Below are 121,896 nucleotides of genomic sequence, written 5' to 3'. Positions count from 1 at the left end.
ATGATGATGCAGTGTGGGATGAGAGTGGATTGTAAACGGTAAGAGCAGTGTTTTCTGCTTACTCACCAAGCTTCATTCATAAATCCTACAATTTTGTTTCCTATTGATGTACAAAGGCACTCACATAGTGAACTTGCTTATTATCTCCACCAGGCAAAGCCTGGAAGGGATCATGTGTTTGGTTGTCTGTGTGTGGATTTGTGTGCAGCTAATCTTGCATATTACTGGATCGATCAGCCTAATATTTTTTGTGCACATTTAAGATTTAATGCTCAAGGTTCTTCTGTGGTTGCAGTGATTTACAAGTGCAAAACCTATTTTATTGACTGAGCTTATGGTAAAGCTTAGACTTTCATCTTTTCAGCAGCATTTGCGATTTTACAATATGCGTTACAACATAGCAAAAGGCAGTCTGCTGCAGGCCACATTTTGGACTTTGTTGTAGCTTAAAAACTGACATCCGCAAAAATTTGATCTTGCCTTGAACTGGAGCATCTGCAGATTAATTCCATACCTGATTAGCTATTTACACTAAAGTTAGACATGATAAGAGATGGACAAATCGCCGTTTTGTTTTTTTTCCGCCCTCATCTTCAATGTAAGGGAGCTGGGATGGACAATTGAGCCAGGTCAACTCTTATTGGTTTGTGTGTTCTGAATAAATGTGTTGTGTGAAATGTTAAAATTCAGAAGTTCAGACTTATTGTCCCATTTATTGTTTCCTTATTAAGTTTATCTAGTTAGGCGAACCTAGGGAGAAAAAACTCTCCCCTTTATTTCACTTCCTTCATGCATTCACGTTGGACACACAGCTTGCCCTGCACTCCCTGTTCCCCACCCATATGCCCCCAGACACACCTGATAGAGATCTGCATTCTACTGATAACTCTTCGAGTTTTAGATGTTTTTTAATCAAGAGACTCTTAAAGTCAATTCAGCATGGATGGTGGCCATCACAACAATGAGGTTGATGAAAGGTCAATCTATTGTAGAGGTAAAGACAGAAGCGAGACAGGGAAGTGAAGGGCCTGTCAATGAGGGAGACGCAAACAGCTGTTTCTACACGCCTCCCCTTACTTCTCTGTTTGGGTAGTGGAACATAATATGACAGACAGGTTGAGAGATAACAAAGAAGGAGGGTTTCCTTCTATCTCATACAAATCACCCCGTCTTATTAGCCTAACCTGTAATATGTCTATCCCATAGACTTGCAGTAAATTGATTCTCAAAAATATGGAACAAAATCACGTCCTGAATCAGTTCTATACAAAACACATCTTTTAGTTTCCAATTACAGGACAATCCCATAATTAATGGGACAGTTGGCAACCCTTGTATGGAGTTGTAATTAGCTATAGGTTGGTGACCTTGGGCTTCATTTATAATACGGACTTACGATCAATTTTGATCCTAGGTATGGCTTATGAGGAAAGTATAATAATACTATAAAACCTTACTTTGACATGGAAATTATTTATCTCTCAGGATGGTCTAGACTGGACATACGTGATTTCCCTCAGTTTAGGATGCATATGCACTCAAGCTGAACTTTGCATTAGCTTTATGAACAATTTGATAGAAATAATCACTCCCAAGCTACAACCACCGAATAACACGTTGACTGGCTTCAATCTCCTCTACCATCACCGTGATCTCATCTTCCAAAAAGTTTGTTTTTCTCTTGTGGGCTATTCCTGACTATAACCCAATTTTTGCCCCGGGCAACAGCTGCAACAACGGCTGCAACTGTGGTGAGGTTTGAACTTGACTTTCATTGTTATATCCTTTCATCAGCACAGGCAAAAGTAACAGAAAAAAGAACACATTAAAGTAGTGACAAAGAGATTGGTTCATTCATTTATTTATTTAAAAGGGACAGCGTACAGTGAAACATAAACAAATCCATTTGATGCACTGTCCCTTGGTAGACTATAGTGAAAAACAACACAATAATCAATGAGCTAAGGCTGACCAGTTCATTGAAATGCCACCAAGATCACAACATGGCACAAATAAGCATCCCAATCATATCGCGACCTCCACCAAAGCAATCCCAACATGACTTTGAGCCAGCACAAAAACACAAAAGGACACACAAGACATACAATGAGAACTGCTCACAATGGCACATCACAAAAGTTTGCCAGTGAACTAAAATGAGGTCATAAAACTCATAGATAAAATATCTGAGTCAGTGATTACAGGGCTGAGCAGCTTAACCATCATTTCAGCTTTGCTTTGAACATTCAGATGATACATTTAATAAATTGAAGTCTTGTTTTATTAAAATAAGAAAATCAGATGTTGTCAAAGTGTCATTTCATTGATTTAGAGGCTTCATTTATTTAATTAGTACAATTAGTTGCGGCAGTGTACTCAAGTTGCAAGAAGAAATAGGGAATGAAAAGATGGAAGATATTTTCAGTAGCGCATCCAACACCTCTTTCTTTTTGGTCATCAGTTTTATAACTAAAATAAGCAGTTAAATATTTGGTATTCTGGGGGCGTGTGAGTGTGAGTCTAAGTTTGATATAATGTGTCACAGTGCCTTTGCAATCTGCTTCAGTGTGCCAAAGGAATTTGTAGTGGCTTTATGAATGTCATATGGTTATCTCTGAGCTCAAGGACAAAAGAAAGCAAACAATGTTCCATAAACACTTCTCAGTACACTGTGGTTTGTTTTCAAGACAATGAGTTAGAAACCTTTTGACTGACTTTTATTGGGACTTAGGAGTCTGTAAACTGAGGAAACATAGATGCAGAACAGTGGCTGTGGGTACTGTGGGCATGTATTTCAGTGTTTCTAATATAATGCCAGGAGAATAAGATCTGAAGAGATGCAATGTCCTTAACTATAATTAGTAGATTTTCTTTCTTGTACTTGAGAATAGCTTGAGAAGAAAATATACATAATTAACAATTAATGTTTGGGGACAAAAAACATATACTTTTTTGTTATTTGGAACAGGCCTCTCATTTGCAGGAAGACCCTGACGACATTCACACCTGGAAAGTGCCCATTACAACCACAGCCTGATCTGCTGGCCCCTGAGTAGCTACAATGGAGCAGTTTGGGTTATGACCCTTACTCAAATGAAGGAGGGTAAGCACTGCTTGCTCACTTTCCACACCCAGATTTATCCTGCCAGTCTGGGAATTGAACCGGCGACCTCTCAGTCACAAGCTTGCTTCTCTAACCTTTAGGACATCACTGCCAAACACCCTTTAAACACCCTTACACCCTATAAACACAGCCTTTTGTAAAATATTTGACTTATTACTATTAGTCCAAGCTGAGATACAGTACTAGAAAGCTCCTATCTATGTAGGGTCAGTGGAGGTGAAAGGGAAAAAGAAAACATTATACAACTGTTTTCACAGACCTTCACTCTGTATTCGCATCGTAACAAACAATTATCTTCAATCTTCATGTATAGAATTGTATATAGTAATTTATATTTATAATAGAGTGTGGTGCTAACCAAAATTCTTCATTAATTATGAAAAAAATATTGACATCTAATATGTAACATAGCTTTTCAAACTCTGCAAAGATGATTAACCTACAAAACAAAACAAAAACCAAAACAACACAAATATGACCCAGAAAATGACATCTGCCATATCTGTCTAAGTACCAACTTGTAAAACAAGGGCCCCCCTGCTGCATGTAGGAAGGCTCATGACGTCCATCATAAGTGTTGACTGCAGAAGGACAAAAGACAGCTGGGAATGACAACCTCAGCTTTGCCCATAATGCGTTAAGGAATGGTACACTGAGTGTAGACATCCAACTGTCAAGACCGACCAGGTCATAGTGTCACCTGAAGTGTGAAGTTTTCAAAGTCTAAAGGGCTCATGTGCTTCTTGAGGAGGTCTTCAGGTTGTCCACTCAATAAACACATGATTTAAAGATCTCTTCTGTTAACGCGACAGTTATTACAAGCATTGGCCCATTGTCATTGTGTTCTGTATGACCCGAATGTAATTATGGACAGTATGGTCAACAAGCAGGCACCTGTTAGACCCAATCTGTTATTATAGATGGATGAAGGTCAGCCGAGGTCCACTGGAAGGCAAACAATGACCAAGAGAAGGAATCCAAGTCAAAAGTTTCACAAGTTTATCTTTGTCCTCCAGGATAATAGAAAACAGACAATACTGTAGTCTGTAGACACCCACACAGTCCTCCATTGTAGTAGTGACAGACCAACAGGTGCAGCTGTCTTTAGTTGAAATTTTTTTTTCAAAATTTCTAATGAAGCGCATATATTTTATATTACCACAAAAAAACATTGTTTTCCTTTAAGGAACAGGCAAGAATAGATCCACATTTCTGATGATGATATATGTTAGAAAGTGGTTTAATATAATGAAAATAACACCAGATATGTTCAAATATCAGCTTATATACTGTATTTATAATTTTTTACAAGTACAGGCTTTTCAGTAACTTGAAGGACAAAACAAAAATAGATGCTAATCTAAGACCAGCTCATAAGTTGATTTTCACTGACCAATGGTTACATGAGAGGGATTGTTGCCCACTCCTTTATTTCCAAATACAGATCTTCCTTTTTTGATGTGTGCTCTTTGTTTTCTTGCTCTTCTCTCATAGGGTGGCTGGGTGTCAAAGCTCTGCCTCCTGGATGCATATAAAGAGGGGTTCAGAAAGAGGAGTAAAGACAAGACCACATCACCTGCAGGTAAGTATGCATGCCTTTTACATATGAATCAACTATCGTACAACATATTGATAATTCAATTTTACTTTATTATTATTTATTTCTAGAGACCCACCACACCAGATCTATCAAGGGGGAGAGGAAGAGAAAGCAAGTAAGTAGGCTGTTTGTTTTTCAAATTATGATTAATAGGCCTACATGAAAATGATTCTATATACAAATGCATTAAACCATAAACTTACAACATGTTATCAAAGTGCTTCTCCAGGGACCATGTAATCAAATTGCTTTCAACCCATGTTCTTGATTCACAGCTTTCAAGATGTCATGCGACGCCCTCATGGCGGAGTTTGGCCCTGCTGCTACCTTCCTGAGAAAGTCAGATATGGAGCGCCTGGAGGCCCAGACTCGACAATTTGACATAAAGAGGCAGTGTTTTGTGCCCGACCCTGAAGTGGAGTACATTAAAGCCAAAGTCACCACCAGAGATGGCGACAAAGTCACAGTTGAAACTGAGTTTGGAAAAGTAAGTGGGTCAGATATTTACACTGACTAATGAGTGGGAAAGCGGTTGTGACAGTCAAACAATCTAAATTAAGATATTCCCTGTGTTAAATTATTTCAGACTGTAGTCCATAAGGAGGCGGATATCCACCCTCAGAACCCGCCAAAGTTCGATAAAATTGAAGACATGGCAATGTTCACCTTCCTCCATGAGCCTGCTGTACTGTTTAACCTCAAAGAGCGTTATGCAGCATGGATGATCTACGTGAGTAATGACCACAAATGTACTGATCTTTCCACTGTATGAAATCTTGAGACTTATTTTATGTGTTTGTCCATAGACCTACTCAGGACTGTTCTGTGTGACTGTCAACCCCTACAAGTGGCTGCCAGTGTACGATCAGGCAGTGGTCAACGCCTACAGAGGAAAGAAGAGAAGTGAAGCTCCTCCTCACATCTACTCCATTTCTGATAATGCCTACCAGTACATGCTGTCAGGTATGTTCAGCTCTTTGTTTGCATCATCACAGCGTTTTGTAATCTCTCCCCAACTGAGGCAAATCTGTGATTTATGGTATTCAGGAATGTGCAAAAATGCATCAAAATGTAGTTTAAAATAATATACCAAATACCCCAATTTTATGTGTGTCAAAATAAACTACTGTATTTTTGTATTTCAGAAATAATAAAAATACTTTTCAGAGGTATCATGAAGTCACTTCGGAAACCTTAAATCTTTCGTTTGATCTATCCCTTCACCAGTACACTGACTCAGTTGATTAAGTGGACAACAACAGCTTTTCTCTGCCTAATGAGTCATGCAATAAAACTGATATAATCAACCAGTTAACAGATCAGATATTTACATCTCCCTGTGATCATCCAGATTTAGCATAGTTTTCAAGAAGGATTGCTCAACTCTGAAAAGCTTTAAAATATTTTTTCTTACCCAACCAACATAAACTTAACATAGGCTGGAAGTAGCAAACTATTTGTTAGCTGTGAGGGCTGCTACTCAGGGCAATATTTAGCTAGAACATTACATAAACATGATTTAGCCTAGGCTACTAAAATCAACACCAAAAGTTAATGAATTATAGCAATTTATGCTAAAAATGGATAGAAAACAATGGAAACCTACATGTTTCTCACCTTGACCTTCTTCTTTTGGTCTGGATCAATTTACTGTTCTGATTTCAATAAGTCTGGGCAAATTACTGAGTAGGCACCAATCAGAGGCAGCATTTTACTATGATGTCAACACAAAGTATTTCACAGTATTTTTAAACTTTTTAAACTACAAAATACAAAACATGTTGATACAAAATATGAAGCCATTTTCTTTAACCATATCAAATACAAATACAAAATCCTATTTTGTATTTCAAATATGTATTTTTGATACATGTATCATAAATATTGCCCCTTCCTTATGATATTGAGCTATATAAATAAATTGACTTGACCTGACTTCCGTCCACCATCCAGACATTTAAAGAAAGATTTCCTAACACTGAACTTAAATCTTACAGACAGAGAAAACCAGTCTGTCCTTATCACGTAAGTACTTCACAAATAGTATCTGATTCCTATTTGAAGAACTACGTTTTTGTTTTGTCTTCATGACATGTTCATTTCACATGTTTGTTTTCATTCTCAGCGGAGAATCTGGTGCAGGAAAGACTGTGAACACCAAGAGAGTCATCCAGTACTTTGCCAGCATCGCAGCTGTTTCTGGCAAGAAGGATGCTGCTCAGGAGAAAAAGGTTGGTTTAAAACAGTGTCATCATTTGTACACTGTGATTTATATAATAAATTAGGTTTTGACTTTGAAGGACTAAATTTTGGCACCAATTAATTCTGCAGGGTACCCTGGAGGATCAAATCATCCAGGCCAATCCTGCCCTGGAGGCCTTTGGAAACGCCAAGACCATCAGAAATGACAACTCCTCCAGATTTGTAAGTTTGGTCACTTCAGAGAGTACTAGCGTAGATATGTCTTTGTTATGTTGACAACTTCTAAATTACATGTTCTCATTACAGGGTAAATTCATTCGAATCCATTTTGGAGTCAGTGGTAAACTGGCTTCAGCAGATATTGAAACTTGTAAGTACACAGTACATTAAAGTTAGGAAAAGAGTTCTCATAGGTCAGGAATATACCTTAATCTAAATATTTTATATGTTGTCAGATCTGCTGGAGAAATCCCGTGTCACCTATCAACTTAAGGCTGAAAGAGACTACCACATCTTCTACCAGATTCTGTCCCAAAAGAAACCAGAACTGCTGGGTAAGGGTTTGATAAAACATAGAATATATCTGTCCCTAAAGAAATATCACATTCACACAGACTGAAACCTTTTTTTTTGACAGAAATGCTGCTAATCACCAACAACCCCTATGACTACGCCTTTATCTCTCAGGGAGAGACAACTGTAGGCTCCATCGATGATGCAGATGAACTGATGGCTACTGATGTAAGTGTAACAGAATGCTTGATAAAAAATTCCACACATAAAGTTTTACAACTAACTCAAATTTAATTTGTAAATGTAAATTTAAGGAAGCTTTTGATGTCCTGGGGTTCACCCAAGAGGAGAAGAATGGAATTTACAAGCTGACTGGTGCCATTATGCATTATGGAAACATGAAGTTCAAGCAGAAACAGAGAGAGGAGCAGGCAGAGCCTGATGGCACAGAGGGTAAATGATCATCATGACAATAAAGAACAGATTACTTCTATTCTCTTAAAACAAGACTATACATACCACTAATATGTGCCTTTATTTTACACAAATAATGTAGTAAATGCTTCTCTTACACAAAATCCATTCACAGATCTCGACAAAACTGCATATCTGATGGGTTTGAACTCTGCTGACGTCATCAAAGGCCTGTGTCACCCAAGAGTAAAAGTAGGCAATGAGTGGGTCACCAAAGGTCAGAATGTGCAGCAAGTAAGTTTAAAATGCAGGCACTGTACAGACATCCATTGGGGGTTTAAAGAATAAAGTTGGTTTCAATTATAATGTCATTGATTTTATGCAATTATCTAGGTGAATTACTCAATTGGAGCACTGGCCAAGTCAGTGTATGAGAAAATGTTCTTGTGGATGGTGATAAGAATCAACCAATCCCTGGATACCAAGCAACCTCGTCAGCATTTCATCGGTGTGCTGGACATTGCTGGCTTTGAAATCTTTGATGTGAGTATAAAAGCTTTATGGACATGTGACTATAAACTATACTTTCTCTAACTCCTTTCTTTGAATGTTCTTCCTAGTCCAACACCTTTGAGCAACTGTGCATCAACTACACTAATGAGAAGCTGCAGCAGTTCTTCAACCATCACATGTTTGTGCTGGAACAAGAAGAGTACAAGAAAGAGGGCATCGTATGGGAGTTCATTGACTTTGGCATGGACTTGGCGGCCTGCATTGAACTAATTGAGAAGGTTGGTGTAGAGTTAAATTGGATTTCAGAATTCATGTTACAAACATGAACTATTATTTGTTTACATTCAGTTAATTCTAATCAATTCTTTCCTTCAGCCCATGGGCATCATGTCCATCCTTGAAGAGGAGTGCATGTTCCCCAAAGCTAGCGATGCAACATTTAAAGCCAAATTGTATGACAACCATCTGGGTAAAAGTCCCAACTTCCAGAAGCCCAGAGTTGTTAAGGGGAAACCAGAGGCTCATTTCTCCCTGGCTCATTATGCTGGTATTGTTGATTATAACATCTGTAACTGGCTTGTGAAGAACAAGGACCCACTGAATGAAACTGTGGTGGGACTGTATCAGAAGTCTACCTTGAAGTTACTGGCTGTCCTGTTTGCTGGCTATGCTTCTGCAGATTCAGGTAAGGGATCTTTGACTAAACTGGTTAATACTGGTCCTTGAATTATACAGGATATCAACAATGACAAAAATGACAATTACACTTATTTCCATTCAACCCAAGATGCAGGGAAGGGTGGAAAGGGTGGAAAGAAGAAAGGTTCTTCCTTCCAGACTGTGTCTGCACTTCACAGGGTAAAAGAAATCTATAGTTTTGTACATGTCCTTAGTTTGATATATGGAACCTGTTAAAATGTATAGTCTTCATTTACAGGAGAATTTGAACAAACTGATGACCAACCTAAGGTCAACTCACCCCCACTTTGTACGCTGCATCATCCCCAATGAGACCAAGACTCCCGGGGCGATGGAGAATCCTCTGGTCATGCACCAGCTACGCTGTAATGGTGTGCTGGAAGGCATCAGGATTTGCAGGAAGGGATTCCCCAACAGGATCCAGTATGGAGACTTCAAACAAAGGCAAGAAAAGCAGTGTTTGTTTTTTGTGATCCACCTGGACACAATATCAATGATATAACCTGGTGACGTTGTGCCTTTGGGTGTTTGACCGTCAAACAACTTTGCCTAGGCATCATGGTCGGGATTGCTCAGGCCCCAACTTGTGTTTACTTGTAGTTTAAGTGTTCCACAGTTCCGCTTTATTCATCCACAGCCATCTCGTCCCTTTTCTGTGGCATCAGTTCTGTTACTGATGGCTCCATTCCTGTGTCATCCTGTGTGCCAGAGCCAGAGGATGTTGTGCGTAATGTGCGGCAATCAAGGTTGGCTTTAGAGGCTTTGAGGAAGAACAACTTCCCAACTCGGGAAATGGGGCCATCCAAGGAGCATGCAAATGCACTGTGAACCGCTGATTGCAATTCGCAACCCTCACCACTAGATGCCACTAAAACTTACACACTGAACCTTTTAAACTGTTTGTTACTTTAAAATTAACCTTCATCTGGGTGATCAGAAATATATCAACATTTGATTGGGTAACTGGTTGCATATATCAGATTTATCGCTTGACTCATTAGTCAGAGAAACACTGTACACTTAATCAACTGAATCAGTGTACTGCTGAAGGGATAGATCAAACAGGCTAAAAGATTTTTTAGTATTTTTTGTATTTTTGAAATACAAATATATAGTAGTTTGTTTTGATACAGGGAGTGGCTGCTGCATTTTGTAGTTTATTTTGGTACACTTGAATTTAGGGTTCTAGGATTCACATTTTAAAATACATTCTGATGTATCTTTGCCCATCCCTGAAGATGTTATGGTTGTATCATTTCAGATATCGCATCCTGAACCCTAATGCTATCCCTGAGGGACAGTTCATGGACAACAAGAAAGCAGCAGAAAAACTTTTGGGCTCTTTGGATATTGACCATGAGCAGTATAAACTAGGACACACAAAGGTTGCTTCTGTCTCTACAACAATTACAAACAGCAGGGTTTAATAAGTAATTTTGCCGGGGAGAAATTACAAAAAACTTTGTTAATTGCAGGTGTTCTTCAAAGCTGGTCTGCTGGGTGTTCTAGAGGAGATGAGAGATGATCGTCTCGCTCTCATCATCACTGGAATCCAAGCGAGATCCAGAGGACTACTTGCCAGGATTGAGTTCCAGAAAATAGTTGAGCGCAGGTTGGTGTATTACTTTAAACATTTACAGTAAATTAAAGAAAGGGTACAGAAAAATAGATCTAAGCTTACTGATGTTTTTCAACAGGGACTCCTTACTGGTGATCCAGTGGAATGTGCGTGCCTTCATGGGTGTCAAGAATTGGCCCTGGATGAAGATGTACTTCAAAATAAAACCTCTGCTGAAATCAGCTGAGACTGAGAAGGAGATGGCAAACATGAAGGAGGAGTTTGTGAAGCTCAAAGAGGCTTATGCTAAGTCTGAGGCTCGCAGGAAAGAGCTGGAGGAAAAAACGGTCACTCTTCTCCAAGAGAAGAACGACCTGCAGCTCCAAGTCCAATCTGTACGATCAGTCATTCAGTTTACGTAAAACTTACAGCGATATACTTCAAAAAATGTGATGAGTAAAAATATTTGTTAAATCTACTGTAGGAACAAGACAATCTTACAGATGCTGAGGAGCGCTGTGAGGGTCTGATCAAGTGTAAGATCCAGTTTGAAGCCAAAACCAAAGAGCTGACAGAGAGGCTGGAAGATGAAGAGGAGATGAATGCAGAGCTGACTGCCAAGAAGAGGAAGCTAGAGGATGAGTGTTCAGAACTCAAGAAGGACATCGATGATCTGGAGCTGACTCTGGCTAAAGTAGAAAAGGAAAAGCATGCCACTGAGAACAAGGTAATTAAAGCAGCTACAGTCTGTATTTTGTTAATAACAATTAATCAGATTACGTATAATGTGAAATAGTTTGTTTGTGGTGCCAAACCCACAGATTATCACCTGGCTTTGCAGTTCCTCTCAGCTGTAAGGAGTGTTTTAACATCTTTCAGCACCTTCTTTTAGCTTCATAGCCCAAAACTACACTGAACTGTTGATTCACTCTCACCGCTCTCATAACTTCACTTTCAGGCCCAGCAGAGCATAAGCTCTAAAAGCACACTTCAGGCCACCTGACCAGCACTAAATGGCAGTCAAAATTAGTGGAGCAATTAGCAGGTAAAGAGTAGAGAGGTAAACTAGAGCTAAAAGCAGAGTGAATCTGCTTTCACGGGTGGCCAGAGACACAGCTCTAAATGTTGCTCTGTGTCTGCTAGCCATATATACTTCAAAGGTAATACTGTGTCAGTGTTGTGTTGACAGATGCCCATAAGTTGTTAAAAAACAAGTTACTGTGTGCTTAAATACTTATTTATACTATATTATTAAAGAAGAGTCTTTCAACAACTGTAATCTGTTTTCTAAGGTTAAAAACCTGACCGAAGAGATGGCAGCTTTGGATGAAATCATTGCTAAGCTCACCAAAGAGAAGAAAGCTCTTCAGGAGGCTCATCAGCAAACGCTGGACGACCTGCAGAGTGAGGAGGACAAAGTCAACACTCTGACCAAGGCCAAAGCCAAGCTGGAGCAGCAAGTCGATGATGTGAGTACAATGGTATTTGCGACTAAATCTCAAGTTCTGAAGACACAACTTATAGAGTAAATGTTTGAATTGTTTGGTCTGTTAGCTTGAAGGATCATTGGAGCAAGAGAAGAAAGTGAGGATGGATCTGGAAAGAGCCAAGAGAAAATTGGAGGGGGACTTAAAGTTATCCCAAGAAAGTGTGATGGATCTGGAGAATGACAAGCAGCAGCTGGAGGAAAAGCTCAAAAAGTAAAACACATCTTTGACAATCACAAACACGATGCACATCATACTACATCTGATTACTACCGTAAACCGTTTTGTCATTCAATGTAGGAAAGACTTTGAAATCAGCCAGCAACTAAGTAAGATTGAGGATGAACAAGCTATGGGTGCCCAACTTCAAAAGAAACTGAAGGAGTTACAGGTAACAGCACAAACAGGTCTTATCTCTTGCGTTATTATGTGAATTCCAATTAAAAATGTATTATCATATGATGAATTTCATCAAGGCTCGCATTGAAGAGCTGGAGGAAGAGCTGGAAGCAGAGCGAGCTGCCCGAGCCAAGGTGGAGAAACAGAGGGCTGATTTGGCCAGGGAACTGGAGGAGATCAGTGAGAGGCTGGAGGAGGCCGGAGGAGCCACTGCGGCCCAGATAGAGATGAACAAGAAGAGAGAGGCCGAGTTTCAGAAGATGCGCAGAGACCTTGAAGAGGCCACTCTGCAGCACGAAGCCACTACTGCTACACTGAGAAAGAAGAATGCAGACAGTGTGGCCGACCTGGGAGAGCAGATTGACAATCTACAAAGAGTCAAACAGAAGCTGGAGAAAGAGAAATGCGAATTCAGACTGGAGCTGGATGATGTGGTATCCAACATGGAGCAGATTGTCAAAGTTAAAGTAAGACAAACAAAACCAGTCAACTCATCTTTAACAAATAATTTGACATGTTGTGAAATTTGCTGTATTCACTTTCTTGCCAAGAGTTAAATGAGAAGATTGCTACCAATCGTTAAATATGAAGCTACTACCAGCACCTGGTAGCTGTTACCTTTGGGCACAGCTAGTTGTTTCCCCCTGTGCAAAGCTAAGCTAAGCTAAATGGTTGCTCGCATATTCATATTTACAGTATAGACATGAGAGCAGGAACAGTCTGAAATATGTTTATCCACTTTCTTACAGAGAGTTGCCACTGTTATGTTTGTTTGGTAGCCTAAGTACGGAGGTAGAGAGGGCAACCTCAGAGATGATAAGAAGCAGAAGTGACAGGAAGTCACTGCCCCACTGCTTTTGGCCAAGAAAGTGTTACAACATGTAACCCTTTGATAATCACAAACTGTTATTCTTACAATTGTTTGAGTACAGATTTAACAAACAAGATACATTTATAAAAACTGAGCTTTAGAGGTGCTGGCAGACAGGTTCTAAATTTGAACAGAGCCTAGCTGTGTCCAGCTAGTATTTTGTTTTCATGCTTTTACTCTTTACACTAAGCCTGGCTGATGGCCTGCTGGAGCTACCTCTATAGTTAACACAGATATGAAAGTGGTACTCTCAAATTATACTATACAGAAAATAATGCTTGGGTTGGATACATTCTATGATTTACATATTAATGAAAACATCATTTAACTCAGGCCAACCTGGAGAAAATGTGCCGCACTTTGGAGGATCAAATGACTGAATACAAGACGAAATCGGAGGAAGGCCAGCGTACCATCAATGACTTTGCAATGCAAAAAGCAAAGCTTCAAACTGAAAATGGTAATCAGTTTAACAAGTGTCGGCTAAAGAAGGAGTTATTTCAGATATTTGCAGGGTACAAACTGACATATAACTAAACACCAATTGCAGCTAGATATGTGGCCTTTCAAATATTTATTTTTCAGGTGAGATTAGCAGACAGCTGGAGGAGAAGGACTCCTTGGTCTCCCAGCTGACCAGAGGGAAGCAGTCTTACACTCAGCAGATTGAAGACCTCAAGAGACAACTAGAGGAGGAAGTCAAGGTATTACTTACAGTATTACAAGGTACTACTGCTTTTAAAACACAGAGCCTGATGTCTACTGGCAAAATGACTTGACCTCATTTTTCTTTATCAAAGGCCAAGAATGCACTTGCCCATGCAGTGCAGTCTTCTCGCCACGACTGTGACCTGTTGAGGGAGCAGTATGAGGAGGAGCAGGAGGCCAAAGCTGAGCTGCAACGCTGCATGTCCAAGGCAAACTCTGAGGTGGCTCAGTGGAGAACCAAGTACGAAACTGATGCCATCCAGAGAACGGAGGAGCTGGAAGACGCAAAGTAAGGATTCAGTAAATCATAGAACAATACAGGATTGCCCTCTCTCTAAAGCTTCATAATTTAGGCAATATATACTGTATAACGACTGACAATAAAACCCATCTTGTCGTGATATTCCCATTTTACCTGTGATGTCACGATTTGATACTTTTCATTTTTGCTGCTAGGAAAAAATTAGCTCAACGCTTACAGGATGCAGAAGAAGCTGTTGAAGCTGCTAATGCAAAATGTTCCTCCCTGGAGAAGACCAAACACAGACTTCAGGGTGAGATTGAGGATCTCATGGTGGATGTGGAGAGATCAAATGCTGCTGCAGCAGCTCTGGACAAGAAACAAAGAAACTTTGACAAGGTAATGAAATATGTAGTGAAAGGGACTGCTTCCAGTTAAGCATATTTTAGTTTAAAATAAAATTCAGGATCTATAAATTAACATTGTCTTCTGAATATTTCTAAATTGTATAATATAATTTAATATACAATTTAATTAGGTCCTTGCTGAGTGGAAACAGAAGTATGAGGAGTCCCAGGCAGAGCTGGAAAGTTTCCAGAAAGAGACTCGTTCTCTCAGCACTGAGCTCTTCAAACTGAAGAACTCTTATGAAGAATCCCTGGACCATCTGGAGACCATGAAACGAGAAAACAAGAATCTCCAAGGTAGGAAGATATAATTAAAACATGATTTACCTTTAAACATACACTGAATAGAGTGGGGAGGTAGGGCCGATGATAAAATAAAAATGTGCACAAAACAGAGGAAATTTCTGACCTGACTGAGCAACTTGGTGAGGGAGGAAAGAGCATCCACGAGCTGGAGAAGATCCGTAAACAGCTGGAGCAGGAGAAGGCTGAGATACAAGCTGCTCTGGAGGAAGTGGAGGTGAAATAAATTTTTCATTGATCAATTCATTATAATTACCTCTCTGATGCTTTGAAAGATATGATTTGCTGTTTTTAACAGGGTACCCTCGAGCATGAGGAGAGTAAGATTCTCCGAGCCCAGCTTGAGTTTAACCAGGTGAAGGCTGAAATTGAGCGGAAGCTGGCTGAGAAGGACGAAGAGATGGAGCAGGCCAAGCGTAACCATCAGAGAGTGGTGGACACGCTGCAGAGCTCCTTGGAGGCCGAGACTCGCAGCAGAAACGAGGCTCTCAGGGTGAAAAAGAAGATGGAGGGAGATCTCAATGAGATGGAGATCCAGCTGAGCCAGGCCAACAGGCAGGCAGCAGAGGCTCAGAAGCAGCTCAAGGGAGTCCATGCTCATCTGAAGGTAAGTCCGTACGTCGTACCAATGATGGGAGCTTGCTTGGAGATTGTTTCCTTTCCATTTAAGGATAGAAAGAATGTTATTATTGTTCCCGACAGGACTTGCAGCTGCAGCTGGATGATGCTCTTCGTGCCAATGAGGATCTGAAGGAGAACATTGCCATTGTGGAGAGACGTAACAACTTGCTGCAGGCTGAACTTGATGAGCTGAGGTCTGTGGTGGAGCAGACTGAGAGAGGTCGTAAACTGGCAGAGCAGGAACTGCTTGATGTCAGTGAGAGAGTTCAGCTGCTGCACTCTCAGGTATGTCCAAATCGGTAATCACTTTACAGTGTAATAATATGCTAATATGTCCACGTTCTTTCTACAAGCGTTTACTGTAAAACTATTCTGTGCAGAACACCAGCCTGCTGAACCAGAAGAAGAAGCTGGAGGGAGACACCACCCAGCTTCAGAGTGAGGTGGAGGAGGCGGTGCAGGAGTGCCGAAATGCTGAGGAGAAGGCGAAGAAGGCCATAACTGATGCTGCCATGATGGCAGAGGAGCTGAAGAAGGAGCAGGACACCAGCTCTCACCTGGAGCGTATGAAGAAAAACATGGAACAAACCATCAAAGACCTGCAGCACCGTCTGGATGAAGCTGAGCAAATAGCCATGAAAGGTGGCAAGAAGCAGATCCAGAAGCTGGAGGCCAGGGTGAGTTTTTCTAACTTCCACTATATTGCCTTTAAGTACTAATCTACAACACAGGATATCTGGCTTCAACAAATTTATAAATCTGCATCCATAACGGTTCTTTTCAAGGTGAGAGAACTGGAAAATGAGGTGGATATGGAGCAAAGGAAAAGCAGTGAATCAGTGAAAGGTATCCGCAAGTACGAGCGGCGCATCAAAGAGCTCACCTACCAGGTATACACTACAAACACAATGACAATGTGATAAACATTCACCAAAAGATAAAAGCTCATGCTTAAACAAGTAATATGTGTGGTGTAATTATTAAACAGACAGAGGAGGACAAAAAGAATATAAACCGTCTGCAAGACCTGGTGGATAAGCTGCAAATGAAAGTTAAATCCTACAAGCGAACTGCAGAGGAGGCTGTAAGTGAAAATATGACAGGACACTTCATTAAAATTCACTAAGTAATTTTTATGGGTCAGCTTGTGTTATAGCCTTACTTTAACAATCCACCATTAATTATGTTTTTTTAGGAGGAACAGTCCAATTCAAATGTGGGCAAATTGCGCAAGCTACAGCATGAGCTTGAGGAAGCAGAGGAGAGGGCTGACATCGCAGAGTCTCAGGTCAACAAATTGAGAGCAAAGAGCCGTGATTCTGGTGCCAAGGTCAGCAATCAGTCCAAATAATGAAACTTTTATTTAGTAACTATATCTTGGAATCCTGGAATCATAAAATGCACAGTGAGTAACTTTAATTAACTGAGTAACTGATATGGCAGGAATAAAAAATTAAAGATGATCTAACTTTTTTCTTTCTTTGTATAGAAAGCACACGATGAAGAGTGAAGCCTTAAATGGGATCTTCAAGGATATATTTTAATTGTAGTATTTTAGTTCCTTTATTCTTCATGCAACATGAGTGGAATACTGATTAAATGCATTTGAATGCAAAACTGTTCATGTTTCTTGTATTTTATACCTGCATACCTGGAGGAAAATTATTTAAAGAAAAGACTAAGAACTACACCACCACACTACAAATAACTGCACTGAGGTAGCAACTGTATTAAAAACTAATGCAGCACCCCCTAGCAACAGTATCCTAATGACAAAATGAAAACTGAGTTTCTCTTCATGTTTAGACATGAGAACAGTGGAAGAGTTCAAATATTTGCTCCTTTTGTAAGACAATATCCTGCACAGCTGAGACTGAGCCCCAACAAAGCCAAGCTCAAAACAGCTGCAGCAGTCTTTGAGACCACTCACGAGACTTATTAAGCATCATGAGTGGGTAAAGATTAGATGAAGGTCAGAAAAAGTCAAACTGATTAGAAAGAGTTGTGCATGATAGGTGTCTTTTATCTCCTCTAATCATGACTGCAAAAAGCTGCTCACGGCATTTCACTTTATAATCAAGATATTGGAGGTAGGTCACATGACCTTAAACCATGAACCTTTAAGTCAGTTCAGTTAATACTGTTTCTCATACTGCAAACATAGCGGCAAATGTGATATGCCCCTATGCTGTACATGATTATTCTACCTAAAAAAGTAAATATGTAAACCAGGTGACCAATAGCTTACAGACATAAACAGCTGAAGTGAACTACGCTCAGCCACCACTAGATGGTCAAAGAGCTCCACTCACAATAATTTATTTCTCCCTGATAATGAGGATAGGATAATAGTAAATTAAGGAAAATCAATAAAATCCAGTTTCAGTTTCCAGTGTTAAACATTTGTTATGAGATTCATGGTAATTTTATAATATACTTATGACCACAATTGTCACAATGAAACATTCATAAATTCTTGAATGCATATCTTATTAAATCATGAAGTCATATATAAGGAGTCACTCATGTCTAGTGCAGTGGTTAATGTGCAATAATAATGACAAACATCATTCAGAGGAGCAAAATCACTTTTGTTAATTACATTTAAAATAGATTTCTTACTGTGTAACAAATTCAATACTTGGATTTGGTTTAGAGCTATCACCAAGTATTACGGTGCAATTACACCGTAATACAGTGGAATAAGGCTGGAGAGAAGTTACTGTGCTGTAACATATTCATTGATTACATGTTGAAATTATATTACATCTCTGTGTTTAACTAAATAGGATTATCAACCAAACAAACAAAAAAGAAGGGAGCAGTTATTTGCTTTTTGTATCTTAAAAAAATAAATCACACTACATCATTTCATAAGAATATGTATGATAAGTATGATAATATTGTTATAATAGAGCATTAAATTAGTGTTCAAAGCAGTTCCCCTTGTTTGGTAACCTATTTTGTTTACTTTGAACAACTGTACCTGCTATATGGTCTGCACAGCCCGAATATACATGGATGTACCCTGGTTGTTTGATGCCACACCATGACCATGCCCTGTGCTGCAATCCCTCATGTGAAAATAAACCTGTTTATTGTTAATTGAAGCAAGCTGATACTGCTGCCGTGTACATTTTGTAGCTTTCATACACAGCCTGCAGCGTAACAGCTTTATGTAATGAGATCTCAAATCTTACTTTTTCTTCAAAGCATTTGATAAAATGGTTTCTTTCTTATTAGGATCAACTTAATTTAATTTGGGTTGTTGATTTGTTTAAAGTAAGAATTAAGTTAAGACGTTTTTACATGCAAAAAAAACAAATAAATGTCACACATTCAGTTAACAAGCCAAGTAAATCCCACTACATTCCTAAAGACCAAATCAGTAGCCTATTGCAGCCCATAAATACTGTTTCTTGTGGTCTTTATTACTGTACAAAACACAAGATAAACTCTGTGTTGTACCACCCATAAACTCAGCAACAAGTCTTTACTCAAGAGAACCCAGGGTTGGATGTAACCAGTACTGCACTTTTCTTACGATGACATAACATGGAAAAACAGATTCATCTTTGCTCTGAAGAACATGACGTATGATGTGAAGGACCCAGGCCTTTCCCAGCTTATGTCATGGCTAATAATACGAAGCAAATTGTGTTGTCTCAGTGTGAATGTCTCTCTGGTGAAAATCATACAGAGAAGAGAACATACAGCATACAAAGTACACTGCCAGCAAACATCCACATGCAATAAAGATTAAACTCAGTACACCCAGTCTAATGGACGTTTTATCTAACCATCACCATAACAGTTTGTGTTGCCACAGCTAAGAACAAAAGGGAACACCCACTTGAATAATGTGAACAGCCCCACCTATAGCAGACACAATATAAAGTAGATAGCATCCAGCAAAGCACTGTGAATAATATAGTTCGTTAGTTTATTAAAAAACTCCCTGCAGACAGGAATGTAGCCTCGGGCAGCAAGTCTTCTGTTTGTCATGCCAATCCTCAGCAAACCTTTTAACTTATTATGGCATGCAAATAAGCGATGGGAAACACAAATTTGTTAAGCAGAAACACAAATTTAACACAAACATAAATCCAAAAGCATTATTTCTTGTTGGAAATATAACATTTATTTATAAAACAGATATATTAAGACTTTAGATTGTCAATGTGCAAATAGGAACAAGCACTGTGTATAGCACTTTACAATGTTTGAAAACAGATGTTAATGCTAACACACATTATGATTAGATTTGATCCCAGAATACAAAACACTTGGACTTAAACTGCCCTTTAAACAATGCAGCAAAGAAAATAAATTGTACCTGCTTTATGCCTACAACATTTACCATTATTAATTTCAATCTTAGAAAAAAACATATAATGAAATATCATTTGTCCGTATTACCTCAGCACTACTTATTAAGTAGCAGGATGAAATGCAAACCAAAAGATAAGCCTTATGTTAAAATCCAGACCGTATACAGTAGTTTGATCAATTTAACAACTGAACAGATGTACATCCCTCACTGATGCCATGCAACTGTAACTGTTAAATGTTTGCTATCCCTAGATTGTATATCTGCAGTCCACTGTACATACGTTATCATCATTAAACCTATGCAGATAATCATGCTTGCTCATTTAATGTCTTTTTTACATGAAAACAACCACCACTTTTAAAAGTAAATCATGCAGGCAACAAACTGTCCCTACTGACCTCACATCTTCTTTGTGACAATGACAGTAAACTAAAATAAAGGTGACAAGCAGAAATCACTTTACATAATAGATTTTTCTTCTTGTGGATGTTTCTCCACTTTTTCTAGATACTGAAGACCAGGATTACTGAGACTAGACAGCAGGGAGGACTTTCAGCAATGTTGCTTTTACAATTCTGTCTCTTTTTCTTCATCTTCACCTGTTTCTAAGTAATATTCATCATCTGTTGTCGTGTCTGAGCTGCTGTCTGAAGACTCCTCAAAGGTGCTAAGGCTGGATACATAACCTCTGGAGGGCAAATGCCCTCTGGAGGACTGGTTGTCCACTTGTTGTGGTTCTCCTGATGAGCTGGGAAAGGTAGGGGAGGAAAGGCTGGGAGGTTTAGACATGCGTCTGGACACTGGTGACAGGGGAGGTGTTGGAGGTGGGGTCGGAGGACTTTCTGTATCCCATGCAAAGTGACAAGTGTTCATGTTAGGGCTCCAAAGGCGGGCTGGCTTTGAGGTTGTGGTAGTTACAGGTAAAGAAGCAGAGTCTTCAGAGCTCCAATTTGCCAACCGCCTGGTTAGTGATCGTGGAAGAGATCTCGACCTCATTTTACCAGGTTCACTGGGGAAATATGACATTCGACAATCCTTAGTGGGGTGGAAATCATATTCTGTGGTCCAATCAGGAGTAATAGACCACTGATCCAAGTCCTTGCCAGTGACTCCACAAGTCAAAGCAGATTCAGAGAGATCACCCACACTCATGAACCTGGATCCAGTGGAGATGCGACCAGGCCCTGAAGGTCGACTGGACAGTACCGAACTCACAGAAAATGACCTCCCAGGCTCAATGCCATACTTTAAGTCTGCATAGGAGGATGCCAGGCTTTCCTTGTCCTGTCCTTGTCCTGCACTTGGAGGACCAGTGGATGCCCGGCTTCTCCTTGACCTACCCAAACTGATTCCCTCTACTGGCTCACATGGTGACGAGGATTCTCTGCGACGCTGTAGCTTTGGGCTGTAGAAGACACTGTCGTCTGTAACATCAGGTGAGGGAAATGGGGAGAGAGGGGAAAGAGAGGAGAATGGGGAGAAGGGGCTTCTGGGACTGGATGTGGACTTCATGAACTGAGAAGCAGAGGGGTTAGGGCTCCTACCAGGACTGGGATCTTTACAAGAAAGGATCTGGTTTGTTGGTTTAGAATCTGTCCTGTTGTCTTTGTAAAAGTCAAACTGCTGTGTTGTTGGGCTGAGGACTGTTAAATAAGGTTGGTTTTTATTTTCAGACATGTGTTCTGCACATGCATTTTGCTCGTCTAGGTCAGTTTCTGGAGTAGATATGTCTGACCAAATGCAAAACTTATCTACTGCCACTGTGCTCACAGAAGCTGAGGGTGGTATAAGAGTGTACCTGTTTTGTGTCCATTTATTCGTACCCTCTGTTTCCTTTTCATTGTCCTTCAGCACCATCCCTTTCTCCTGCTCACTCTCCTCTGGTGTTTTGGTACTCTCAACAGTGATATCACCGACACTGCTGATGTCACTTGATCCACTAATAGAAGGTGTTTGGGAGGCTCGCTTCCATTTCCATGGAAACAATACATCATCATCAGACCGTCTAGTGCTGAACGTTTGTCTCAGTCTGTTAAGGACCTGGTCCATTTTGTTATTAGTCTTGTTGGTCCTCTCTGACTCTGACCTTGATAAACTGGAGTTTGGTGTGCTGACACTTTTTTTCAGTGCAAACCGGCTTCTCTTTGGGCTTTGTTCATTGTTACTCTCCACTGAAAAAAATCTGCTTTTACCCAGAAGACTTTCCTTCATTCTTCTGGAAGAGCTTTCATCATCAGGGGGCTCTGTTGAGCTGCTAGCACTGGAGCTGTGTTCTGAATGATTGTGTGGTCCACCTGTGGTTTCCTTACCCTGTGCCATGTGTGGCTCTTGACTTAACTTGGTCTCCACAGAAACTGGTGTCTTTGCGGTATGTTGCAATGGTTTAGGTGTAGCTGTAGATGTATTTACTTTCGATTTTATGCTGTAAACCAGTGTCTCAGTTACACACGTTGAGGAGGAGTTGTGGGCCTTATCACCCTGCAGAGACTGTGGGCTGATCTGAACTCTGTTGTCAACAAGTAAAATCTGGCCATTCCGGTAATCTTGGTTGTTGTTCTTGCTGTGATTATTGTTGACTTGATCAATTTCTGAAACCCCACACTTTGAACTTTCTCGGGTGACAGTTTTGTTTTGGAAAGGCAAAGTCAGGGGCTGTGGTAGGCTCATAGGTGAAAGAGGGGATTTGAACGTGGGTATGGTCATGGCTGCAAGTGGGTCAGTATGTCTGGGAAGATGTGGGTTATAATTTGACTGTGAGTTTTGTTGGAAGAGGGGTGATCTGGGTGTTATAGTCTTAGTGTCTCCCTGTGTTGACCGAGTAGACATGAGAGTGGAGTAAGGTGGGGAGCTATATCGAAGCTTATAACCACTTGAAAAGTCAGGAGGGAGAGAGGGAGGAGCAGAAGAACGGCACTGAACAGAGCCAGACTCCACTGATAGTGTCCTCTCCTGTCTGGTTGTGGTCAAGTCCCGTCTTCCCTGATCAAAGATCATATGGTCATTAGATCTGTTCTTAGATCTCTCTCGTTCTCTGGATGCTAAATCAGCAGAGTCAGATGATAAGGATCGATACTTCCCTCCTTTCACCACCTGTATGCTGGAAGTCTTAGGCGAAGGGGAGCAAAAAGAAGACGTATTTGTGGCAGGACTGCTTGACCTTAGAAAGGAAAAGATGGATGGAGCTTTAACACTTCGTGGACATCCGGAGGGTGATTGGGGGCTCACTGGGACTGCAGAGGTCTCTGGCTCCTCAACTGCCATGGGCTCAGAATGCTGTATATCCACCGAGTCATCCCATGTTACTCGTCTCACTCTCTTACCCTTTACACAGGGAAGCAGTTTCTTTGATGTTTTTTCTGGGCTGTTTGAGAATGTCTTCCCTTCCTTAGGGCTGGAAGTCTCTGAATAGCTGGGGCTGGTAATGCTAGGGGTGGCAGGGGGGGTTAAGAGAGGGGAAATGGTGATGGTTGGAGAAGATGCAATAGCAGGAGTATACGGAGGCATGCGAAGGGATAGGCTAGGGGCAACTGAGGCTGGGGCATAGCTGCCAGCGGTAGCAGAAGAGGTGGTGGAAGCAGTGGATACAGGACTGTACTTTGTTTTAGAGAAAGCACTGACTGGGGGATTCAGACTGGGCACAGTTTTAGGATGGAATGGCCTGGGAACAGAAGCATAGCTTCTTTCAAAGCCAAGAGGTGTGGCGTTGGATGTGTAGGTGAATTTGGGTGTTTGGGAAGAAGAGCCAGTGTATGATGGAGCATGAATATTGGTCTGTGAAGCAACTGGATGAGAGTCAAAGGAGGAACTAGTGTTTGGGGTTAGGGGAAGAATAAAGGAAGTCTGACTACTGTGAGTGCTGGTGGTAGCAAGACAGATAGATGGTTTGGTAAACTTTTGAGAGTCTTTGATGTGAGGAGATATGGGGGTGCTGTTGGTTTTAGATGTACAATGATTATTGTGTTTGCTGCTGCTCTCAGTGGGTGTATTTGAGGCCTTGGAATGTAGAGAAGTAGGTGGTAATTCAGTTACATTTGCTGTAAATGAACTATTACTTACATCATGCTTGCTGAGATCTTTAGGGTGACTCAGTGTTGCTTTGCTAATTTTAGAACTAGACAAAACATCGGGCAAACTATGAGGCTTTTGTGGTTCTCTGTTTAAATTGAAGCCATAATGCTGCTTGACAAGCCTGTCTGATTCGTCAGGTAAAACCTCAACGTTTCTTTGTTTGAGGTTGTGAGTTCCTCCTTGTGTTTTCATAACAAGGTTCATGTTACTTTTGCGAACTGACTCTGTTGTGTTATTGTTGTCTCTGTTATTGGGGATTTGACTACCAAATCTTTTGTTGTCGGTCAGACTTATGGAGGCCAAGTCACTATTATCATTACAGGGTGGAACTAAGTGTGTGTTTGGCTTGTCTTTGATGTTCGTTGTATCATTAAGTGTTAGAGGGGAACTGCCCTCGTGGGTAACTTGTTTCCACCAGGAAGTGGATGCCAGTGTTGTCCTTCTAGGGAGGGCAGATTGATCATATGGGGAATGTCTCGGTGAAGTGACAGTGCTCTCTGAGAGTAGGTTTGTACTTTTGTCTAAACCCCTGGAGTTCTGTTGCCTCTCTGATGCTCTACTTAGAAATGCCTGTTTGGAACATGATAGACTAGGCTGTGTCCTATTTATTGTTTGAGGTTGTTGGGTGAAGGGCGTGTCTTCTGCGTCTTTGTTTCTGGGTGAAGTTGAAAAGATGCGTGTTTCAAATATATTCCTTTCTCTGTGATTGGAGGATGACTGGGAAAGGAAAGGCCCAGTTTCAGTTCTATAAGAAATGGATGATGGAGAGAGGAGGGGCTTTGACCTCTCTTGCTCATTATTATTGTTAAAAGTTTGAGAAAGGTGTGTTGTAAATAATTTTCCCTCTCGATCACTTGGCAAATTGCTCAGAAGCGAAGGATTTATCTCAGAGAGGTTGGAGGCTGGATTAGAGTTCCTGCCATTTGAGTTTAATCTTCTTAGCGACAGAAGTAGACTGCTGGTGGTTGGTTTTGAGCTTAAAGATGACAGTGCTCCTTGATGACCAGTTGTTTGTGGATTCCTTCTTTGTTCATTTGGACCATGGGAGAGGGGGGACAGGGGGGATGCAGTTATGGCTACATGGTTTAAAGCACCTGCATCTATGTTTCTATTGTTCATCCTTCCAGAGTTTACATCCAAAGAGACAGTCTGAATCATTTTCCTCTTAGATTCATAGTCCAAGCTTGCTGGACCACTTTTAGTTGACCAGCCAACTGTATTCCTCCTGGTCCCCAAAAATGGCACCCTTGTTTGGGCTTGAGACCCATCTGTCAAGGACCTGTCCACAGTGTCTTGAAAGAGGTCATGTGTGCGGTTTGAAGCAATGTTCGTCACATCTCGTAAATTCCCCACGGTTTCTGAAGTGCTATTTCCCTCAAATCTTTTGGTCCGTCTTAGTCTGCCACTCCAGTGTGGGGCAAGAACTGTTACCACAGTTGAAGACAACATGGTTTGAGTAGGGTTGTATAGTTCCACAAGATCAGTTTGTTTCTCAATCTTTGTATGGTCTTGTATATGTTCTAACTCAAATGATCTAGTGCTAGTCCTTGGTTGTGACCCACATGAAAGTATAGGCACGCCATTGCGCTCATGTGTGCCAGACTTCCCATTTGAGAAACTGTGAGTTATACTCAAGTCCGTGGTAGTCTTTAGTTCATTGCAAACCCCTTCCTTCTTTGCTGGAAATGGTATCCTTTCAGATAATGGAGAGTCACTGGTTACCTTTATAGAGGTGTCTGTTGGTGATGTTTGTCCATTAACCTGTTAAGAGAAGAAGAATTACTCCAAGTGTCCAGATTGTATACAATTTTTTTATTTGCCAAACATCTGGACTGTGCATTAGAATAAAGGTTTGTATTTTCTACTTTCTAACAATTCATATGACTGCACTGTAACCACAGACCATTTCTAGCTGTATCATTAAAGCCCAACTCTTTTCATATGTCAACTTGAGCTTATCATTTCATACCAATGCAAATTATGTGCACACTAAAGTAAATTATTTTCTGCATTTACATGAAGTACGCAACAGTGGCCTGTTATCTATACTGCAAATTGTGTGTTCGTAGAAGCCAGAACTTTGCTAAAGCTTCTGTTCCCATGGTGTAGCTATTTAAGAGATTCAGGCCTTGACAAACAGGTTATTTTGAAAGACATGAGAGATTTCCAAGGACACACACACACAAAAGCACACACACCCTGTCCCTTTTAACTCTTACAATAATAATGAATCTCAGATGTTTTCCAGAGTACTCAGTGTCACTTACTGTGATGTTTTCACAGGTAACTACATCATGTCAAAAACGTTCAGTGGCTTTAAACTTGTTGCCTTATATTAGGCAATGTAAGTAGTAATATATTATGAATATTTTGAATTAACTGGGAATGAAAGGTACAATTTATCATTTGTTTTAGATGGTGTTTTACATTATAATGATTTCAGCACAAGCCCTAAAACATTGTGATTTTAATGATCAAGATTACGGCTAATTCTTACCTGACAGCTGCTGTTCTCAGTCTCAGCCTTCTGTGTTTCAGTTAATCTGGCAGAACAGAAGAGAGAGAAGACGTAAAAACCATTAGGCATACTAGTTTGGTTTACACCTGTCGCTTAACTGTAGACATCTGTAGGCAGTTGTTGGATTTCCTTAAAAAAAAAAAGGACAGTCACACATCTCTGACATGATGAATATGACTGCTGTGGGGCTTTTTTATAGTTGCTGCACAAAAAAGGGTTACAGGAATATGTTTTATTATTGTTATTGCTGGGCGTGTCATGCATTAAAAAAACAAAGGCAGCAAGGAATAAATGTGACAAACTAGTTAATCATCTAGGTGACATATAGAGGACATGTAAGTTTTGATACATGTAAGTAATTTAAGTCATAGACACTTTACTTGTTTCAGACTCATGTCTGAGATAGGGGATTGGCAAGACTTCACTGGCATTAGGGGACCATCGAGCTAATTATATTATAAACATGATAATTATGGTGTTCATAATTTTTCTGCTGAGAAAATAATAATAATAATAATCTATATCCATAATCTATTTATTAAACTTACAAAAAAAGATGTGTAATTCATACACACACCTGTATTCTGCACTAAAATATTTGGAGGAGTAGACATTCGCCACAGCAATGCTGATCAACGGGATGGTCAGCATTCCTCTCTCCGTCCCTGTCTCTTACTAACAGTTTTCTCACGTTCGCATGTGCACTTAACACCTCATGAGCATTTATCAAAACACTTACATTGGTATTTTTATGTTGGACATGGATCACACATGTGCATGCTGTAGACACACTCAGTTCACACACTCAGCACAAGATGTCTATATAAGGTCATGTTGGATGGTATGAAAAGACTGTAGGTGGCCAGCAGACAGTTAAAGAGGTGCGTTCTCTCTTGAACCAGCCAGCTTGATCAATGACCTCTATTGACAAGGCTATTGTAATCTCTGGCACACATTGCATCACACTTAAGCATGCAAATATGCTCCAGGAAAATGTGCAGCACATAGTTTTACAAACCACTTCCACCACACACAAGCTCAAATCAATCATCTGATATTAGGTAGGTAGGTATTATTATTATTATTATATTAGATTATATCTGAAGAAAAAGTTTATTTCCCCCAGAAAAAAGTCTAACATAAAATGCCCTCTAATTCTCTTGTATCTCTGACTTGAGGAAGTACGGTCATGCAAAAAATGAGTCCACAGGTGGATGATTTATAACAAAGAAGGTAAGGACAATAAAATCAGGCATCCTGAAAGGGTGGTAGAAGCTTCTTATCTTCCTCTGCCTCGATACCAAGGCATGGACTGTGAAGTTAAAATGCAAACATATATCTAACACTCACAGACAAACACACATGTCTAACCTACTCTCAGGGGTTACATAATTGGATGCACTTCCTTGTTTATCGAAAGAGACGACCCTTCCAGATAATGTGTAGCAGGCTCATGTATGCAGACAGGGTTAAGCCGTTCAGTTACTGTTTGACAAAATGTTGGTGACGACTTAAGATTTCATTGCCTCTGAGCATGGTCCAACCATTAGTGCCAGGTGTACCTATTTCAGACCTCAGAAACAGCTCCTGGGGCGTTGGTCTGTACTTGCTAATTATGATGCGACAGACATAAAGAGCCCCATTGGTGGGAAAGTTGGGGAATAGCAAGAACCATTTAAGATAAGAAAAAATGGCAAATAAATACATCAGGTCAGCAGTGATGTGTAGACGGATACCTTGGGAGACACAGCTGGTCAAACCTTGAAGACGACAAACAGCAACAGTAACAGCTTCTAATCCATTTTTCTTACAACACAGTGAGCTGATGAGCTACAGAGAATACTGTACATGAAAAGAAAACTTGACCACTAGATGAAAACACTGCCAGACCTGATTAATCCTGAATTCTGCTGCACTATAATGATTGCACCACAAAAAAAACAACGTAAATAACATAGACCTAACATTGCAACGTGCTTTGTGTCAACAGTACAGAATGACTGTGTGCAATTAAATGTTTTAGTGGCACACATTAAGATCTATTTGTACCGAGAAGCCTATGAATCATTTGAATGTGATATTGACACTTATGGCCCTTATGGGCTTAAATATCTCAGCAAAATATTATTTCGTTCACTATACACAGACACATAGATCACGCCATAATGACACAATGTCCTGCATGCCAAAGCAGAACAAGACTAACAGAGTACCCTGTTATTCCTTAACTATGGAGCAGGAAAAAGAATATATTAATGAGTGATAAGGGTTAGTAACACTTGTCTCAGGGCAAATGTATTCCTTTTTAATTGCTTACCTGTGTAGACAGGGATCTGAATTCTTCTTGGGTCTTTGCTGTGGGTTGTCAAGGCTTTGTTTGCTGGAGAGTCTAAGGAAGAAGCTGGAGGTGAATCTGGGTCCAATTTGCTTCTGGTTCTGGACCTTTGTATCACCACAATGAGCAGCCTCTTCCTTTCTTAGTCTGCCTGCTCTTGGTGCTGTAGTAGATTCAGAATAAGACATTATATATTGGTCATTAAAATAATTGAGGCTAAATAGACTATTGAAGTGCTCCTAATTCCTGTGTCTTAAATATTGGGCGCCATGTGTGTTTGATGTGCATGTCACCTTTGTGTGCTTCTTCCTGTCGGTAGGCTGATGGGTGAGACTGCTGTACGGTTATGGTTTCATCATCATGATGATTCTCCTGCTTGAACCTTTCACCGAATGTTTCATCCCGCTGTTCTCTGGAAAAAACAAAGAAAACCCCCCCAAGAAAGTCAAAAATCGAGGACAAAGACTTTCACTCATGCAGAAATGCTAAATATTTTCTGGCTCCAACCCATCAATAAGGCAGCTGGGGCAGTGAGTGCCTTGCTGAAAAGCATTTATAGTTAACACAAGGAGAAAATGTGAATCATACTGTATGGCACGTTCTGATTCCTAGGTCAGCGTCAGATTTCTTGGGTTGATAGCACCATCATAACACTAGACAGATGTATCATAAGTTATCGGCCACGTTGTGCCTCAGTTATCAGAGGTGGGTAGTTAGAGTTACATTTACTCCGTTACATGTACTCAAGCAAATTTTTTGAGTAAATTGTGCTTGTCAGAGTAGTTTTAATGCATCATACTTTTACACTTATTTGAGTAATTTTTTTAGAGAAAAATCATTACTTTTACTCCACTACATTTGGATACATGCATGCTTGCTACTTCGCTACTTATTTATTTATTTACCGCAGTCAAGCATCCACAAGACCCTGTTAGAACAGTATGCATTTAACTAGTTATGCTCGTTGCTATAGCCTGATGAAGACAAACCAAACACAAAAGACAAACTACTCGTTTATTTAGTGTTTATTTCGAATATATGTAAAACAAGAAAAAATGAAATATGATTAAATTACACAATAATAAATAAATGAATAACAATAGTTAATAGTTACAGCCAAAGAAATTTTTTGAAACTCTTGTGGGAATAAGACAAAAAATGTATTTAATCCCATTATTGTGGATGTGACTGATGTAATGTTTCAACCACTTCCTCGGGTAAACCTGAAGAGGTGAACACACCTTTATCTGATAGGCCATGAATTATGAAACACAAATTATCTCCTAATTTGATTTGTTTGCCAAATCATAATTTAATATCAGGGACAACAAGTAATTAGATATTTTTAAACAATCTTTACTTATTGAAGTACTAACAAACTGGAATCCTAATGCAATATTTTGTGATCACACTTGATCGATACACACTAGGAATATTGTCCTGGTGTAAATGTGGTTATCTAATCAGGAGATGATGAGTTGTCATTTCATCACAAATAAATACAAATGTATGTTCACTTCTTTACCTTTACCTGAGGAAGACCATCTGAAATAACTCTAGTCACATCCACATCAAATAAAAGACTTGGGGAAAATTACCCAAAGTTACTCACTCAAGTAATATTTTTAGTAGTAGTAGTTATTTTGATGACCACTTTTACTTGAGTACTTGTTTTTGCAATGTAACAGTACTATTACTTGAGTACAGGTTTGGGCTACACTACACACCTCTGTTAATTATAATCCCCACAGTAACAATATGTACCTGTATCAGAAACCTAAAGATTAAAACACAAGCAGCTCATTCTGACAAATCACACTTTTTGTGGTCCCCACATGGGCCATAGCTCCGAGAAGCACTTACACTTTTGAGGAGCTGCATAGGCTACGTGCATTGGCTCCATAGATAGACTGTACAAACACAAAGCATCAAACATATAGTATCTTGCCCCATTAAAATCATGGCTTTCCAGTCCCAGATAAGGTTGCAACTTTTGCTTTTATTATCGATTCATGCTTTTTTTCTTGATTAATCATTTTAAAGAATGCCAGAAAATTGTGAAAAATGTCCATTATATATTGCTTGAGCCCAGGTCTCATCTTGTGTTGTCCAACAAACAGTCCAAAACCCAAAGACATTCAGTTTACTATCATATGACAAAGAATCCTCACATTTGAAAACATATAGGCTAACCAGTAATGGTTTAATCAATTAATCATATCATATCCTAATGTTCAATGCAGAATTACATACACTATGCTCTTTCTCCTGCAATGTAATTTGTAACCCGGCAGATGTTTTAAATTAGTGCTAAAGGTATACTGAAGGAAAATCAAACAGCCATGCTCCCCTTATCTTATATCAGATCAGCAGCGCTGGAATGATAAGCTGTGCTTATAAGCTGTGGTTATATAACAATTCGACTCTGCTCACTCCACACTTTCTCTTACAACCAGAGCACAGAGCTAACACACCCACTCACACAGTCACTAAAGCATGCATATGCACATTTACTGCTGCAACCCAACGCTGAACCCACGCTAGTGTGCCATCTGCAGAGCCCGATGACACAAGAACAAATATGAGGCGGTTATCTGAACATGAATGTATTGAGTCACTGCAGCCTTTGTTCATTATCATATTAAATGACACCAATTATCTGTCACAGGACATTCCAGGATAACTTTCTCCCCTTTAATCAGATTCAGCAGTTCATCAGCGGATGGAAATTGCTGCTTAGCTGCTTTATCCCTATGGTGCTTTGTGTGATCACAAAGTAAAGCACGACCTTTCTTAATAAAATGGACCACCTCTACCTATCTCTATCCACCTTGCCTTCAGGGGCGACTCATTGTCTTGATTACAGCTTAATCTCTGTCAGGCCTGAGACATAAAAGCCTGACATGACACAACATGAGAGAAAAGCAGAGAGAGATATGAGGAGGGAGGGAGATCTTCAGGCTCTTCAGCTGCTACTTCAGTGCCAAAGACAACACTCCTTCCATGTGGATGGTACTGAGTGGTTTAATCCTACCTCTCCCGGAGGCAACAGAACAAAATCATATCACATCAAACCAATATGAGTGCTTGTAAACGAGTAAGAAACCATGTTTGGATAGCTGAACTAGTAAGTGATAGGCCTGTAACGATGGAGCATGAGTTGTTTAGACAGCACAAACTGAAACCTCAGAGTTTACACTACAGTGGACATGTGTTCACCATTTGTTCTGTCAACCTATACACACACAGGCATTGTTTTGTGTGACCACCCTTTGCCTTCAAAACAGCGTCAATTTTTCATGTCACAAGAACAAAGTCAGATCCTTGCTAGTTTGGGCTGCATTTCTGCAAACAGAGTTGGGGATCTGGTCAGAAATAATGGTCTCCTAAATGCTGAGACGTACAGGAAGTTAGTTATTCATCATACAATACCATCAGGGAGGCATCTGATTGGCCCCAAATTTGTTCTGCAGCATGACAATGATGACAAACTTACAACAAAAAGTCGTTCAGAACTATCTTCAGCATAAAGAAGAACAAGGAGTCCAAGAAGTGAGCCTTGATCTCAACATCATCCAGTCTGTCTGGGATTTCATGAAAAGAGAGAAGCAACTGAGGCTGCCTAAATCCACAGAAGGACGTAGTGCGTAGTTCTCCAAGATCTTTACGCCAACTTACCTGCCAAGGTCCTTCAAAAACTATGTGAAAGTCCACGAAGAATTAATGCTGTTTGAAGGCAAATGGCAGTCACACCAAATATTGATTTGATTTAGATTTTTCTTCTGTTTACTCACTTTTACTCACATTTGTTATTGATAAATATAATCTACTTACATGTTTGAAAGCATTCTTACTTTACAGCATTTTTCCAATTATAATTCTGTTTGTGTGCTGATTTTCCTCCTAAACATGTTTATATGTTTTTAAATATTTTATCGGGCTGCATCTGAGGGCTGTTCTCATTATAGATTAATCAGATGATTATTTTTTGCCATAAATTGATTAATTATTGTCTGTCACAATTTCTCAGAATCCAAGAGCTTCTCCACAATACTTCCAGGTACCATCTAATGACTGTTGAAGAAACTGCAGTACAAGTATCCCCAGTTGAGAATCAACAAATCAATTGATATGCATAAAATGAACTTACAAGTTTGATAATCCATTAATGGTTTAATTAAGTCACGCAAAACATGCCAAACATGTCAAACATGTCAAACATGTTCTAGTTCCAATTTACTCAAATGTGAGGATTTCTCCATTTAATGTCCATTTTTTTTATTTTCTAGCATGACATGATGATTATTTGAGAAAAATAACTGCATGTTATTTAGACTGTGTGAACAGTGGCTGTTTGTTTTGATGGTTTAGCGAGCGGGTGACTAATTGTTATCTTTGAAAGCCTCTTTGGGCTGCTTCATTATGTGCAGTCTGCCTTGTACAAGTATGCTGGTGTATTCTTCACTTGAGGTCAGCCTCACTGTGGGTGTGTGCCCATTTCTGCCAGCTAACACTTATATAACCACAAGGATCTAGCCTGAACTACAGTGTGGGTGTGTACTCAACACTGACAGATGCATTTTGTTCCAAATACTGCCAAAGAAACACCCTAAAGAAACACCCTCAATTTCTTTTGAAGATTCATCCAAAGAAATCTTAATGACTTTGAAATAACTACATCAGTGACAACAAAAGGTGGCCAGGACAATGTGAGACTTGTTCTATTTGCTGCCACACCTTCGGTGTCTGTCAGACTTCCAGAAGAGCTGTAATCTTTGAACCTATAGATGGGTATAGGCTACAGTAGTTTAGAGGGTATTAGCAGGAGGATGTGCAGATAATCACTAGAGAGCTCTGGACATGCACAGGCAGCAGCACAGTGTATCTATCCATGGCAGATCTGTTAATCTGCAGGCATGGGTGTGCATGTATGAGCTTGCCTGCTAAGCCACTGAAGCTCAACTGCTCCAAAATACATCTACCTAATGATGCTGGTTTACAGTGTTAGTTAAGCCTACAACTATGTACTAACCTACATTTGTAAATGTTGGCTCAGGTATGCATGTTAGGGTAAAAAACTGGATACATAATGAATCCATGATACATAATATTACAGCACTGAGTCCATAAACCTACGTTCAGAACGTGCTTGGATATTTCCTATATTCAACCTCTGGAAAGTTAACAGGATCCCATTCAGGCCTACGTCAAGTTTTATTTAGATGACCATGTCACATCAAACCTTAAACATTTGGCAACTTGCTTAAACCAAGGCCACTGTTCATCGCCGTGACACCTAAGTAACCTTTATCCCAAAAAAGCATAATAAAACGTACTTCCACTTTCTTTAAAAGTTATTCCCGACTCCTTCTGCTACTGTCAAAGACAGTATGGTGGGCAGTGTCGAGCAGTGAACCAAGTGTACAATGTTAAACTGATGGAATAACTTAATGCCGAATTTACTAAAAGCAGGTCAAGAATCGTGAGGTGTTTTTGTTTGGCTCTGAGAGACATATATGTTTCCAGACACGCGGTGCAACATTAAACATCCACATGTATGCACGCAGTTCGGCGTGTTTCTCTCTCCCTTCAAAACTACAGCTCGCGTCGCGGCTAAAAAGACTCCAGCAAGCAAACGGATATGAAAAAGTGCGAAGCAACATTAAACAGCTCGACAAGAAGCACAACAAATACAGGATTTAAACACAGTTTAACCTACCGTGCAGTTGTATTCCGTGTTGCTCGTGCTGTCCTGTACAGAGGCGTAGCTGTATCTCCTCCTACAACTCTGAGCTCCAGCTCTCCTGCGTCACTTGTTGACATCCTATTTTAACCGGTTCGGTAAGCCTTCAGGATTCAGACGGACGGGACAATGCATCTTAAAAATGTTGTGTGGAATTTACATCAAACGTACCCGTTCACGTCAGTGTCACTGACAGGTGAGCGGCGGGACAAGTGCCACCATGAAAATACTGGCTGCGTCCCTTTCCAGAAAGTCCCCACCCGGTCATTTCCTTCTTAGGACACAAGACAAAGACTCAAGACACCCAAACCTTTCGATCAGCTACAAAGAGACTAATATCCCTAAACTATAATCAGAAATTATCGTGTTTTTGCAAATTTGTTTTTATGTACAACCTTTAACACAAGCTCCTTTATAAATCACAAGATACACATGTGCAACTGTAATTCAGAAAACACAACACCACTCAAGTCATTATAACATTGTATTGCACTGAGGTGTGCACAGATTGGTTAGATAGGTGGTGCTTTATTCCAAGGAAGGAGTATATGTTTCTCAGAAATGAAACCATGTGACTTGTCTGATAAGTAGCCTAATCTAAAAGATCAATAAACAAGATGCATTCGGGAAGAATGACTCAGGACGTTTAATTCAATCACCAACTGGGAGAAAGAAGTGAATTTAATCAAATCACCAGAATTATGGAATCACATGGCAATACATGGAAAACTACAAGATCATTAATTTAGAGAGAGTACTTTTGGAAAATTCAACTACATAATTTCTTTATAACATTGTTTTCCAAGTAAAGTATTCCAAGGATGCAACACCATGTTGCTGTGTGGGGAGATAGAAACCACACATGTGTTATTTGTTCCTGTCCAGTTTTGCAGCAATATTGGACTTAAAATGAAGCTAGACACACTTTTTAACTGGACACTCTTTATGGGGCCCGAGCCATTATTATTTGGTAGAACACCACAGCTGATCTCACAACAAATTGTATATCTTTAGAGTTTTAACAACAGCAGCACTAAGGCTGACTGAAACCAGAGGTGCAACAACGAAACAAATGGAATGACACAATTAACAAAATCTATAAAATGGCGATAAGAAATCACAAGATTACCTAAACTGATTGAAACAAAATGGGGGAGAATACAGAAAACAAAAAAAGCGATATACAGAACTTTAAGATAGGCTATTTATTTTTAGATGTTGATACTATGGGCTGGGGTGTACAGGTCATATTATAAATGGGTTTTCTTTTAGAAATCACTACTGTAAGGGATCACAATTTAACAAATAAAGAGTACAAAAAGAGACTCTGTGGCAATAGATTTCTCTTTTGCGTTACAAAACAAGACAAACATGTTGGATGTTTTTTCTCTGTCAGACTTCCACACCCCTGCACATCACCTGCCAGAAACTCTTGACAGCTTTGGCTCAGTTTCTGCAAAACAGTGCCCTCTTCCTGTTCTGACCTACCTTCATATTTGCAGACGTAAAGAAGGCATTTTCTCCTTGTGTACAACGCAGGAAGTCTTGTTAATGCTAAAATATAACAATCATTTAGGTTTCAAGCAGCAAAACAATGAGTATCTGCAAATCTGTGTTCGGTCCTACTTAATGCAGCCCTGGCCTAAAACCTCACAAAAAATGAAGACTATGAATTTTGCAAGAAATTGTACCGCTTGTGGCTCCTCTATGTGGCAGTGGACCAAATAACTAACAGTAGAGGAAGGAACATTTTAGAGTGAGACTCAGCCTGAGCTGGACAACATTCTCCTGTCTTGGCTGTTGCATGCTCCTCAGCATTAACAAGTGTCTCTCAATAACACACTGACACTGGATGGAAATGTAGGATATATAATAGCTGACTGTCTAAAACAGCAAGGCTACAGGGCAAAGCCAATATTCATAGTAACATTTAATGAATACACATGAATTAATTATTCATTCTAAAAAAAAAAAACAGTCTTGAAAAATACATTAACACAAACTGCAAATTTATAATCTAAATCCTGCAAAATGATCCACTTGAATTGCCATACCCTGATCCACTCAGTACACAATAAGAGAGTTTCCCCATACAGCTTAAAGAAGTTCACAGTCTGTATTCCTGTTCATCTCAGCTTATTAGCTTCAGATATACTGTGGAACAGAATGTCTGTGGATTTTCTCCCCCTGAACACTGGAAGCACGTTAGGAGGGGATCTTTTAATGGCCAGTATGACCAGGAGAAATAATTACAGTAACTCTTCTTTTAAGTCAGACTTTTAGTGAGCCTATCCTTTTATTGAATTCGTCTGGAATTTTAACAATGAAATTGATCCTGTTCCACAAATCCAGACAATAACTTACATTTTTAATTATTGTTACTTACAAACTGATATTGATATGTACTAAAAAGAGGCTGATACAATGATAAAATAGATTGAGGAGATGCTTGGTTTAGGTGACTGAACTAGTCTGTTGTCTGATCGAGGTGCAATTTAAAAGGCAACCAGGGGAGGTCAGTGTTGCTTTACAGGAAAAAACCCACAACGTTGGATGACAGACATGGCAGCGGTTCAGTGATGCAACTTGACAAAATAATTTAATCTAGTTGATCATAATTATATAATTATATATTATAGTTATGACGTTTTATTACAGTATAATTACATTAAAATAGTTGTAGGCAAAATCTGACAACTTCATTAATATTAGTTGTGTATGGGTTCAGATATCAGAATCAGGATAAGATTCTGCTTTATTGCCAGGTATGTGTACACATACGCGGAATTCGACTCAGGATTGTACATTGCTCACGATGTGCTTACTCGTACAAAAATACCATAAACCAATTATAAAATAATAATAAAATAAAATCAGACACAAACTACAGTATAGACAACACTAACATACACACCATGAACAAAACAATACAGACATGTCTGTTATAATAAAAAATTTCATGAAAATTTCATGCAGTAAAACATGGTTTCAGCCTGCGCAGTAATTCGGTAAACATAATCCATTCACAGTGGTTTGGAGAAACTCTATCACCCCCCACCCCACCCCTCCTCCCACAGAGGATGCAGGACAGTGCGAGTGGTCCTGAGCTCTGACTCCTGATGGCATAGACAAGTGGCCGCGATCATCACGTGGACAGTCAGAAATCACGCTGCGGGATCCGATTTCTGTTCCTTTTTTAATCCCTGGCGTTTCCCTCCAAATCCTTCGCACATTTTGTCTCATAAGACCATGACGGAACTCGGACTTGCACGTTTGGGATAATTTTAATAATGGTTCGCTTCAAATGTACACTTCCACGGAGCTGCAGCTGAGGTTATATTCAAAGTCCGACTGGATTCTCACAGCGTGATGGATACAAATGAGTTCGCAGTACTGAAACTTTTTGTTGTTGGGATTTTGGGTGAGTATGATTGATTTTCCTTTTTTTTATTTTTATTTTCAGAACACGTTAACGTCTTAAAACCTTCCCCCACAACGCTAAACTCCATCAATAGGTTGACATGTCATAGTATCACACTAAAGCCCTGCGTGTTAAGTAGCTTTTGCACACTTTCCCACTATAGTCAGATGTCTAATGCAGCAGTAAATTATTTCGTGCTCTTCTACAAATGCTCAAGCTGATCACTGTTTATTCACAGCTGCAAATTGCATGCCATGCTTCTATATATAAGGCACTATATGCCGCTCAACACTGCCTGAGTGTGTTAGGCTGCAAAGTGCACATAATTAGGATTACTAAGAAGTATCAGGAACATCAATCACATCCCACAGCACTGAATGGGGAATATACAGTGCTGTACCAGGGCATCACGCCCCAGTGGATAGACCTGACCTATATCGTGGCCAATGGGAATTTCTGGATCTGGCTCATTAACTGGTGGTGCAAGGATGAAATCATGTATGAAATTATGTTTCATGTGGTTGTGGCTGATGAATCCACTGCTGAAAGGCATACACCAGTTTAACAGTTGTTGTGATTAAGATGTTTACAGTTTGTACTGTGTCCTGCTCCATATCAATGCCAGAGTGATGCTGGGCATTGATTGAGATGAGTCAAAGAGGAATTTAGATAATCTGCTGTTGTTACTAGAAGCCCTATGATGTCCTACTACCTACTGTAGTAGTAGTAGCAGTATCAACAGAGCTGAAGCAGTGCTATGACTCAGTGATGAAGAGGAGTTCATATATTGAGCTGGTTTTCGGCACAGTGACTCTTTGCAAGATCTAGTTAAACAGGCTCCTAAGAGAGCAGTTGTCAAGCTGATATTTGGTCTTGTTGCCATCTGGTCTAAAGTTGAGTGAAATTCCCTGCCTTCCTCCCATGTGGACACACAAGCCAGGTGATACAGGATTTCAATTTCAAGGTCTATGTGGTTCAGTAAAGACCTGAGTACGTAAACCTGAAGGGAGATAAATGACAAATGCATGGATCCACCATGCTTTAGGGAGTCCTTTTACTAGATTTTATGGGTACAGTAGACAGGAGGATGTGGTCTATGTCTGGCCAAGACCTTCAGCCTGAACTCCACTGGATCTATGCAACATAACAGCACTGTATGGCAAGCAGAAAAAAAGCTTAGACTGAGGATTTATGCTCAGTCTCTCAAAATGCTGATTCTAGTGTGACGGCAAACAGGTGAAAAAAAGATTTATGTGCAATCAAACTGTCTCTCATATGTGTTTTGGGTGTCCAAAAATGACAAGTGGGGTGATTTCACTGCAGCTGCTTTGATCAAAGCAATGAAAAGGTTATATCCCAATGCTGGAAAAACATGCAGCAGTGGTTTCCTGTGATAGCTCTTGTCTAGACGGAAAGAGTTTCCCATTAAGATCCCCACTGGGAAGAAGAAAGATGCAGACCTAATTAAAATCAAACCAAGTCGTTCGGATTTGTTACATTCAGGCTAAGACCACTGTGGTTTATGCAGTACAAGGTCCCCATCTACATGGCGGAAAAAAGAGCGATTCCCACTGACTGAAGCATCTGCTTACCCCAATAAACAGCTATTTATACACTCTCACAGCAAGGGATAATGCCTTGAGGTTCTTCTGTTCCACTGCCATCTGAAAAAAAAAAAACATTGTTGTGAAAACATGATTTTGTGCTTTTTGTAAAATGATATTCAAAGACCTGTGGTGAGATTTCAGTGGGTTGAGTTCATTTCGGTGCATGTGGCTGATGTTGGATGTTGTTATACACGGTGGTGTTTATCACCTGCACGTTCCAGGAATGAAATGCTTTCAAGTTTAGTAATCAAGGCAAATCATTTGCAAAGTGAAAAAAAGTGAGATGTTACTTTTGGTTAGACATCAGGAACAGGGATTTTACACTATTCTGGTTTTGCCAAAGTGCAACATCAATTAACAAAGTGATCAGTTTACATTTGTATTTTCATATTTTCATTTGTTCAGCCAAAAGGAGAAATCTGCTATTTTTCTAATTGTCACCAAATCCAACAATGAATTTATGATATAAACAAGTATTGTCTGTGTATCCAAAGCCTGATATATCTTGTTCCTCTGAGACATAGATCTCCATTGTTATTAAAAAACTATAAACAACACATCAATCAACCACACTGGGCGACATGTTTCTTCATCACCATGAACACCCACACTGTTTTTATTTTTAACTCAGTCCCACATACACCGTCCAGCTATTGTAAATAAATCCAACACTGAAAGTAGTCCCCACCACATGCGCTATTTAATCCCATTTGAGTAACATTTTAATACATTACATTCTTTACACGTTTACAATCTATAACTTTGTCATCCTGATTGTCCATACTGTAATGTTATTATGTTGGTCTATTCTGTATACACAACATCTTATTGCAAGTTTGTCCATCCTGGGAGAAGGATTCCTCGTTTGTTGATCTTTTTGAGGATTCAGACATCAGAACCATGAATCTTCAAATTTGTAAAATTTGTCATGTGTAATTGAAGTTCCTTTATGGGTTGAGCTTTTTTTTCGTTGCTTGTGAAAATTGGATGTTTTGGAGATTGGTTTTCACAGGAGAGTGACAATTTGATATTTCTCCAGCTGTTTTAAAAAATATTTTGAAAGAAAGGATGTATTCATGACATTTACGACTAGGCTTGGGTCTGAGTGTAACAGACAGGGGAAGTACGGAGAGACAAAAAATAATGAAATATTGCAAGCCTTATTCTTTAAACTATACTCAGTTACAATAACACCCAGATGTGTGATCAAAAGATACATGGAGTCAGAGGAGTGATGTCTAGTCAGAATTGAGAAAATCTGCCACCTACCACCAGGTTAGAAATTTTAATAAAAGTTGCAAAAAGGTCTCTGGTATTCACTATACTTACTTACAAATGAGGAAATAGCTAAATATCATAAGAATATCTGTGATTTTGTCCAGACTATAGATTGTACTTGGTTTATTCTGCCATTCGGATGTGCACTTTATACATATATAGTTAAACAGGTAAAGCATGACGCTGACTCACAGACACTGTTACATTCGAGCTTCCACCATTACTCAACTGCAGTGCAAGCATGTTAAGAACATTATAAATAATTCAGTTTCCTGTTAAAGATTCATGCATCAGAAGGGGCTTGAACTTTGTCTCTTCACTTGTCCCACTCATATCAATGTCTAATGCTGAGTTCTTGCTGACTCCAAATCACAGAGTGTTACTAAGCACCATATGGTCAACAGATTGCAGAGGAGTATTACAATTTATATAGTAAATGGTAATGGTCTGTATTTGCATATTACCTTTCGATTCTTTGAGACCACTCAAAGTGGTCTCACCACGTCACATTCAGCCATTCACACACACATATGTGGCAACCACTGGAAGTTTTTGGGTTCAGTATCTTGAAATGGGGGGATCGAACCACCAACCATCGGGTTAGTGGATGACCGCTCTCCCGCCTGAGCCATAGACGCCCCAGATGCGCCTACTTGCTTATTGCCTTTCTGTTATGACTAGTAATCCAGCTGACCTTTCCTTATATAAAGGTTTGAGGAAAAAGTTATTTGAAGCTGCTGTCTGCTTCCATCAGTTTAGATTAGAGCTTATCTCACACACCGCAAATAATGTTGTTACATTACAAATATACTTTCTATTTGTATAAACTGTGAAATAATTAACTAAACATGGGGCTCAAGGAATACCTACACAAAGATTCAGTATTCTGATATGAATTGTATTAATGCAGCAAACTAGAGATGTAATATAAAATTCAGTCGTAACTATTTTGATGGTTGATGAATCGTTTATGTCATTTTTATTAAGCAAAAATGCCAGACATTCATTGGTGTCAACAGAGTTGGAACATGACGGTAGTTAGTTGACTCCTTATATCAGACTATAGGAGATCTCGACAGAGGGCAAGTGGGTTTTCTGCCGAAGACCAGTAAGATTTCCAGAGAATAGTATAGATGGTAATGAGCACCATTAGACCAAGCGCTGAACTGAATGTATAACTCAACACTGAGTCTGAAGACTGAAATTAATAGATGATAGACTGAAAATAGTTAAGTTGATGACAGGCGAGGGACACTTAATGATCGGAAGTCACATTATTCACAGAAGACAAAATTGTTTTGGTCATGCAGCCAAAAAGTAATTTTCCACTTAAGTTAGTTTAAATGACAGCATCAGAGACATAATGTAATGAGTTGAAGCCGTCGGATGAATTAAATGAGGATCATACCCAACACTTTCATATCTATCTCGGTTTATCAGTCTGTTAAACAGTTATCCACTGCACCCTGAGTGCGTCTGCATCAGATACAACAAGTTGTCAAAACATCACAGGAATCATTTACAAAGCTTTTTGATGCTTTTTGTTTGAAACTGTCCTTTGTGAGTCCAACAGTGTTATAGGAGAGCATGCTTAATCAATGAAGTCCTGTTTTAATATGTTAGGGTTTTAAGTAGAGTACACACATTGTAAAGAGGATGGTCCAAAAACCTTTATTTTTAAAAAGTGAACGTTCAATCACCCACCCTAAGAGATTACAATTTGAAAGATCAGTCATTAGATACCAGTTACTAATCACAGCTAGGGCTGCAGCTAACGATGATTTTAGTATTCGAAGCTTCCATGGATTCTTTCAACGATTCATCGATGCGTCGTTTAAAAAGTACTTTTGCTTGGTGGCGGCGCCCCCCCTACCACGTTTTGCCAAGAAAACACATGTGAATTGCGAAACAGGAAATGAGCGATCCTGCACACGAAACAGCTGTTTGTTATTATAAAGATGGCAATTATAAAGACAAAGAATATGGGTGAAAGGACGGATTAGCATACACAGGTAGCAGGGATTGTCTGAGCTACAGAGAGAGCTGGAGGTGAGTTAAAAGGTGCAGCTCCCCGACACCCAGTTAACAAATGACTGTGATGTTACAACTCACGTCCCAAAAAAGGAGAACAGCAAACGCACTTGTGTACATTTTCAGCTGAGGTCTGCGGCTTACTTTGGCTTCAACTCAACAATCAATCATGATTTCAGTTAAATGCTAAAGTTGCTGTTATCTTGTCTGTGGTCCGCTGGCAGAACACGGGGTGCTTTCTGATCAGATGCCGGCGTGCTGTTGCCGAGGTAACATAAATTTCGTTTTACGGTGGACGGACGGTAAGATTACAGAGTTGTTGTTTTCTTTAGCTTGAAATAATCCCATACTTTGGACACTTTCTTCTTTGCCGCTCGCTATTTTCTCTCTCTTCCTCCACTTTGCAAACAGCGCAATTATAATCACGTCATGTTCACAGCATAAGCGCAATGTGCGACAGAAATAAATGTCCGTGCGAAACAGTGTGCTGTATAGTTATATGGATTAAACGAAGAGTCGATGCAAAGAATTTGCATTAGAAATCGATTTAATCGATGAATTGTTTCAGCCCTAATCACAGCAATGCTCTGTTACATGACATGAGTTTAAAGAGAGTTTGAAAGATGGTTGATATTAGTTTGGTCTCTGTGTTCTGTGGATAGATTGCTCTGGTATATGCTAGCTTGGCTATATGCTTTGAGATCTTGCTAACATCACTGATAACCCTACATTTAGGTAGAGCAGTTATTTCCAATTCGGAGGGTTGGTAAACAGCTTCATTGTGATGGCGGCACATCTGGAGAGCTAACAAAGCTAACATTAAGCTAGCTGTTTATAGTTTGCTGTTTATAGTTAGTAAGTACATTTAAACTGGAGGCTGGCTGCTTGTTAAACTATAAAGTCATGTTTTGTGTTTCTAAATAAATACAGAAGATGGATGTGTGGGTGTCAACGCTTTAGAGTTGTTTATAGACACCTGCAAGCAATGTAACTAATTACTCTTACTGTTAAATCATCAAGTACAATGTAATATGTAATGAGTAATTGATGACATTTTTCAAGTAATTGTCAGTTTAATGATTCTGATTGATGATTGTGTTTTAGAACTAATTCAGCCATCAGACAGTGTATTTATTCATGCATAGACTTTACTTTATTAAATGCAACCACATAACTTGGTAATTACAAGGTGAGCGATCAGCCAAATTAATACTGTGGAAAGCAAAATGTTCAAGTGTTGTTGCAGTTCTCTGTGGTATTGGACCGTAACGAAGATGTCAATTAAGGTCTTTGTTCATTAACGCCCTTCTGTCCTCACAGTCTCTGATGCAGTGTTGCTATTTAAATTTGTGATTCTGTCACAGTGTGTCAGGGTTTCTGCATACCAAACTGTCTCTCTGTGTGTCTGTCTCCCTCTTTTCCTCCTCTACTGTCCTTTCTCTTTCGCCTTTTTGTCTCTCAGACAGGCAGATGAACAGCTTGTTGGCACTGTCACTGTCTCCAAGGCAGAGGTCTCTGGCACTGCTGGTAAAACCACTGACAGAAATAAAGTAAATTGCTTGCTTAGCTCTGTTTGTCAAAACAGAGCTAACCATTGATTGAATTGTTTGCTTGTATGTGATTAGATACTATATGTACCAGTTCCAATCCTAAATTATTTTGACAGAAACTGGGAGGATGATACATCTCATCACTGAATCACTGCATTTTCTAAATTACACTGAATTTTACCATCCCTGTATACATACAACTTTCTGTAAGTTGTATCAGACTTTGTGGTCTATCTACAGCATCTGTATATCTTTCCATTTGCAGATCCATCACATCCTTGATGAGATTGTGGCCAAAGTTGGAGTGATAATGCATTCCTCTGCTGTGCTATGACTTTAATCACACAGATCGTGCCAAGGGACTGTAATGAACGGCCAGAACAAGTTGACATATTTATTACAGATCAGCTGTGCGGGGGACAGCATCACTCACAGTGTTTACTGCTGCTGTGTTTCATCAACTTCGTACATTTAAGGAAAAGTGTATCAATTTTATCTGTCATTTTGACGAAAGTTGGCAGAAAATTGAGGTAGAATGAGTGTTTGTCGAAAACTTATATCATGGTAGCAGGTGTCCTGCAATTGCACTGAGCCAAGCCTGAATTTAAACACCTTACCGTATTCATGTGAGAAGAAAATGTAACCCATTTCAATTGAACCTTTAAATTTACAGAGTTGTCTTTTTCTGCGTAGCCATGCAACCGTTACTCCTGTCAGAGGCATGTGGTGTTTTTCTAAAAGACTAAATAAAGTGGATAAGCCTGCCATGGTGTTATTCCAAACAACAAATGTTTGCTTTTTGTTGGATGCAAGAAATCAAGTGGAGGTTGTTTTTGCGGTTTGTCAAAGAGGGGATGAAACAGAGTGGCTTTAGGACGTTTTTGGCTTTTATATTTTGGAATCAAACACTTGTCTGGAGCATGCAGGAATACTGATGAAAGCCTGAATTGCATTGCCTCTCTAATGTTTCTTTTCCAGTTGATTATCTTTGCGAACAAAGAACAATTGGGAATTTATAAAGTGGGTTGATTCTGCTAATTCACTGTGCTGTAATCACATCCGGACTCCTTATCTATTGCCAACAGCTTGCACTGTGCATGAGTGTGAGAAATGTTTATGCTCATATGAATACACATATTCACAAAAACAAGAGCAAAAAAACATTTTTAATGACTATTTCATTGAAATGCTCCACCACAGCCAAAATGATCATGAAATGCTCGGCGCAGCAGATTCAGCAATCCCCACAAACAAGCCATGATACCTCATAGACAGATGGATTCGCTCCACAGGGGCCTATTCAGCTTGGCTGTAATTTTCTTCTCCACATGGTAAATGGGCTGCATTTAAATAGAGCCACTATCCCAAAAGCCCTTCACGGAACTTCTCATTCACCCACAACGTGCTGTCAAATCAACAATCTGACAAGCTGATCTGCTCCATCACCTGAGCTGCTGTCGCCCTACATGCATATAAACAGTGTAGCAGGTTAACAAAGGAGCATTTCTCTTGGGAATGTCCCCCATTATGGATTCACTCTTCTCCGCCACAGGCCTCCTGTCTATCTTCTTCATGGTCATCCATTACTCCACCTCTTCGCCTTCCCCTCTTCCTGCTTTTGTTCAACAAGTACCCAGAGTTCCCCTCTGTCTTGCACATCTGTGTCATTCTCCAGTCTCCTCTTCCGCTCCCCCCTCCTTGACCTCTAGATCCGCCACCATGGAAGACTCGACTCTGACAGGAACAGCCTGGACACTTACACTCAAGCCTGAGAGAAGGGAAAGTCCTCCTGGGTTACGGGAAGCAAAGAAGTGACACTGTTCTTCATTGTGGTTTAATTTTATATTTGACAGAGAATCAGAGGCTACATGCACTAAACAATAAGAATGAAGTATTTGCCTTTACTGCACAACATTCACCCTCTAGGTTTACCCCCTCTGTCCTTTTTCCAACTTCAGACTTTTTCTCTCCACGTACTTCAGTTTCCATCACAGAGTTTCTGAATTATTTCTGTTCGCATCACCTGGCACATCAGCTGGTAGGTGAATAATAATCACTCAGCAGTCAATCACTGTGGCCTTTCCTCACTATGAATTCCACAGGCTCGTCTTTATGAGGACTGTGTGAGAATAGAAGCTGATCACGTAGTTTCCACTCTCAGTTTTCTCATGTATAATGGCAAGTAGTTGCTTTTGTCTGTGAGCAAAACAACTCAAACTAAAGACATTTTTTAAAAAAGAAGTCACATTGTGTGTCTGGAAGGGCCGTCTCTCCGGTGGCTGTGTGCATTTACAGAAATGTGATAGACATCCAAAGCTTTTCATCATGGCTTCAGAGCAGCAGCAGCAGACTGCTGGTAGTGACGGTTGACTGAGGAGAAATTAAAATTTAAATGTCTCTTCTTAGCATCGGTCCTCTCATCCAATGGCAGATGTCTCACCTGTCATCAATATCCAGTTTAAAAAGGATGTTCCTAATCTGTAAACTTGTAATATTTGTTGGATATAAGCAGTTAAAAAAGTTGTCAAAGCAGAGCTATCCAGATTGCTTTCACATGCAGAAAAAAAACATTAGTGCTGCCCTTCATACAGGGTACCAGCAGGGTCTTACAAGTATTTAAAAAGTCTTAAATTTCATATTCCAAAAATAGGCCAATGTATTAAATGTCATTTACCAAGATCTTAAATTTGTTCTTGTCCTTCCGTAGGATTAATTAAATGCCATAATGTCATAATTAAAAACTTTTTATGTGTGTGACTTTATAATTTCTTCATTTGGTGGGACTCTGATGTTGTAGGGCAGTACAGTGTTCAGCTTTATGCTCTGGACTGTGGAGTGTTCGTGGTGGAGCTGGAAGAGCCGCCTGCAGGTTCCAGTGAGTGTTACAACAGCAACGGAGAGACAGTTGTGTATGAGACGAGGACGGTGTGTGTCGGCGTTGCGCCAATGTTGTAGGGTAACGTTATGTGAATGGAAACATCCGACATGCTAACGCACATTAAACTTACATCATCCAGATGCGCCGATCACTGGGATGAGGAAAAAACAAACCGGAGCCCAGCTCCTTATTCCCCGCTGCTTTCAAGCCAATACTATATAATACTATATTTCAAACAGCCTTAAGATGCACAAACCGAACAGGATGAATAATCACTGAAGCAATTGGCATATTATATTATATTATCTGGCTAAGGTGTAACTAATTGTAACAACTCATACTGCACAATTTGTTAGTATTTTTGATTTCACCCCTTAAGAGTTCTTAGTGCACAAATATTAAATTCATTTCATAGGTGTAATTTACGCTGGGGACATGTCTCCATTACTTTTTTAAAGCATTTATTAAATATGTTTGGAATAATGGCTTGAAACAAAAAATGTTTAAAAAAAACCCAAATGAAGAAAGATTTATTTGCACAAGAAGATAACATGCAATGCCATTTAAATATAGAAGAAACAAATGTGCATTGTCCAAAAAAGGTTTCTTAAGCAAAGAAAACAAGCTGCTGAATAATGCATTATATTCTGTTTGAATTGTCATCTGAATCACTTTATATAAATGAAGACAATTGTACCATAAATTGGTGCAGAAAATGTCTCCCGAATGCAGGAAATTAAGTGTTTAGTGCTCAGACCCCCAGACCCCCATTTATATATTTCAGCATTGAATATTTAATCAAAATAGTGTTAAAATATCTTCTTGTCTTGTTCTCGTGAACCTAATATTGTAAATTGTGCATGTGAGCTAAGTGTATCGTCACACCCCTAATTTGAACCCCTATGTCCCCACCACTTTTCAACACAAAGTGACATCCTTGATTCATATCAAAGTACAAACACACCCCAAAAAGCTATAGTGTGTTAAATATTAATGTATTATAATGAAATGCAACTTTCTAAATAACTTTCTCTGGCATTAAAATTCATACAGATTTTGCAGTGAAGTTGGTATTAAATTTTATCCAAGGTGCTATTAAAAAGGTCTTAAATTTAACTTTGAGAATCCTGGGGGTACCCTGTCATACCACCCACTGGAAAGGTTTTTTTTTTTAATTAGTAGTAGATGAAGATTTAATCCTGACTGTTATCCTGTTTCAGCGTTGACTCTGAAACTGCATTGAAAAAGAAACTTACATACAGGATCTACAGGTGCTGGTCATATAATTAGAATATCATCAAAAAGTTGATTTATTTCAGGAATTCCATTCAAAAAGTGAAACTTGTATAATGTATACATTCATTCCACACAGACTGATATATTTCAAATGTTCATTCCTTTTAATTCTGATGATTATAACTGACAACTAATGATAACCCCAAAATCAGTATCTCAGAAAATTTGAATATTGTGAAAAGGTTCAATATGGACACCTGGTACCACACTCTAATCAGCTAATTAACTCAAAACACCTACAAAGGCCTTTAAATGGTCTCTCAGTCTAGTTCTGTAGGCAACACAATCATGGGGAAGACTGCTGACTTGACAGCTGTCCAAAAGACGACCATTGACACCTTGCACAAGGAGGGCAAGACACAAAAGGTCATTGCTAAAGAGGCTGGCTGTTCACAGAGCTCTGTGTCCAAGCACATTAATAGAGAGGCGAAGGGAAGGAAAAGATGTGGTAGAAAAAAAGTGTACAAGCAATAGGGATAACTGCACCCTGGAGAGGATTGTGAAACAAAAGCCATTCAAAAATGTGGGGGAGATTCACAAAGAGTGGACTGCAGCTGGAGTCAGTGCTTCAAGAACCACCACGCACAGACGTATGCAAGACATGGGTTTCAGCTGTCGCATTTCTTGTGTCAAGCCATTCTTGAACAAGACACAGTGTCAGAAGCGTCTCGCCTGGGTTAAAGACAAAAAGGACTGGACTGCTGCTGAGTGGTCCAAAGTTATGTTCTCTGATGAAAGTAAATTTTGCATTTCCTTTGGAAATCAAGGTCCCAGAGTCTGGAGGAAGAGGAGAGGCACAGAATCCACGTTGCTTGAAGTCCAGTGTAAAGTTTCCACAGTCAGTGATGGTTTGGGGTGCCATGTCATCTGCTGGTAATTACTCAGGATGATACACAATGAGGTTGACCATTTAATTTGGAAGATGTTGAAAGTTAAAATGAAGGTGTCCCTTCAATATTTGATATGAGCCAGTCGGAATCATTAGAGGGTCTTTCATGACTACAGCTACAGAAGAAACTGTATTTCTCTCTTGTAAATGTTTATTGGTCTGTGCCAGTGAAGAGTTTTGTTCCCCATGATAGCCTAAATGCTGGGTCAGAGGATTTTCAACCCTGAGAAGAAAATGTATTTTGGGGGATAACAATGGACCATTCCAATTTTTGGATAACAATAGAAAGAATCCAAGCTATTGAAGTGGTATAAAATTTAATCAGCAGTTTCATTACAAAAATATTGGTACTTCCAAAACTTTTACCAGTCAAACTCTAATAAGTATAAATGAGTTAGTTCAGGCACCATAAACACAATATGTCTACTCTAATAGCTTATTATTAGTTTAAATATGGACAATTTCTCATATTGAGCAAGACTTTGACTCAAGTCACATACAAGATTTAATTTTACTTGCTGTTGTACAAAGATATGATTAACAACTGGAACTTCAAATAAATCTCGTAAATACTGTCACCCAACAGTTTTGTTCTTTTATAACATTCAACGAGCAGAGATCTGCTCTCATAAACTAACAACAATTTGTAGTGCTGCTCTGCAACCTAACATGAACCGGGCAGGTCAGTGTTTCTATCACGACAACATCCTCTCCTTGTTTTGTCAGCTGAGAACCTCACAGTGGCCACTTATGTTTGCCATTTTCCTGTCAAAGAGCTGATTTTGATACATTATCAGTTTCATAAATAAATAAGATCAGAGTAAACTTTTAAGCCAAAGAAAAAATAAACTACCTCAAGCAGGAGGGGAGATAAGTTGCAACAACCTCTGCATGACAGGAAGAATTTTTTAAATTACATTTGTTACTTTATTTAATTAAAGTAATGATATGAAGGTCACACAACTAATTTAACAGTGGTACTGATGGATACATGTGTTGAAGCATTTTTCAGATGTAAAATTATGTTACATCTGCTTGCTCCCTGTGGGCCAACATCACTCTCTTTAGCACCTGACACTCACTTTAACTCTGCTTCTGATTGCTAAAAGGCTTTCTATTCATTTGTGTGGGAGTGACAATATTCTTTAAAAGCATTCTCCCTTTTAACAATCGGACTCAGTGACCTCAGTCATATAGGGTCAGTCATTGTCTTAGGAGCTATGAGTTCCCCTGTATCTGAGAGGAGAAAGAACAACAAAGAAAGGAGTAATTTTACCCTTGTAAAAGCAGACATGATTTTTTATTTTGGATCCTCTTGCTTGCCTCTGGAGTATTTACATATATTGAAGTTGTTTTATTATTGTCAAATTCTTGCCTATACTGATAATGATTTCTGCAAAAAATCATCTCGCCTCACAAATATCTCATTTGACCTCTACTCTAAAATAAGGTATCCATTCTAGTCCTTTGCTTCCTTCTGGCTTGCTGAGATGCCATCTGCAATGCAAAAAAAATAAACATTTCCTTCAGAGGTCAGTGTTCTTATTGATCTAGCTTGCTTGCTATTTCTGCAGCTGGTGAACATAGTGGGGTGGCTCAAAAGCCAAGACCTCAGTGATCTTCAAAGTATCTCCAATGAACGGAAAGGGAGGTTCAGTTATTATTCATGAATGCTGAGTGGTGCTTGCAGATGAAAATGAGTTTCAAATTTATTCAGATATGCAGAGTTTTTCCTCCATTCACCTCACATGTCCTCAGTTTGTTCCAAAATTATTGCTAGTGTATGTACAACAACATAACTGCTGCTCATGAATGACATAACCGAGGTACTGAACTGTAAGAAATACTGTGCGGCTCTAATTTGTCCAAAGCTTTGTACGGAAGCCCTGAGAGGCAAGTGAGAAAAAAACTAATCTGGTGATAAATTTATTGAGTCTAAAAGTTTTCTGTCCTGTGTTTATGATTTAAGAACAGATTTTGGTGATCTGCTCTTGATGAATGCATGTACCAGCTTTCTATGTGTGTTGACTTTGGAAATTTTTTACTTTGTTCAGGCGCTATGTGCCACTGTTAACAGGCAAACTGCTGCTCTGTCTTTTGGGTGTTGCTGAGGTGATGAGGGTAATGATTGAGATGCGGTCTGACTAATGTTTGCGTTAGTCATACAATGATTTTTTCACACTTTAGTTACTGTGTTACCTTGTGGTCGCAGGCAGGTATAGGTGTGACTAAACATTTGGGAAGATTATACAACTCTGCCCTAAAAATATTAAACAAAAGGTGAATTACATCACATCATTGTCATGTCCTGAGAGATCTGAACATGCTAGGTTTTGACAACTACATTGCATTTGCAAACACAAACCTTATTAGGAAGTGTCTGCATGGACAGACTTCTCAGGCTCTCTGTGACATGGTACAGCTATTAAAGGCCGTTGGATTGTCAACTAGGAATTAAACTGCAGGGAATTGTAAAATATCTTACTGTATGATAAGGCAATGCAATGCAAAAAGGCACACCATGATAGCAACTGTCGAAAGAAAAAGCCGAATCTCAGACATTTTGTGTGATTTAGAAATCCTGGCCAGACACATCTTTTAGATGCCAAAAAGAGGACATGTTCGGGAAAAAGAGGATGTGTGGTCACTAGGGTTGGATATGGTTTAAAATTGTACGATACCAGTACCAAAACCAGTACCCTTGAAGTGATACACATATGCAATATGCAATAGAGTACTTCATTCGATACCTTGAGCAAAATGCCACCTGTTGAAGCCATAGTAGTTTGATTGGTATTATTATTATTGTTGCTGTTATAGACACTCACACTGATCTATTTACTTTTCTTTTTTTTATTATTTTAAATAAGTTATAAATATAAAAATATTGGATACTTGTATCAAAACGCGCCACATCCTATTCAGATCATCTACACCTATATAATTAGAGGACAGCTTGGCAGGTGTTTATGTAGATATGATAGAGAGGAGGAGTAAAATAGTTTATTGACCACTGTCAGTTGTGGAAAAGGAATATTTTAAGTTAAGTTTTTGATCCTTTGTTGAAAGTCAACCATGAACAATAATTGTATTAACTCTGGATCAATAAATCTTGAAGAACTGAACTGAAATATCTCTGCAAGTGCTTTTTTCTTTAATGGGGAGTCGCAAACCTCCTCTAAAAACTAAAGAAGCAAGCAAAGGAATAGAAAGCCTGCACATCCAGCTGATCACACCGACTGCATCTGACAACAGCTGATGCAATGCTGCGCCACAAAAGCGTTAAATTGGTATGATGGAAGGGTGTGATCAATCGGTGACAAGTGATGTGAAGCAAAAATAAAATTTACAGAGTAGTGTTATAAGATATCAGGAAATAAAACAAACAAAAAGCTAAGTTTGTGGTGAGAAACTTGCAGCAGTGACAAACATGCATAAGACCACAGCTGGTGCTGGTGCTAACAAGCGCCATGTGGGCACATAGTGGGCATAAAGTTTTTTTCCCTCGATATGGTTACAGAAATGATTGATTGCAGTACACGTTTGACGGGAGACGTTTCCATCCCTAATTGTCATCCTATTGTTGTGTGACAGTTGTCTTAACCTGTCTAAAGTGAAACTAGACTAACTGTTACAGCCACATTAGCTGTGAGGCTGAACTTTGGCACAGTGTTGCTTGGAGCTAAATTCTAACATCAACATGCTAACACGTTCACAATGACAATGCTAACATATTGATGTTTAGCAGGTATATTTTTGTTCACCATGTTCACTAGTTTAAAGTCTTAGCATACAATCCATCCAGTAGATGTTGAGATATTTCACTCTGAACCTCAAATGTCACTAGGTTTGCCACCTTCAATACAGAAAAATAAGGGACGCCTGCCGCAGTGGGGGCCACATCCCTCAGGGGCTTGGCAACGACAGCCCCAATGGTGTGCCAGTGGTGGTATATCATAACTTAAAACATGTTTTCAGGAAACTATTAAGATTGGTACTAATGGACATTATAATAAACTATCTGCTATTGAAATCAGTGTGATCAGATGCACTCAGTCTCTCTCTATCACAACTCAACTGACTAGTGGTCATATTGTCATAGCTGAACACACAGCTATGACAATAATAAACATAGGCCAACAACGTGTGACTGTGAGACCAGAAAAAAGGTGTTATTGTTATTTCTATAGCATTGAAGGATACAATTATATAGCTTGGTTAAGCATAACACATAGTTGTTCACTTGGACACTATATTTTGATAAATAAATTAGTATTATATAGCTTTTATCTCTTATTAAATTAATGTGTCTGACTGTATATCTCTACCTTAAAAAACAAATCATATCATGTGAGTCATTTACATTGTAACAATATTTCTTAACAAATAGGCCACACAGAACATTGACAAACTTTGCACTTTGGCTATTTGATAATGAATCCAACAATGGCAGCAAATATTACCCAATCAGGGGTAATATGATTGTCTTCACAGAATGTGGATAGAATGATTTGCATGGGAGGCTGCATTAAAGACAACTTGGAAATACAGTCCCGCATTGATTCAAAACGGGACGTGCTATTTAGTTCTCAAATACGGGACGATTCCGTATTTTAAGGGACGGGTGGCAACCCTAAATGTCACTCTCATGGTGGCTCTAGAGAAAAGTTCAGAGGATCATCCTCTGCGGACAATAAATTGGTGTCATGGCAGCCCATGCGATAATTTCTTTAGAGCCATGTCACTAGCACGTGTAAAAACAAACAATGTTGAATGGAGCATTAGATTGTTGCCATTTCTTGTTGTTCCTAAAGGAAAGCGCAAAAGCAACATCAATCAGTTATAGATAGATAGATAGATAGATAGATAGATAGATGTTTTTTGATGTTCAGGAAGCCAATCTACATTTCTCTCCCCCTTTCCTCCTCTCTTCCTCGCTCTTCCTCAACCTTTAAATGTCCCTCTCTTTTTTGGGAGTAAAAGACAGATGGTGCAGCAGGAAGAGAAAGAGGCAAAAGGACATCAGATTTATTTCCCAGTTTCAATTATCAGATAAGATTTTAAACTAAGAACACATTATTGCTGTAGGCATAAATACAGAGTCAGACAAGACCTTCTTCATATCCTGTCTGTTGTGCATTGTACGATCTTTCCGTGTGTTTAAACTAACAAACGATTTTGTAATGTCTTGAAATCCAAAGCTCATTTTGCAGAGAAAGTGCAACCAAATACAAAAAAGTTTTCTCTCTAATTAAACCTGACTGTTATTACAAACCCTCCTCTGCTCTGGCCCACATAAGTCATTACCTTCCTGTCCTGATGATGATGATGACAAGGAAATAAGGTGGAGGTTATTAAACAAGCCCTGCCACTTTAAATCTGTTTAGACAGTGCTGGCAATTCATCTACTTTCTTTCATCTTCTAGTTCCTCTCATCCATATTTATCATGCCAACAGAACAGGCAGTAGATGACACAGTGACAGTGTGCCAACTGAGCCGATAACCTGACTGGCACGCTGTCAAACAGTGTGTAACACTTACATACACCTTGACTTAAATATATCCTAGTTTAAAATAGCTCTGTTTGGCCTTCATAATTCACAAATGTAACGTTGTTTTAATGCAGCGCCAAGGTTACATTTCAGTTGACTCGACGGTCCTAGTTGAGCATCCTGCTCAAGTGGAAGTAGTTTTTTTGGGTGGATTATAGAGGCTAGAAGGAACCTAATAATTGCAGTATGCTTGCTAATTTTAACCCCCACATGCAGAGAATAATGAATATCCTGCAGTATGGGTGATTCCTTCCTTTATACAATACAACAGGGAACAAATAAGACTTAATTATGCCAGTTTTATTACGTTTGTGTTTTCTGCCTGTGTCTTTTCATTAAATAGTTATTGCTCAATAAATAGTGGTTTTGTGTATTTTCCAATTGAAGCACCCTTTTGACAAGAGTCATGCAAAATTTTATTCAAAGCCAGAGAAGAGCTTTTTGAATAAGCTATTAAGATGTTAATTTGCCATTAGGATACCCTGCTTGCATTACGATGCTTAAAAAAACTTTGATGATGACATGCAATCAGTTTCCTTTTCATAATCATAATTAATGTGATTATATCATGAAGAGCCAGGCTTGATCCATGACCAGCGCTGTCCACAGTGGCCAGGAAAGGCTTCATTAGCATAGCTGTATGCTAATGAAGCCTGTGTGTGTGTGTGTGTGTGTGTGTGTGTGTGTGAGTGCGACTTGGTTTTTCCCTGATGTCTGGCCACTTGTTTCTCAGCAACAGCAGTCATAGCCCTGAGAACCTCAGAGTTAGAAGAACCTGACAGCTTGATAAATGCTATGAAAATAAGTGAGCGGCTGGATGAATGAACAAGCACTCCGCATCAGACATGATTAAACGGTTGAAACGCGGAAGAAAATCATGTTGGCCTATAGAAAACATGCGACACAACGCAGAGGTGGTGCTGGAAGGTTAAGGGAGAATAAAAGAGTTCACTGGAGGTAGGTGCAGCAAAGCGCCTCAATATTATATTTATTTTGTGCTGTTCTTTTTGTACCTGAAGACAGCAGTGAGGACCCTCTTTCAGCCACACTAATAAGTACATTCTGTTTTCAAAAGTCATTAGAAATGAGCATTTAAATGCTTTATTTAAAATTTAAATCGGGGGGGCCGAACCCCCTAGCATTTCAGCGTCCCCCCCAGGTACGCCCCTGAATATGCAGTATATATATTTTTTGCAATATATCACCGGACTCTACAATTCCCGTGTGCTTTTCAGAGGGTTATAGCATCTACTAGCTAATTATTTACTGTTTCGGTTCACTCTCACCGCTCCCATCAATGTAATTTCCAGACGTAGGTAGACACGCAGACACGCCCTCAAAAACACCGGTGGAAAAACACTGAGCTCCAGCACACACATCCTCTCCCATCCAAACACTAGCTAGCCTCCAGGCAGTCAATGGACATAAAGTTGTTACTGTGATGTAGAGACAGAGCTCAGTTAAAACTTTATGGATGAAAAATACTTTTGTTACAGATTAATAACTCACCACTCTGAAACTCTTGCTCCAGTCCATGTTGCCAAGCTGGTTGGCAACATGTAGCCTACAGCTGAATCGAAGCTTTTTATTGGCTTCTCGCTGACTCGCCCTTCTCTGCTTCTGATTGGTTAAACTAGTTGTCCTTAACCAGGAACTGCGCATGTGCAACTCCCAACAAAGATCATTAGAGACAAGATGTATCAGTCCATAGCTAAAACGAAGCCTTCAACACATACAATGAAAAGAGGATCTGCAGCAATGTGCAATATGACAAAAAATATGGTGTTTTTTTAAATTTAAACCACGTAAACCTGTTCTGGTACAACCCCTAAAAAGGATTTTGAACCTGAAAATGAGCAGAACCTCTTTAAATATGAAATGGGGAAAAATGCTAGTATATATCTCTCCAAAGGTTACAAATTCCTCCTACTAAAGCTTATTTATTGACATTATTAACATTATTATTAATTATATATTGTATATATTGTTATTGTATTATATTTATGTTGTTTGTTCAATACAAAAACACAACTGTAAAAACAACACATTGTGGTTTTGAGGGGGTGATATGCTGGACTATTCTTTTGAGTCAGAGTAAGTTTTGTTGAGTTTGCCAGGAAAGTAGCGCGGATGTAGTTGTAGGCAGATTTTTTTGACAGATATGAAAGAAGTATCAATCTTCAACTCTTAAGCCTAAATTATTCATTAGGTGGCCAAACAACTCCAAATTAAGTTACTTTATATCTGTTGGGTGTGTAAATTGTTGCCAGTGCTTTCACTGCTATTTAAATCCTGAGTACTGTTGATTTGGAAACTGTCATGCACCAGGGCGAGAGATTCACCAAGCTGCTATTATTCTTACTCTGGCATGAATAACTGAATAACTCAACCAAATCTCTCACATACACAACTGCTGATGCCAATTCTATTCCCTCTGTTCACAAAGCTGATTGAGGAGATTCAGTTTCAAACTTCCCCCTGCTGTTGTGCAGAGCTCATGCTGAAGGGAATCCTGCTGCTAGAGTGTTGTTATAGGTTATTTTCATCAGTTCCTCCATCCTGTTTCTGTTTATTAATAAATTAGAAGACAAACAGTAGCTACCAAGTCTCTTTGGTGGGACTATTTGTCAACAGCAAATGAGTATCAGAGTTCAGAATCCACACTGCAGCGTAAAAGCTACGCTCGCCTTGAAAGAACTTTGATTAAATTTTTTTTAAATATTTGTTCAAATATGTTAATTTGTAGTCAGTACAAAAGTGTGTGGTTGAACTGAGAAGATATGAGCCAAAATATCATGTCAGGCCACATACTCAAAAGACAAAATAGTCGCAAACACAAACAGCTAAACCTTTAAAATTAACGCATTTAGTGGCACTACGGCAGCAAAGTTCCACTCTTTTGGTTGGTAATCTAATAGTTTTTTGGTAATCTGGTCATGTACTTTATAGTACAAGCATAAATCCGTATCATCATGTTAAACCCAAACATATTCATTTTTTAAGTTTCAACCCATCCAACCCCCAACTACACTGGTTACCTATGGAAAGTTATAATATAAGAGGTTTCAATAGAGATTCTTATTTGAAAGCTTTCCACCCTATGAAGTAGAAACATCTGGATGAAATATTGCAAACTGAATTAATTTTTGAAGCTTTCTGATTCGCAAATGGTCAAATTTGAATGTTGCATAATACAATATTAGCTGCCTTCTTTCTTGTAGCACCTAAATGTAATAAACTGTCTTGACAAAATAATCTTTTTTAAATGTTGTTGGAGGCTCTCACAGAGCTTGTGCTTTCGGAAGTGGTTAGTTGTCTTGAGTGTATGTGGGGTATTTTGTTTAGCTGATTTCTGCCACGCAGGAGCTTTGTAGTCAAGATGTACTTGGGTTGGATGTTATAAGATGTTATTTTTGGACTCTCTCCATGGGACGGCAGAAATAAAATGCAAGAGGGGACCTGTGGCAACCAGAGGGCTGTTAGCCAAGTTTTAAAGAGTGCAATTTTTAGAGTGCACTCTTATTTTCCATAATATTTGATTTGATGTATTGATTTGTAGACACAAAGGACATATTTTCTTTGTGCTCTGACTGCTTGGAGCATCTAAAAAATCTTGAGAAATGATTTTCTGTCTGTGTGTGTGTCTCTACAATTCTCTAATTACCTTTTGAAGAGAGGACAGGCAGTGAATTTAATGTCTTGAGATAACTACAGAAAAAGATGAGCCTATGGATTTGACTTTGTGACCTCTCACTAGATTGCTGATTCTTAGCTGTCTCTCAATACCTTCTAACAAAGCTTAGGGTGACTCCACTGTCACCTTCAGAGTCTTCTGCTAAAGGAGCTTGTCTGAGAAGTCCCTGTCATCTTTTAAAGTCTTGATGTTATTATGTGTTGGCTAAATCTTCAAATGTAGCAAGCATAGTTCAGTTTTACAAAGGTTTTCCATGGCGTTTTTGGGGGGGAAATGTAAATCAATAATTAGAGTGAAAGTGGAGACACCAAAAAGGAAAAGACTGATGCAGGATGATACATACACAGTATTTGAGGATTTTTTAAGTTAACCCAATCAAATTTACAAATAAAGGATTTGCTATCAGGCCATTATTCTCTGGTATTTTGCAGACTTTGGATCGTTTAAAAGGGCTTCTAACACCTTTTTAAGAGACCTCTTTGAAACTAGATTTTACCCTGAACCCTAAATGACAGGGTGTATCATGATTCCCAAAAGGAAGCCATAATAATTTCTATTCATGTGATCACAGTGCAGCTCATCTTTTACCTGTCTGAAAGGTTGGGCTATGCCATCAACATGTTTCATCAGCAGCTTGGTTTTTTTTTGGACTCAAATTACTTTTTTGGACAATGCACATTTGTTTCTTCTGTATTTAAACTGCATTGCATATTTTCTTAAACCTTTCTGAAAGCATTTTCATTTGTTAGTTTGCATTTTTTGGTGCAAGCTAACATTTTTAACAAATGCTTTCAAAAAGTGATGGGGGCAAAGTCAGCTATTTCAAAATGTGGTGGGAACATGTCCCCAGTGTCTCCTGTGTAAATGACACCTATGCTAATAAACAAGATGTAAAAGCTTTAGAGGTACTTATAGTTTTTGCTACCTTTGGACTCTATAGCAAGGTTAGCTTTTTCCCCTTAATTTCAGTTTTTACTCTAAAAAGTTTTAACTCTTGATAATAAGAGTTAGATCAGAAGTCTTGTCGGGGTGAATCAACATAAAAACCAAATCATAGTACACCGAATATAAAATTAGACCAGAATCTACTCAAATGCTGATTCTAACTATATTATGTAGGACAAACAAACTAGGTGAAATAATCTCATCATCACAAATACTCCACCTCAAAACATCCTTCCGAACAGGGAAGTCTCTATATTTAGCATGCTAACTTGGTAACAGTCTTTGTCCTGCAAGGCGTCTGTCAAACTGATTCTCTGCTTTGTAAATGTGGCACTTCAAAGGGAGATACACCTTCCTGTGCAGCAGCATGTTTAGCTCTGGTCATCCGTCTGCTGCAGTAAAGATGAGCTGCAGTGTGCAAGAGTTAGGATCAGAGAACAGGGAGGGGAGAGAAAGTGAATGAATATGGATACGCTTCTGTAATGAAGAGCATCATTGGGATACCTCTCTTCAGATGTTCTGTTTTTATTTCTTAACTTCTTTACCTTAAAAATTTTAACGTATGTCACAAGTACTGCAATTGATTTGACAGATTTTTTGTCGTATTCAGTTTCCACAAATGGCTTATATTATCCTGCTTACCTCTGTCACTAATAATCAGCTCCAGTCATTTAAAACAACATTCAGTTGTTTGTGAGCACATATTCTTCTTGGCAATTGACTGGCAAATGTTGAGTCTAACAAATGATGGGGTATTATTATTGGCCTGATAATGAACTAGAGCAGTCGCCAACCTTTTCCAGGCATACATGATGTTTCATGTCTAATGCTTGATTTATACTCCTGCGTAGGGTCTACGTGCATAGCTATGCCGTAGGCTACACACGTAGCAATTTATACTTGTTCGTCGGTGTCTCCGTCATTCTGCAGTTACACCCCCAAACAGTAGTTGGCGGTAGTTTGCGTTAGCGCTACAGCGTCCACTGTGTTGACTTTTGCCGGCCGAGCAGGCTAACTTCCACTTTAGCCCTCCGCTGAATAGGGGGTAAAATTGTATACATGCGGCTGGTATAGCCTTTTCAAATGTTATCAACTGAATGGATCACATTCTGATAGCGAAAAGGTTAACTTCCTGTCGGCTCAGAGGCATTGCGAGGCTACCATAGGCTACCCAGGTGACCAATCACAGTTCAGTCCACGTCGCCTCAACACGTAGTAACATGTTTGAGGAGATGCACGTCAGGCTATGGCGTAGGTGACGGCGTGGTTTAGGGGGTTACGCAGAGGTTACACCGTCGATTCAACACAGAAGTATAAATTGCACTTAAGCCCTACCCAAAAAATGTTAAGAAATGTTAGCCCACAGGGATATTTACATTGCTTGTTTTTTTGTGCTGTAGTACATTTGACAATTATATTTACGTGGGAAATTGAGGCACAGTTAAGGCACGGCAAAGTGAAGGCCCCTCATCTCGTACCTTCAAATGTGAAAGACAGAACAAGACTAAGGGTCTACAGCTATGCTAGCTGATCTGGGAGTCTATACTTATTAGCTAAAAGCTAATAGTGATGCTTAGCTGTTATAACGTTAACTATTTTCAGCATCTCAGTTTAGCTAACATTTGCAAATTACAGCTAAAAACATAGTACAGTTGTGACTGAAAAATAGTTTTGCATTTTGGTATTTGGTCATGAAGTATTGGACAAATTCAAGTTCAACCATGAGTGGCGCATACATGTTTTTTCTGAATTTCATGGCAATATATCCAATAGCTCTTGAGCCATTTTGCTAAAAAAAATCACAAATGTCTACCTCATGGAGGCATTAGAGGAAAAGTCAGTAGGTGCGTTCGAGATGACTGCGGCTTACTTTCTTTGAAACGTGAACTGCAGGCGTGCAGTTGCCTGCAGTTCACATTTCATTATCAAGTCGGTATAAAAAGCGCGCTGTCAAGTCGGACACATTCTACCTGCATGAGCTTACTGTGAGCTTAGAACAGTGGCAAAAGGTGGTTCCAACCTTGTGCAGCGGTAGAAAAGCAATCGCGGTCGCCGGATACAGCAACTGCAGCCGCCTTGTTCCCACAAGGTTTTAATGCCATGGGATAATTTTGGACTCAAAGATTGACATGTTGATCATGATCACGTCTCTGCCATTATTTTTCCTTTGCAAATCTATATGAGGGTATTAGCTAGCATTCCGCTGGGACGTGGGCAACAAGTCCATCATAGATAAACATGATATCCATGATCACAACAACCACATGAGGGAAGATGGAAAGGTTGGACAGGTCCACAGAGAGAAGCCGTGATTTTATTTGTGTATCAAAAGATGTAAAGTTAGAAATGAATAAATATAAATATATTGAATATATTTAACATGTGAAACTTAGTTGTCACATGTCACTCTGATGAAAAATAACTTTTATATATTTTGTTTCTTTACAGTCAATGCCTGGATGATAAGAGGGTTATCAGGTAAGCATATCCATCCATCCATCCATCCATCCATATATAATACAAAATAAGATGAAACTGTATCAGTTTCTGCGGACAACTGTCATAGCAGAAGAAAAATAAGATTGTGGAAATGAGACATATTGAAATTTCCACTGTTCCAAGAATGTAGCGCTTAAAGATGAAACTCATGATGGACAGTATGAAAAGTATAAATTACAGATTTATGACAGAACATAATGAAAATAAGCATTAAAAAATACATGCAATACAGCTCATAAATAAAACAAGAGTCAAACGACCACGAACATCCATCTTTGTCATATTTCATTTCAGTTATTATGTCAGAATTAACACACACAAAGCAGGGTACATGACCTGTAAATGCTGTGTTCTCTTCTTCTTTCTGTCCTCTCAGCCACTGACAGTTTTAACATTGAGCCCACTCCCCCCTGGCCAAGGAAACCCTGTAATGAGTCTCGTCTGCAGTGGGAGGTGGAGGTCTGTGGAGAGGACTTCAAGCGGGACATGGGTCACATAGATCCACAGTACTGGTGTAACCTCACACACTTCATCAGGTACGACCATATGTAGTGGTTCATCATCATATATATACAGTATTTAGTTTAGCTGCCAACAAACTATACAACATAACATAGTATTTTAAGCATGTGCCTGGATTAATCAAATAATGAAACATAATTTATATTTTAACCTTACATTTACAAAAGAAAGAGAAAAATAAGTCTAAACCAAGTCAGTCTAAAAAAAGGTGTAAATGTTAATGATCCATGTGGAAATAGAACAGGAGTGGGAAATGGGAAAATACAAGTCTGCATTGCATTTGACCATATTGCATGATTTTCTTTAAAAACTAGAGGTTGTGTATAATATTATGAGAATATATTGTTGGTCTGAAGTGTCCTATGATCAAAATTCTATTGACATTTTGAGCCATGTCGCAAATGTAAAATACGTTGAACAAGCATTCAATGGGTGGAGCTCCAGATGAAAAAAAAAAGTCGGAGGTTCTCTTGTTCTCAGTTTTGAGATGCTCCCTTACTTTAGCTTGTTTTCTGTCAAGTCATGCAAGGTGCAGGCTTCACTACTGGATGATGAGGTAAACATAACATCTGTGTCAAGCCTTTATGTTGCACTGCAAAACACATCTGGTGAAAATTGATGAAACAGGGGATAAACATACTGAATATTAAAGATAAAACTATTTACACCTGTGTGATTTTAGCATATAGCTCATTTGTTTGGATTTTGGAAATTTGCATTGTGGAAAGTCATGCTGCTTCGGCTGTTATCAGTTCCTGTTTGCACTGCATAGACAATTGACACCTTGTTTACTGTTGATAGTGCAGAAAAAGTTGTGAAGCTCTGAAGCATTTTTTTTTCTGATTTCAAAAAGGACATGTATCTTCAGAGAGGCTACTCCCACTGTAAAGACTCAGCAGCAGTGTTTGTATTGTCTGTGCGTTTGCTATTCGACTGCATTATGATGATGAAATAAGTGGTGTAACCTTTGTGGCAAAATGAGTTAGTCGATGAGAATTTAGTGAGTTGATGGTGGTGGGTATCTGATCGGATCGAATGATCTGTTCGTATCAGAAAAAAATGTCTTCATATTCATTTAAATCCCTACTGCATCCTGCATAGCTTTCCATTTGTCTGCACACATGTAGCGACGTTTAGTTGTAGCTGCATTTTGAGGCATTAATCACTGCCTAACCTGATTTGATATATTCCCAAGATGGATTATAAGCAGCAACATACACTCCTATGCCTTCTTCATGTTCTAAAGGAGATTTCACTGGGTAAATAACTGCACCTGTTTGTTTGTTTGTTTCTTGAAATAGGTTATGGTGTTCTTTGCAATAATCCTAATTATTCAGACTCCAAAATTGTCCTGCAACAGAGAAAAGCATTTCTTCCCCTTAAGAGAGAGCCTGTAAATTCTGCCTGCTGGCCCAAAATTAAATACTGATCTTAAGAACAGTAGAGAATTTCCCTCTACACACAGGATGTGACAAATATTACGAAAATTTTCTCCTTACATTAGTTGCCTGGTGCAGCTTCAATTTGACAGTGATGGAACAGCAAATGTGATATCAGGAAACTACACTCGAAGCAGCTTTTTACGAGTTCCTACAAAGCAAAATTGTCATTTTGTATAACAACCAGAAGAAAACATCTGGACACTGAAATGCCATGCATATTTTAAGCTCTCATCATTATCTCTCCTCTTTTGTCAAGTACTGTTGTCTTCCTGTCTGAGTGCTCTATATTTGTAGTTTTATTTAAGGGGTTGTCAAACCCGATATCACTTTCAAAAATACACTTGGATTGATGGAAAGATTGTAATCCATCACAGCCTGCTGCAGCTGGTTAGATGTCTGTGGGTGGGAGAACAGTCGGAGGTTTGCTTTTCAAAACGAGAGTTGTTTTCAAGAAACATCTGAGCCCTGACCACCCATCTATATCTATCTTCATCCTGATTTTCACCTAATTCCTTCCTCTCACCTTTGACCTCCCATGTTTTTTCTTTTAACTGCAGAGCCCCAAGAGGAGGGGTAAAGAGCCATGAGACTGGTTTCTTGGCAATAGCATACATATGGGAGATTAAAATAAACGTCAAAATAGTCATCTGAGTCACAGATTTGCGGGAAAAATTCAAACATTCTGGGAAGAAGAACCATCCAGAAGTCACGCAATCTCTCTGTTTTTCTTCTTTACTATGATTTCTTTCCCTTCTGTCAGAGCTTCATGCTGCTTTCCAGCAACACAGGATTTTATACAGCGACAGTTACTCACAATCATACACTGGTTTACTTCCGTGATTACAAATGAAAGGAAAAAATGAAATGTGAGATAAAGGTGTGCTTTGAGATAAAAATAACAAGAGTAACCATGTCAGCCACACCTGCAGCACATGAAGCCAAATGGTTGACTATAGGTATTATGATCAGGGTAAACATCTGGGAGGCCACTTAGCAACTTTTAGATAATAATCGGCTGCCATTTGTTGGTCTGGCGGTCAGCGGTGGGACCAAGTCTTTGTTTAGCAGGTCACAATCAAGACTGGAGTCTACAGTTGTAGATTGACAGAAACTATAACTGGACACCAAATAACAAAACTGTAGTGCAGCTGTGATTTTTTACCAAAGCAAACCAAATGCCACAGCTAACAAAGTAAAAGCTGCTATACTCAATATTTCTATTAACAGTGGCTCACAGTACTACTTCTTTGTAAAAGGAGTTGCTTATAATGACAAAACCACAGACAATTATGGAGCATTTTAGAGTCTTCCAGCTCATTGTTTTAGTTGTCTGACGCGAAACTTTACTGGTTCGGTTCACTCTCACTGCTCATAGACGGACAAAGTTAGTGACTAGCTGGTGAAAATTGTAAAACATTAATGGAGCTGGTGGAGACCAAAAACAGAGCCAAAAAGAGAGTAATTTTACATTTGACAGGTGGTCATAAGTATGACTCTCTAACAACTCTGCTACATCAATCTAAAGTGTAAAAACTGTCTGTGTTTAAACTGTTTACATTGCCCCCAAGTGGTCAAAATATCAGTTTGATGCAAGTTTACTAAGTAAATAAATTTAATACGAGTGAACATTTTGTGGGATAAGAGGTATTTTCTTAAACTGTGTCAGTGCCAGTTCTCATCCTATTTTCAGCCATCTCTTTCTTTTCTCTCAGTTCTCCTTTCTCTTAATAGAGTATAGAATAAAATAAAGCTTTCATTCAGAAACATCAAAACAAGCAACTGATTTTCAAGGAGACCTATACAATTTAAAAACTGGCTTGAATTTCTGCTGTGTGATACAACTTCAGACAGTTAAAGGTAGTTTTTTTTTTTAATTGTGTGTTTCTGAACAGGGGTACTATTGTTGTTCCGTACTGTCACAAACAGCATAGCACTCGACTGTCCTTCAAGCCTAAAAATAGTATAAAAAGTATTTTTTCGATCTCTTAAATGCTATTTTGGAAGTAGAGACTGGTCTAATCTCTCTTTTTTTCCACATTTTGTGCATATTCTGCTGTAGTATTAATGCTTACACACTTAAATGAAAGGGTATGGAGAGAGATTTTGAAGAGTCAGAACCGCCTTTAATCAAAATCTAATCTGTCAGTAGCCAAAATGTAGTTGGAAGCACAGCATGACCTACCTTTCCAGGAACCCAAATTATTCATTTGGGTTTTTTGTGTACGATACTTCATTTATAATACTGTGGATTATAAACTGACTTTTTTGGCAGCAGTTTACTTTGGAGCCTGGAGGAAGCTGATAAGAAGGAAAGAGAGAGAGAGAGAGAGAGAGAGAGAGAGAGAGAGGAACCAGAGAATGCGGAGAAGGATCGGGCTTGGAGAGCGAGGGGCCTCATGTTTAAACAAGCAGTGACCCCTGCAAAGCTTCCTCTATTTGATAAATGAGCCGTGCCTCTTTAGCTGCTGGCCAAAACTCAGCCAACATGACTGTTATTGTTTGAAATGAGCTTGTTGGAACACATATAAAGGGTATAAACAGACCACTAAGAGGCTCTGTGTGTATCAGTACGTGCATTTAGGCACTCCTCTCATTTATCTCTAATAACTATTGATTTTCTGCCCTGAGTAGTTTACAGCTCCAGGAGCAGCCAGCCTTAATGTTGAGTCCATAGGAACAGGGGAACAGTGGTGTTGGTCTATTTGGACCTTTAGTTGTCATTTGCTGCCACTAATGACAACTAAATTAGCGAGCATCATTCTAAGTGGGTATTGTTGTCCACACATCTGGCACAAGCCTATTAACAACAACTGTACGTCAGCTAGCAATGGAGGGAGAGGACAGTCAATGGTTAAAATCACTTGAGGACTGTCCCTTGATATTGTTATAGTATAATACGCTGCTTTGTGCAAAGATAAAGTAACAAATTGTCAAGTGTTTCAAGGTGTATTAATTTCATTTGTCTCATTTGCGTGATTTGACCAATGGATGGTTTGTGTTTTTTCAACACATTCTTACTCCCGACTCATCACAAATTGACGCTTGGTCAAGGCCCTTTGGCGTCGCCTTTTAACGACCTGGGTAGCCCTTTTGCGTCATTTATTGATGTTTAGGTCTCCAAGTTAGCAATGCTTAGCTTAACAATAAATATGCAGCGTCCGGTTAGACTTTCAAAATAAAATGCTAGCGTTTTCGAAACATCGCCATTTTGAAACGGCGCGTTATTAAAGTCGTGAAAGCCTCTGGCTGATAACTCACCAAGAACTCCAGTTCATTCTGATTTTTCACTCCAGTCTCTCTATTTCTTCCTCTCTTCTCCATATGTTTATGAAGCAGATTAATAAAGCCCTGCGATATGTGAACATCTTTTGTTTAAGATGAAACATTAACTGTCCAGTTTCCAGCCACCTGTTTTTATGCATGTTTTCCATTTGTGCATAAAAATGCTGAATAGAATTGTCATAAATTTGCTAATATTGAACAATCTAAATATTGCAAAAAAGGTTTTATGTTTGGCTGAAAACATAATTAGGTGCTATATAGGAACACTTAGAATAACTATAAAGAACAAAAAAACATCTAAATTTATTAGTTAGCAGGGTCATCAGTATATCAGAAGATAAACAATTTATTTATTTTAGAATTGCCAATAACTAGAAGCAGCATTGCATTTTATACTCGTGTCTTAATGTTTCTGTTCGATAGATGCATACAGTTGATGTCAGCAGTAGGGCTGTCCCCGACTGGATTTACATAGTCGAATCAGTATTGTCGAGTCGACTGATCGAATCATGTGTCACTGTGTTTGTGTGCGGCGATTGCGAGCGGGGGGAGGACACATGGTAGCTCTGCTTTAATCTTGACAAGCTGCAGAGCTGTAGTCACTGTATTAGTCACTGTATCTTAAATTGTACATTTCCAGCTAAACTGAGTCTTTTTGTTGACCCTTTTCTCTCTGCTCGCCTTATTCACGTACTTTAAACATTTATTAAAAACTTTTTTCTTTTGTCATTTTTTTATTTACAGCATTAAACATTGAAATGTATATTGTAATAGGCAGTATATTAACTTATTGTGAGAAAACTGGTAGTTTTATGTAAAATCAGATGTTGAGCACCACCATATTGCCAAAATTGCATGATCCTCGTTTGGCTGCGAAGCTTCGACTGTGAGATTTACTGTTGAATCAGGCTCCGCCCATCGAAGCATCAATTCGGGGTCAACCCTAGTCAGCAGTATTCAAATTTCAACCAGTCATGGGATCCGTCTTCACTATAATGTGTAACTATGACCACATGTATAGGCAAAAGGTTAATAGCACTATTTCTAAATATGAAAGTGCTAATTAAAGAGATGTGGCGTGTCGTCTTGTCTTTCAGAGCTACAAACCCCCAAACATCAGTGTGGGTTTCACTGGGAGCTTTAACGTCTCAGGGGGAGTTATGGAATAACAGTGTGAGGGAAACATTATTTTGGCATTGTTTATTCCCAAGTTCTTAGTTCTCAGTCAGTATGTTCAGTCTGTAAATTGACTGGAAACGTATTCAAGCTATTTATTACCCCCACAGATGATTATTGTGTGGGGTGAGCTGCTGTGTATTACATCAGGGAAATAACTTCAAAAGTCTGTTATTCCCTACAGTCCTGCATACTGCATTTTGATCACTTCCGCCTAAAAGCTCTGATACATAGATGTTTTATTTATCTCTCTGTCCTTTTATTTTCTTTAGTTCCCAAACATCCCCTCTGAACACATATTTAACAGATTTGGTTTGTTCATGTGCATTGCAAACCCTTATTCAGATGACAGTTTGTTTTACTGAACATATAACTGACCTCTAAAGAAGGTTAAAGAGGTCATATTATGCTCATTTTCCAGTTCATCATCAATCTTATTTAGGGGTTGTACCAGAACAGGTTTACATGGTTTCATTTTCAAAAAACACCATATTTTTATCATACTGCACATTGCTGCAGCTCCTCTTTTAACCCTATGTGTTGAAGGCTTCGTTTTAGCTTTGAAGTGATACATCTTACCTCTAAATGATCTTTGTTGGGAGTTACGCATGACAGAGTAGGGCGGGTCGTGAGAAGCCAGTAAACACGGCTTTGGTTCAGCTATATATGTTCCCCTTACCAGCTTAGCAACATGGACTGGAGCAAGAGTTTCAGAGTGGTTGGTGAGTTATTAATCTGTAACAAATGTATCTTTCATCCATAAAGTTTTAACCAAGCTCTGTCTCTACATCAAGGTAACAACTTTATGTCCATTGACTGCCTGGAGGGTAGCTAATGTTTGGAAGGGAGAGCAGAGGCAGCAGGCGTCACTGTGTATTGCAGCTCAGAGTGTTTTTCCATCTGTCCATTTGCTGTGACGTCACAGGGATCAAAGGGAAAAGGCTGGACTACAATCAAGCTGTTTTCAGGCAGTTCAGAGCAGTGTTTTCTTTGGGAGATGGGAACTCCCTTTGGGGTGGACTTTGGGATTTTTCACTTTGAAAACTTATTACATGCATAAAAAAAGATATAGAACTCAATAAAGGAGAGGGAAAAAGCAAAAAAGCATAATATGACCTCTTTAAAATCACTCAACTGAAGCAGCCCCTTAGATGAGAGGCGAAGCGTTCTCAAGTATCTTCAATCACGTCCAGTTGCCCTTCATTTTCACCTTCCTTGGATAACTATGACCTTGATGACTGAGAATCTTCACACTGAGATAGAGCCATACAAATTTGCGGTGGATAGCCAATATTATGATGACTTTGTCCTTTTCCCTGCAACTTACAACATTACATATTATTACATTACATATTATTGCTGAGTTCAGACTTGACAGGAAGCTTTTCTCAGCAAAACATTTCTTATTACTGGCCTGTGCACTACATATCTACATATACAGAATCCACACAATACAGACAGCGGGGTTCATTTGATCTGCCGTACTTAAGCAAAGGTCTGTCAAAACAATGGCTGCAGCTTGACATCGGAGCCTAACTTATATATGCTGTACAGAGGGCAGCTTGTTGAAATGGTAACAATATATTGTTCCTGGTAATAGTTGCTGTTTTCTGTAAGTAGTGTTGAATAAATATAGCAGTTTTATATAATGTTCTAGATGTTATCTTGTAAATCAGAGATTCATTGTGAACACAAATGTTTATATGTGTCTAGTTTTTTTCAGTTATAACATCAGACAGTACTGTGTGGACTTATTTGCCCTTTATTTTTCGGCTGTCAGGCTACATATAGGCGTCCCTAACCTTCTGGCTGGTGGAACTTGTTGGGGCTATGTAAAGGCTGACAGGAAAATCTGCTAACAGTAGTCTGAACAAACTACTAAAATGTTCTCTGCCTGTTCTCTGGATAAATTGTTTTTAGTAAAGATGCAAAAGCAAACATTATCTATTTTTGTGTCTCTATTGTATTAGTTAAATAATATAGCTATAATATGCTATAATAATTATTAGATAATAGAATAATTATTATAGCATATTATAGCGATACATATTAATTATTATTATTAATTACTTGGTAAAACATTATGACAAATAAGTATAGTAGTTACTGTGTTTTGGCTGTGGGGCAGAGAAGTGATTAAATGCATCAGGTGTCCCTTCTTTGTAGTTTTAATATTATACAATGTTATCTTCAGATTTGGAGCCAGTGTGGGTGCACATGGAGACAATATAACTATTGCTCAATTCACTGTACTGTTGGTGAGAACACCAATAGCTCCTGGATGTTATAAGAAAAAGAATTGAGAATTCAGGATGGAGAAAGAGGGATTAGGACTGGCTGAATAGATTCATCAAAGCAGAGTTCTAAGCCTGGAAAGTCTTTCAAATGTCTGTTGAAATAGAGGAGAGCAGTGGTCCAAAAAAAGGAGGTATATCCCCAGTCACAATGGATTAGCAAACCTCCATTGCTTTGATTAATACTAGCTAACCGTAGTAGGGTTTTAAATCATTGTGTGCCATTTAGAGAACCTGTGAGGTCATTGGAGCCTAGATGATTCACCAACTGCACTATAATATGCATTTTGGTAATTTCATACCTTGAACTGTGTCTATTCTTTTGAAAAGTATGCTAAAAGTAGAAAGCAAATAAGATCAAATGTCAGAAATCTAAAAAACAAAGTGGTGATTTTCTATAAATCTTTTCCTTTTCTTCCTTGCATTTTTCTCCCCAGTGAGTACCACCTCTTCACGCTCTGCACAGAGACGAAGTCCCACATTGTCCACTGCTACTGGCCCAATCCCCTGGTGGAGGGCTTCATCATCCGCATACACAAGCACTTTTTCTCCAACTGCACCATGGAGCCTGTGGTATGGGTGGACCCGCCGGACGACACACTAACCATCCTAATCCTTATCCCTGTTTTCCTCACATTGGCCATGATAGCCCTGGTGGTCTGGTGCAGCAAGAGGAGCGATATCCTGGCTTAGGAGGGGAGGAAGATGCAAGTAGAGGGAGAAGGGAGCGTGAGAAAGACTGAGTTCAAGGTCCCAACCTCTCCACTCAAACAATACTGCACAGATTGGTTTAGTTGGTCAAATTACCCCATTAGTGGTGTTGCAAATCACCTCAACTTCCTGTGGAAATGAGGAAAGTAGTGCCCGGTAGTATTTTCTTGAATATTTAACATATTGTGTAATTTTTCACATTTCTGACACTGACCTACTATCACTGTGCTGTTGCACATCTGATGTAGACTTATTTGCTTTCTTGCATGGTAAATATGTAGTTTACCTTAGCACACTTAGCACTGGAAACTGACTCTGTCCAAGGTTAAAACAATCCACCCACCAGGACCTCTAAAGCTCACTAATTAACACATTATATCATGTTTGTTTAATCCATACAAAAGCAAGTGTAAAATCAACTTGTGGAGCAGTAGTCGGGTACAATACTTTCTTGAGTCACCTTGAGATTCGAGGTATCAAGGTATTTTATTATTATCATTAGACAACACAAGGTTTTACAACGAAATTAAAGTTTATAGTTTATACACACAGAACTGAAATAATTAATTGTATGTACATGTATGGTAACATGTAAAATAAATAAAATAAACCATAAATATTAAATAAATATTATAATATACAGTTATTTATAAACATATATACATATACACATATTTTTGAATTTGCATCTACGATGATGTAAACAGTAGCAAACATAAAAAGTCAGACATATAGGAAACAGTGTCCATTTTGAATGCGTTTGAGTACCAAACATCACCGATGTAAACAAAGAGCTCGCCTCCTCTCATCTTGCTGGTATCTTGTGCTCTTGTGTCAGCTCGGAACGTGATCACAGCACCCACTGTGGAGCCTGGTTCAGTTGATCTGACAGGGTGGATTGTCTCAAGGTCCGCTGCTCTTTTATCCAAACCCTGGCTTCTTTATCTGATGACTCTATTTCTGTCATAGGTAATTTGTGTTTCAGCAATAAATAAAAAATACGATGAAAACCAAAAATGTAGTAGAGTTTGAAGATGCTGAAGGCCCCAGCATCAGTGCGCGGAGCCGTTGCCATAGTCACCATCTTCTGATTCAGTCAATTTTACACAATTATGGCTTAGCCGGTTAAATCAAAATCCAACAGACATCAATCAATGATGTTTCAGCAATAAAGCCCAAAAGAAATAAGATTAAATCAAAAGTGTAGCAAAGTCTTAAGGAGTTTCCAGCCACTGCATTTACATGCGCTGAGCATCAACAGCCAGGAAAGACTCCAGGAAGTAACTGCTGCTGACCAAGGAATAGTACGGCACATAACCCCCCGTAAACCCACATGTCACTTTACACTTTGATTTTTGTATGGATGAAACACACAACACACAAGTTAGTGAGCTTTATAGGTGCCAGTAGGTGGATTTTGTTACCTTTGAACAGAGCCTACAAGCTAACGGTTTCCCCTTGTTTCCAGTCTTTAAGCTAAGCTAAACTAACCAGCTGCTGACTGTTGCTTCTTAAGTAGCTTACAGGCATGAGAGTGGTATCAATCTTTTCATTTAACTCGCGACAAGAAACCGAAAATGCATATTTGTAGAACTGTTCCTTCAAGACACAGAGTCATTTGATGATGTCATCACTTACTGGGTAACTTGACCAGCGGGACAATCTACCAAATCTTGGTGCATCCTTCAAAGCTCATGGATGTGGACCATTGACTCGGAGATTCTTGTCAGAGCACTGTATCATGACTGAAGGCCAAAGTATCTACCAAGCATCAGAGGCAGTGACTGAACTGACTCCAATACCATTTGTTAAATATTTTAACATGATACTCTTTTTGGCTTGGATACAAAGGAAGACACATTTGGACTTAATATTGTCTGTAATATTAATCTACAAGTTTTACCTTACACTGTTGTGCAACCCAAAGACAAGGCAACACTATGATACATATATGTTGGGACTTGAATTTCTTGTGTGACTACCTGAGCCTCAAGGGACTGTTTTATAACAGTGTAACTTATCCGATACTGTTGAATAAAATACTGTTAATACTCACAAAGAGGGATTCTCAATGGAAACAAAAAAATATGAATTGACATTGGGACCTCATACTGTACAGTAATGCTCTCTGTCCGTGCTGTCTACTGTATCTGCATTGCCTCTCCAGTGTTACTCAGACCAATGAGAAATTCACACCGATGTTTTGAAATTATTTCCTTTTGGGAAAGGCTTGATTTAAAGTACGCACTTCATTGGTTCTTTGAACCACAGTCCTCACCAGCCATGAGGGAAACTACCAACCAAGCACTGCTTTATTATTTTCTTCCAAAGCGTAAGGCATCAGCTCTGTCAGCTCTCACCTGCACACTTTCGTCTATGGAAACTTAAACTCCTGAGCAAAAGTACTTTGATTAAATCTCTCTTAAAGTAACTGACAGCTCTCCTTCATTACACGAACAAAGCAAGGACACAGAAAACAACTAACTCAATTTTTGCAATGCAATGTATCTTAGCTAATGTCTGTGAATTGATGTTTATGAATGTTTTGCAAAACTAGAGCCATCTGCTGTCTGTTGCCTTCTGTTTGTTCCACAGTCAGCTACAAAAGTGTATTTCTTTCTTAAAACCAGTGAAAATGTACAAGTCGGATTGCTAGCAACTCAGCCTCTTAAAATTATTCCTTTGGGTAATCTACATCATTTTAAAATAACACAATGTTGAATGATTATGAAATTAACTTATATTATATGATATTTCTACTGTATAATCTATGTAAACAAACAATACCGCCTGGCTATACTGGTCTCCTCATACTGTACTGCTTCATGGCATACAGATTAAAATGGGACATTGATGATCTTCTTCAAGAGGAAACTGTACTAAAGAGATCCTGCCAGGATGTAACAACTTTCTTATCTTATCTGTTGTCAATTAAAGAATCAGATACCAACCTTAGAATTAAGAATCCTTGAGATTTTCGTAAAATCAGACTCCATTTTTGACATTATACTCTACAGCAGCAAGATCTAATAATTTTTAGGGGCAAGGCTTGGCATTTGGTAGTGTCAATTTTCTGAAGGCACAAAGGGTAAATGCCAGGGCGGCAAGTCCATCAAATAAAACAATGCTTTCAAGTCCATGGAAATTATGAATTTATCGTAAGGGTTAAGGTGATGATTTTATTTTTATTCAATTTCTGATTTGTTAATGCTTGACAATAATTATAACCATTCATTAAGAACGCTGGAACACAGTCACAGTTGGGTCAGTTTATATAATGACATCATACTACTTACATACTCAAGTAAGTTTTTACACATCAGCAGAAAGCAAACTTGAATATCAACATACTGTTTTTCAAAGCAGCCAGAGCAACCACACAGTCAACAACCAGGAACAAATACATGAGAACTGCAGGGAGATGAAGAGAGACAGAGAGAGCGAGACAGCGCCTGTACGAGAAAGATATGTGACCTACGACCAGTTCATTAGTTTATAATAACGCAGAGCAGTGACGATACAGACGTTTCATAGAGACGAGCGTATATAATGTGAACATAGACTCCAGTCTGCAGTGTACACCACTGATAAACCACACAACTGTAGAGTAACAATAGGCTTCATGATCATAGAAATTGTTTTATCACGTCGACACTTCTGTCCATATTCACCCCCCCCCCCATTCACATGATCTCTCTTTTGACATTGATGAGCGCATCGACTTTATGTTTCAAGTAATTACAGTACAGCACAAGATGTCAAACTGTCATATGCTCAGATTTTAAAATGCTACTCCCAGTACCTTTAAGACTTAGAGAGTCTAATATTTTCTTTAGTTTTCCACTTCTTTTTAGACTCGATTCTCTGGGGACTTTTTTTAGTTGCAGTGTTTTCGTGTAACCTATTATTGAATCCCCAAAGCTTCAGCACAGCACAGGGTTCATGAGGTGCATCAACCATGATTCAAAACCCTCTCAAAGTTATTTAAAACAAACACTCACATGATCCACATTCAGTCAGTATCATGATTTATCACAAGGTCTACAGGTGTTTCCTCCATGAAACAAATCCTCCCGGAGTTTGTCCACTCTGAAGTCCAGAAGCTGCTCCACCCACCTGAGCAGTCACTGCTTACAAATAAAACCTGCCTGATTAGTTAATTCACCTTTCAATTCATGTTATGTGTCATGTATGTGTATGTGTGTGTGTGTGTGACTAAACATCCATCACTGTAAAAAGGAAATGCAATCATTAAAGGCATGGTAATTTTATCATTTGAAAATCTGCTAAAAAAGCTGGAAGTGCGCCTGTTGTCTCAGTTTGTTATTTCACACTGTGGCAGCACTGGTTTCTGCAGTGATCAGGAGAACAGACCATTTGACAGAAAAACTGGCACAAATACCCAAAGCTGCTGACACATCTAATCTCTGATCTATCCAATCTGCATTGTGCTATAGGAGCGTGAAATTAAGCTTTTCTCAACTTTATTAAGTCGTACATATTCACTTCCATGTTAGCAACATTACCATAAGAACAGTTCACAGCCTCCCAATTTCTATTTCAAATAAAATTTTGTAAGGCTACAGAATGTGACCTGTCCTATTTACAGATTTTTAAAGGCCCTGGTAGTGACAAGTGATCAATTATTCTGTCTGATTAGAAATACATTGGAATCACCACTATCAGTGGATTTGCTAGCGAGGCAAAAATCTACAAAAATCTTTTGAATGGAGTCAAACTTCTGTGACACCCAAATTCATGAAAGTGGAGACTTTTGTGTGAACTGAGAGTCAGTGAGTCCAACATAATGGAAGCTATCATAGCTTATTAACTGCAGCAACTTTTAGTAATTTATTTTACTTACTTGCCTACCTACCCTTATTCAACCCTCTGCCAGCTAAACTGTTCCACAAAATAAGTATGGTTTTTAAACATTAATTAGATGGATTCAATGGTACAGATGTCTGTTGGAAAAACTGGGTTAATTTATTGTCCAAGTTTGCTAACCACAAATTAGCAAAATGCCAGCTATGTACAACAAAAATAAAAAGTGCTAGAACTAGCGGCAGAATGTTCCCAGCTTGCTAACATGCTACCCATAGCTTGTCAACTGCAGTGCTTCAACAACTAGCCGTGCAAGTTACTACCTCACCAGGCCTTTAACATTGTCTTTTTCCGCAAGGAAGAAAAAGAGTGCGATGTTCATGTCATATTGGAGTAAGTTTCCAAGTTGTGAATAGTCAGACTTCTCTGAAAGCTCCAATGTGACCCCTTTACGGAAAGTCCCTCAGAATCAAACAAAACACAGCTTTCTTGTTTCAGCCAAATTTGGTGTGGTTTATTCGGGTTTATTGTTAAAGGACATTGTTTTTAACTCTCACATGACAGTTAATGTATAATAATTGTATAACCATATAACACTCACAGGTTGTAAACCGGACTTCCCATCTCTTCCATCCTTCCCATGTAGCATGAACACTGCATGAGAAGCATGTCAATCAAGTCCAGTTTCTATACACCCATAGACAAGACACAATAAGTGAAAACACCTGTGTAGGTGTACCATAGGTGTGTAGGGCCTTTACAGTATCTAAAATGCTACAACAAAGAAGTTTGGAGTAAAATAAACATACAAAGTGTCATGCTGTTTGGTGTATGTGACCTTAGTGGATTCCATCACTCTGAACTTGAATCATACTCTGAACAGAGCGAATACGACTTCTTTCACACTCTAGAGACAAATGTGCTTTTGGGAAATGCATCGACTTTGTTCAGTCACCACAGAACACTGAGGAGAGTTTACCCGGGCAAGCATGTGTGTGCGTGCATTCAGACTCAGACATTATTCTTTTATTAAGACAACAACATTATCTCAATCTACAAACAGACAGACAGCTGAATCCCTGACAGATATGCTATGTGTCTGTGTAACCTTTGAAACAATACAAACACAACCCAGCCATGCAGTTTCAAATCTTATCATTACATCATGTAAATAAACTCAATGTCAAACAATGCAGTCATCACTGTCAGCGGGTGATTGTCAATGATGTTGATATTGCTGCCGACACTTTGTCTAATCTTCCAGAGTCTGGGCTGGGAAACACAAAGCTTGAAATGACAAACTCAATGACCACAAAACCTTCACAGTATCATTACTGACTCCGCCTAAACAAACAAATGGCAAGATATATGGCAATATTTATTCCATCTGAAACTGTCCAGGAAACAACACAAGTGTTTTTTGTTTCTTTGGAGAGGCTAAACAACAGGGTTTAGAGACACAAACAGAGGAGACAATAGTTCAGTCTGCGGTGAAGGGACACATCGCAGTGCAGTTGCCCTCAAGGATGGCTATTCACAACGCCTCCACAGCTTGAATCTAGGAGGCAGGAAGGATATTAAAGCTTTTTCCCAGAGTTGACAGAAGAATACAGGGAAGTGGGTTGACCCAGCGGGTTTGACCAAAAGCAGTGCAGGAAGTGCGAGAGTGCCATGCTTCCACACAGAGATACACTGTTGTGACGGGGGAATTGCTGGCAATGCACAGAGCACTGTGTCTGAAATGCGGCTCCTCAAGGTTTCTAGCATTGCATTGTAGTTATTTTTGCTAGCATTATAATATTGACACTACTTAATATTTTTTTCAAACATACACTTGGCTAGAAGTTAAATGTGTAAGATCTGACCAGAAGTTTAGTTTAAAGTATTCAGAAGATGAACTAACATGAAGTAGAAGTTTTGACGTTTGGTAAAAAATATCTATGTATTGTGTTGTAGGCCCTGCGATGGACTGGCGACCTGTCCAGGGTGTACCCCTTTCGCCTGATGTCAGCTGGGATTGGCTCCAGCCCCTCTGTATGCAGGATAAGCGGTTGACGATGGATGGATGAATGGATTGTGTTGTAGAGATATCTACTGAAGTTAACATGATAACGAGCTAGCCCCTGCCCCTCCACTTTGTACCTCAAGACATGATAGCCCAATAGTATAGCTCAGGTCTACCCCCCATCCCACCTCATAAAACAGAAAAAATACAACCGTATACCTTCTGAATTCAAGTTTCTCTCCTCACTGAACTTCAGGTATATTCAACCAACTCAAGTTGCCCTTGATTTTTAAACTTCCTTGGACTCACTGAACTAATGGCATTGTAATTGTCATCATAAAACATGACAGAAACAAAGTCACACTCACCAAAACCGTTAGTTAGTCTTTCAAATTTTCTAACAGTCACCAATTCTGGTTTAGTTGAACTAAACCCTTAATTCACTGAGTTAGATGTGAAAATATTCTAACTCTACACACTGTCGCTGCCTCTCTGATGCCAGACCTCCTGTTGTTCCATTGTCAATATGTCTATATTTTGTCAATATGTCTATATTGTTTTTGTTAGTGTGTATATTTGTGTTGTCTACACTGAAGTCTGTGTCTGATTTTTATTTTATTTTGTTATTGTGATTTTGTATTTTTGTACGAGTAAGCTGTTTTGTCCACAACCCAAATATATTCAGTTACTGTCACAGAAGAGTAAAGAAACCAGAAAAAAATATTCACATTTAAGAAGCTGGATTCAGATAATATTGACCTCTTTTTTCTTTAAAAAAACGACTCAATTCTTGATTCAATTCAATTCCATTCTCAAAATAGTTGCTGATTAATTTAATAGTTGAAAAATAATTGATTAATAGTTGCAGCTCTACTTGACGCCTCTCCTAAACCAACATCGCCCCCAGGGTCAGAGTCCGGGTGGGAGCTGCTATAAATCGCCTCAATGCTGTATTTCCTGTCATCTAACTGGCCTCCGTCTGTCTCGGAGGCTGCTCTGAGTTATAACACAACAAAGGTTAGAACAGAAGAAACGTTGAATCCTGCACCTCCCTGAGGTCTGTCTTGGCCCAGACCTTTGTCATCTTCCCTGAAACAAGACTGCCGGACCAGCTAGACACCTCATCCACTATCTGAACTGCTCTCAAGGAGTGAAAACTACAACTCCTGCTGCAACGCCAGCGGGAATGTCTTATCTCTGCCTGCGCTTCAAAACAATAGGCTGAATCATGTTTTTTGCTGTGATAAAGGGATGATGTCTAAAACAGTATGTTAATTCCCTTTTAGAGAAGTTAAGTTCTCTAGCATTAAGTTAGCGTCTTACCATTTTGTTTTCACCATAACATCACATACTTCACATCATTATTGCTAACAAAATCAGCTTTGGTATGTCACAATATCTGCTATTCACGTTTATCTTTTTTTGTGATTTCTTTGAAACAGAGGACAAAGTTAATCTATCAAAATAATTCAATACCTTCTTAAGAGATTGATCATATTAATATCTATTAATCAACTCAGTAGGTGACTTCACTGATGGGTTGCTCATTTCTACCTGAAAGAGCACTAATCAGTGAAATCAGCTTTATTTATAAGAGTATTTGGCCCTTGACCCTTGGTGTCATCTTGGGGCTTCATCTGTAGTAACCTGTGGCTCTGTTTGCTCTGCAGGTGGCTGATTGGGGTGACATGAACACCTGTGGTGCCCAGAGTGTTCTCGAGTACCTAAGTCCTGCCTGCAGAACACTCTCTCTCTCTCTTTGCTCCTTCCCACAGACACACCACATCTTTGCTTTGTTAGGTTCTGAGTTTTATTGATGTTTTTGACACTCATGCACCTCACACACCACTGATTTACTGATTTCCACATCCCATGTAGAGTATCTTTACTTTGGTTTAGTCTAATTTGGTAAAAGTGGATGAATAAAATACTTTCTGTGAACGACTTATCTTGGTGTATCACCCTTACGTTATGGTCACTTGATCCAGGTCATAACAACATGCAACAAACTGTATAATATTAGTGAGGATGTAGAGTAGTGGTAAGCAAATAGGGACCTGAAGGCCAAATCTGGTCCCCTGATGAAAGCATAGGGGTAACTATGCTATGAAGGTCATCGCTATAATGACTTATGCATATATTTATAACACGATATAATGTGTCCATAAGACATTATAACAGTTGTTATAATCACTTACAAACATGCATTAGGCGCTATAGCAAAGTTCATAACGTATTATGAACTTTTGATTTAATGTTTTATAACTAATAGTAATACCAGTTTATGTCAATGTGCGGCAAGAATCTCCGACCATGTTCCATAACACATTATAACCACCTGTATCTGCCTCACGATGACCTTCATAGAAAGTGTTACCAGCATAGGTTTTCACTTCAATAGTTTATCTCTAAACTTGGAAATGATTTTCCATAACTCTGCTGTAGCTAACAATATAAACAATTGTTATATAAATGTAAGGATCATGTTAATCCCAATAAATAGGACCTCTTTGGGGAGCCATAAATGATGCACCCACTCTTTTTTGTGTATGGATAACCAATTTATTACATCTCCAGCCTCACAGTGTATCACAGAACAAACATTCATGTATATAAGTAATTTCTTTGCAAAATGAGTATTATTATGAGCTGCTGTACCTCTCTTACCCCCCAAAATGACATCTGCTGTCAGATAAAATCCTGAAACAAACAAATTTGTACTTAAATGAATTCAACAAACAATACATAATTAAGACATATAGGCCTGTCTTTCCACTGCCCAAATAAACAATGGAAAAAAAATTGGTCCATGGCTGAACCTAATTGCTGACATAAATAATAAATATCAACACCGGGTGATGTTAAACATTAATGACAAAATGAATGACAGCTGAATTCCATTTAACTGCTTCAGTTTCATGGTCCTCATATTGTGCACACTGGCTCACTGTTGCACATACCGAATTTCGCTGCCCAATAATGTCAATGTGCAGCAGGGCGAGACACATTCGCCTCTGGGTTCAAATTGACTGGACTCCTTCGCTTTGCTCAGAGTGAAAACTAATTGAACTTTGACATGCGTCATGAGTCCAGCCAGTTTGAGAGAGGTTGTGGGATTGATCTCATTGTTTATAACCTTGTTTATGGATTTGCACAGTGAAATGATCCAAGCAGCAGAGAAGATGCTGGCTGTGAGTGCAAGAACATTGACAGTTAATGATGTAAATTGTTTAATAATCAGCTGTATAATTTACAACTTTGTGCACTGCTGCTGTTAGCCCGCTAGCAATGCTAGCTCCTATGCCAGCTATGTTTACAATCTACCCATACTATTTCCTTTCCCGCCTGATTTTTGCACACCACCCAACAAGACCTAACCTACTCTACAAGTACAATGATTGCTATTTATACTTCCCTCCTACCTCACATATAATATTCATGGTTACCCTATTTTCATCTATAATATATTTTAGTATTATGTGTTAAAGTGATTGAAATGTTGCAAAAATTATTGTTTTATCAAAAAAATATTATTTCTAACTGCAACTTATTTGTTTTGTTCTCAAAAGTTATGAAGTAACAAGGCTTGTTGGGAATTGGGAAATCCGTTTGTCCAGTGATCTTTTTCCTGTCATGTCTGATAATGGAATAGCCTCATATCATCTTTCTTGCAATTGTTGGACCTTGTTGGAAAAGGCCTGTAAAGTGAACTTCTGATGGGTGAGTTATGGGTTTCTTTCTGTTAAGATCAGGATCGGGGATGGAAGCTGCGATTGTTACCTTTTGTATGTTGGAAAATGTGCACTTACTGTAACCTGCCTGTGTAACGTCCCGCTTTTCCACTGTGTGATAAATGATAAATAGGCCTATTTGCGATTACCTGTAGACTTACGAGTTGTTGTGCTTATCTTGATGGCCATAGTTCTGTGCTTATCTTCATAGCGTGCCTGTGTTTTGCGTGTAAGCTGGTTAAAAATATTTCAGCTGTTTGGGGAATTCTGTGGCTGTAGCTTTGATTAATTTGGCATTCAGGCAGCCGTTGGTTTTGATCAAAGGCTGGTTTGTCTGCGCCCATGGAAAATATTTTCACGGGGACCCAGCACAACTACGTTACGCTGGTGGTCGGGGACCTCATACTTCAATCCTCAGGAAGTTTGTTTAAAAAGTTCAGCAGTCAAACTCCAATTTTAAATCATGTATAGACAAAAAGCAAAGTCAATAAAAAATGTAGCCGCGAGCGGCAATGACCGGGATCCAAGCAAGTTGCAAAAAACACAACATTTGACATTTTCAGAGAAGAACAGATGCAGATGACTTGAGAGATTAAAGGGATGAAAGAATTTGGACTTTGAGATAATTGGTGAAACGTAAACTTGATTTTCATAGCATCACCTTGAGATCAGAGAGTGTCATTATATGTACCGGCTACTTGGGGAAATGTTCAACCCACCTGCGACAATTTGTGCTTGAAAGGTTCAAGCCGCACAAACACTTTTAGGCGGAGAGAAAATGCCACTCGATCCAAATGAAAAGGAGAACTTAGACTCAGTATGACCTGAACAACCCTTATTGTCAGCAAGTCTGACTCAGTCACCTGGGATTGGTACCCTGCCACAGAAAATGTGTGTCATTTCATAGACTGTTTTGTTGCATTGTTAAATAGGTTTTGCTGAAAAATTGAAGGGACACATATTAGTGGAGGGTTTGGAGAATTTCTTTAGCTTTTAGCACTTAATTTCCTGCTTTCAGATATGTTTTCTCCTGTATATCAACATTTAATATCATCCCTGCTAAACCAGCACACGTAGGGATGATTTAGTCTTCCCTCCTCTTTTGTGTTTTTTGTGTTTTTAGTGAGTTGGCAGTTGTGTTAGTTAGTAAATATAACATAAGTTTATATATAATGTAAATTTCTGCTGTGAAAAAGGCAGACATGTAGTTCAAAACATAAACAACTTGAGCATAGAGTCCTCTCCACAAAATCAAAATGACTAATTTTTATTTCATATACTATACATAAATGTATCATTTGTCACCACTATATAGTGAAACATTAAACTCAGTGTTTTAACTCAGTCATGACATAATGAATGGAGAAAATATACATTCTCATATTTATGTTTTACTGGCTGCTACTGTTTTCCCAGTTTCCTTGACCCCAGGATGCACGCAGTCATGTTAGTTAATGGTTTTATTTTCAATGTAATGTACACAGTGTAGATTATCACTGCAGGGGTCAAGTGGTATATTTTGGTTTTATATGCATGTGTGTGTTTGTGTGCGTAGAAAACACAAACACATGATTTTCTACATTTGTGAGGACACTTTATTGATTTACATTAATTTGATGGGGCTTAAACACCACATGCCCAACTCCAATCGCAGCCTCAACCGATGATTAAAAACCCCAGTGACAATCATCCAACATGCCCTCAAATGTCAGTTCTCAGAAACAGCTAAACCAGACCACACACAAACACATACATATACACACACTTTCCCACAGTAAAAAGCACTAAAGCACATGACCCAAACAGGACATCCTCCCAATCATTCACCCTCTTTAAGTTCCCACTCCCTCCCTCCACCCCCATGAACCACTCTTTCCCAGTTGTGTACTTTTTTCTATCACAGTGAATGTTGAATGAGCCCGCATGTGCTTTCTTAACATTACCTCAGCAGTATTTGCTCAATTATCCTGCACACATTAGCAAATGCAGAAATTCCCCATTCCTACTTAAGTCCTTTCCCCCAGCCTTCTCCTGGCCTGCGATTGGTAGGAAAGAACATCAGATTTTGACAACAGATTGCAGAATCATTATTGCTGCTTGAATAATGTTCACTGGAAACATTTTTTCTTTAATCCAGGAAATGTGACGTAATTTATACTGTACAAAAGATAGACATTTTGACGTGGTCAGTTCGAGTATACAAAGTATTCCACATGTTAGAAGTAGGCTACTCAAATGCTCAGTTAACTGGCCACTAGGAGGCAGTGGGGAAAAAAACTAAACACTTTAATTAGCTTGCAGGGAGGAGATAGTGTGGTAAAACAAATTAAATCATTTAATGAACTTGTTGTGGACATGTTCATTATCATTATATTTCTATTTATGTTGATGAAGAACATGAAAAAGGTGGCATTATGTTTCTGAACGTAAATAGGGTTGCCCAGACATGAAACCACTGCTCCAATGTTTAAGGCTACTGCAGTGTGCTGTCTGATCTTGTATCTTTATTTCACCGGGACTTAGAAACGCACACTCGGGGACCAGTGCATGTTCCTCATCACCCGGTGTTGACATTTTTTTCTGTCCCTCTCTAATCCTCTTTCCTGCTTTCACCTTTCTCATACTTTTCTTCTTCTCCTCCCCCTCTTTATCCCCCTCCGCCTCGTCTCTCCTTTTCCCCAGTGATCCCTTTGCCCTCCTGCGTCCGACTCCCCCTGTTGCTGGCCAGATCACCACACAGCTGCACTCTGTCACACACACACACGCACACACACACACACACACACACACACACACACACACACACACACACACACACACACACAAAGATACATACTTGGCTGGAACAGTTTGCTAAATGCCATTACTAAATTAATGTGTGTCATGTGCAGACAATTTTGCAATAGTGTGTTTTTGCGTGTGTGCAAATCCACATCCTTGGGGCCACTTTGGAATTTATTCCAACTTTTGCAACATCTTGCATCACTTTTCCAATAACATCATTAACATGGTCTGCGGACTCCTGACTCTGTTTCACATTTCATGTTTGTTTGCAACATCTCTGTGTATGTTGCTTTAATGCGTTTTGCTGTATGTTTGACAGGTTTTTTTCATTTTTTCAGTTTTACACTGTAACTCATATTTATCCTCTATGTTCTGCAATAACACATAACAAAATATTTATGCATGGTTTGTTGTTTTCTTTCTGAGTGCAGGAGTTTTCTTTTATGATTCAGAAGACAAAAATCTACATCAGATTAGAACTGACAGCTAAACCTGCATACAAGTAGATGTAGAAACTAATTCCTAACACTAAATTGGTAAAACTCAACAAGATGAGATGACAGATGAGATGAAATTTTAATGATTCCCGTTGGAAAACTGGGTCATTGCAGTAATAATCGGATGCTGTAGGAAAACGTCTAAGAGAACACGCTGAAGATAAAGATATGGGCTTATGCTGCCTTCCTGTCGGTTTGAGGGAAATCTTATCAAGTTCTCTTCTGACAGATTTACAGGCTGCCAGATGTTTCCACTGGAATAAACAAGTGTCCATCTTGTTAAATCATTGCCATGTTGATGTGACACAGTAATCATTCAGCTGACACTATATCCTGTTAGTAGAAGATTTATAAATGCTTTTGGGTGAGTCTTTAGTGGGAAGAATCCTCTGGTGGATGGGAGGAAACTATGATGCAAAAATGCATTGGCGGCTCATAATGAGACTCATGTGAATTTACATAGCATAGGCACCACTATGCATCCTTTTCAGGTGCTGTTAAATTTACTGACTTGTATCTTTTAGTCAAATCTTCATGCTGGGAGATCATATTATTGAAATGCATAGGTGCTGCTAGACCTTTTAACTGGGGCTTGTGCCGTTGTATTTATGTGCTGTGCCCCCAGTAAAATGGTCAAGACCCCTTGCCGTCGCTTTTTAACATCTTGGACATCGTTTTAGATGTGTAGGGCTCTGCTGTCAAGTTAGCAACAACATATACAGTGAGGAAAATAAGTATTTGAACACCCTGCTATTTTGCAAGTTCTCTCCGTTAGAAATCATGGAGGGGTCTGAAATTGTCATCGTAGGTGCATGTCCACTGTGAGAGACATAATCTAAAAAAAATAATCCAGAAATCACAATGTATGATTTTTTAACTATTTATTTGTATGATACAGCTGCAAATAAGTATTTGAACACCTCTCTATCAGCTAGAATTCTGACTCTCAAAGACCTGTTAGTCTGCCTTCAAAATGTCCACCTCCACTCCATTTATTATCCTGAATTAGATGCACCTGTTTGAGGTCATTAGCTGCATAAAGACACCTGTCCACCCCATACAATCAGTAAGAATCCAACTACTAACATGGCCAAGACACTAGAGACAAAATTGTACACCTCCACAAGGCTGGAAAGGGCTACAGGGAAATTGCCAAGCAGCTTGGTGAAAAAAGGTCCACTGTTGGAGCAATCATTAGAAAATGGAAGAAGCTAAACATGACTGTCAATCTCCCTCGGACTGGGGCTCCATGCAAGATCTCACCTCGTGGGGTCTCAATGATCCTAAGAAAGGTGAGAAATCAGCCCAGAACTACACGGGAGGAGCCGGTCAATGACCAGAAAAGAGCTGGGACCACCATTTCCAAGGTTACTGTTGGTAATACACTAAGACGTCATGGTTTGAAATCATGCATGGCACGGAAGGTTCCCCTGCTTAAACCAGCACATGTCAAGGCCCGTCTTCAGTTTGCCAATGACCATTTGGATGATCCAGAGGAGTCATGGGAGAAAGTCATGTGGTCAGATGAGACCAAAATAAAACTTTTTGGTCATAATTCCACTAACCGTGTTTGGAGGAAGAAGAATGACGAGTACCATCCCAAGAACACCATTCCTACTGTGAAGCATGGGGGTGGTAGCATCATGCTTTGGGGGTGTTTTTCTGCACATGGGACAGGGCGACTGCACTGTATTAAGGACAGGATGACCGGGGCCATGTATTGCGAGATTTTGGGGAACAACGTCCTTCCCTCAGTTAGAGCATTGAAGATGGGTCGAGGCCGGGTCTTCCAACATGACAATGACCCGAAGCACACAGCCAGGATAACCAAGGAGTGGCTCTGTAAGAAGCATATCAAGGTTCTGGCGTGGCCTAGCCAGTCTCCAGACCTAAACCCAATAGAGAATCTTTGGAGGGAGCTCAAACTCCGTGTTTCTCAGCGACAGCCCAGAAACCTGACTGATCTAGAGAAGATCTGTGTGGAGGAGTGGGCCAAAATCCCTCCTGCAGTGTGTGCAAACCTGGTGAAAAACTACAGGAAACGTTTGACCTCTGTAATTGCAAACAAAGGCTACTGTACCAAATATTAACATTGATTTCCTCAGGTGTTCAAATACTTAATTGCAGCTGTATCATACAAATAAATAGTTAAAAAATCATACATTGTGATTTCAGGATTTTTTTTTTAGATTATGTCTCTCACAGTGGACATGCACCTACGATGACAATTTCAGACCCCTCCATGATTTCTAAGTGGGAGAACTAAAAATAGCAGGGTGTTCAAATATTTATTTTCCTCACTGTATATCCAACATCCGGTTACATTTTCAAAATAAACATCAAGAAACGGCACATGGTTAACGTTGTGAAATGTTGCAACAAAAAAAAAATGCGTCAAAGGTGAAAACGAGTATCAATGTTTATAACTTTGATGAGAGAATGAAAAGGGACTATCCTTCTGGGCACAACAAGAGATTAAAACTCAATGAGAGTGACTTTAGGGAAGAGCAGTCAGATTTATGTGCTCTCTACTCTCAAAGTCTGATGAGAGCAAATAACAGTAATGTTAAATTAATGTGCTAGTTTGCAGTAATCTCTGTCTAGTCTGTCTGCCCTGCTAACCCAGCTGGGCAGTGCATCTCTTTGTCTGTCTGTGTCTTGGTTGTTGCCAGACTTTGTTCTGAACAATGTCAGAGTGAAATACAACAATTTATTACGTTACACCGGCCGGCCATTGTGTTTATAAACTGCAGCAAGGAAAAGATATCTGCGACGCGCGTGAAGATGCGTTTATTTGCGCATGAACAAAATGAAACTCAAGCATTCCAGCAGCAACCTCTATGCCGACCAGTCCAGGCAATACCCGTCATTTTTAAACAAGACAATAATTATCTGTCTCTCAGTCAAGGTTCAGTTACAACTCTGGACTAATGTAAGATGGACAGCAATGGATTGACATTGACTATTGAAATTGTTGATTAGTGGGGCATACAGGGCAATATAGATAATATGGATGTGGAAAATAAACATCACCTATTCAGTCAAGTCATAGTATAAATAATACATTTTTGAAAGTAAAATACTAAAGGAAACCTGTGGGAGCCAGTTTAAATGGACCTGATAGAGCTGATAACATTAATATCTAGCAAGTATTGTTAACTATAATTTACAGGGACTATGCTGAGGTTTGGCAGTACAGTAGATGCTGGATCATCAGCCAGTACAAGCACAGTTGATCCACATCCAGCCTCAGCCAGTAGGCTCCTAGCATAGACCCAGTCCAGACGGCTTTAGCAGGTCCCACAGACCCAGGTGAAACATAGACAGCCTCAGACAGTAGGAGCACAGCCAGAGATGTACAGCCAGCATCAGAGACAAGCAGCTCAAACCCTAATGGAACAGTTGCTGCTTCACCAAATGACCCAGCAGATTGGCCCCCAGTCTTAACAGAATTCATGAGGACTGAGTTAGCAAAAAGGTCCATTGAAACCAGCACTGGATTTTCTAATAGGGGTTTCCATTCATGCTTATTACAGAGACAAACTGTTTGAAAGGAGAGAGGATTTTAGTGAGACCCCAGGGAGGTAAGGACCGGCTCTGGAGGCGACGTAGGTATGTGTGCGCATGCTGCGGTCAAAGCCCTTTCTGACATGGCAGTGCCAGCATTAACTGACTAGCCAAGGGAAGCCGGTAAAGCAAATACAAACACATTTTGTATGATCCCGCAGGTTTTTAAAAAAGTATATGTTGGGTGGGGAGGCCTGTGCCCCACTAAAGCTTTATGTCTAGCAACGCCCCTGCTGAAATGTAAGATAAAGATTCCAAAGATTAAGCTCTAAATTCTCAGCTATGAAGCCAAAAACAAGCTTACTACAACAAACGTGTGGATAAGTTCATGGATGATATAAAATTTTCCCGTAGGAAGTGTTTTATGTTTTTATGGAGAGGCATAAGTGCATCTATTTGTATTTGTAACCTCAGAAGTCAGTTTCACTTTTCCGGTGACGTGTTTGTGCCTTGTTATATTCTGGGTGTTGCATCCTGCTGCTGTGAGTACAAAAGTGGATTCAAAGGAGCCTTTTTCTAAAAGCAGAGTTCCCCCCTGCTCCGTCTTCCTGTTTACATCCATTCTCACACATACACTCATGCTCACACACACACACACACACACGTTATTCATCAGTTTGAAATCTATACTTGCTTACATGCATTCCCATAATGCATATCCCTCGCATGCACACACTCACAGTTGCATGCTAATACAGACACCTGCCAATTTATTATTCTGTATTCATGCAAATACTTTTTGCTTACTGTGTAATCTCCCACAATGCACCAGTAAACCAGCTGAACTGTCTCTAAACAAGATTTCCTGTGACATCATCAACCCCTGTATCTCCTGTTGTGTGAAGCTTTTTTTATTTACATCTATGCAGGAGTAGTTTGACTGATTAGTGTGTCGCTGTCGCTAGTGAGTCATTCATTCATATCACACACTTAACCTTTCTGTAGACACGGGGGCTCAGAAGACACACTGTGGAAAATACTTTTATTTTTACTGCTTATTATGATAATAAGACCTTATGCCTATCAAGTGACCAATAATGCGTACTTTCAGAATTTGCATAAATAAAGTGTTACTAATTTGTATTGCTTCGCTACTGTGCAAACAAAGGTGTAATATAATAATTCACAGGGTAAATGCCCATTAAAAATGTTTAACACAAGCTCAAATTATGGGAACCAGTACTACTTGTATTTAAAAAAAAATGTAAGCCAATTTGGGAAAAATTTGATTTGATTACTTATCTAATTGAACAAAATGGAGAGGACCCTTGATCTTGACCTCCCCTTTTTTCATCTATTATGTAGTTTTTAATGGAGTGTGGTACAGAAACAGTGACAAAGTTACTCTTGGCTCATTTTCCATGTTATCTGTCAGTGGCCAAGATCACACTTACACTAGATGAGATTTTTGTGGTTTTTGAGATGCAATCTTTGTTAGTCAAGATGAGCCAACCCTCCCAAGATGTAACAAAATGTATGATTACAGTGAGTGACAGGTGGGTGCCCTCTTAGGTGGCTAGTCGGTAAATGTTTCAGCATTTTTACATTAGCCAGAGTCAGGCATTGCTAAGATGGCAACAGCCAGCCCACATTGAGTGTCACAACAGCTTTTCAGAAACCTATGGGTGAAGTCCCGACACTACATCCATGTTTTATACAGTCTAAATGGTGGTGCTTTGAGCTAAATGCTAATGTCACACTGCTAACATGCTCATAACAACAAACATGCTGATGTTTAGCAGCAGGTGTAATATTTACCAAGTTTTGCGTGTTAGCATGCACAGCAAAAGAATATCAACAGTTTTGCAGGTATTTCGTCCTAAAACGGCCCTGCGATGGATTGTCCAGGGTGTACCCTGCCTTTCGCCCGATGTCAGCTGTCCTGTATGCAGGATAAGCGGTTGACGATGGATGGATGGATGCTCCTAAAAAAATGTATTAAACTAACTGAAATGCATACCTAATGATGATGCTATAGGAAACCAAAGTATTTAGGCTTTATTCCATGAGAACCATGACTGTCTGTTCAAAATTTCAAGACAATCCATCTGACTAATATTTTACAGTTTGAAGCGGTAGACCAGTTAACCCTCTCTGCTAGCATGACTAAAAAGTAAAAACAATGTCTTTGGATTTTCTTTTCATAAGGTTTTAGTTTCACCTAGGTGCTGTCTGTTCAGTAATGGTGATAATCCAGATGTCGTATTTATTAACTGCTTCTGCTGCTAAACATTTAAATGACGTCACTGTTTTATGGTAGAATCGCTCCCTGACTCAACCCAACACTGTGCCCTTTATAACATAAAATATAAGCTTTTATTCCACAAATTGATTTCTTTTATGAATGAATTTATATACAAAAGCTGTATTTTATTAGTTTTAGACTGGAATCGCAAAGAATACATTTTCAGAGTTATACAAGTGAAATATTTAAAAAACTGCATTTAAAAACTAAAAAGCTATGCTATTCTTCTTTTCAGTTGATGAAGTCTAATGGAGAAGGTAAACATCATCATTGTATCTCTGTGGGGTTAAGGTGAGAAATCAGAGAAACAGCACATCCACCTGTCATTTCAGGGGCAGCCTTTCTCATTACCCGCCAATAAAAGCCTTATTAAACGCCTGTTACCAAGCAACCAGAGCTGTTACAAAGTGAAATGGCCACTATATGATTTAGTACCACTTAGTGTGTAAGTGTGTCTTTGTAACTCAAACGCCTTTCTGACGTTGCCCCATGTTGTCCTGATCCTGTTCTGAGTGCTGTGTTTTTGTGTTTTGATTCTGAGGGTTTGGTTTTGTATCTGCATGTTAGTCCTGTCATCTGTTCCGTTTAGTTCTGAGTTTATTCATTTATCAGTTAGGTATCTGTTATATAGTGTGGTCTTGTATCCAGTCTTCGTGGTCTGTGTTGTTCTGTTATCTTGTCTCCCTTAGCCGCCCTTTCTTATTAGTTAGAATCCCTTTTGCTTTGCTGTTAGTTTAGACTTAGTTTTAGTTTGCTTGTTACCTTTAGTGTGCGTCCTCTACCTGATGTTATTGTTTGTCTGGTTATTATCTGTCAGCTGGTGTTTGGTGGTGTTTTGGTATTTTCTTGATTTCATTTCTGTTCCAGTCTCATGTATTAGTTTCTGTACCATCATGCTTGAGTTCTGTCTGCTTGTCTATTTGTGTTCTCTGCCAGTTTCATTAATTAATCTGATTTTGTTCATTCTGCTCTAGTGTCTGTATAACCTTTATTATTATTCATCCACGTCTTACTGAGTATCTGTCTCGTCTTGTATCTTAGTTCTTTGTCCTGTACCTTCGTTCATGTCTGTAGTGTTCACTCCTGGTCTGTGTGTGAGTTCTATTTTACCTTAGCTTCTGTCTGTGTTCCTTGTTGGTGTTAGTTTATTTGTGATCTGTTTGCTTGTATTAGTTTATTTATATTACTCTGATGTTTAGTGTTGAGTAACTTGTGTTTTGTCCCCCCCAGTATCTGCCTGCCTGCTAGTCTCTCTGTTTTCTCTGCTGTGTCTCTGCCTGCTTCGTTTGACTCATGTCTGTCACCCGTGTTGCTCCCGCCCTGCTCGTTAGTCCGTGTATATATACCTGGTGTTTCCGTCTAGTCTTTGTTGGGTCACTGCAGTGTTTTGGTGTGAGAAGAAGCTCTGTCTGTTCTTATTCTCGCTCTATTTTGGGTTTCTGTTTGAGTAACCTTATTTTGGACTCTGTCTATCAGCCACTACGTCTGTAAGTGCGCTCACCTTTTGTTGTCAAATAAATCTTTGAACTATACCTGCCAGCCATGTGTCCTGTATTTGGGTCTTCCAAGCTACCTGCCTCACCACGACAAACTGTGTTTTCGCCCGGCGTCAATCTCACTTTCGTTTGGCCTGGTGGGCTTCAGTACATAAAACCTTTTTGTTTGTTACCCTTACGTTCACAAATGGGCAATAAGTCATAAATTTCATTGAAAAACTACATATAGCCCCTTTAGCAGGCTTAACACAAGCGTGTCTTTGTATGTGCACATGTAAAATGTGCTGACCTACTACAGCTCACTAGTACACCAACATACATACAAACACAAAGTCAATTTGATGAAAACTATGTGAATTCACATGAGAGCAGGTCAGCAACCATCAGCTGGAGGTATGGGCTTGTGTGTTTTTTTAGCTCCACACACACGCGCATGCACGCACGCACGCACGCTTGGTGAGGATGGAGGAATAACCCCTCTAGGAGTCTATCGTGTAGATCCTCTCACTCCTCAGGGAATCTGCCTGTATACCTGCCAAGTCTTTGTAGTGAGCCATCAACACCAGGAAGAGGAGATGCAGTCGAGTGTCACAGAGCGTGAATCAGAGGAAGGTGAATCTGTCCCTCCAGGATATCTCAAATGCCAGTGTGAACACTGAAACTCTCTGCATTCCTGCAGTATTTTGATACATGTTGCAATATAACCAGAATGTTAAGCACTGGGATGGGGTTTTTTTTAATTTTTTTTATGTTGCAAAAGGATCAACAGCTTAGAGTACACGGCCTTCTTGGACTCTGGGTGGGCTAATGGAATGGATTCTATCCAGGAATGCCATACCTGCTGAGAGACTTCAATGCAGAACGCAGAGGCAAAACATTATCGACTTTGTGTGTTATCAGACCTGCAGCTGTATGTACTAGACACTCGGGTAAAGAGAGAAGCAGAACTGATTGGTGATGGCGCATTGGATAAGACACATGCCTTTGGTGTGAGAGACCCGGGTTTGAATCCACTGTGAGACACCAATGTGTCCCAAGACACTTAACCCCTAGTTGCTCCAGTGTGCGATCTCTGACACATATAGCAATTGTAAGTCGCTCCAATCTAAATTAATAAATGTAAAAGTTGGATCAGATGGTGGCCCAGAGGCCCTGTTTCATGTTCTGTTTCCCACCTCTGGGTTAAGAGTGACTTGCTGCCCCAAGTGAAGGAGTTGGGATCTTGTCGAGTGATAGTAAAATGGAGTGTGAGATGGTGTGGCGTCAGCAGTAATGCGGGCATTGTATCATACTATTGTGGTGCAGAGGAAGCTGAACCGGAAGGCAAAGCTTTCAATTTACCAGTTGATCTACGTTACTGACTGAAAGAATGAAATTGCGGATACAAGCGGCCAAAAAAGTTTCCTCCGTAGGATGGCCGGGCTCAGCCCTAGAGATAGGCTGAGGAACTCTGATATCCGCAGGGAGCTCGGAGAAGAGCCACTGCTCTTCGAAAGGAGCCAGTTGAGGTGGTTTGGGCATCTGATTAGGATGCTACCTGGGCGCCTTCCTTTGCAGGTTTTCTGGGCACATCCAACTGGGAGGAGACCCCAGGGTAGATCCAGAACTTGCTGGAGGGATTGCATATCTCACCTGGCTTGGGAACGCCTTGGGATGCCCGAGGAGGAGCTGGAAAGAAGGATGTCTGGAATACCCAGCTTAGTCTACTGACACCGCGTCCTGACCCCGGATAAGCGGAAGATAATGGATGGATGGAAGTAAAGTTTCCCAAGTTGATTTAAGAGATCTGTTCAGGATGTGTATGGAGAAAATGTGCAACAACACGCTGTGTGAACACAATAAAGTGGGTTGTAGGAATCAGGAAGAACAGGAGTGATGTTATAGCATAATTGAGATTACATGGAAGTTTTGTTTTTAAAGATCAGGCTGTATTATAATTAAATCAACACAATACAAAGTACACATCTTGACAGCTGAAGGGAACACTTAACATGTTGCAAGTCCTTGGAAGCAATCACTGCCACCAATGAGATCTGAGATTAAACATTACAGTAGTAACAATTACAGCACAAGGCTTACATTACGTTTAATTATTATAAAGAAAATGGGGAAAAAAAACACATTAAAGACAAAGTCTTTGTTCAGTTCTGAGACTGACATCACAGGCTGAAGCCCACTCACCCCAAAAATAACTGTCAGACAGTGATCAGCATCCCAACATCCCATTGGAACTTTGAGTGACATGCAGGACAAGTGGTCTGTGTGGTTCTACAGCAGTATCCAGTATCTTCAACCAAGTCCAGTTGCCCTTGATTTTAACCTTCGTTGGGTTCTACATACAAAGACACAGCAGAGGGAGAAGGCTGGGATCACTGTGAACCCACAGGTGTGCATGTTCATGTGTGTGTGTGTGTGTGGTGTTGCAGGTAGGAGGTGTATGAAGGTTTGTGCTGAAAGCTAAATGGCTTAATAGTGACATGGAAATACTTTCCATCTGACACAGTGTGAAGGTAGGTCAACAGTTTGAATTATTGAGAAAACACAGTTTGAGAGTGTGTAACAAGACTGCAGACAGGATTTAATTGTTTGAATATGTCTTTCTCAGAAACAAAAGATTACATTTTCACTGCACCCCAACCTTTCTGTTCCCTTTGAAGATTCTCAGTCATCCAGGTCACAGTAATCCAAGGACAGGCTTCTTCAATTCAAAACAGAAGGAGCCTCTTGGATGAGAGGTGAAACATCTTCAAGTGCCTTCAGCCAAGTCCAGTTGTCCTTGATTCAACCCACCTTGGATAACCTTTCTGTTCCTCCATTTACAGACTGATGGTTCATGCTGTACACTGAGATCTTACAAAAACTATTACAACTATACAACTAACTAATATTACATATGTTCTGTTTGTTGTATCTCTTTTAAAGTCTGCTACCAAAACAGCTCTTGCGGTTATATTTAATCAATCTCAGCATGTAATGTGTCTTTCTGTGTCTGCGATACTGCAATTTACTTCAGGAATATGAATACATCAGAGGCGTAATTTAACAGTCCTTTTGTTCTATAATGAGTCACATTTAGCTTCAGTATCTGAGAGATGGTTGTGATTTTGTGAACACAAATGTTGTCTCTTCATCATCCCAGTGCTTCTAAACAGTTCAGAACCACCAGTTCTGATTCCAACAGAATGATTTATCAAGCCTTCAGAAGCTCCTTTTTTAGTTTCCCATTGTGCTGTTCAATTTAAATCTGAAGATGTGCATAAACACTGAGCTGAGCTAAAATCTTCACATGGATTCACCAGGCTGCACTCTCAACCTGTCAAAACATTTAGATGAGATGTTAATGCTCTTACTTATCTTATAACAGTAGTCAAGTGCTTTTTACATAAGTCAGATAAGTTTATTTCATGCCGCTGCACTGATTATTTTGTAAGAAATCTGTGAAATCTGTTTAATACATAATCTGTGCACTTGACACTGACAACACCCTTGAACTGTTTTAAACAATGACACAAGATGGAAAGATATTTCCTTCCCTTGCTTTGCCTTTCACAAAATAAAATACCTTATGGACATGGTTCAGCATAGAATCCTCTTTTTGTTGGGAAAAGGAAATAAGAGTGGAAACAAACGCCAAGGGTCAACAGTATATTGCAGTAGGATAAATAAAGCATCTGTTTGCCAGCATGACTGAATTTTTCCATTCAAGTGAGTAACGATGTCTGAAAGCATGACGCAGATTTGCCGGTCTTAGGTTCAATACTGCCACTGACCTTGTGTCGGTGACACAGTCATGTTTATCTTTTAATCCTTGATTAAATGTTCATTTATCATTTTGAAATACTCTTGGTTCACACTACTGGAGTTTTCATAACCACTTTTTGTCTTTATAGAACTTCATAGAAATCTAATTCAACAAACTTTTTACACTTGTCCTGAATATCCTGAAGCTGTTTTTTACCCGAAGGCATAAAAATGTTTTATGTAAAGGTTTGGGATTAGATTTTAAACTACAGTATTTCTACACTTTATTACCCAACCAAAATTAGCATACAGTATATCAATGATCTCTGAATGAATATTTCTTATAAAAGTGACTAATGTACCTTTTGTGGTGCTTCAGATGTACAGATAGCCCTCTTGCAAGTAAAACGAAGTGCAAGAACAGCTGGTTTAGTGTAAAAAGTAAATTACCCCCCCCCCCACAAAGCATTTCATGTCAATTCTAGCAATATCCAAAGAGTTTCCAATTTAGCCAATGAATTCCAATCCAGGATGTTTAGAGGATTATTTAGAAAGGATTAGGGATTTGCTTATTCCAATGATTACAACCTGTTCACAAAATGAATTAACTGGGACAAAGATTTATCTCAATGATTAAAGTCAAATCTAAATCCCTTGTAATCAACATTCATAGAAAATCTAATTATACGTTTGAAACACATTTTGAATTTTAAATATGTCTATAGTCCTGATTGGTTGACACATGATGACTCTATTTAGATGCTATAAACCTATCAGGAATTTGAACACACACACACACACACACACACACACACACACCTACACACACACACACCTACACACCTGAATAAGAAGAATGTGCTTGCATGATGTGGAAAAACAAGGCAGGAATGGACGTAGTGTGGGCTAGGTTGCAAGTCTGAGCTGCAGGAGCAAATGTGGCTAGCAGGCTAATGTATATTTTGGTATGTATCTTCATGAAATAGCTGTTGTGTTAACCGCTGAAAATCTAGCCGTTTGGGGCTTCTCTCTATTTTCTCTCTGTTCTGTTTACTCCACTCTGGCATTTCACCATTGTATCATTCTGTTCAACAATAAGAGGGAAAATGCAGCAGGCTTGCTAATGCTCAGATAGCTCAATCACTAACGGGACATTAAGTTCACTTGTTCAAAGACATATTTGTATGATGTACTTATACCTAACTTTGCTGTATTTAAAGCATGTCTGTTGTGGAGCAGTTTATACTCGGAATGGATGGACACAAAGGTACCATAGCTTCCTCTATTTAAGACTCTCCAGCTCTCTGTTCCCTCAAAGATCAGCTCTGTCAAAAAGGTTTGCCATTGGTCAACGGTGCAAATTTGCAGGTCAGAGTTCACCAAACGCTCAACATGGATTTTCTTCACCCAACTAATTGACTGACCTTAACAGACCTTCGTTCTCATACTGTAAATGTGGTCATTCTGACTATGGGATATAAAAACTTTGCTCTGTAACAATATATTCTACTACTACTTATGTGCCAATTGGCCAGCAACCCAATTTGCCTGTTTGGTTATCTTGTTAGATTAGTCAACTGGCACACTATCTTTTCAACTGCAGGAATAAGAACATGTATTACTTGTTGAAACTTGTTGTGTCATATATAGTATGATTAGTTTTCAATAGAGGTAAACAGATGTTACAGAAATTACAATAAAATATTGAAAGGCATTAATAACTTTGTAGGGGAGGAAGTAGCTGTTGCATACCAGATGCTGTATTCAGTGTGTGTCCCTCCTGTTCCATACCTGTCAGTACTTCCTGAATGGTAGGTCAACCTCAGTCTCTCTAAGCTCAGTCAGACTGAACTGAGGCAAACAAAGTGAAAGGTACTCAAAAGGAAGCTACAACATCTTGCCCTTTTCCTCACTTTAATGAGTGAGGTGTGAAATCTCAAGTGACCTCTCATGCTGTATGCCCAGCATACAACAACTTATACAGCCTCACTGAAAGAATGAAAAAACACTTACTTATTATCACTCATGTGTGCAGGTGTCATTGTCCCAATAATCTACAGCTATTCACCATATGCACTGAATATTACCATTTTAGATAACATTTTCAGGACTTATGTTGTCCTATATTTGATCCTAAAATAGATGCTTACTTAACTGCACACATCTATGCCCCCCAGTTCTTTGGAAGGATGTTTGGCTTTATCTTGTGTTTGGGCTAAAGGTCCTGTGGAGATGTGTTGTGTATACACAAAAGATAATGCAGTTTTGTTTGACCACTGGCCTGCATCCTGCCTAAACTAGAGGAAGACAATGGACCCGCATGGGTCGTCCTCAGGGGTCCCAAACTTTCTGTCTGGTCCCTCCCCAACATGCATTCTGCCTGTGTTTATGCATGATCATTTCATGTGGTAACAATGTAATAATGTTGTTTGAAGAAAAACATCTCTGTAAATTAAGGTGTGCAAACTATAACTTCAAGTTAGTGAAGTTATAAATGTAACAGCTATTCTTGATGGCCACTGTCAGTTTTTTTTTTAAACAAGCCTGGAACCTCACTTTGTCTCTCTGTTGTTCATCATTAGACGGAAGGGATAGAAGGAAACAAAATAGTCTGCCAATGGGAGTGACTGTCACACTTACCACTAAAAATAAGACACTTATTTGTAAGCTTCTCTTTACATATCTTGAGAAACAACACAACTCATCATACTTCATACTGTTGTTCAGTACTTGGGTTCATGACCAAATACCTGCAAAAAGCTTCAGCTGTGCTTTGTGTTTAATGCTAATTATGGGTGGTTAACATGCTAACATAATAGACTAAGATAAACATTGTACTTGGTAATCATCGACATGTTAGTACTGTCACAGCAGGCATGTTAGCAAGAGTTTTATTTATTTTCTTCCTCAACTTTTTCTCTTCAGTATTTTGATTCCCTTTTCCTGTGATTGCCACATGCTCTCTCTTTGCTCCCCCTGCATCGAAAAGGCAATCATCTATGAGACCTTTAACTCTGCTGGAATAGTACTTGAATGAGAGTGCCATGGTTTGCGTGATTTATGGCACCTGTGTGTGCAGGCAAGTTCTACACTTAGCTGAACCTCAGAGGCGATTACTAGGTGGAGATTGGTTTTGTGTTCAGTCACTAATGGGAACTTTGCAGAGCAACAAGCCATGATAAAAGTCACTTCAATGTGGGTGATCATGCTGAGAACTAATACTGAAAGTATATTTGGGACTGAGTCGCTGAACAGTCTTCTGAATAGAAGATTAAAGTTCATAGTAGTGGAATAAGTCTGTGGTGATTCTTTGTGCTCTTTGAAGAAATAGTTTTTGATCAATATCAACAATCACTGAGTTGTCAGAGTCTGTTATTGTGATGGTTTCATGGTAGATGTTGACCTGGAACTTATAGTATAAACAGCAGGTGGGCATTCACAGAATGTAGAAGCACTTTTAAATCTGATGTTCTGACAGACAAAAAGTTTTTGAGAGCTGCTTACTTTTTACACTTTATTTGCAGATTGAGATGGGTCTGAAGTTTAGTGTTCCTCAAGTTCACAATCAGCAGGTTGACCTTTCATACAATAAGTTAATGAAATGACAATTTAGCACATGTTCTCCAGAGGGACACCTAAGCGTCTGATATGACAATGCTATGGTTAAGGCTTGGTTGATTTTAAGCACAAAAACAACTTGTGTAGGGTAAGGTAAAGATCATGGCTTGGGTTCAAATGTCTACTTTGTTAATGTGAGGGGACTTTCATTGTTCGGGCTACAATAATAACCGTGAGGTTAGAGATACGAAACAATTATGGTTAAGCGAGACCAACATTGTCTGTCACTAGGAAATACGAAATTAACAGTGGTGTCCCATTATGTAATTCCCACATTTAGTCCATCCACCTCAACCTCCTCCCTTTGTGTGTTCTTTAATAACATACCCTGACTGCTGCCTTTGCTCCAGATAGATAAAAATACATAATTTCCATGGCCACTAGAGTGCTTTGTCACTTAAACATTTGGGGAATTTGCTGAAACAACTAATGCTTGCACATTTTTACCACAACCAAGATGAATTCTACCATTCCTGCAAGGAAGTCTCGATATGAGGTCTCAACTCCTGTGTGGTCCCTTGGTGGTGGAACAAATTACCCATCACTGTGTCTTTCTCTATCTATCTCTCTATCAAAAAGTCTAATTGCGTTTGCACTTCTGTCTTGCTTCTTGCCCCTGCAACCTTGTGGCATTTGTGTCAGGCGGAACATGAAACTGAGCGTTATAGCACTTACTCTCAATGGCTTCTTCTTGATCTACTGTGGCCCAAGTCAGCGGGCTGCTTGTTTTAATTCACAATGCAGCTTCTGTTTCATGTCATTACCTTCACCTCTCACCATTCATATCACTCTTTACAGAGGTATGTGTGACAAAAATTTTTAATGAACACGCAGTATCTCTGTAACACAACTCTTTTTGCTCTCAAGCTGCTCCACACTTCAATGAACTTATACTGTACTATACTAAGGCAGAACATGCTATAGCCTCAATGCAAAATAGATGGTAACACAATCAGGATGAGCAAGAGATTCAGCTTTTAATAATAATGTTGTGTTGAAGGCAAGAAATGACTGACTGACTTAGAATCTCCATGGCTTCTCATTTAAATTTATGCCACACCAGACAATATGTAAAAACATAACACACAGGATTTATTCATAGTTTTCTTGTCTTCTGAGTGTGTTTTTATGATCATGTCTTTGTCATTCAATTCAATTTTATTTATATAGCGCCAAATCACAACAACAGTTATCTCACAGCGCTTTTCATAAAAGAGCAGGTCTAGACCATACTCTGTGATGATATTTACAGAAGCCCAACAGTTCCCACCAAGAGCAAGCACTAGGCGACAGAGGGAAGGAAAAACTTCCTTTTAAGAGGCAGAAACCTCGAGCAGAACCATGGCTCAGGGTGGGCGGCCATCTGCCTCGACCGGTTGGGGTGAGAGAGAGAGAGAGAGAGAAAGAGAGAAAGAGAGAGGGATGTAAGGAGAGAGAGAGGGGAGGGAGGCAGCCTACACAATATACACACAGAGGTACAGACAGTGAAGGTGATGTTACTATAGACTAAATGAAAAATGGTACAGATATTTATAATAGTGTTAATGGTAACCATCGTAATGTTAATGATTATAATAACAATAAGACTAGCAACAATAGTCGTTGCAGTAGAGGGTGTCGAGCAGGAACACGGGGGCAGCAGGTGACCCGCAGCCACAGATCCAGACTCCACAGCTCCAGAGCCAGAAAACCTGCAGGAAGTGATAGGAGAGAGGAGAGAGACGAGAAAGCACAAGACTACCAGAAAGGGGAGACGTTGTGTTAGTAACATGCAATAATGGGATAAGGTTGCATACAGAGGGAGAGAAAGTAGAGGAGAGAGGAGCTCAGTGCATCATGGGAAATCCCCCGGCAGTCTAGGCCTATAGCAGCATAACTAAGGGATGGTTCAGGACTACCTGAGCCAGCCCTAACTATAAGCTTTATCAAAGAGGAAAGTCTTAAGCCTACTCTTAAATGTGGAGATGGTGTCTGCCTCCTGAACCCAAACTGGAACCTGGTTCCACAGGAGAGGAGCTTGATAGCTGAACGCTCTGGCTCCTAGTCTACTTTTGGAGACTCTAGGAACCACAAGTAACCCTGCATTCTGGGAGCGCAGTGCTCTGGTGGGGTAGTAAGGTACTATGAGCTCTTTAAGATAAGATGGTGCCTGACCATTAAGAGCTTTGTAGGTAAGAAGAATGATTTTAAATTCTATTCTGGATTTTACTGGAAGCCAATGCAAAGAAGCTAAAACAGGAGAAATGTGATCTCTTTTCCTGGTTCCTGTCAGAACACGTGCTGCAGCATTCTGGATCAGCTGAAGAGTCTTAATGGACTTTTTCGAGCAGCCTGATAATAAGGAATTGCAGTAATCCAGCCTAGAAGTAACAAATGCATGGACTAGTTTTTCTGCATCATTTTTAGACAGGATGTTCCTGATTTTCGCAATATTACGTAGGTGAAAAAAGGCGGTCCTTGAAATTTGCTTAATGTGAGACTTAAACGACATGTCCTGATCAAAGATAACTCCAAGATTCCTCACAGTGGTGCTGGAGGCCAAGGCGATGCCATCCAGGGAAACTATATCTTTAGATAATGCGTCACGGAGGTGCTTAGGCCCCAGAGCAATAACTTCAGTTTTATCTGAGTTTAACATGAGAAAATTACAGGTCATCCAGGTTTTAACATCCTGAAGGCACATTTGAAGTTTAGCTAACTGATGAGTTTCATCTGGCTTGATCGATAGATATAACTGAGTATCATCTGCATAACAATGAAAGCTTATGGAATGTTTCCTGATAATATTGCCTAAAGGAAGCATATATAAAGTGAAGAGGATTGGTCCAAGGACAGATCCTTGAGGAACTCCATGAGTAACTTTGGCGTGCATGGAGGACTCATCGTTAACATGTACAAACTGAAATCGATCTGATAAATAGGACTTAAACCAGCTTAGAGCGGTTCCTTTAATGCCAATGAAATATTCCAGTCTCTGCAATAGGATCTGATGGTCAATGGTATCAAATGCAGCACTAAGATCTAATAAAACCAGTACAGAGACAAGTCCTTTGTCTGATGCAATAAGGAGGTCGTTAGTAATTTTCACCAGTGCTGTCTCTGTGCTATGATGAGCTCTAAATCCTGACTGAAAATCCTCAAATAAACTATTGCTCTGTAGAAAGTCACACAGCTGTTTAGCAACTGCTTTCTCCAGAACCTTAGAGAGAAAGGGAAGGTTAGATATAGGTCTATAGTTGGCTAAAACATCCGGATCAAGTTTGGGCTTTTTCAGAAGAGGTTTAATTACAGCTACTTTAAAGTACTGTGGTACATAGCCTGTTGATAAAGACAGATTGATCATATCTAGTATAGAGGTGCTGACTAAGGGTAAAACATCTTTAAGCAGCCTAGTCGGGATGGGGTCTAAGAGGCAGGTTGATGGTTTAGATGAAGAAATTATTGAAGTTAGTTGGTAAAGATTGAGGGAAGCAAAACAGTCTAAACATGTATCTGGTTCTACAGCTGTTTCTAAGGTTCCTGAGTTAAGAGATAAGTCGGTGCCAATTGAGGGCAGGTCTTGGTGAATTTTGTCTCTAATAGCTAGAATTTTATCATTAAAGAAGCTCATGAAATCGTAACTACTGAGAGCTATGGGAATACTTGGCTCAATAGAGCTGTGACTCTCTGTCAGCCTGGCTACAGTGCTGAAAAGAAACCTGGGGTTGTTCCTATTTTCCTCTATTAATGACGAGTAGTACGCTGCTCTGGCATTACGGAGGGCCTTCCTATATTATATATATATATTCCTTTGTGGTTCCTAAAGCTTTTTAAGGGAGCTTTCTTGGAAATTATGACAGAGATGAGATGTGAGGGGGAGGGTTGAAGACACCCGTGAGACTTGACGAAAAAAACAAGAGGCTGATGAAATGTGTACAAAAGAGATCAAGTGTATGCAATAAGATCTTCATTTCAGTAGTCGGAGGAAATGAACAAACATAGCAAATTGGTGTTTGCAGGATTTGACTGGAAGATGTAATTCTGCTCAGTATGCTACACAGTGAAATATGCACACAGCAAATCCCCAAATCCTGGATAGTCTCAGTTTTTATGTAAGGCCAAGCACCACTTAACCTCATTTCATTTTCAGTCCAGAAAAGCCCCGGGCCTTTATTTTATGATAGAGCATTGTGTGTATGTGTATTTTATCCAACAGCTATGCTGTGTTTATGTTCTCTTCATCTGAGCATCCATTTTCTATGTCCACTTATCTGCTCAAGGTCACGGGAAGCTGGAGTCAATCCCAGCATGCAATAGGCGAGAGGGATTTACAGCATGGGCAGGTCACCAGACTATCACAGGGGTCTCTTGGGGGTGTGTGTGTGTGTGTGTGTGTGTGTGTGTGTTTGTGTGTGTGTCACTGTCAGGATCGAGGGTGCGCAAAGCAGGAGAGAGCCCAAATGCACGACACTGACAGCTGAGATATAGTTCCAGGGTTTTTAATCCAGGCAAGACAAAACTCACAGGCAGTGGAAACTGGCAACATACAAAATGCAGACCGGGTAGTGGCATAACTGGCTGACCACACATCATACAGCGTATACAAACACCAAACAATTATACACAGGGACTAACGAGCCGGGCGGGAGCAACGCAGCTGACAGGGATCAGGACTAACAAGACAGGCAGGCAGAGAGACAGCAGGGGAAAACAGAGACTGGCAGGCAGGCAGATTACTGTGGGGGAACAGACACAACACAAGTCACTGGACACTAAACATATCAGAGAAATATAAATGACAAACTAATAGAGACACAAGCAGACAGATCACCAATAACTACAACCAACAGCTTGTAGTTTAGCAGTTTAAACTGGGATTAAACAGAACTGGGCAAAACAACACAGAAGTACACAGACCAGAAGTAAACACTAACACATGAACTAAGGCACAGGACTTGTAACTACGACACAGAACTAGGAACTAAGATATGAGACAACACAGATACTAAGTAAACTTAAACATGCAGATGAATAAAATAATAAACAAGGCTACACAGAGACTAAAGCAGAATGATCAATCAGATTAATTAAAGAAACTGGCAGAGAACATAAACTGACACCTAGCAAACAAACAGAACCCAAGCATGATGGTACAGAAACTAATACATGAGACAGGAACAGAACTGAACAAGAACTAAGGTGGACACCAAGATATCAACAGGACAGATCAGGACCGGACCAGAACCACCACACAGAACAAGCAGAAGACAGAACAACATAGACAAACTCAACAAACGGACTAAGATAGCTGAACAAGACAGATTAACACAGAATAATAATAACCAAATGGATAACAAATCAGGCAGAGCTCACCATAAACACCAACAGACTGGACACAGGACAACAGACAGGATTGAACCCCAAAACACAACAGACTAAATAACAGATACTGAACTGATCAAATAACTCTAAACTAGCTAAACGTAACATAGCCGACAGACAGAATGTGACAGTCGTTGCCTGCAGTCTTAACTTGTTATCATTGTTCACAATGTTGGGTAGTGACAAATGACCCAGTAACATTCTGCAATAAATGTATTTAAGTTTGATGAAGTAGGAGTTTTAAGGATGTATTTTTATGAATATATGGCTTTTTAGGATATCATAGTGTAGCTATTAATGCACTGTATACATTCTTGCAGGTTTTTTTTACCCTATTAATATGTAATTTATACATGGCTAAAAAGCACAGAATTTATTATGAGAGAAATAAGATTTTGTAAATGAGTCATAACTGTTGATGCAACTGATTGTTCATTTAGCAACCAAGGCACCTAGGTGCAAGGTGCATTTTCTTATCGGACTACATTAGTTTGTGGAGTTACACCTTATTTTTTAACACATCCACTGTGTGGAAGCTGATCTTTAACGCTATTAGCGTTTAGACTAATGTTAGCAATTCTGATCTATTGGATTTAGTGAAGTTTGCACTCCAGGAACCCCAGCCAAACTCATCTGATGTTCGCCAGACGTAGCACACAGTCCTCATCCTAAATGTCTTTTCTCTTGCAAGGTTAAAAGTGATCCTGCATAAATCTAATCTGCCTTGCTTGTCCAAATATGTAAGCTAAACAGCTTATGTTAAAATGACATAACAGTCCGACATTACATTTTTCTTATCTTACTTATAGCTCTACATTGAAAAACAAGAACAATGCTGGGTCTTTATTTCCATGTCTTAAACATGGATCATCGGCTGGTGAGGGTGCTGACTTTTTGCCTGGGCCACACAGCTTTAGCTTCAGTCCTTTAGCTCCAATATCATGTATGTAAGTCATCAAGTGCTTATTTTGTACTCTTTACAGGGTACAAGGTTCCCAAGGGCCATTAACATCTTGTGTTAAAATGTGCCTCATATCGAGTTTGGAATAAATTATTTAAATCATATGGTATCAAATTGAGATCTGACCACTCTGTCCAACAACCATGGTCACAGATAAATAAGTACGGTTGATAAGTAAGTGTCGGAAAACCAAACCTACCAGGGGACCTGAGTAATCAGAAAAAGCCTTCTTCACATTCTGTTGATGATGTTAGTCCATTTTTTACTGTTTTAAAATTCTGGCCATATCATACACGTTGTACTGCTAACATTGCCAGCTGCATATGTGCCAAAAAAGGACAAATCTTGAAAAGTGAATTATGAACCACTGTGTAGTGAAAGTTGAGAATGTCATAAACTAGGGGAAAGGTCCAGGGTCAAGGTCGAGGAAGTGACTCCAGCCATATTTGGCACAGAGAGCAGTTGCTCTTTCGTTAGACAAGATATCACTCAAATCAAGTGTTCTTGACGTGCCAAGTAAGCATTAGCGATGGGGGGAGACCACTTGATAACCACAGAAACACATTCATGCTGTCAGCTCAGGAGCTTTTAGATTAGATGCCTGGGATGCTGTGCTATCTGTCTAGAGCTGCAGTGGATGTATGACAGCAGATGTCCTCTAGGGCTGCCTGAGCGTCGTTCATCATTTTGTTGACAGTATTGGGATTCTGTGCTCATGATGGATTACAACAGCTGTGTTTTAGAAGATACAGTAAAACTGTACAAATCACTTTCTGTAGTTTCATGGTGTATAGGCTCATTGTTGTTTTTTTACAGATCTTCACTGACAAATACCCTGTTTTTTTTTTAAGAGCCAGTGGGGTTTAAACTGTTTCTCATGCCATGTCCCCATGTCTTGTGTTTTCTAATTGCCATTAAAAAACACAAACTCAAGAGTCAATGGGGGTGTCCAGGGGCCTACAAAGCAGGATCTGAGTTTAGTGACGTAACTTCAGGATTGATCCTGGGTTTTAAGTCCTACAGTGGTTCACTTATTATCCTGGGACATCGCCATGGTGTGACGTCCCCATCTTTCGGCTGCTGGGATGTCTGTCTCTGCATCCTGTGTTGCAGATGTCAGGAGGCGTGGTTAAAATCATCAGTTGTTGAAGCCACCTGGGCCCGGTGTTCTCCACTATAAGAGCTTGTCTTTTGTTCTGCACTGCAGGCTAGAGAGGAGGGAAACCCTGTTCCCTATGCTCCATGTTTTTCACCATACAACACTTCACTCACTATTCCTTCAAGCATGCATCCCTGCTGACATGACTGATTTACTGATTATCAAACCTCATATGACTTTTTGAATATTAAGTTGTTTCTGTTAGTTTAAAATAAAAGTAATGGTACCTTTCCTGCAGTTTGTGTCATTGTTCTGTTCTTTTTTTGTTGCGGTTTTGAGCCAGCCTTATGCTGAACAGCAGGTCAATGTGATAAAACCAATGCCCACTGACCAATTCTCTTGGAAAAAGGTGTCACCATTCGTACAAGATCCCACAGACTACTTTATACTTTTGCTATGCTGTGGGTAACACAGAGATGCTTTTGTATACCGATGTCCTCCTACAAGAGAGACTGATTGCACATGCTGAACTCTTAAGATTAGCCTACTCATGTGTTTTTACATTTTATTTGATCCCAAGTCTGTTTCCCACAGCTTGTTGCAGCCATTTAAAGAAATGGTTTAATTTCTTTTTATGCGAAGCTATATCCTATAACCACATATTTTGGTAACAAATAGTTTAATATGAATTTGTTTATTATAACTTTAAGGTGACTTTCTTTTATTATATTACAGTGACTGATGTAGCACCCTACTTTTGCTATATGGGCACAGATAATTTGTTCTCAGAACACATTTGAAATTGTTAAACATAAGACATCTAAGCAACACATTCATTTAATGGAACACACAAATGTAACTATAGTATATAATGGATCTACTCGTGCCCTGATGGGGCAGTGATATAAGCCTGTTAACTTACGCAATCACACAGTCTACAAGATGTAGGAAAATACGACGCTTCGCTACCAGTAGACTGGTCTATGTTTACAATTGGTCATTTGCTGCAAACATGCTCACGGCTGGATTGGGAAACCCATTGGGAAATAAAAAGATATCCTGGGTATGTTAAACTTGCTTTGTAGTACAGCCCTCAGGTGTCAAACACTGGCATCATCCTTGGTTCGAGTCCAGTTTTCTCATTTCCTGTCATCTCTCAGCTATTACTATGAAATAAAGGCAAAAATGCAAGAAAAAAAAAACCTTAGGTCAGCAGCCTTCTATGACTGATTGGCTCTTACTGATACAGTAGCTTATGGCCATATTTTTGCCTACACTGGGGAATAGGAAAGATTTTTTTTTATTGACTGAGGGCATTATCTTTTTTATGAGCTCTTTTTTTTTGTGAGCTGTCATCTGTCTTCGCTAACATTTAAAAAATCTTTATGGGGTCACTGTGTGTGTGTGTGTCTTAATGGGGGGAAAAAAAAAACACACAATGTCCACAAGGTGAGCTACTGGAGTTACTTCAGCTTTTAACGCTATTGCGGTGAGGTGCTCTTTACTCACTGAACTGTGTGAGAAATAATAACCAGACAGACTCCCATTTGTTTGGTCAAGATTAATAAACAACTATATTCTGTCCAGTGTGTATAAGAGTGTGTGTGTGTGTGTGAGCAGGTTGATTTAATTGGGTCAAACGGAAAACTAATTACACAAGCCCCCTTTTAGCTTTCAGAAAGTCCTATGTATCTTATTTTCTCTTGTGGCCACATAAAAAAAGGAACAAAAACCAAATAATGCCAGTTGTATTCTACTTGGTTTGCTTCATTGTAATTTGTTCTGGGATACATTTAAATCTGTCCCTTAGGCTAGATATTAATCCTTTTGTTTCTGATTGCTTTTATCAGTAGAACAGCACATTGTGCTGTGGCCTGGCCTACAGTGCTCTGATTTTGGAAAACAAGAATTTTTCTCACATTGCTCAGGATGTTGTAGTTGCATTTTGGTTGATTTCCACCTTATGATATCAATAATGCATCGACTTTTCATAGTAGGGTACAGGCTCTGGTTCCTAATGTTGGGATGTGAGCCAGATGTATTGTTGAAAGGACCTGGCGTCCCATTGGGTTTTATTCATTGTCAGGATTTTCCTAACACTCACAGGGAAATAACTGGGAGGGACTGAAAGCTATTGAAAGGATATAATAAGGCATTTCATTCACTGCAGACAAAAGCAAACATTTTATCTTTTAACTCAAAAGCAAAGCAGGGCACAAATAGTCTCTTTTCTCTGCAGCTGTGACTGTGGCATTCATGCTTTGGTTTGAAAACTCACATTATAGGCTGATTATACTGTATACACTATATTGTAAATGCTCTGCTGTTCTTGTCCTTCAAGGATAAAAGGAAGATCTGACCATTAAAGAGCTCAGCAGCTGCATAAATTTAGGACAGAGGCTTTGAACATGTGTAACATTCGACCATCTTAATCTTGACAACATTGTTTACTCTATATATGGGGTGGAAATTAACTTCTTGTCTTGCCTGCCAAGGTGGCTGGTGGATGACAAAATCCACTGGCCAAGTGTATTTTTATTAGCCAAAATAATAAATTGCCTTTTATGTCACACATAAATTTGTTTCCATACTTTTAATTGAGATAAGGTATTATGTCAAATAGAGCCAGAGTGAAATTTGTAACAAAATTATTTTATTGCTATTAAATGTACTTAAGACATAACAGTAAATTGTTTTCTAAACTTACAAGATGCTTATTAATCATTCAACTTAAATCTTATCAGTGCTCACCCTTAATCATGCTTTATCATTCATCTTAAACCTCCCCATCAGACTGCGCACTTTCTACAATCACCCTATTCTGACCTGCTGGTGCCACAGCATCACAGCTTTTGTGGCATCACGAAAGCTTTTTTTATACAGCCTATGGATCACACTCCTTGATCTATGGGGAGGACAGCTGGGTCATTAGAATATCTGACAGAGTGTCAGGCACTAGACTGGACCACCAATTTTATTTTTTATGTTCTGCTTTAGCCTCCTCTTTGTCTGTTTTGTTTTGTTGGTTTGGTGGCAATGTTAATGTTGCCACATTACGCTAGCCAGCTAAAAGTTAAAATTAGCTCCTAACACAAGCAGCTTTCTTGCTGCCTTATTCACGGGGGTCCTGTGCCAATATGCCGGCTCACTGCACTGTATGGAAGGTACGGAGCCAAATTGGTCCGCCTCTGAGTCTTGAAAAGTTGGTGACGGAGACGAGACAAAGAGATGGAACAAGCCCTGTGTGAAAAGCCACAGTCACATGCTGGTGTTGTGTTATTCATAACAGTCTTTTTACATGCCGCTGGTTGTGGTAAAGCCGGACTGCTATGTGAAAGCACACATGGTTGCGGGATAATGCTGCAAACATTTTTTCAGCATGATTGAGCGAGTGCGGCATATGTGCGAATATTCTTTCTGCGTTGATCTCTGTATGAAAGTGGCTACACTCTCATTCTCCCCTTTTCCCTCCCGACTGCTGTCCCCTAACACCCACCACCTTACAAAACTACGCCAGTCAAACACAACTAACATGAAATTAACATAAACAACCACCAATGATGCCCTTAATCCGTGTGCTACACGATTTTAGTTCCCTTGGTACATCAGGGACCAATTTCAGTGCGACTCAAACTAGAAGTCCGGTCGCCTGCTAATTACCTTCAAATACATATTAAACGGCGAAATCATGATGAATAAATTTACCTGCCAATGTAACGGAAAATCCACCGGCATTTGGTGGGTGTTAATTTCCATCCCTGTATATATCTACAGTGTGTATATATATATATATATATAGATATCCAAGATGGCGTAACGATGCAGACGTGTTTTTAGTCCTGTCCCGTCTAAATAGTCTAAGTTTTACTTAATCGCTTTGTTTGTTTCTGGTTTCTCAAACTTTTTTCAAGCAGCTTTGCTACACGGACCCTTCGACTAGCGGAGCTACAGTAAGCGGGGTCCTCTGGGCCGCACCGAGCGAACAGCAGTCAGTCTGTGCAGCGCACTACCTCTCCACGCACACCGGAATTTTTTATTTCTATTTTTTTTCTTCCAACCATCGTTTATAGACCATGTGTGCGCACACTCACCGATGTGCACACGAAGCTCGCTCTTAAATCGACTATTTGCCCTGCATCAGCCTATACCTGTGACTTTGTGTCTCCATCACTTTTAATCATGCCTTGTTTTATCATGCCTCGTGTAGTGCTGTTTGTGTTAACCTGCAGTGTCTGTAGTTTCCTTAGTCCCCATCCCTATAATACAAGTAGCTCATACAGCCCTGAATCTTTTTTTATCATGCCCAAAAGTCCACTCCTTTAATGCACTCTACCCAACGCTCTAAGCAACCTGTTCTTATAGCCTTTAGCCGTATCATTATCTAACTCCTCCTGTACTCCTCAGGGGATGTGGAGCCAAACCCAGGCCCTGTAACCACTAGTGCTATACCTACACCCCAGGAGCTATCATTAGTTGGTTACTGCAACCGTGAAAGTCTTGGTTTCCTGCACATTAATATTCGCAGTCTGCTCCCTAAATTTGACTCACTCACCGCCCTCACACATTCAGCTAACCCTGATATTCTGGCCGTGTCTAAATCTTGGCTTAGGAAGTCCACCAAAAATTCTGAAGTATCTATATCCAACTAGAACATATTCCGTCAAGATAGAATTGCTAAAGGGGGAGGGGTAGCAATCTATTGCAGAGATAGCTTACAGAGCTCAGTGATCCTGTCCAGGTCTATACCCAAACAGTTTGAACTTTTACTTTTAAAAATCTCTTTCTAGAAATAAGTCTCTCACTGTAGCTGTCTGCTACAGACCTGCCTCAGCCCCGAGCAGTACCCCGGACACCATTTGCGAACTGATTGTCCCCCGTCTATCCTCGGAGTTTCTATTGTTAGGAGACTTAAACTGGGATATGCTAAACACCTTAGCCTCCCTTCTTTCAAAGCTTGATGCCCTCAACCTCACACAGATTATCACTGAACCCACCAGATACACCCTCAAACCTGTGAACAAAGGCACTCTCATAGATATCATCTTGACCAACTTGCCCTCAAAATACACCTCTGCTGTTTTCAACTAGGACCTCAGTGATCCGTAACGGATCCACGGCCCAACGACCACCCCTCATCACGCTGCCTAAAACAGTTCACTGAACAGGCCTTTCTAATAGATCTGTCCCTAGTATCTTGGGAGAACATTAACCGTCACTAGAGGATGCCTGGTTGTTCTTTAAAAGGGATTTCCTCTCTGTCTTAAATAAACACACCCCTTTTTAAAAAGTTTAGAACTAAGAACAGATATAGTCCTTGGTTCACTTCAGACTTGACTGCCCTCAACCAGCACAAAAACATCCTATAGCGTATCGCACTAATGGAACTAACCTCCTCCCAGCTGCCCACTGCTCTCAAATCAGGGAACACTGTCACAACCAATACGTCTATGATTATAGAGAATTTCAATAAGCATAGTTAATACATTGTATAACTACAAAGTGGAGGAAGAGAGAAAATAGCGAGGGACAAAGAAGAAAGTATGGGATTATTTCAAACTTAAGAAAACAACAACTCTGTAATGTTACCGTCTGTCCACCATAAAACGAAACTATGGCATCGCTATGGCAGCAGCACGACAGCAGCTGAACAAAAAGCAACCAGTGTTCTGCCAGCGGACCACAGACAAGTTAACAGTAACAGCAACTTTAGTATGTAACTGAAAAAATGACTGTTGAGTTGAAGGCTAGCCAAAGTAAGCTGCTGTCCTCAGCTGAAAATGTACACACGTGCGTTTGTTGTTCTCCTTTTTGGGCCGTGAGTTGTAACCTCACAGTCATGAGTTAACTGGCTGTCAGGGAGCTGCACCTTTTAACTCACCTCCAGCTCACTCTGTAGCTCAGACAATCCCTGCTACCTGCGTATGCTGCCGCCGCCAAGCAAACGTACTTCTTAGACGATGCATCGATGAATCGTTGAAATAATATCTATCAAAGCTTTGAATACTAAAATCATCATTAGCTGCAGCCCTAATACAAACACTACTGGATGCGCATGCAGCCAGGGGGCAAAAGCGATTCCGTAGCCGGTCAGAAGACTGTGTCAACCGCTGTAATCAATGTAGATTAGGCATCGTTTCAGAGTTGGATCTGTTTGTTTGAGTTTCATTTTGCATATTAATATAACATGCATGACCACACTGCAGGTCAGCGAAACCAGGCACAATGTTGTTTAAGTATGTGTTGTTAAGTACTAAAGGAATAACGAGGGAGAGAAGTGTTCTTTCCACAGCTGTAAGTACTGTCATTAGGCCTAGCTGTGTCACACTCAGAGATGCAAAGAACATGGTATTCTGTAAATGTTGTGAGACCAGCAAAAAAGCTTTCAACCGCAAACAATTTTGTATTGATTGAAGCATCTGCTAAGAAACGTGAAACTTAGCCTGTAGAAAGAAACTCCGGCAGCTACTGCCTGTGAAGCATCCACTCGGCTGGACAGAGTGGCGTTAATCAACGTTTTGTAGTTTGTAAAAGGGGGGTTATGTACTGTGTCCCCGGATTCTATGAGTATCGGCGCAGCCCTGTAAGGCTATCGCTATTGAGACAGGGAAACCAGGACGCGCTGGTGCGCTCCGGGGCCACCAGAGTCACTGCCAAGGTTGAAAACTGCAGGCAATCCAGAAGGCACGGGATCAGCCGTTATAGACAGCAGTTCACCAAAGTCATCAAAAAAGTTTGCACAGTATTTAGGGGGTCTGTAGATATTTAGAAAAATAGCTCGAGAAGAGGAATTCAGCTGAAGAAGCAAAATTCCCATAAGACATCTTTTTGCATTGGAGTCATTAAACAAAATGGCAACTCCACTTCCTCTCTTATGCACTCTAGCTTTACTCATGAAACTGAAGTTGGAAGGGTTAGACTCAATAAGGACAGCTGCACTGTTATCTTGGTCCAACCAAGTTTCAGTTAAAAATATGAAATTAAGATGATTAGAAAATCATTGATTACAAATGTTTTTCCTGCCAAAGACCTAACGTTTAACAAAGCTAATTTTAGTGAGTTAACAACATTATCTGGCCCACTTTTTTCGACAGGCTGCAGCGGGGTAAACCCAGTAGCGATAGCCTTAGAGGGCGAAGCCTATACGAAATAGAAGCACCGAACACTTCTCTTATAATGCATGTGCAAAACACTAATGTTAGTTCAAAAGTCGAGACGCTAGCTTGATTTTTTTATTTATTTTTTTAATCTATCCATCCATCCATCGTCAACAGCTTATCCTGCGCAGAGGGTCGCAGGGGGGCTGGAGCCAATCCCAGCTGACATCAGGTGAAAGGCAGGGTACACCCTCGACAGGTCGCCAGTCCATCGCAGGGCCACACAGACGAACAACCACTCACACTCACACTCACACCTAAGGACAATTTAGGGTCACCAATTGACCAACCTTCTTGCTGTGAGGCGACAGTGCTAACCACTGCGCCGTGCTGCCCTTATTTTTTATGTTTCGTAAAAATTATACTCATTGCTGCTGTTATGAACACGTGATTAGTTTAAAAAGTTGGGAGTGACTTGCTTTGTTTTTTCTATTTCAACTAATGACATTAAGAAATGTTATGTACTGTAAAAATCATACTCATTTATGCTGTTATGAAAACGCGATCCGTTAAAATGTTGGGACGGACCTGCGTTGTTGTTTTTTAAATTATTTTTGAATAGCCTATATTCACAGCCTATATGATACAGCATCCCCTGGTCTAAGAGGTTGCACTGCTCTAGTTCGGCTGGTTGTTGACTTCTCAGGTTAATTATTGTTCCAGTGAAGTGGATTAATTTGTAAAATGCGCTGCTGAACAGGTTTCTCGTCACTTTTAAGGATAGGGTGCAGTGATTTGAAAGTAATTGTAACGGAACGAGTAACGTGACCATTCACTTTAAATACCCAGTAAAAAGTAATATTATTACTTTTTAAATGAGTATGAAGTAAAAAGTAAGTCATCACAAATTACAAGAGTAATTTGCCCAACACTGCAGCTACATATGCTGTATAAACTGATGTGCCGCAAAGACAGAGTGCTGCTTTCTGCCCCCTAATTGCGTGCGCATCTCGATGATGAACGACGTTGCACAGAAACCCGTCTATAGCAGGGGTATTCAATTTAAATTGCGAGAGGTTCAGTGAGTCCCCTGCCCCTGCTGAGGTCTGAACAATTCTAAACCTAGAATTACAGGCTTATGCTGTTTGCCAGAATAAATGTCGGCTGTTGTGCTGTGCTTTTTGTAACTTTCACTTTATTATTTATTTGGGTATTTATATTTTATTGTTTGAGTGACTTTCTGCTTTGGCAACATGTTTGAACTAAAGAGTTAGGCCAATAAAACCAATTGAATGGAGCTGAAATTGAGTGAGACGGGACTAGATCGCTCATATTAGGCTTTGAGCTAATTGATTTTCTGCATCCTCTCCTCAGACTGCTGTGGGCAAGTTTCCACAATGTTTGTGTCTAGTTTCATAGCCACTTTAACACTGTTATTTTCTGGGACTATTGCGCCAATTATGCTGCCAATATGCCGAATTCCACGCACCTCCAAGTACTGCTTAAAAACGCTAAAATATTCTTTGTGGGGTTCATCGATGGTAAAAAATTATTCGAAGTATATATCAGAATCAGAAAACGCTTTATTGCCAAGTAGTTTTTACGCGTATTAGGAATTTGCTTAGGAGACAAGGTGCTACACTTAGACAAACATACAGATGAAAAATGTAGAAATATATTAATATGGGATAGATTGACAAAATATAGAAGAATAAGGACACTTAACAACAAATGTGTGCAATGATTAACATTAAATAATATTTACATGTGCGAAGATATACAGTGAAAGTGATGGGGGGGTGTCAGTGAGGGACCCTCAGGGGCCTTATTATTGAGGCTAGCTGCAGAAGGCTAGAAGCTGCCACAGTCTCCTGCCAGAGGGGAGTGACAGAAACAGTTTGTGAGTGGGATGGGAGGAGTCAGCTGCAATCGTTCCTGCAAGCCTAAGAGTCCTGGAGGTGTACAGGTCTTGAAGAGATGGAAGATTGCAACCAATCAACTTCTCTGCAGAGCGAATGATACGCTGCAGCCTGCCCTTGTCCCTGGCAGTGGACAGCCAGATGGGGATGAAGGAGGTGAGGATGGACTCAATGATGGTGCTGAAGAAGTTCACCATCATAGTCTTTGGCAGGCTGGAGTTCTTCAACTACCGCAGGAAGTACCTCCTCTGCTGGGCCTTTTTGGTGAGGGAGGTGGTTATGGAGGTAAATCGGTGCCAAAAACATTGAAAATGGACAGACTAAAAGTCAAACAGTTATTACAACACATAACACAATCTACAAATAGATTAAAAATCCGCAAACAAAGTTCTCATGATCCACAAATATAAAGCATGATATACAAAAAGTCACTGAAAAGTCTGCATCTCCATAAAGCAGCATAAAGTGCTCTAAAATGTCCTGGTAGATTGCTGCGCTGACTCTGGACTTAATAAAGCACAGTGGACCAACACCAGCAGATGACATGGCTCCCCAAACCAACACAGACTGTGGAAACTTCACACTGGACTTCAAGCATCTTGGATTGTGTGCCTCTCCATTCTTCCTCCAGACTCTGGGACCTTGGTTTCCAAATGAGATGCAAAATTTGCTCTCATCAGAAAAGAGTATTTTGGACCACTGAGAAACAGACCAGTTATTTTTTTCTTTAGCCCAGGTAAGACGCTTCTGACGTTGTTTGTTGTTCCATAGCTGCCACAGGGATGCGGGTGAAAGATCCGGCCCTCCGCCTGGGACAGCAGGTCTCTCCTCAGAGGGACCTGCCAGGGCAGGCCCTTGAGGAGCGATATTAAATCCGAGATCACACTCGTGCCGGCCAAAATGGGGCTACTACCTTGGGACAGGAACCATACAGACAGGGAACGAAAGCACCCACTCGTAACCCGTATCTGACGGAGCGGATTTCCCCTCGGGGAGAATCCCTTGGATTTTAGCCACCACTGCAGGGCTCTCATGTGCAGTAGCCCGGAAGGTATTATACTGGACCCTGCTGCCAGGAGACCCAACACCCTCTGAAAGTGTTTTACAGTGATGGCACGGCCTAACTGCACTCCGGTCACTGTACAAAATGGACTCGACTCGTGCAGGAGACAGGTGGGCCCACATCGTCATTGAGTCCCACACCACCCCTAGGAACGTAGTCCGTTGGGCGGGCGTCAGGACGCTCTTCTTCGCATTGAGCCGCAGCCCCAAACGCTGCAAAAGCTGCATCCCTTCATTTGGTGAACGTCCGGTCCTCAGATTGGATGTGACTGATGATGGCGGGGATGGTAAGCATCCTGAACCTGAATCTCCCCAGAGATTGGTTCAGGGACCGCAGATCCAAAATCAGATGCAATCCTCCGTCCTTCTTGGGAACCAGGAAGTATCAGCTATAGAAGCCGGCTTCTCTGACCGGCAGGGAAATGAGTTCTATGGCCCCTTTCCTTAGCAGAGAGCGGACTTCCTGTCCCAACACCTGGCTCCCCCTACTCAAAGTCTCAGGACCTCTTCCCTCAGGCCCACCCAGACTGAATGATGGTCCTCAGATCCGTCTTCTCAGGGGGCTGTGGGCGAGAGCGCCGTCTTGGTCCCAGGTTGGTTGAGGGGGATCCCGTGAAGCGATGCTCTGCTTCTGGCTGTGGCGGTAGGTGCTGGACGAAGGCTGCGTCCGCCTTTCCTGAGCCGTCGCGGTCCTGGAGTCTGACCGGCAGGGGAGATATCGCTAAAACGCCTCCCCCTGAGTTTTGCCGTGCTGGAACCTGTTGACGACAGCATCCACTGCTTCGCCAAACAGGCCAGTAGACGAGAGGGGCGCATCCAGGAGAAAAGCCCTCTCCTTCCCCTGGATGCCCTAGAGGTTGAGCCACAGATGGCGCTCCGTAGCCACCAAAGCCGCCATGGATCGGCTGATGGAACGGGCCGTTTCCTTGGTCACACAGAGAGCTAAGTCTGGGTAGACATGAGCACATTGCTTTTGGAAATGCTAGCAGGTTGTTTACCAGACAAAAGCTGCGATACAACAGCCCACTCTATTGATCAATAAAGAGGAAAAGGTCTATTGCGTTCTACTTGACGTTAAAATATTTCCAGCCGGCTCGCTGACACTCAGCCAGCGTTCATTTGAAGAGACACTAACGTTTTAAGGATGAAACTGCTTAATGCAGTGCTTTTAATGTTTCAATGACCGGGTCCATATGTTTTTGACAAGACCAGACCTCTGTGTTAATTCGGCTCTCGGTGGAAACCTCCCGAACTATCCGACACTGAAGAATTCCTGAACTGAAAACACACTGATCACCTAACCCGAGCTCAGGCTGCAGCAGCTCGGTTGTAAACACACACCAGAGACTAACGTTAGCTGCACGCTGGTTGCTACCTACGTTATTTCCAATATGGATTTGTTGTTCACAAAAGCACTTTCATGGAAAAATAATACACTCGCATACAGACAGGGTAGCGCCTGACTAACCAGCTGAATTGCCAGTCACTGATAAAAACTTAAATGACAGCGTGACAATGAGGGGTCGCTCTAGTTAACGTTAATGCTCTGTTTGGTTAGTCATTACATATTTGCCATGCCATAAAAATAAATGCTACGGGGACACAGTGTCCTTTAGTTCCCAGTAATAAGGTCGAGATTTCGGCGGGGGTCCTGACGCCGATGCGTCCCCTGCGAGCGTTTGTTTGGTCCGGTATGGGTCTATAGGTGCAAGAACTGCTAGCTAGCTAGCTGTATGTGCTGTTGTTCATATGCTGTAAACACGTTTGGTTATAGCCGAAGCTAAATGATATTACGTTAGCTGGACAAGTTTGGGGACTTGATTACAACTCAATGAAAACTGTAGTGCACATTATAAAATGCCATTTGTTCAGCCGACGCTGAAAGTCGTGTAGTCTGCACAAGCCTAACACCAGGCTGTTGGTGAACCAGGTTCTGGACAGTTTTAACAGTAGTGCATAACGGTTACTGGGCTGCGATAACTTTATTCTTTATTAAATGTCACATAATTGACTTGATCGAGCGACTGCTTACCTGACAACCCATCTTGAGAGCGTCCGTCGGTCGGTCTGTACTTCCCCAGCGGTGCCCAGGCTCTGTCTGCAGAGGCTCTGCCCGCCTGTCAGCGCTGTGACACCGGCAACTGGCAGTGAGTCTAACCCACCTATCCGAGAAGCGTCAGGTCTTATTTTGAAAAGGGCTTATTGAGGGGACGTGACATCACATTGAAACAATACCCCTGATTGGCTGACTACACATGTGGATCGTAGTCACACACTCTGCAGAAAGATAGTCCCAAAATGATCTGTAGACGTGTGCAGAGGGATCTGTGAATGCCTTGTGATCTGCAAACACAGATTCAACACTTGCATGCTGAGCTTTGCACAGATGTGTAAGAATGTCTTTTTACAGTGGTTTGAAAATACAAGTTTGACTGCATTTGTTTGCAAATTGTGAGGAGAGCATTTGTAGAATTTTTAATGGGAAAACAGCGAAACAGTTGTGCCAAAATTCGGAAAATAAATGTAATACAATCTACAAATAATGACTCATGCACAGACAAATCACTATGAATTCATTTAAATTCTGGTTGTCAAGAACAAGTCACTGATTTCTATTTGTGAATCAAAGAGTTTGTTTGTGGATTTTAAATCTTTTTGTAGATCTTGTTTTACATTTGCGGATTAGTTTGCAGATTTAAATCTATTTGAAGATCTTGTTTTGTGTTTACAAATTGTAATATGCATTTTTGACTCATAGTCTCTTCATTTTCAACAACTATGGCATTGTTCTGTAACCACAGTGAAACAATAGTGCCAAAATTCTGAAAACAAATGTGACACAATCTACAAACAGAACATGAAATTCACCTGCAAACAAATCACTTTGCATTCATTCAAATTCTGGTTTTCAAGTACAAGTCACTGATTTCTATTTGTGAGTCATGATGTGTTTATTTGTAGATTTTTAATCTTTTTGTATATCGTGTTTTACATTTGCGGATCATGAGAACTTTGTTTGCGGATTTTTACTCTATTTGTAGATTGTGTTATGTGTTTACAAGTTGTAATATCTGTTTGTGACTTTTAGTCTGTCCATTTTCAATGTTTTTGGCACCGATTTACCTCCATAGGTGATGTTCAGCTCCCACTTGAGGTCCTGGGAGATGATGGTGCCCAGGAAGCGGAAGTAGTCCGCAGTCGCGACTGGGGAGTCACACGGGATGATCGCGGTGGGTGGTGCTGGGCTCTTTCTGAAGTCCACGACCATCTACACTGTCTTCAGAACGTTGAGCTCCAGGTGGTTCTGGCTGCACCAGGTCACCAGATGGTCAATCATCCACCTGTAGGCGGACTCATCCCCACCAGAGATGAGCCCAGTGAGGGTTGTGTCATCCACAAACATCAGGAGCATGGTGGAGTGGTGATTGGAGGTGCTGCTGTTACAGGTGTGTGTACAGGGAGAAGAGCAGAGGGGGAAAAATGCAGCCTTGAGGTGAACCAGTGCTGATGGTCCTGGAGTCAGAGAGATGTTTTCCCAGCTTCACGTGGTGCTTCCTGTGCGTCAGGAAGTCTGTGATCCACCTGCAGTCAGGCACGCTCAGCTGGGAGAGCTTGTCCTGCAGCAGGGCCAGGATGATGGTGTTGAAAGCAGAGCTGAAATCCACAAACAGGATCCTGACGTAGGTTCCGGGGGAGTCCAGGTGTTGGAGGATGTAGTGAAGTGCCATGTTAACTGTACTGTCTACATATCTGTTGGCTCTGTAGGCCAACTGCAGGGGACTGGGTCTGTGATGGTTTAAGGAGGTCAAAAGACTTCAGAAGATCCTTATAACCCGTTTTTCTCGAACCGACAAAGGTTCCATTATAAACTGTGTTTGTTCTGTTTAAATAATAACCCTTGCTAATTGAGTAGTGGAGTTTGCCTCTTAGTTTAGTAGTAATGACCCTGTTATTATTCTTTTAGTGATGTTTGAAAACTAGAAGAACCATAAGAAAGTAATCTTGAAGAGTTCCCTAACCACCTTTTTGTTTTGTCTTAATTCCTCCCTGTTATTCCCTAGTAATCACTGTCTGTGTAGAATTAATGATGCTTTAAACGTTTCATATACAATTTCATACTAAAACATTCATCCACATGCTCGTGTGTATAACCAGCTTCCCTAGCAA

At 39.8% G+C, this 121,896-nt stretch overlaps 3 protein-coding genes across 3 annotated transcripts; 2 read left to right on the top strand and 1 right to left on the bottom strand.

Moving 5' to 3' along the window:
• Positions 1-5,007: 5,007 nt before the first annotated feature.
• Positions 5,008-17,170, top strand: LOC119907498 (myosin-6-like). Its single transcript, XM_038725262.1, has 37 exons — positions 5,008-5,211; positions 5,311-5,454; positions 5,531-5,687; positions 6,722-6,749; positions 6,850-6,955; positions 7,056-7,148; positions 7,233-7,296; positions 7,382-7,480; positions 7,564-7,667; positions 7,754-7,892; positions 8,029-8,147; positions 8,247-8,396; positions 8,474-8,644; positions 8,742-9,051; positions 9,154-9,224; positions 9,304-9,509; positions 10,327-10,450; positions 10,541-10,677; positions 10,763-11,018; positions 11,108-11,350; positions 11,916-12,092; positions 12,178-12,323; positions 12,411-12,501; positions 12,587-12,976; positions 13,714-13,840; positions 13,966-14,084; positions 14,181-14,377; positions 14,545-14,728; positions 14,868-15,033; positions 15,132-15,256; positions 15,338-15,646; positions 15,742-15,945; positions 16,041-16,337; positions 16,446-16,550; positions 16,649-16,744; positions 16,856-16,990; positions 17,150-17,170. Exons 1-37 carry the CDS (start codon positions 5,008-5,010, stop codon positions 17,168-17,170), a joined length of 5,814 nt encoding a protein of 1,937 aa, XP_038581190.1.
• A 2,608-nt stretch (positions 17,171-19,778) lies between these two features.
• Positions 19,779-35,133, bottom strand: zmp:0000000991 (mucin-17). The gene is made up of 5 exons (XM_038725272.1): positions 34,634-35,133; positions 29,208-29,326; positions 28,897-29,077; positions 26,559-26,604; positions 19,779-25,822 (listed from the first exon to the last, which is right to left on the bottom strand). The coding sequence occupies exons 1-5, from the start codon at positions 34,735-34,737 to the stop codon at positions 20,561-20,563; spliced, it is 5,712 nt and encodes a 1,903-aa protein (XP_038581200.1). The 5' UTR covers positions 34,738-35,133; the 3' UTR covers positions 19,779-20,560.
• Positions 35,134-37,754: 2,621 nt separating this feature from the next.
• LOC119907480 (receptor activity-modifying protein 3-like) lies at positions 37,755-76,026 on the top strand. Its single transcript, XM_038725241.1, has 4 exons — positions 37,755-38,078; positions 62,248-62,277; positions 62,675-62,834; positions 71,452-76,026. The coding sequence occupies exons 1-4, from the start codon at positions 38,027-38,029 to the stop codon at positions 71,705-71,707; spliced, it is 498 nt and encodes a 165-aa protein (XP_038581169.1). The 5' UTR covers positions 37,755-38,026; the 3' UTR covers positions 71,708-76,026.
• Positions 76,027-121,896: the final 45,870 nt, after the last annotated feature.

This window comes from Micropterus salmoides, unplaced genomic scaffold, assembly GCF_014851395.1.
Source record: "Micropterus salmoides isolate LMB-PRFRI ecotype aquatic unplaced genomic scaffold, ASM1485139v1 Ms_hic_scaffold_1, whole genome shotgun sequence".
In the NCBI taxonomy this organism is placed as follows: Eukaryota; Metazoa; Chordata; class Actinopteri; order Centrarchiformes; family Centrarchidae; genus Micropterus; species Micropterus salmoides.
This window is presented reverse-complemented; position numbering and strand designations above follow the sequence as displayed.

Excerpts from the sequence above, each read along its gene's own strand:
- zmp:0000000991 (XM_038725272.1), bottom strand. The coding sequence starts at position 34,737 with ATGTCAACAAGTGACGCAGGAGAGCTGGAGCTCAGAGTTGTAGGAGGA. Across the intron at positions 29,078-29,207 it reads ACAGGAAGAAGCACACAAAG|CACCAAGAGCAGGCAGACTA; the intron begins GTGACATGCACA and ends AATCTACTACAG. Across the intron at positions 26,605-28,896 it reads TCAGATCCCTGTCTACACAG|ATTAACTGAAACACAGAAGG; the intron begins GTAAGCAATTAA and ends CTGTTCTGCCAG.
- LOC119907498 (XM_038725262.1), top strand. The coding sequence starts at position 5,008 with ATGTCATGCGACGCCCTCATGGCGGAGTTTGGCCCTGCTGCTACCTTC. Across the intron at positions 7,668-7,753 it reads ATGAACTGATGGCTACTGAT|GAAGCTTTTGATGTCCTGGG; the intron begins GTAAGTGTAACA and ends TGTAAATTTAAG. Across the intron at positions 14,729-14,867 it reads AACAAAGAAACTTTGACAAG|GTCCTTGCTGAGTGGAAACA; the intron begins GTAATGAAATAT and ends CAATTTAATTAG.
- LOC119907480 (XM_038725241.1), top strand. The coding sequence starts at position 38,027 with ATGGATACAAATGAGTTCGCAGTACTGAAACTTTTTGTTGTTGGGATT. Across the intron at positions 38,079-62,247 it reads TTTTGTTGTTGGGATTTTGG|TCAATGCCTGGATGATAAGA; the intron begins GTGAGTATGATT and ends GTTTCTTTACAG. Across the intron at positions 62,835-71,451 it reads AACCTCACACACTTCATCAG|TGAGTACCACCTCTTCACGC; the intron begins GTACGACCATAT and ends TTTTCTCCCCAG.